Source organism: Erithacus rubecula, assembly GCF_903797595.1.
Source record: "Erithacus rubecula genome assembly, chromosome: 15".
NCBI classification, from domain to species: domain Eukaryota; kingdom Metazoa; phylum Chordata; class Aves; order Passeriformes; family Muscicapidae; genus Erithacus; species Erithacus rubecula.
The window spans coordinates 16,005,541-16,147,954 of NC_136667.1; the positions used below are offsets into that span (position 1 = coordinate 16,005,541).

Below are 142,414 nucleotides of genomic sequence, written 5' to 3' on the forward strand. Positions count from 1 at the left end.
ACAGCCCCCCTTGGAGTGGGGGGTAACCCTGCTATGATCCTTGTGTCCCACAGGGAATTGTTTAACAGCAGTCCCACCCTGAGACTGCACAGGAATTACACAGGAGTTTTGTTTTCACAACTCCAAATGCTGAAACAGGTCCAGAAGTCGAGGAATGACCCGAGTGTGCTCGTTGTCAGTGAGCTGATGGACTGTCAGGTCTATCTCAGGAGCAAGACATGCATCTCACTGTCTCCCAACCCATAATGTACAAATCGCCTTTCATGACAGCCATAGAACACTCCTGAGAGCTAATTTTGGCACAATTACCACCCTTTTCAGGTCATAAAAGTCACTCAGTACTCAGCCACCTGTTTAGAGCTGTCAGCCAAAGCCTCCTGCAACCACTGCAGTGGCTCAGCACCATGGGAAAGCACAGGAGTGATCCTGCATGGAATGCCGAGCCAAGGAGCAGCACACATCGTGGTCCCAGGGGCAATGTGCTGCAAATGCCCTGTCCCAGGCAGGAGGAGTGCTAGAGGAAGGAAGCACACCTCTCCCAAAGCAAAAAAGCACTTTTTGCACCTGTCCTCCTGCATTTCCATGCTAAAAGCTGGACTCAGGAGTGTGTCCATCACAGAAAGAAGCCTAAGTTGGCTTAGGTGTCTTGTGAAAACTGAGAGAGACCAAATTTGGGAAGTCAGAAACCTCCCATCACTTCTAGAGGAGACCAGATCATGGTCAAGGGGTTCCTGATCTGCTCCAGGGAAGCAGCTGAGCAGAGCAGCTCCTGGAAAGGTGCAGGCTGGCAGCTGTGGGGATCCTCTTGCACTCTTTATTGGGAACTTTCAGGCTCCATTAGCTCTCTGAAATGCCTCTGCACCAATGCACATGGCATGGGGGATAAACAAGAAGATTTAGAGATCTCAGTGTGGTCACAGAGCCATAATCTCATCACAGTTACAGGTCATGGGGAACAGGAGAGGTGCCTGGAGAAAAGCCAAGTCACTCCAGTGATCAGAAAGGAAAGAGGACCCAGGTAACTGCAGGCCAGTCAGCCCCAGCTCCATCCCTGGAAAGGTTATGGAACAGCTCATCCTGAATGTCATCTCCAGGCAGGTGGAGGAGAAGAAGCTTAGCAGGAATAGTCAGCATGAGTTCAGCAAGGGGAAATCATGCTGGAGCAGTCTGACAGGCTTTGGGGATGGAATGAGTGCCTGGGCAGATGAGGGCAGAGCAGGGGTTCCTGCCTGCCCTGAGCTCAGCAGAGCTCTTGGCACTGTCCCATAACGGTGAGGTGGGGAGGCTGAGAGGCTGAGCTGGGCAGTGGGTTGGGAACTGGCTGAGTGGCAGAGTTCAGGGGGCTCTGAGGGTGGCACAGAGTGCAGTTCCCCAGGGGTCACCACCGTCCTGCTCAAATTAATTCAACCATGACCTGGAGGAAGGGGCATTGCCTGTGGAGGACACACCACGAGCTCTGTCACGGGATGAACACAGAGGAGAACTGCAGGAGACCTGGGCTTGACCCCCTGAGGCTGGATGGAGTGCAGGTGTCCCCAGGGACCCTCCCTTGCCACCTTGGCTGTGTCCCCTTGGTGCAGGTGGTGCATGCTGCAGGGATTTTTTGGGAGGCAGGTGGCACCTGCTGTGGGAACACATTGTCCCTGCAGCCACAGGGACCAGCAGCTGGGGCCCTCAGCTCTTCCTTCCTCCTGGGTGCTGCTGCTGAGCCCCAGGACAGGAGAGCCAGAGGGAGGAAAAGGAGATAAAACCATCCACACCTCCATGTGGTGGTCAGGAGGGGAATTTTTAACCTTGTCATCCATTCTACTGCTGCCTTCAGATGTTTTTGTTGTAGCTCTGGCTCAGACCAGGAGTTTTGACTCAGAAGGGGAACACCTCTGCTGGCACAGGAACATCCCCCCGAGTGAGAAGTGTGACACCCTCTGAAATGGGGAAGGCTAAAGGGGGACATGGGCCCAGCCCTCAGAGTCAGAACAGATTCCATCACTGACAATAATGAGCAGGGAGGCATTTTTGGGCATTTCTAACAATCGGCAGGTGCTGAGGGGCCTTTTCCTTGCCTTGTGCCCTTCCCACTGCCAGTCACAGCATGATCAGAAATGCCAATCTCAGGGGGAATCACTGTGCACCACCATGGAAATGCAAAGAGAATATCACCCATGGGGTCTCCAGCCAGACACAGATGCACAGGATTGAGATGTTCTTTCATTGTAGACACGAGAGCTGAACCTCAACAACCACAGTTATCAACAACCACAGCTGCCAACAACCACAGCTACCAACAACCACAGCTACCAACAACCACAGTTATCGACAACCACAGCTACCAACAACCACAGCTATCAACAACCACAGCTACCAACAACCACAGTTATCAACAACCACAGCTGCCAACAACCACAGTTATCAACAACCACAGTTATCAACAACCACAGCTGTCAACAACCACAGCTACCAACAACCACAGTTATCAACAACCACAGCTACCAACAACCACAGCTACCAACAACCACAGCTATCAACAACCACAGCTACCAACAACCACAGTTATCAACAACCACAGCTATCAACAACCACAGCTACCAACAACCACAGTTATCAACAATCACAGCTACCAACAGCCACAGCTATCAACAACCACAGCTACCAACAACCACAGCTATAAACACCCACAGCTACCAACAACCACAGCTACCAGCAACCACAGTTATCAACAACCACAGCTATCAACAACCACAGCTACCAACAACCACAGCTACCAACAACCACAGCTATAAATACCCACAGCTACCAACAACCACAGTTATCAACAACCACAGCTATCAACAACCACAGCTACCAACAACCACAGCTACCAACAACCACAGCTATAAATACCCACAGCTACCAACAACCACAGCTACCAGCAACCACAGTTATCAACAACCACAGCTACCAACAGCCACAGCAGTCAACAACCACACTTCTGCACTCTCCTACCAAAGGACCTTTGCTCAGCCAGACCATTTCTCAAGTGAAGGAAAGCTCAAACTAAACATGGTCTGCATTCCTCCTAAGTTTAAAGACAGGCAGGAATGGGAGGTGGTTGATCCATGGACAATATTTTCTACCTTCCTATCACACTTTCCATGCTCTGCATAAAGAGATTTGAGCACAGGGGATGCACAAGATTGCTGGCAAATTCTGCTTATCAGTTCCTCCATTCACAATTCCTAAGAATGGTCAACATTTCCACTCACTCTGCACCAGTCTGCCCTACCTTGCAAATGGTGAAGGATCTTTAACTCAGCAAAGCTGGAGAACTTGTGCATGCACTCTGAGGCACTCTCTCAGGAATATACATCATCTAGCACATGGTGTGTGCAAGCAGGGAGGCTCCTGGGCTGACACATGAGGAGGCATTTGTGAATCAGAGGATGCAGGGATGCAGGGTCACCAGAACAGGAATCACAGCTGTCTGAGCAGCTGCTGGCAGCTGTCAGCCCCACCAGTCCAAGGGGCTGTGACTTGTGGTCTTTCCTTGCCAGCACCCAAGGGTGTCCAGAGGGCACAGTGGGGCATGATGGAGCCTTGGTGCTGTAAGATAGCTGGAGGAAACCTTTCCTTCAGGAACCTGGAACTGGAACTGCAAAGGCTCTTTGACTTGGTGAGTTCAGTCCTGGATCAGCTGTAGCAGGAGACAGAGGCTGTGTTCTAGACTGGGTGGGAAAACTCCCCTTTGCCTCTGTCTCTATTTCCACCTCATGAGGTGCAATTCATTTACTGTCAGGTTGTTTTCTACCTTCTGCACAGAAATGCCAGCTGTAAGACTGGATTTTCTCCTTTTCTGCAGGACTTCCATTAAATTTCTGGTTTAATAAAAGTTCTTTTGCTTTCTCAGCTTTTATCCTTTTTTCTGCTTAAGAGGAACAACCATCTTCTTCTGGGAATTGTTGGCTGGACAGAAGAGCCAGCTCTCCAGCTGGCTGGGAGAGGAGATGAGGGAGATTTTTCACCTTGATGGCAAGCCTTGGGAAAAGCAGCACTTGGGGCTTGGAGTTGGTCACTGAAGGAGAGAGGCCAGGGTGTGGAGCAGAGCAGCAAGTAAGAGAAGAGTGAAAATGAGTGATTTAGCCAGAGTGATGAGTGAAATGGCCACAAACAGGATACTCTGTGGCCTCTGCAGGGTGATTACAGCCACAGCACAGCACAGCACCTCTCACAGATGTTTGCAGGATCAGAATGTGAACTTCAGAAAGAGAAATTCAGAAGAAGAGCAGACATCCCCCAGCAGGGGAGGGAGAAACACCATTTGGGGCTCTGGGAGAGGCTCAAGGATACCCATGTTCTGCAGGGCAAGGAACAAACCCCTCAGTGAGCATGGCCATGCTCTTCATCAGCCTTGATGAGACCCAGCACAGATGGGTGACTATCTCCAGAGCAGCCCTCTATTCCAGACCAGGCTCCAGGTGGGTTATTCAGGAGCACACAGCAGCTCCTTTGGATGCATTCCCTGCCAAGCAGCCGGCTTCCCAAAGTTTCCTGTTGTGGCTGAGTGGTCAGATAATTCATGTGACACGGTTCCTGCTCCCCACTGGGTGAACTTGCAAGCACAAATGTCACCATTTGTGAGCATAATTTTTCCTCTTCATGTATGCCTCTGGCATTTGCTTTCCACTTACCTTTCCTGCCAGTAACTTGCAATCATAGCTGGTGGGAGGGAGCAGAGCAGAGGGGCCACAATGGGGGCTCTGGTGCCCAGAGACAAATGCTTCTCATCTCCCCAAGAGCTCCTCCCTGGTGCCCAGCAGCTTAAATCAGAATAAATGCTCCAGAAAGTCACTGCTGTCAGGAGCTCTGTGTGCTGGCAGCAGCAGAGGAGGTAAATGCTGTATCTGCACAGCAGCCAGCACCTGGTGGCACCAGGCAGCTCATCCTGGCCACATGGGGACATCCTGCAGGACCAGACCTGCTGGGTTGGTTCTTCTTCTTCAACAGAACTGTGGGGACATCCTAGAGCTTTGGTCCATCTCCCATGGACCTCTCAGCCACAAGAACTAGGAGCAACAAGCTCCTGGGGGTGTTGACAAAGCAGGAATCTCTTGTGACAAGGGGTGTGCAAGCCCAGGAGCATCCTGGACATTGGCCAGGGTTGGGAGCCCAGGCTCACCAGCCATGGCCAGGTGTCCTGGTGAGATCCCTGTGCCCTGGACTCCCTGTGGGAAGCCACAGTGAGTGGCCACAGCCCTGACTCCACAGGGACAGGCAAATTCAGTGGCATGTGATAAGTGCCATGTGCCACAAGTGCCATGTGCCACTTACCTGCCTTGGGCTTTGAGAAGGCAAAGGGGATCACTGCTCTGAGCTGAATTTGCACAGGTCTGGACAAGCAGGGGTGGTCTGGGCACTAGACAAGCAGAGAACCTTTCCCACCAGCCTCAGCAGTAAGTGAGATATTTTCCCCTTCCATTCTAGCACAGTCTCACTGCAGATGTTAAACCTTCCCTGAGCCCTCCTTTCCCCACACCTTCATGCCCCCAGGAGCTCCCTGCAGTGACACCAGCCCAGCCCAGCACTCTGCTCTTCCCTGGTTTGATGTCTCAGGCAGTCCAGCCTGAGACAGGGGGAGGCTCTTCAGAAAACTCCTTGGGAGAAAGAGTTTTGGGAGCACAGGACCTGTGGTGTGCCTCTGATGAGAAAACCACATAGAGCCAGGTCAACATGAGGGAAAGGAGCATTAGGAACCCCAGGGACAAGGACTGTCCCAGGGATTCCCTGCAGGGAAGGGCAGGACAGAGGAGCTGCCCAGTGGGCACTGGACATTGCCCTGTGCCCCTCCAGAGGAATTTTGGACTGGTCCTGCCCAGCTGTAGTGACACATCAGCTCTGCCCCTTGTCCCAGAGGAAGAGCACCTACACACAGGTGCAAAGCAGGACTTACCTGCTCAGAAGGGCTGCTCTGAGCTGCCAGGGAGGTGCAGAGGGGATCCCACCCAGGGTGGTGAGAGCTCAGATGTTTCCTCCTCGAGCCATGGCTTCTGCTTTCATTCAAAGTGCTGCTGGATTCCTTCTTTTTCCTAGGAAAAAAAAAATCCTTCCTGGTAGTACGTTACTGCATGCCTGATGTAGAGTTCCTTAATTATATTACTTTGTTAAGACAAGGATCAGAGGCTGGTGAACTGCAGACTGTGACAATTTCAATGGCTGTTGCCATTCCAGCAGGCAAAGCCCCAGCACCAGGAGCTGATCCCCAGCAGCATTTCTGGAAGTTCAGGCTCCCTCTTCCCACAAACCCCATTGTATGCATAGCAGCATCCTTCAGGGAGATCTGAGCATCCCTCCTGAGCTGGGCTTCCCCACCCTGGGGGAGTCTCCAGCCCCACCAGAGCCTCCAGATCCCCCCCCAGTGTCCCTGCAGGAGCCACCAGGCCACTGGGCTCTGTGGCATGGAGACATTCTGAGAAAATCACCTTATTTTTTATCTCTGCTGCAGGAGGAAGCTCAGCCTGTGCTGATGACAATGTTTCAGGCAACCACAGCACCCATCAGCTCTCACAGCTGAGCCACTCTTGCCCAGGCACAGCCCCCCAGATGATGCCAAAATGCCATCACCTTTCCCATCATCATCACCCCTGCTCCCACCTCCCCGGGGGAAAAAACCCCAAAATCCACCTCAGCAGAAATGCTCATCCATCCTCTCTGCAAGCCAGCAGGGGTTAATGTTGTCAGCCATGACGTCAGGATCCCAATTTGTCCGGAGAGTCCCCCTCCCCAACCACAAACTCCCTCTCTCCTCCCCTCCTCTTGTGACTTTGCAATGAGCAGCAAAACTCCACAGGAGCTGCGGCAACAGCACTAGGGAGACATCCAGCCCTCCCTGCGAGAGCAGCTCCTGCTGCAGACAGGCATTTATTTATTTTTTACACATGCATATATGTATTTTTTTTATTTACCAGGCTGCGTTTGCTTTTCCTTTTTTTTTTTATTTTTTTTTTTTTTTCCTTTTTAGCTTTTTCACAAAGCCTCCCAAGTGATGAGCCTGAGATTTCCCTAGAATAAAATAACTGCACAGTGGGGCTGGGTGGCTTCCCCTTCCCCCCTCGGAAAATAAAGAGGAAAGGGGGAGCAAATAGGTAAAATCCAGAATAAAATCATATTGCTTGAAAACTCACACGTCCTCCCTCTCCCTCCCTCCCTCCCTCTCTCTCTCACACACACACACACACACACACACGCTCTTTCTCCTCCTCCTCCTCTCTGAAGGTGGGTAGCAGGAGCCATGCAACATCTGCAGAACCGGATGGCAAAAGAGCAGGAGGAAAAATAATCCAAGTGGAGTGCTCAGGGGACACTGAGTTGGGTTTTTTTTTCTTTTTCCTTTTATTTTTTTTTTTAATTTTTTTCCCCTTCTTCTTCTTCTGCTGCGTACCTGTGAGATTCGATTTCACATTTTGCTGAGCCCATTTTGGGGCATTTTATTTTTCTTTCTCTTGGGATTTTCTCCGTTGCCAGAGGATGTCTCTTGTTGAGAGGATGCTGAAAGGAAGAAGAAACGAATTCTTTGACTGGCACTGAAGGAGTGTGGGGGGGTATTTTTCCCCCACATTTTTTTATTTTTATTTTCATTATTCTTTTTCTCTAGGAAATCATCAACTGGGGGGGGGGTCGGTTTCTTTTTTCCCTCCCCCCCTTTTTTTTTGGAGGGGGATTTCAGAAGATCCATCTTTCTTTCCCCTCCCCTCCAAAGATTTTTTTTTTTCCATCCTTCGTCTTTGTGGAAATGTGGACATTTCAGGCAGACAGATTGAGTGGAATTGTCTCTGCTTTAGCAGCTCTTTGTGTCGCCTGCTGTGCGCAAAGGTAAGGACTGCGATCCCAGGCTGCAGGGACAGGGGGGCTGGCACGGCGCTTGTTTGTCTTGCTTGGGGTTTTCTCCATCGAGCTGGATGTGGGGAAGGGGAGGGGGTTCTTCCCCAAATCGCTATTGTTATTCCGAACCCGTGCCGCTCTAGGGGAGGAGGGATGCTCGTACATGAGATGAGGAGCAGACTCTGCGCACGGAGAGCGAGTGCGCGCGTCCCCCTCCCCAACCCGGGGGAAAATGGCCAAACCCAGGGGTTTGCAGGGGAAATGGAGCCCGCAGGAGCCCCGGAGCTGCGCCACGCACCCGGCTGGGCTGCCTTGGCCGTGCCCGAGCCGCACAGCACCCGGCGAGCTGCGCTGTGCCACAGCCCCGGCTCTGCGGAGCTCCGGGGGCGATGCCTCCGCTCGGATCCGCGGATTTACGGCCGGTGGGTGCCATCCATCCCCGCGTGTGTCACCGCACACCTCCGGAGCGCGGCACGGGGGGGCGCAGAGCATCCTCCCCTGCATCCCGGGATGCAGCTGTTCCCGGGCTATCCCCCTAACCTAACCCCCAGCCCTGCCAGGTGTGGGGCGCACCTGTTTGCTCGCCATCCGCTGCTTTCACACGCGGCAGGAGCGCTGCCCTCCCTGCGCACACCTGCGGGCAGGTGCGGCCGTCCCTGCGCGCTGCCGGGGGAGCTGTGGCATCTCCCTGCTCGCCAGGCACGGGGGCAGCGCCTTCCCGAGGCACGCACGGCTCCTGCTGGGGCTGGGGGGTGCTCAGATTTGGGCTGCCATCATTATAAACATCCATACACAGCTCCTGCTGGGGCTGTGGGTGCCCAGATTTCTGCTCTCGTCATTACAAATGCGCACACACAGGTCCTGGTGGGGTTTGGATACTCAGATTTCTTCCTATAGTTAAGAAAACGCACACACAGAGATTATGGTGGGGCTGTAGATACCCAGATTTGCTCCTATAATTATAAAAATGCAGGTCCTTGTGGAGCTGTGGGTACCCAGATTTGTGCCCCCAGTACTATAAACATCCACACACAGATCCTTGTGGAGCTGTGGATCCCCAGATTAGTGCTCTCATCATTACAGACATGCACATACAGGTGCTTGTGGGGCTGTGGGTGTCCAGATTTGTGCTCCCATGGTTAAGAAAATGCACACACACAGGTCCTTGTGGGGCTGTGGGTACCCAGATTTGTGCTCCCATCACTGTAAACACACACACACAGGTGCTTTTGGGGCTTTGGATACCCAGATTTGTGCTCCCATCATTACAAATGCACACACAGGTCCTTGTGGGGCTATGGATGCCCAGATTTGTGCTCCCATAATTATAAACATGTACATACAGGTGCCTGTGGGGCACTGGGTGCCCAGATTTGTGCTCCCATCATTACAAACACGCACATACACAGGTGCTCCCACCTTGCCCACACCATTCACGCCTGGTCCCGCCGTGTGGGGACACACATGGCACTGTCCAAGCCAATATGTGACATTTAGAGCCCACAGCACCCCCTTTGCTCAGAGGTGTGTCCTGCACGTGCGTTTGCATGACCAGCCCCGATTTTCACCCGTGTGTGTCTGCGCACAGCTAACACAAAACACTCTCCATGTGCACCAGCCTCCAGCTACTCCCACACAGCCCAGCCAGCAGCACGGGGCGCTGGGATGGAGATGTTTGGCTGCAAGTGTACGTGGAAATGCAGAGCACATGCCCAGTGGCACAGAATCAGGGGCAGAGCGCTCTGGAGCTCAGGAATCCAGAGCACAGGCTGGCTGTGTGCGCTCCCCGGGCGGATGCAGACCCACATTTGCCAGGAATAGCACTGGCATGCAGCTGCTGGCCCACAGCTGGGCAAATAATGACTCCTCAGTGGGAGGGATGTGGCTTTTTGAATCAGAGGGAGCACTGGCAGGCAAAAGACCTTGTCCTTGATCATGGTGGTTTATCCCCTCACTCGGCCACCTTGTAGCTGGTGAGGAGGAATGAGTCCCCGTGGCCCTATTCCCACTCTGCCCCTTTCTGCAGGGCCCCTGACACATTGTTTACTGTCTCTGCCTCAATTTCCCTGCTTATATTAACGAGGTAAACACTGGTTCCTGAGTTTATGCACTGTAGGAAGCCAAACAGAGGTGTGTAAATCCCCTGAGAAATGCACAGTGTCCGTATTATGAGTATGGAAATCTGTGTACCTAGGCATGGCTGTCTAGAGATGAGCAAATGCTGGTGCACACTCTCCATCCTCAATGCCAGGACTGTGTTTTGCACGCTGCAAAACCTCACACACCTGCAGAGGAATCCACAGGTGCAAGTGGACCTTGTAAGCCACACGGTGCTGTGGAAGTGCCCACCTGAGCACAGCTCTCTGGCCTTTCCACAGTGATTAAGCCATGCATACCAAGAGCTGTACCACTCTCAGGAGTGGAGCTCAGACCCTTTCCCCTGCCAGCACAAGGGCTCCTTGGTGGTCCATGCACCAGACCTGGGTGCTGCCCCACATTTGCACATCACTGCTGAGAAATTCCTGCACACCCAGAGCCCTGAGACCTGCCCAGGTGGTTCTACCTGCCTCATCCCACACCCCGAGGGAGACTAGGGAACCTCAGGAGCCTACAAATGCCTGTTTCTGTGCTCCTCATAAATGGTGTTTGCAGTCCAGCAGAGCAAGGTGAGCACCCACCATCACCCCCAGGCACCCACCATCACCCTCAGGCACCCCCAGCCCCTGACTGGGATGTGTTCACACACCTGTACACGCTTTGGAGCTGCACCCAGTGCTGTCCTGTGGCCGTGTGCACAGGCAGGGAGCCCCTACACCCTCGTGTCCGTGTGTCTGAGTGTGTGAGTGTCTGTGTGTCCGGGCAGAGGCCGTGCCGTGGTGCAGCTCCCCAGGCTGCCGGGGATGGGTGTGGGAGGCGGTGCTGACAGGCGGAGATGCTGTTGTGGTGGGTGATGCAAAGAGCAGCGCTTGTCAGCGCCGGGGTCTCCATTCTCATGCAAAGCAGGGGACGAGGGTGGCACAGAGGCACAAAACCCGATCCACCCCGCAGCACTGAATAGTCCAGTATTTATAGCATCCCCTGCTTTCTGCTTTCCCACCTCCAGCTTTGGCTTGGCCCTCGGGCTGGTTTTAGAAGGAGCTGTCCCCTCTTGCTGCGAGGCTGGGCTGGTGCTCAGGGGGAGATCTGCCCCCTCTGCGTGCAGGTTAAAGGGCTGGGAGGGAGAGGATTGCTGCTCTGGCACACACAGGGGAAGATGGACTCTCCTTTCCTGCCTCTGCCTCTAGATCTGCGTTGCTAAGAAGTCACAGTGATGCTGAGTGGCAGAAACTGAATTTTTACATGGCAAAGACCAGCTGTACATTGAGGCCATAGGGGAAGGAGGAGCAGGGTTTTCTCTTTTGCTTCAATAACCTGGGTGCAGTGAGAAGCAGAGGCTGCACTGGGTTGTGTGACAGAGCAGGGTCCCTGCTGGGGCCACCCGTGCTCTGGGGACCTTAGGACATGCCCAGACTGTGCTGGGTGATGCAAGACATGGAGCAAGAGCCCAGCCTGGCTGGAGAAGGGGAGTGAGACCTGCAGGAGAGAGGCTGCAGCTGCCCCACACACAGCCTGGGGGGCAGAAAGGACAATTTCTGCCTCTGTGGGCACAGGGAAGCCCCCCAAGTTGTGGGTCAGGGTGCTCATTGAGGGGTGCTCACACCAGAGGGATACCAAGGGACAGAGCTTGGGGTGCCCTGGAGTCAGGGTGGGCTGCAGGAGAGGAGCCAAAACACTACTGAGACTAAGCCAGGATGGCTATGGGGGGGGGCTTGTGGGCAGCTGGGGGCCTGAGAGCTGTGCCCAGGACAGAAAACACGAGAGACTGAAAAAACAGAGAGGCTCTGCCCATGGCTGAGGTGTTCTGGGCTATGGAGGATGCTGAGGTACCTGGCCAGGACCATTGGTACTACACGACATGACCAGAACTCTCTTCTTTTATATTTCAGCCCCTCCACTGGAAATATTTCTGTGGTGAAAGAGATTGTGGACAAGCTGCTGAAGGGCTATGACGTCCGCCTCAGGCCTGACTTTGGAGGTATGGAGTGAGCTGGGCAGGGGCAGGGGCAGGGACAGGGGCAGGGGCAGGGGCTGCTCTGGGTCAGTGCTGGCCATGGGCAGGGGCTGCTCTGGGTCAGTGCTGGCCATGGGCAGGGGCTGCTCTGGGTCTGTGCTGGCCATGGCCATGGGCAGGGGCAGGGGCAGGGGCAGGAGCTGCTCTGGGTCAGTGCTGGCCATGGGCAGGGGCTGTTCTGGGTCTGTGCTGGCCATGGGCAGGGGCTGTTCTGGGTCTGTGCTGGCCATGGCCATGGGCAGGGGCTGCTCTGGGTCAGTGCTGGCCATGGGCAGGGGCTGCTCTGGGTCTGTGCTGGCCATGGACAGGGGCTGTTCTGGGTCAGTGCTGGCCATGGGCAGGAGCTGTTCTGGGTCTGTGCTGGCCAGGAGCTGCTCTGGGTCTGTGCTGGCCATGGGCAGGGGCTGCTCTGGGTCAGTGCTGGCCATGGCCATGGGCAGGGGCAGGGGCAGGGGCAGGGGCAGGAGCTGTTCTGGGTCTGTGCTGGCCCCTGGGCCACCTGAGCAGGGTGTGCTCCCCTCAAACATCCCCAGCCTCATATCCTTGACCTCCTCCTTGACTCATATCCTATGACCTCCTCCCTCACTTTTCTTTCACCCCTCCTGTTTTTCCCTCCCTCCTTCCATAATCTCTGCACACAGCTGGGCTGCCCATGGTGTGACGTTTCTGGGGATATTTTGCCACAACAGAGACACTCAGCTTCTCCTCTGCTCCAAGCTTTCCTCCATCACATCATCCCTCATCCACTTCTGCTCCCAATGCCAGATATTTTGGCTGTTTTCCCTGCAGAGGGTCGAGGTGGTTGCTGGTGGGGCTCTAGGTTGGCCTGAGGTTGAGCAAAGCTGCTCCCTCACCATCAATGAGGCATAAAATGACCTCTGGGGAGCTGCCATTCAGCAGGAGGTGCAAGGATCTCCAATTCCTCCCTTGGGTCCTGTGAGCAAACAGGAGAATCTCCTGGTGGAGATGAAATATGAAAAATCTTTGGGCGCCATCCTGTACCCAGGTCCATTTCTTGGAGAGGAACAGGCACTGGAAAAGCACAGGGAGAGGGATTTGAGGACTTCTGAAATCAGCCTGGCTGTTTTAATTCTTTTCTGGGCAATGAAATTTCCTCCTCATGTGTGGGGCTGGGGGATGCTCAGCCCACAGGAGGGCAGCTACACACCAAGGTGTCATAGGACTGAGGGAAGCAGGCTCATGCCTGTGCTCTCAGGGAAAGAGAGGCCAGGGACAATTATTTACTGATTCAAGGGAGCAGTTTTATCCCAACAGGGCTGATCCATAGTTCCTAGAAGCTGGGAGTGGAGGAATATCCTCACTGATGCCATCAGGTTTTGAAGCACCCCAGTGTTTCACTGTTTGCCATGACCAAACCATCTCTTCTTGAAACCTCTGCTTCCCCTGCACCTCACCCAGACCTGCCCCATGCCCTGCCCACCCCACACCCTTCAACAGAGCCTCCTTCCATCCCCACAAACACCATCCACACCACCCTGAGGTGGAACAGGGGTTTTCAGGTGCTGCTGCTGCAGCCTGGCCTCAGGGAGGGCTCTGGGGTGGGGAGATGATGCCCATCCCTCCACAGAGCTCAGGAGCAGCTGGGCAGTCCCCCAGTGCAGTGGGAGAACCTTGGGATGCAGCATTCTGCAGGCAAACAGAGCTTCCCAACCTTCCCTCTCTCCTTTGAACGTGGCATTTGGCTGGCTTTGATTTAAAGGCTCTGCCCAGCAAACATGAAATGTCCCTATTACCTGGCCAGTCCTCATCACAGAAATTGCTGCAGTCACTTTTTATGAGGGGGAGAGGCACGGAGATGACATAAAACTGGAAGAGAGGCACGGTGTGCAGGCACGGCGTGATTGTGACAGAGAACAGAGGGGAGCAGAGTCACGGAGCAGAGGGAGCTCGGGCTCCAGCAGCTTTTGTTTCCTGATTCCAGGTCCCCAGGGCACCCAGGACAGGGCTCAGCCCTTCCTTGAGTGCAGGGCTGTGCTGGCCCTGCCAGATGTGTGCAGTGCTCAGGCTGGGCTGGGCAGGCACTGCGTCCTCCAGGGCTGCAGAAATGCCCCGTGGCATTTCATTTGATTTTACTCTGAATCCCCCAAGTGCAGGCTGCATTTCTCCTCACTCAAGCAAGGAAACAGAATTATGAGCATAACCCCCTTGCCTGTAATCCCCTCACTGTTGCCCTTCACCTTTCCTTGTCCTTCCCTTTGCTTGTGACAGCAAGGTCCTGGTGCTCACAGTGCAGGGGTCCCCAAACCATCAGCACCCCTGGCTCCCTCCTACCAGGACAAGCTTATCCAGGCAAAATTCCTGCAGCTGGGCTGACACAAGGGTCTGGAAGCTGAAGATGGTTGGTGTTTACAAGATCAGGGAAAAGGGTGGAAGTTTCTGCTGTACCCAGAGCTCACCAGTTCTCTGGGGTTTGGATCAAACCCATTTCTAGGTGAAATCCAGTGGGATCATGCCAGGAGATTTCTAACCCTGTGTGGCTCCCAGTCCATCCTCAGTCCTGCTGTGGAGAGGGTGAATTTCTTCCCAGTAAGTTGTGTGCAGCTGGCACAGCCACAGCACCCACAGGAACAGCTGTGTCAGGGGAGGCTCAGGTTGGATATTAGGAAAAGATTCTTTCCCCAGAGGGTGACTGGGAGCTGGAACAGGCTCTCCAGGGAATGGTCATGTCCCCAAGGCTGCCAGAGCTCCAGGAGGGTTTGTACAACACTCTCAGGCACAGGCTGGGGTTGTTGGGGTGTCCTGGACAGGGTCAGGAGTCGGACTGGATGATCCTTGTGGGTTCCTTCCTGCACTGAATGTTCTGTGATTCTATGGAAAAGGCACAGTTTGGGCAAAGCCCTGGGACCTGTGTGTGCAGCCCTGCTGTCTCCCAGGGATGGACTGGAGTTCCAGTTCCAGTATCCTGAGGACTGGACTGCTCTTCAGGACTCCACCTGGACTGTCCTGCCACCCCTCCTCTGCCTCCCAGCTGAGCCAAAGGGGTGTGAGCCCAATCTGTGGGGGAGGCAACCCCTCCACCCACCTGTGCTCTCATCCTGGGAGCACCAGGCAGGGTGAGCTGGGAATGGTCAAGGTGGCACCTCAGAGGGGTGGCAGGTCCTGCTGGCAGCCCTGTGCCCTGAAGGATGCCATGGAGCTATCTCAGGATATTTGGAGGGCTGGCAGGTCCTGGTGGCAGCCCTGTGCCCTAAGGGATGCCATGGAGATGTCTCAGGACTGGCCAAGGGCGACCAGGGGGTGAGGCTGGACAGGACTGGAGCAAAGCAGCTGCCCATGAAGCAGGATGAGCTGTGCCTCTAAAGGCAGAGCCTCCAGCTCTCTGTGGCTCAAGGAGGAGGCACTGGGGGCAGGAAGGTCCCAGCAGCCAGTGCTGGGTTCCTTAGAGGTGTAGGCACAGCAAGGTCCTTCCCAGACAGATTCCCATGTGAGAAATGCAGCCACAGAGGTGATGAACCAGTCTGGCTTCCCTGCCTCCCTTCCTGCTCTTTCCTGCTGCTTTCTCCACATTTTCCTGCTGCAGCAGAGTTGTTTCCTTCTGGCCATCCTGCCCCCACGCCAGTGGCAGTCACCCTGCACTGTCCCCACCCTCAGCCTTGGGGACAGTATCTCACCTCCCTGTCCTGGGTGCCTCCTCCATCCACTCCAGCCTGTAACAGGAGGAATTGGGATCCTTTGGGTGTGAAGGCACCTGGCAGAACCTGTTCCCATGTTCCACTTCCCATGGTGAGGCACTTGTGTGGCTGTGGGGCTGGGAAATGGTGTAAGAATACAGCAACATGACTCCTCTTCCAAACAGCAAGAAGGAGCACTTTATTGAAAAGCCACGGAATATATATATAAGGGAGATTGTGAAAAACAAAATAGAAAAAACTCATTGGTCAAAGAAGGAAACACCTCTTTGAAAACATGCTTTGTGCAAAATATCACGAGACACTCACAGCTTGGTGCTCAACACCAGGTGTCTATCTGGGTTTTTCTTTCTACCTTTCCTTGTTTTGTCTCTGAGAAAGATCCCCAGCCTGGGAAAGATCCTGGCTGGAACTAAGAAAAGCCAACAATCTGGGAAAAAAAACAGATTATGTTCTCCACGAGCCTTCAGCAGTGTCCACAGTTCTTCCCCCTCCCAGTTTTTCTAAGAGAGCCCCAAGGCTCATCCCAGCACTCCCACCCTGCCCAGGATGTGGTGCTTCCACAGCTCCAAACACAACTCTCCCCAGTCCTCTTTTTTTTTTTTTTTTTTTTTTGAAAAAGAGAAAGAGAACTCAGCCTAATGCCAAAAGGAGGACAGGCCTGCTGGGGATTGCAGTTCACTTTTTAATTTTGAGATGCCTCGTTAGCTCTGGGCCGAGCTGAGTGGCTGAGAAGCGTCACCACTCGCTCTCCTCCCTCTCCCCCACCCCTTGGAAACCCATCAGGCCCATGAGCAGGTCGGCTCTCCGGGGTGGTGCTGTGGCAATGAGGGCCCTGTGTCACCTGGGGAGTGGGGGGACACCAAAGGGGAAAGCTGGAGCTGTGTGGAGATGATAGAAAAATCTGGGAGCAGCTCCAGCAAAAGGCACCCTGGTTAGTGGGAGCAGCCTGAGGGACTTGTCCCCAAGCCCTGGAGTGTCACACCATGCTGGGACAATGCCAAGGTGGGCACTGAGGGGACAGGAGGGGGTCATGGCAAACAAAGAGGGCAACGAGGCTGGTGAGGGGCTTGGAACACAAACCCTGTGAGGAACAGCTGAGGGAGCTGGGGGTGTTCAGCCTGGAGAAAAGGAGACTCAGAGTGACCTTATCCCACTCTAAATTCCCTGAAAGGTGGCTGTGCTCAGGTGAGGTTGGTCTCTTTCTCCAGGCAGCACTGACAGAACCAGAGGACACAGTCTCAAGCTGCACCAAGGGAAAATTAGGTTGGATATTAGGAAAAAGTTTTTCGTGGAAAGAGTGATAAAGTACTGGAATGGTCTGCCCAGGGAGGTGGTGGAGTCACCATCCCTGGATGTGGCACTTGGTGCCATGGATTAGTTGAGGTCTTAGGGCACGGGTTGGATTCCATGACCTTGAAGGTCTCTTCCAACCCAGTCATTCTGTGAATTCTGTGAAAGGAGTGTAAAGGGTCTGGCCAGGGTTGTGGTAAGGATCTGGGTCTTTGTCCTGGTCCTGCAAAACCAGCAACAATGCAGAGAGAGGGTTTTGGTCTTTGGGGCAGCACAATGTTCTCACAGGGACACCAAATCACAGGTGGGTGCCATCCAGCTGGCCCTGAGGAATGGTCAGTCTGGGGGTGATTTATATAGCACACTAATTACACCATGAGACAAGCAGGATGTTCAGGGTTTAGGACTGGGTGAGCAAGGGATGCTGCAGAAAATGTCTGGGAATCATTGCAGAGCCATGGGCAGGGAGATTTCAGAGCAGCACCCTGGCTCTTGTAAGGGCTCTTAGGCACTCACTTTCCAAAGCATTAGCTCCATAGGAGAAAAAAGGAGGGAAGAAAAAAAAAAAAAAGGAAAATAAAGCAAACTAAGACCATATTGCCCCAGGGTAGAGGAAGCAATGAAGGAATGGCAGGAAGATCCCACTTGAGCTCAGTGACTCAGCTGCTCTCTGTTGGTGCAACGTTCCCAGCCCAAAACTTTGCAAGAGTTTCAAGCAGATGGCTCTTTATAATTTTCCAGCATCATTTGCAGGTCTTGGTAGCCAAAAGCAAGGTGAGGGCACTCTCAGCTCCTTGCTGCCAGCCCTCCTGCAGTGCAGGGTTCCTGGTGTTTCTCCTGGGGGATGTGCAAGTATCTGGAAATGACCATCAGCAGCAGAATGACTGTGAAGCCCTTGGGACTGCACAGTAAATCCTGGGTTTTCATTTTTCCCTGCCTCATTTTAAATTCACACTTCCCTGAGAAAAATCAGCACTTAAGGGGGTCTTGGGTTGCAATGAGCCTGTGTCCTGCTTCTCCTCTGCTTTGTGTCATGGGTGAGGATTCCCAGCTCTCACCACCACTACTTGGGATATCCAAACCCCTCTTTGCTGCAACATCTTGGCCTTGCTCCTCCCTGTCCCCTGCCCCTGCTGCTCTCAGCTCCTCTCTGCTCCATCACACCTCCACCCTCCTGGGCACCCTGCCCTGTTTATTCCCCAGTATTCCTTCTACAGCGGCCACTCCAAATCCAGTGGAGCTGGGGGTGAAATTCCCTGTGTAACAGCATCACTTGAAAGCCAGAATTGTAAAAATAAATGATTGCTGATGCATAAAGTGTTGCAGTGAAGCATCATCAGTGGTTCAGGGCTCCAAAACTGGCGTGGCTGAGTGGCTGCTGTGGCTGGCACAGATACAGCAGAGGATGGGGGGCTTGTGTTATTTCCCTGCCCCACCAGCCCTGTGTGCCCAGGAAACAGCTGCTGTCAGTGGTGCTGTGCTGGAAGGAGTGAGAATTTGGTTTCTTCCATGGTCAAGGCTGGTGGAACAGCTAAAGCCTTCCCAAAAACATCCCTGTTTTCCACTGCATGTCAGGTGGTGTTTTTTTCCCAACCAGCTAGCTTGCTTTGGATTTTTGAAGGGGAAGGAGGGGGGAAATTTTGGGAAAAATGATTCAGAAATTTCTGAGAACAAGCCAAAACATGTACGTGCTGGGTGTTTTTTTCTGTCCTAAGATGTTGGGGGATGAAATTGGCAGCACCTTCTGCAGGGCTGGCCCCTGTGCATGTGGAGCAGGTGTGTCCCCAGGGCCACCAGGGACCTGGCTGGCACCAGGGCTGTGTCCCCACTGCCTCTGGTGTGGGGCAGCACCTCAGAGCATGATGCTGCTGCAGGAGGACCAGGGTATGGGGCTGGAAGAGAGCAGTGGGTGCTGGTCCTGGGCTGCCTGTCCAGGGCAGGAATTGCTCACCTGCCTTTCTAGGCTTTGCTTCTCAGCTTTCCCTTCCTCTTTATGGCAAAAAAATGTTTAAATCTCAGAGCAGCCAGGTTCAATTCTCCTTTTCCTTCTGAGATGTCTTGAGCCAGCCCTTTTGGGGCAGGGAATTGAGATTTAGCAGGGAAGCTCTGGTCCCACCAGGGACAGCTCCTTTCTTGCCTGCAGGAGGATTTGCCCAGAGTTGTGCAGGGATGAACCTGAAATGCTTCACAGAGCCTGACTCCTGCAAGAAGTGTCACCCTTCTGTCCCCACACTGTGGCTGGGCAGAAGAGCAGCTCTGGGTTTGAAAGGAGGGGTAATTATGGATCAGGCTGGGGAAAGGAGTTAATTGAGGAGGGAGAGACAGAAACTGGCTGGGAAGTCTGTAAACCCCAGTTCACTCTAGCCAAAGGAAAGGTGGATACCTGCTAGGGCTGTCAGGAGTCCCACTTCCCTTCCTGAATGAAGATATTGAGAAAAGGCCATTTTTGGTCAGTAAACCTGGCTGCAGCCATGCAGCCCTCACTTCCTCCCCAGTTTTTGTGACTTCTGGCTCCAGACCATGGGTCACATCCTCTCTAGGGCTAATCCAGAAGGAAGATGACAACCTCCTGCTGTTGTGTCTTACTTCATTAACTGAAGTGGCAGGAAATGGAAGGATCCTGTCCTTCTTGGGACATATGTGGATGTTAACACATTGCCACATGATAGAATGTCTATTTTTTTTCACTTTGCTCTTTTTATATGAAATACATGCTGTGAGAAGGACTTGGAGGCTTTAAAGTCAGACACACAAGACTTCAGAAAATAACAGAATTGGGGTTTCTCTGGGGATCTGTATTTGGTCCCCTTGTGAGGGTGCATCAGGAGGAAAGGTCCAAGAGTTGCTTCCTCCTGAGCAGCCCCACAGAGCACAGCAAGATGCCATTTACACATGGAGCTGATTTTTCTCATTCCCTTCACTCCAGAGGGGGACAGGCAGGGGCATGGCAGTGGGGACAGGTAATTAGGGTGGGTTGAGGTGATGGTCTGATGCCAATTCTGGGACTGAGCACCCAAAGTTCACCTTGGATTTGTGTTTTCCTGGCTGTTTTGTGCTCAGCCCTGCTCTCCACACGGCATCAGCTGTTTTTAGGATGCTCTCAAGCACACCAGTACAGCAGGAGTGTGTTCACACCTCTCCCCCTAGAAGCCAGAGGTATCCCCTGCTGAGGGGTACCCAGTGAAAATGTGATTTTTCAGTATGCTCTGCAGCACTGGAGCCAGTTTGGAGCACAGCTCCTATTGATTTCAGCCACAGCTGTGAGTGCTCAGCCCCAGTGCCCCGAGAGAGGGACACACAGAGTTCACTGAAATCCTGAGCACACAGGAGCCCTGTGACACATCCAGTCCTGAGGAACAGGGTCAGCCACAAAAACATCCTCCCTGTCCTGTGGGATTCCCCCTCACTCACTGCAGGGCAGGCAGGGACCCCCTGTCTGTGCTGCCTTCCTGCAAATCCATCCTCTATCAATCAAGGAAAAGCAATGAGCAAGGATGCTGTGGACAGTTTAATTAAGAGCTGGCTCCATAACATCCATTCAGCAGCAGGCATCCTTCCACCTAACCTTCATCCATTTTGTCTTCCTCTTGATTTTCTTCTTGAGGGCAATAATATTTTAGGATATTAGACCAGCCTCTTCCTGCAGTGTGACAGAGCTTGTGAGCCTCTCGCTGCACATTGAACACCCTTGTGCATTCATGTGTGGCCACACTGATCATCCTCCTTTCCAGACAGGAATCTCTGGCACAGAGCAGTGGGGGCAGTTTTGGGGGAAGACAGCAATGGAGATGAGTTCCCCTGAGTCCCAGCCCAAAACTTGGGTTTCTGAGCAAGCTGTGTGCCTGCCAAAGAGCTCTGCCTCCTTCTCAGGGCTTGCTGTCCAGTGGGGAACATGAAGTTTGGCTGCCATCCATTCCAGTGCACTTCCACTGGCACTGGGGATGTTGATTCTCATGCTTATGCCCCATTTATCCTGTGGGATAAATGCATCTGGTTGCTCAGGATCCTTCAGAGATCTCTCTCAAAACCAAGATGCCATCATCATTTAAACTAAGGTTTTATTCCAGGAATTTTGCCTCCACCCTTAGTCATAGATTTTTTTACATCAAGATGCAATGCATTTGAGTTACTGATTAGCAGAATAATTCCAATATTTCCAAATTAATTATCTGACTAAAAGCAGGTTGTTGTTTACAGCCAGTCTGGAGGATGTTTGCCACATCACCTGGACTCATTCTCCTCCTTAACAAACATCTACGTAGCACTCACCATTTCTGAGATTATTCCTGCCAGTAAACTTGCCTTCAAGGGACTGCCACTGAAAGCAGAATGTGAAAGGAGTGTAAAATCCATTAGTAGAAGTCCTTTTGATTACTCAAAATATATTTCCACCGCCCTGGAGCTGTTCATCAGAGCAGCTTTACATACCTGCATTGTTCATCTCCTAAGACTCCCAGTATCCAGTTAGTCAGAGAAGTATTTTTAATATAAAACAAAATGGAAAAGCCAAGGAATGTGCTGTGTGGAAGAGACTCTGTGTGTACATGTCACTTTTCTCACCTATGTCTGGTTCAAAGAAAAAGAGTTGGAGGCTGCTATAGTGTCAGGCTGGCTGGATGTAAAAGGGTTTTTTGGTGGTACTGAGAGTTTTTGGCCTGTAAAATCCATTCTTGCAGACAGCCCTTGCTGGAGGCTTTTATATCTTGATATTTCATGTGAAATATCATGCACTTGTTAAAGCATGACCAGAAACATGGACAGGACAGAAGATGTGTCTAATGAAAGCACAAGGTCTTTCAGAGGAATTCACATCTCATGTGTGAGAAGGGACAAAGGTGGATGGTAGAGCACAGGTTGGTCAGCTAAAGAGATTTTCTGCAGATCCAGGATTGATCCTGTTTCCAGAAAATGGAAGGAAGAAGAGCTCTTCTCCCTTCCTGCTGGGATGTGGGAGCTGCTGTTGCTCTGAGCAGAGCAGGAATTTCAGGCTGGTTTGGGCAGCACTGATCATGCTGTTCCTATGGGCTGTTTTTCTGGCTGTGGCATTTATCCCCTGCTTCTGTGTCACAGCTAAAAACTCTATTTCCTCTGATCTTTCCCCCCTCCCCTTTCTGTTTCTCCTGTTCTTTGCAGTCCTGCAGGAACAGTGCTGTTAAATAATTGTGCTTGTGACAGGGCTGAGCCTCAGCCCAACCCACTGTGTCCAGAATTCCCCTCCCTAGACCTCAGGACCTCTTAGTTCAGCTCTGAGATGACTCCGAGTGCAGCTCGAGTTGGAAGAGAGACTCTGTAAAATTACATCTTGTTGTTCCATATTTATTCTCCCTCAGTGGTTTCCATGTCAAAGTTGCTCAGTTTACCAGTCAAAACAAGATATTTCTACCTGCCAGCTCTGCCAGCTCAGCCTGGGCTCTGGAATTCAAGCTGTGCTCTCTCTGCCCTGGACATCATCACTCACCAAAAAGGGTTCTCAAGTCAGGGCTGAGCTGGATGTGATGTTGAGTATGCACAAAAATTATTTGTTCTTGGGTGGTATTAGGGGTTCTGTGTCACAGATATCATCAAACCTCCTGTGCTATGCAAATATTGACTAAATAATCTTCCCCATCACCTGGGGGAGGCTGGACCACCACTGGGGCCACTTTATACCTTGGGGACACCAAAAGGGGACAGTTTTTTGGGGGTGATGCTGAAAACCCACAGCAGCACCAGGAATGGCACTGGGAAGCTCTGCTTGCTGCTATTTATTTGTAAGAACAGACCTAAGCACCTCCTGAGCTCTGGGCCATTGCTTGGCCACCAAATAGTGGCCTTTCCTTCACAATTCCCTGGGGGAATCCCCACAGGGAGCAGGCAGGTGGGCACACCTCTTGCTGTCATGGTACTGCCATAGGAAAAGCTCTTAATTAATGGTTATCAATCCTGTTCACAAATAATTCCCCTTCTGATGGATGAAGTAGAAGGACTTTGCTCAACACCCCTTCCAGGAAAAACTTAAATTTTATAAACTTGATCATTGTCAAAATGTTAAAAAAAACCTACTAAATGTGGCAGAAAATAGATTTACTGTGTATGATCATGTCACAGAGTAGTAAAACCAGGAAAGGTGTCCTGCACTGCTTTCAGCTTTCACTCTTTGCTTCTTAGTGAATCCCCCAGGGGCTGCCAGCAAGAAGGAACACCAGAGCTTCCCTGTCCCCATGTGAGGCTGTACCCTGAGGGGTACCCAGGGGAAGGGATTGGGTGATTTTGGTTCCTGGGGTGCTTTGTCACCCCCTGCTCACATTTGGGACAGGCAGCTGAGCTGGCAGAACACCAGAGTGCCCCTTGCTTTTCCACTGAACACCCAGGATGGGTTTTCTGGCCAGCAGATCTTTCCAAACACATCCCCTCAGGTGCCTGGGGTACTCCTTGCTGTTCCCTCACACTCTGAGGTGATTCTCTGCCCCCTTCCAGGGGCCTGGTGCTGGTGACACCACAGCAGGTGACACCCTTGTGCCAGAGGAAAAGCCACATCCATGGGCTGTGCTGGCCAGTCCAGTGGGTGATGTTTGAAAAAGGGGGTGCCCGTGGCAGTGGCAAAGCTCTGGGTGTAAGATCAGAAGCTGTCAGGCCAGCAGAAGAGCCCACCCAGGTCACAGATGTCACCTGGAGAAGGTCTGCAGCAAAGCCCACTCTCCTGGCCTCTGGAGAAGGATCTCAGCTTGGCAGGAAATTTTTGGAAGTGAGGGAGAGGGTAAGCTATGAGCTAAATTCTTATCCTCCTTTCACAGCAAAAATAGAACATTTATCACAAGTTCCCCTACATGTTTTTCTTCCCTATTGCACACTAGCTCCTTGCTAGTATTTGAAGCTCCAGAAAAAAGAAATTGATGAGTACTCAAGTTAATAATGTGTGCTTATTGTGTTGATGAATTGCTGGAGATGAATATATATGTAAAAGCTCTGCAAGATTCACTCATCCATGCATCCTGAGTGAAAGCAATTATTTTGGTGAGCAAATGGGACTTAGTTTTATGTCTTAATAAAGAGGTTCTGGGCTAAAAGGCAACTTTTGTCCCGGACATTATTGCAAATCAAGTCTTACTGAAATAATGGAGACACCAGCACAGGGGCAATCCTTCAAAAGTGAACATCTTAGAATCCTTTTCCCTACTAAACTCTTGCAGTTCTGAATTTTGTAAGAACATCCCTGTGTTCAAACTGTGGAGAAAGGGCAGGACCACCTGAACAAAGCATATCCAAGAGCCTCAGAAAAGAGGGATAAAAACTTCTCATCCCATGGATGACATTTGGAAAGGGGGAGGCTTGTTTCCATGTGTGTGCTTTGTTTCTTGTGATTCCTGACTGAGATATGAATTTAATGTGAATGTAAGGATATTTTCAGGCCTGACTCACTCCATTTTTTCAATACTTGCTCTGTAAATTGTCCTGACTGCCCCTGAGCATAACCTTGGGCATGGCACAAGTTTAGCACCAGATCCCAACCTGGCCATCCCGTTCCTTCTGTTTTTTTCCTCACATGCTGGGGATGCCCAACTAGATCCAATCCAGGAGTTACATCTTTTAAAAACAAGAGTCTGGAAACAGTGATGAGGAGGTGTGACTAACTCATAAAAAAAAATTTGAAAACAGGGAGGAAAAAAGAGAAAACACCTCGTTGTTGTCACTTTGATAAAAATGACAAGTCCAGGTATTTTGTTGTTGTTACAAACACTTCCAAGGCAGAGAAGTGGATTTGATGTGAGCAGAGGAGATTGTGTTAACCCATTTAAATTAATTTGGCTCAGCTCATTTGCAGCTAAGGGGATTAGATGGCTCAGGGTTTGGTAATGTGAGGGTGTTTTCCCAGCCAGGCCACTTCCAATAGCCCAGGCCAGGAAAGCCCCAGCACTGAAAAGTTGGGTCAGCACCTTTTTGAGTGGGCAGGTGAGAAGTGAGACATTCCCATGGGCAATAGGGAGAAACTTCCACAGCTGCCAGGCAGAGAAAACCTAAATTACATCCCCTGTGGGCCATTCTGACAACCCAACCTGAGGGGTGGAGTGGTTGGATCCTGTGGGATGGGATAATGGGAGAATGGAATGGAATGGAATGGAATGGAATGGAATGGAATGGAATGGAATGGAATGGAATGGAATGGAATGGAATAATGGCATGGGTGTCCCACATACAGCAGCACCACCCTTGCCTTTGGGGGTGGTTTGGCTGTGAAGAAGAGGGTGATTCTGTGGTTTTGCAGGTATTTTGCTACACTCCTACCTCCTGGCTCTGCAAGAAGTGTTGTCATGCTAGGGGAGGGACCCCAGCACCTGGGATTCAGTTCTAAACCTGCTTTAAAACCTGTGTGCCTCTGTGAATCTTGTAGCACCAGAACTGGTAGAGAAATTCAACATTTGGCATTGTAAAGAGTGGTTTTGAGGCTGTGGTGAGTTCTGGGGGTTGGTTTGCTCAGAGACTGACCTAGGGAGCTGGAGATGGGGCAGCTGCCTGTGGTGAGTGTGTTCTGGTACATGGTTAAATACTCTGCTTACTGCTGCACCCAGGGGCTCAAAATACTTGGTGTCTGTGTGCAATCCTTTCTGAAGGAAGAAAAGCAGAGTATCAGGTGCTGGGCTGGGAAAGGAGGAGCAGCAGGGTGCAAAGGCTGCTGAGCCTGCCCCAGCTGGAGGAGCAGAGGCTCTGGCAGTGCCTGGCTGCCAAGCACCAGCTCTGAGAGCCTGAGTGCAAGCAGAAGGACTGGGCTATTCCTGAGTGCACCAGCCCTTCCCAGGCAGGCAGAGCTGTGCCCCAGGGCTGCTCTGGCAGGGCCCTGGAGGGATGCATTCCCTGCCAGGATGCTGACAGAGGTAGGAGGGAAGTCTTCTCAGGTGGAGCAGTGTGGGGGCTGCTGATCAGCGTGGGCACAAAGCCTCACTCTGCTGCTGGGGAGAAGAAGCCTGGCTTGTGTTGCTTTGCTGTCACTCTACAACAGGCACTTGCTTGGCAAGCCCTGCTGTCCTCCTGCTACTACTCTTGGTGGAGGAGAGCTGGAGCGAGCTGGGATGCTCAGTGTCTCTGCTTTCCTGGGATTTATTCAGTGTAAACACAGGGAAAGGTGATATTTCCTAGTGCCAGCTCTACAGAGAAGGATCCACCAGGGGAGCCCCCAGTGTGTGCCCTGCAGATGGCAAAGCTGGTCCATGGGGATGCTCTGGGGGACACAGGGAGGGCAGGTGACCCATTCTCCAGGAGTCTGGAGCACTGCCCTCATCTCCCAAGGGTCAGGTCTGGATCCACCCTCTGCAGTGTCCCAACAGAGCTCAATGGCAGTGGCATCCCTGCAAAGCAAGCTGGGCACTGCCAGCTTCAAGGGAAGGATGGGAGCTGGTTGAGGAATTCATTGCTTGGACCCACTGGTCAATGCCAGGCTGATGATGGTCAGTTCTGGTGGGGTGATGCAGTTGTGTGTCTCTAATTTAGAGCTTGACAAAGCTGGGAACTCATTTTCCTCTTGCTTTGCTGTAACCTTTCCAAATGTGCATCACCTGGGCAAGAGATTCACCAGCAGAAGGTGGTGGAAGACTGTTTTCATCACTGAGGATGAAACAGCTTTAAAAATCTATCTCCTAAATGTTGACCTAGGCCTCTTCCAAGAGCAGATGATGTTCTGAGTGGTCAGTAACTCTTTTTCAATGCTGAGAATCTTGTGTGTGTGTGTGTACAGGTGCTCTCCTGGACTGGGTCCACTGGCAATCAGATGCTGTCAGGCCTGGTGTCTGCTCCCTTGTTCCATTTTTAAGTCTGTACATTTGAGACCTTGTTTTAATTCAGCCTGGGTAGCTGTCTACCAACATCTTTTAAAATCAACCTTGATTTAGCTTCCTCTGTAATCCTTCAATCCCTCTGGGACAACTTGTACAGTGTTTTTGCAGCCAGCTGATTGTTCTCTCTCACTTCCAAATTTCCATGGGATATTTGCAATATCCCACTCTAATACCTACTAATCCATTAAAAATACCTGTGAGATAGATTAAGTAATCCTCTGTGCCTCACAGATTGTTCACCTTAACTCTCTGCTGGCCCTGGAACAGTCACAGAATGGGTGCTACACCTGCCCTGGGAAAGCACTGTTCCTCCAGGAGGATCCCTCAGCCCTGGCTCAGGAACAGGCACAGTTTGCTGGAGAAGATGTTCTGTGGCTGCTCAGATCCACAGGGATGTTCTGTGACTAGATCCACAGGGATGTTCTGTGACTGCTCAGATCCATAGGGATGTTCTACTCAGATCCATAGGAATGTTCTGTGGCTGCCCAGATCCATAGGGATATTGTGTGGCCAGATCCATAGGGATGTTCTGTAATTGTTCAGATCCATAGGGATGTTCTGCTCAGATCCACAGGGATGTTCTGTGGCTGTTCAGATCCACAGGGATGTTCTGTGGCTGTGATCTGGCTGCTCAGATCCATAGGGATGTTCTGTGGCTGTGATCTGGCTGCTCAGATCCACAGGGATGTTCTGCACAGATCCACAGGGATGTTCTGTGACTGTTTAGATCCACAGGGATGTTCTGTTCAGATCCACAGGGATGTTCTGTGGCTGTGATCTGGCTGCTCAGATCCATAGGGAGACTCCATGTGACAGCAGGCTGGGGCTGTGGCTGCTGTTATCCAGGTTAACCTGTGTCTTTGCAAAGAGCATCTCAGGGAGCAGTGCTGGCAGGAACAGAGGTCAGCCCTGCCTGCTCTGCAAGGCTCATGTTTGGATATTCCAAAAGTCTGCTGAAGAGCTGTGCTGTGGTTGTTCCCTTCCTTAGATGTTCCACTCCATCTTTGTGCTGTCCTTGATATCACCATGCTGGTGAGAGCTTCCTCCAGCTTGGCATTTTCCTTGGGAAGTCCCAAGTATTCCCCTTTCTTAAATGAGTATTTCAAGTTCAGTTGTCTGACTGGATGAGGTGACGGTGCCAGGATTCCAGGAGAGGAGAATGGCACAGGCTGGAAATCCTCATTTTCCTCCTTGCACAGGGTGGTGCTCTGCCTGGTGTGGTGTGGGTGGATGGATGAAAGCCACACCAGGGTTAGGCAAGATCTCATTTTGTGCATGGGCTCAGTGGTGTTAAAGGGGACCTAAAGGAGTATGGAAAAATGTAGGAAACCTGTTATACCCAATAAACTGTTTTCTACCAGACCTACTTGGAGAGCAGCTGCAATCTCCATGGGAACCAGTGGTGGTAGATATCCTTCCTGCCCCTGCAGAACCATGAATCCATGGGGAAAGAGCAGGCACTGCCATCCCCAGAAACCCTGGGGCCCAGGGCCCTGTCTTTTAGCCCCAAAATCCCACTGAGAGATTGCTCAGCAGTGGCAAATCCCTCATAAAATGTGTTCCCCCCAGGCAAAAAGCCAATGCCAGATTTGCTGACTTGCCTTGAAACCATCTCTCCCTCTGGTAATGTGTAACAGTGCCCAAAAGTGTAAAACCATGAAAGAGTAAAGCTTTGCCCTTTGAAATCCAGGGGATTCCATGGGGTGACCTGCTGGGAGTAGAGGGAAAGCTTCAATATCACCCTCTGAACGTGTTTGATGTTCCTGGCTGTTGTGCTAAACCTGGCAAAAGAAATGCACAGCACTGGCTGTGGGTGGGGGAGAGACCATGGAAATAAGAGTGGGAAAAACCCCAACCAAATGGGAAAAGGATTGGAAAGTGTTAAATGGATGTTTAAACCTAGATTTTACTGGAAAAGTTTGAGTAGATTCTTAAGGGACCCTGCTGAACTCGGTGCTTCTAGATGTCACTGCAAATCAGAGATGCTGGATGAAAGTGGTTCCCTGAACATTTCTGCTTTCATGATACATGGTCAACTGTTCTTGTTCCTCAAGCAATGTTAACACTGAGCTGAGTTTGTGCTAGATGCTGTACATAAGCTAAAATAAAAGGAAAGGAACAGGAAAATCAGTGTTGGGAAAGTTCTTTGTGGTTTGGCTTGTGTAGCCTGCTGGGCTGGCATCTTTGAGATGTTCTCTCATTGCTGTAGCAGAGCCTTGGTCCTGAGATCTGTAAGCACAGCTATTATGCAGACAGCAATTTGTGAAGTCCTCTTGCAGTCTTCCTGTGTGCTGAAAACCCAGGAGCATTTCCATTCTGCCTGCACTGGGGTGCAGTAAATTTGAGTGTCCTGACAACAGGCTGGCCTCTGAGTTATCTTCTGGGCGGTTTCAAAAAGCTCCAGCACAGGACTAATTAGCCCATCAGCCAAAAATGATTCAAGGCTATCTGTTTTGGGAGGGCCAGGGGGAGATTTATGGAGAGGATGGATGTTTTCATCCTGGCAGCAGCTTCTCAGCCAGCAACAAGCCTGGTGCTGGATGTGCTGCCTTCTGCACCTCCAATTACCTGTGAGCTCTTGGCTCCCAGCTCACCCTGTCTGCCAGGCCTTGTGTAACCAGCTCAGAGCTGTGATGTGGGCCCTGGGTCTGAGCTGTAAACACAAAGACAGCTTGCCCCCAGGTTCAGTGCTGGGAACAAAGCAGAGGCAGCAGCCTGGGCAAGCCATTTCCTGCAGAAAGAAAGATGCTCCTGCCTTGTTCGGGAGTGAAGACTGAAGGGAGCAGTCCTGGCAGTGGAATGGTGTGCTGGTCATGCCTGTGGTGAGGCTGAGATTGCCCCAGGAGCTGGTCCTGTTGGGTGAGGGGTCACTGAAAACTCAAGAGAGGCAGAGTGGTCCTTGATTAGCAAACCTGACCCCCTCCCTGCCTGCCTGCACCACCCTGTCTGTGCAGAAACACTTCCACCAAGGGCAGCCTTGGCTGGGACTGACTGTTTTGGGGCTGCCCTTCAGCTTCTGGAGGGTTTGGAGTGATGGCTTTTACATGGATGGAGTCTCATGCCTATGGGCATTTACCATTGCAGGGCAAGGCACAGACCTGTTCTATATGTAGGTTTAGTAACTGAAGCCTCTAATTTTCTCTGGTTGGCTTTGTTTACTCAGCAGAAGAACTAAAAGCAGCTTTCCTGCTGCTGCAGGGATCTCAGAGGCTGGTGATGCCACAGGCAGGGTGCAAGCAGGGAATGCTGAGGCTCATGCACAAAGCTGTCTTGAACAATTTCTCCTCTTGTCCAGAAGAGACAGGGCTGTCCTCCCTCCTGCTGCATGATGCACTCGAATGGCAGGAGCTCAGCTGCCCCTCTGCCATGCCCTGCACACAGTGAGCAGCTCCCAGGATGGCTGCAGCAGCTTTGCAGGTGTTCCTGTGGTTTTGGGAGGATTCTGTACAGGGGAAGGTTGCTTTTCCCTCTGTCTGTACGAGCGTGTCATGGCTTTGGTGGCTGGTTTGTGGATACCAGGCTTTAAAATAGAGATGTAGACAAATTGGCAAAAGGCCAGAGGAGAGCAGCACTAATTGTCAGAGCTTTAGAAAACATGACCTCTGAGGAGAGGTTGAAGAAATCAGGTGCATTTAATCTAGACAAGGCACTATGGGTGGGGGAGGGAGGGGGATGTCATGGTTTCTCAGAACATAAAAGCTGTTGTTAAGGAAGGATGATTGATTTATTCTTTCACTGTCGCAAAGGGGGGGAATGATGAGACCAAACTACATTTAAACTGCAGAGAAGATTTGCTTTGGATATCTAGGAAAAGCCTTCATTGCAGTGAAAGGCAGGGAGGCATTGTTCAGGGAAGCTGTGAAATTTCTGACACTGTTAATGCCTTTGTTCCTGCAGTTCAGACTAAAGGGTAATTTTCAGGCTGATCCCTGTCCCTCAGCTGCTGCAAACCTTGGCTCTGCCAGCAGTGCCAAGTCCACGTGGTCAGGAATGCAGGAACCAGGAGCCTCGAAGCGCTGGCTGGAGTTCATAAAAATGATGTGGCTTCAGTGGACCATAAATTGAGCTCTGTTCACCTGCCCACTGGTTTGGAGCCTTTTTGGCTGTGTCTGTGCTGCAGTTGGAGATCTGAAGGCAGAGGAACTCTAGCTTGCTCTGGAGTTGACTTCCTTGGGTAGGAGTAAAGAGGGGACAGCTTGGACCTTAGCTCAGGGCAGTTGTCTGAGTTATCATCTCCCTGTTTCACTGAATTTTGTGCTTTTGTCTTCAGTGAGCTCTGCTCAGAACCAGGCTGAGCCCTGGGAGAGATGTCCCAGCCCAGGCTGCCATCACCTCTGGCTGGAGAGCAGGCACACACAGGCTTGGAAACACAACCTTTCCTCTCCACTTGTGCAGTTATTTCTTTTAGCAATGTGACTACAGGTGTTGCATTATAAAATAAAATGTGAAAATAATAACTGGTTGCTGGGAAAATATTGCAGATTAGCACAACTTGTTCTCTACCTTGACTGTGTTTATATTTGACAAGTATCACTTGCAGAAAAAGGACAGGTTTTATTATAACTCTTTTGTCTCTTCCCTCCCAACTTCCCAAGTGCATTATTCTCAGGGAGCAAACTACTTTCAGGATAAAATGTTGGTGAACTCTCCAGTGGTGGTGGGAAACAGGGATGTGTGAGGGTGCCATTCACTGTGGCAGAATTCCTCACACTCGCTCCCTCGTGATCTTGCCTACAAATCCTTTCCAGGCAGAAGCTTTTTCTTTCAGGGTGTTCTTTGTGCCCACTGGCAAGGCACAGATAAAAGCATGGGCCTTTAATATCAGGTTTATTTCTTTTGCCCTGTCTGGGATCCACAAATGCAGAGTTCTGTCTCTTCTGGACAAACCTGATGACGTTATCCCATATTTGAAATACCCTACTTTTGTATCCCTTTTGCCTGAAGCTATTAACGTTGGCAGAATTGATGTCCTTTGTTTATTTTTCTGTACTACTTAAAGTCTGAATGTTGGGCACCAGCTGGCCTGGTTTTCCATTGGGCTGCTCTGGAAGTCAGGACATATTTTTGTGTTGGCTGTGTCCACATTCCTGAATCTCTGTCTCGAGCAGAATAGGAGCCAGACTTCACCTGGAGAAGGTGAAATGGCTTCCCTGGCATCAAGATAAAGAAGGTGCAGTAAAGGCAGGACTTGCATTTCATTGTTTGTAGCACAGCCACACACAGAACCCCGTGGGCTGCACACCCCAGGGCTCACAGGTGGGCAGAGGAACCTCCCAAATTCTCTGGTAGATGGGACATGGAGGAGCTGGCAGTGCCAAAAGGAGCCCTGCTGACTCTGCAGGGAGCTGATCCCCCCACCCCAGAGCTGCTCCTGGAGCTGGGGAGCTCTGGAGCTCATCCCTGGCTCTGGCACTGAGTCACTGCCTGACCCCGGGCGCTGGTGCCATGGTGATGAGCACAGCACAAATGTCTGCACGGATAGCATGGATGGCACGGGCTCTGGCCTTGACAAATATCCCCTGCTCTAACCACCCAGCCTGCTGCTTCCAGGGGGGAAAAAACCCTGGGTGGTGCAGGGAAGGAGGGGATGCACTGCCACAGGGGCACAAGCACAGGCTGGGAGCCAAGCAGGCAGTGGGGAGCTCTTGGAGGTGATGCCTGGAAAGGTTGACCTGGAACAGAGACTGGACAGAGCAAAAGGTATTTGTTGGAAGGGATAAAATAGGTATTTATTGAAAAGATGCACTTTGGGAAGTGTAAGAGCCCAGTTACATCCCAATTAAATCTAAGATCCTGGTCATGAGCTTTTACACTTTTATAAGTTTTGGTCCATTTCCATATTGGGGTCAATTATCTAATTACAGCCCCAGGCTGTGAAGTCTCAGCCCCCTGCTTTGCCCCTGTTTCCTCCCTGTTGTTTCTGCTTTTTGGGTACCAGTTGTCCTTGATTCTCTAGCTGGAAAGGAATTGTTTTGTCTAACTCCCCTGTGAAGAGACCTTACTAACACCTAACATGAAGTTTCAGAGTTGCACACTAAGAGTAGAGATTCTGAAAAATGTAAAAGCTGAAACCCAAGGCATCAGAGGGAAGAGCCCTGCATGGCAGAAAATCTCTGGAATGGGAATCTGGCTTCTCCCAGGCTCTGCTGCAGCCCTGTGCATGGCCCTGACTCTCCTCCTGTAACTAATTAGCCTGCAAGATCCTCAGGGCAGCACTGACTTCCTCCTCCTGCTCTGACTTCTATCACAAGACCCTGATTTCAGAGGAAAAAAAATAAAAAAGACAAACTATCAAAGTGAGACTTCCTTAAAAGCTTTGCTGTGCCTGTGTCAGCCCCTGGCACAAAGAGGCTGCAGGAACAGCCTCTCCCTGCTGTGGCTCTTGGTTGTTTTCCCACCTGGCTCCCTTGTGAAGGATGAAGGTACAAGCACAGCTGAGATGTGTCTGGGAGGGGATTTCAGAGGCTGCTCGAGGTCTCCTGAGCACCCCTGCCTCGGGCACCCTGTCAGCAAGCTGGAGCCTGCACTGCCTCTTTAAGGAGATTTGCATAGCAGGGCCTAATTACAGTGGTTGATTCTGATGTTTTCAGTGTTGTTCATATTCCATTAAAGGATAATGCTGCTTAATTTGCAGCAGAGGGTCTCGGTGAACAGCACACCCAATCACAAGGCACCCCTAATGACACTGCTTCCCTACTTCTGGTAACACATAATTAAAAAATCACTTCATTTCCAGTTGTGTGGTTCTCCCCTCTCCCCCAATCTCCTAATTACTTTCTAAGCCATTTCATGATTATCTGTAAATATTTCAGCACTTAGATCTACTAATGAGTGCATGGAAGAGTTAATACCTTGAGTGGCACAAAGGCTTGTCTTTCTCTTTCTAGTGATGCATTGCAAGGGATTGTTTTCCACCTTGCACGTGTGAGAAAAGGGGTTTTCCTTGGGGTGGGATTGGGTTTGTGCTTTGCCTTTGGGGTTGTGGCCTTGAGCAGGGAAGGAGTAACATGCAAAAACCCCATCTCCAGCTACAGGAGGGATTTTGCTGGCTTTGGTATTGGGTGTGTGTCTCATTGTAGATTATTTTATATGGCTTAAACTCCACTGTAAGGACTGTCCTGTTCTCTAATGCAAGCTCTGCTCTGAAAAACCACCTTACAAATGCTGCTTTTTCACTTCATAGAGCTGTTCCCTGTGCTTGTCTGGTGCCTTGGGTATTAAAACTCACTTGGGATTTTCAGACTGAGTGCTCAGAGCCAGCAGAGTGATGGAGGAGTGAGCTGGAGCATCTTTCCTGCCCGTGGCTTGCATGGGCTTGGGTGTTGTGTTCTTCACATCAGGACCACCCTGTGTGAGCCCACTAGGAGCCTACTGATGGTCTCTGAGGGGATTATTTGGAATAACCAGAGATAATTGTGTTACTAGGGGGTAATTAACTTCCAGGAATTATAAAAAAATCAAGCTTAGGCTGTGCTACTCCTTGGGGTGAGTCTGTAAGTCTGGGAGTGAGAGAAATCTAATCACTTGAGCACATTCAATTCCATGATACTCAGGGAATGTGGGGCTGCTTAAAATGAAATCCATGCATTTCTAGGCAATTCTTATATTGCAGATAAGAGAGGAGGACTTGAACATGGTCCTAACCCATCCTATTTGTGTTCCAGGTAACCCTGTCACAGTGGGAATGAGCATCCACATCTCCAGCATTGACCAGATCTCTGAAGTCAACATGGTAAGTTTGGAAAGAAAGAGAAAAAATAAATATAAAGAAAGGGGAAAAAAAGCCCCAAACCAACAGACTATAAACTGTGCTTCCATTTTCTGGCTGAGATTTACTTCCAAGGCAATGGCTCCTTGGAGGCATCTGGATCTCTGCTGGCACCTCTGGAGCTTGTGGTATCTCATCCAGAGGAGATTCTCATCCCTTCTGTGCTGTTGCACAGACACCTCCCCAACTCAGAAAAGCTTATTCCTCAAAAAAGTAGATGTGAATTGTATTTTTTGGTAGATACAGAGGTGGTTTTGTGGTCAGTTTGGCCCTGCCAAGTTAAACACTGTGAATTTTCATTTGCTGGTGGTAATTTCCTTGGAGATCTGTGCTGGAAAGAGAGGTGTCTAATGGAAATCTTGTTTGGGGTGGCATAGATAGACTGGAGTTTTTCATAGCACTGTGAACAACAAAAATATTACCTGCTCAGGTAGCAATGGTTTGGGGTGAAATCTGTGAAATCTGTTGATTGCTTTGGTTGTGGTTTATTCAGGACTGTCCCTCAGGAGCCCTCAGCACCCAGCAGAGGACATGGATATGTTGTAATTGCCTAAATTTGCCTTTCTCCCCCCTGTTCAGAGGCTTTTCCTCCAGACTCTTCCCCTTTCCCAGAGCAGAGTGGGAGGCTGCTGGCAGCTCCTGGCCAGTTCCTCACTCCCTGAGCCATGCAGGAGAATCCTGGGCCAGTTTAGAGCTCTTGCAATTAAAACCTTGGTGTCCCACTGCTCCTGTCCCATTTCTCTGTCTGGCCTCTCCTGCCCTGTTTCCCTTCCCACCAGCTCTGCTGCTGCTCTGAGGAGGGAGGAGGGAGCTGACACGCCCTGACCAGGTGGTTCTGTTTCCAAAATCCCTGAAAAGCTTGAATACCTGTTGGAATGCCCCAGGGGGAAGAGCCAGCCATGAACCTTCATGTTCCTGTGTGAAAGTTTCTTTTGCTGACTCTCTGCTGCCATTCCACCATGCCCCAAATTCTCTGTGACACTCAATCCAGGGATAGTGACACTGGGTAGTGTGTGTGGCCCTAGATTTGGGTACAGAGGCACTGAGTGGCTATGCTTGAGCTTAGGCTCAGCTTAGCAGGGCTTAACCCAGTTCCAGCTATCTTGCCTGTCAGGCCACAACTCAGCTTTGAGTCATCTCCTCCCCCAGGCTCAGCTTGGACCTGGATGTTCTGGGAGGCTGGACCAAGTGTCACCCTCCAGCTAGAGCCAGAGTGGACAGTTTGGTGTCTGGATTTGTGGCTTAAGACCAAGGCTTGCACAAACATAACTGGGAGGGTGTGAGGGGGGTTCTCTGCAGAAGCTGCCCCTGTGAGCCTGAGCAGGTCTGTCCCAGCACAGGAGGGACAGGGACCTGCTGGAGAGACCCCAGAGGAGCACCAGGATGAGCAGAGGGATGGAGCAGCTCTGCTGGGAGGGAAGGTTGGGAGAGCTGGGGTTGTTGAGCCTGGAAAAAAAAACTGCTTGAGGGTGACCTTCCAGTCCACAAGAAAAGTGGAGAAAAACTTTTCACAAGGGCCAGGGGGATGGGTTCAGACTAAGAGAGTCGCTTCACATGGATCTTAGGAGAAAGTTCTTCCCTGTGAGGGTGGGCAGGCCCTGGCACAGGTGCCCAGAGCAGCTGTGGCTGCCCCTGGATCCCTGGAAATGTCCAAGGCCAGGCTGGATGGAGCTCTGAGCAGCCTGGGACAGTGGGAGGTGTCCCTGCCCATTGTAGGGGACTGGAACAAGGTGATCTTTAAGGTCCTTTGCAACCCAAACCATTCTGTGAAGGCAGCTGAGCCCTGCAGAGGCCAATGCAGCATGATTGGAGAGGTGTCCATGGGCTAAAGGGGCTGCTCAAGGGCTTTGTCCAGCAGGTGTGAGCAGCTCTTTCCACCCCCTGCCATGTTAATGTGGTGCTCTGCCCTCTCCAGTGAGCCCCTGCTTCCCTCTGGCACAGAACTGGGGGGGGGAACAGCCACAACAATCCCTCTGTGATGCACAGATTCCCTGGCAGAGACCTTCATCCCCGTGCTGCTGTGGATGCTGCAGAATCTGAGCAGCACAGTGATGGTCAGAGTGCTCTGATGGTGGTGGCTGTGGCCAGGCTGGGCACCACTGTCCATGCCACACTCCTGTGGGTGTGAGGGAATTCTAGGCCTTTGGTTATCCCTCCTGGCTCTCTGTTTGACCAGAATAATTTCCTTCCCATCTTTCCTACATAGATTTGGGCAGGGGGAAAGGGTGTGGAGAGGTTTGGGGCTGAGAGATGAGGTGGCTGCAGGTGAGAATTCATTCAGGATCGAGATCTCTGAGCAGCATGGTGGGGCAGCTTCAAAAAGGGGTTAAAAATCAGAATCATCTTAAAGAACAAACATTCAGAGAGCAGAAGAGTTCTCATGTGATGTGAGTTTCCAGGCTGAAGGGATTATATGTGCATCATTCTTCTGTGTGACAGATGCCCCGGGGAAAGGGCTGTGTTTTACCCCTGCTCTGGACATGGATACTGGCAAGGAAAACAAGGCATTTTTTTGGCATCATGTGTGCTTGGGAAAGGAACTGTGCAATGAATAAATTAAAGGCACACAAGTGAAGCTGGGTTGTCATGGCGACCAAATAGCTTCTATTGTTCCACAAGGAGTGTTATTACTTACTGCCCCTTGTAGGATAATTAATTAATCCTCAGACATGCTTTTGGGAACAATGGCCCTGGTGCTGGGGCTGGGCAGGCTGAGGAGAGCCCCCAGCTCTCCCAGGCCTTTCCCTGGGACTCCTGGCGCCTGCTGGCTGCCTGGTGGTGGGGAGCAAGTGCTCTCAGTGACCAGGCACTGCATGCCTCCAAAAGCTGTTTTCCATGGGAGTCCAGCTGGTTGTGGTGCTGTGGATGCAGCTCCATCCACGAGCCCTCACTCCCCTGGGAGTTGTGTTCCCAAAATGAAGATGTGGTGACATGCCTGTCCTGGAGCACACAGGGCTCTCTGAGAAGGCAGCACAGCCATGTCCTGATGCTGGGTGTTCCCAGACACTCTGGCACACAGGATGCTTTGCCTGTTGATGCCATGTGTGTTCTGAGACCCAAAGCTGATTCACCTCCAGCTCCCTTGAGATGCTGTGCCAGTGTTCATAGGTACAGTGGGAACCATCTCCCAGTGATCACAGACCAAAACTGCAGCCCTTGTTTCAAGAAGTGTCTCCTCCTGGTTCATGGCAGCTGCTGCCTGTGTGTGGCCAGCCATGTTGTCAGTTCACTTTCTGGAGTGATGCTTTCTTGCTGTGCACCCCCTCAGCTGCAGCCTCTGCTCTTGTCAGTGATTAGAAGGATTATTTGCTGAGCCAAGATCAGTGACATCAACTGAAATGTCTGGGGAAGGATGCCAGGGGCCAGGCCAAGCAGGTACTGGGGAGGGCACATGTGAGTGGCAGACCCTCCGGGAAGTGCTGATCCATGAAGATGAAAGGCCTTGCTGGAGTCTTTTCATCTCCTGCACAGATTTGCAAGTCAGGGATTTGAAGGCAGGCTGGAAGGGAGGAGGGATGTCCTGCTGCTGCTGTTGAGGAGCTCAGGTACCCATGAAGGACAGCAGGATGGATCTCCTGGAGAACTCACCCAGCCCATCTCCTGGAACTGACCTGGCACTGAGTTGGAGAGCAGGGTGATGTCTGGAATGGCTGCCTGGAACAGAGGCTGGAGAATAAACTGGGTTTTATAAATTAAAGTTTATTAGAGGCCTTTAACAGCTGCACCTTGGGCAGTCAACAGCCTCCAAGGCTACACCCAAGATGCACAATGGTCATGAGTTTTTGGGCAGATATAAGTTTGGTCTATTTGCATATCAGAGGTTAATTGTTCAATTACAGCTTCAGGTAATGAAGTCAAATTTCCTCAGTTTGCTCCCCCCAAATTCACTTTTGTTTATATTTTTGGGGCCTGAGGCTGTGATGGTGTCCTTGGTTCTCAGGCCTGGAAGGATTGTTTTGTCTGACCAAACTGTGAAGAGAGCTCACTGGCACTATGCAGAGTTCAGAGTTATTCACTAATGCAGCACAGCACCTGAAAAATATAAAAGCTAAAACTTAAGGCATCAAGGGAACAGCCTGCAGGTGTTTATGGACTCCTGTAGGTGTGCAGTGGCACTGGGGCACATTCAGGTCTCTTGGTGTGGTCAGGTTCCTGAGGAGTCCAGCAGTTTCTGAGCTGGGGAGGGAAGAGCTCTGGCAGTGTGGAGCTCATGTCTGTCACTGGAGCAGCCTGTGGCTGTCTGTCATTGTGCTTCATGGCCAGGATGCTGCCCAGTCACCCATCCTAAGGCTCTGCCCTGGTGGTGCAGTGCCCAGTACCAATTTTTTAGAAAGAGCTGCAAATCTCCCCCCACTCTGGATGTCCCTTCCTCCAGCTGAGGACTGCTCAGGGTGTGCTGTATATTCCTGCATGGTGGGACCAGACAAGGACTAATTCTTCCAGTGTAGCCTTTTCCCTCTCTAGGCAATCTCTGGGGACATATTTTTCTAGAACCAGACAGTTCAGACTCCCTTGAAGTATTAATGCACTATTTCAACAAGGAAAACTACCAGAAGTTTTGTATGCATTTGAAATAAGAGGAGGTTACCCTTCATAATGCTTCAATTTTCCTGCCCTGTGATCTGTGCAGTCCTGAACCTGCTCCCTCCTGTGTCTGCACACCATAGACAGCTCAGAGCATCCAGCCATTATAGTCATGATTTCTTTGTGGCTCCTATAATTTATTCATCCCAAGATGCTCTCCTACATCTGCAATAACATCATTTCAGTTTGTTATAGCACCAGCTTTAAAGTTTTATAAACCTGGTGACAAGTTGAAAAGTTACAAGAGGATTGTTGCAGAGGGCTAATGTAGGAAACAAGGCTCCAGATAAAAACATTTGCAGGAATAGGGGTGTGAAAGGAGGGATGCCTGTGGGATTGCCAATCCCTTTTGCTGGGGGATAATCTGCAGTGAGAAGGGGTTGAGGGTCAGGGCAGGATGCTTGGCTTGATGTTTTCCTTCAGAGAATCCCAGAATGGTCTGGGTTGGAAGGGTTTAAAGCCCATCTCATTTCAGACCAGGACACCTTCCACTACCCCAGGTTGTTCCAAGCCCCATCCAGCCTGGTCTTGGACAATTCCAGGGATCCAGGGGCAGCCACAGCTGCTCTGGGCAGCCTCTTGCAATGGCTCACTGCTTCCCAGCCCTGTGCCCTGCTGCCAGGCTGTGCCTGCAGAGTGGCTGCTCTGGTGCTGGCATCTCTTGGAGGTTATGGCAGGAAGCATCGTGGCTCTTATTTCCCAACTTCTCAAAGCTTGCTTGAAAAACAAGCTGTCTGCTTTGGCAGATTTCCCTGCTCAAGAGAGATGTAAAGCATCAAGGCAGCCATGAGCTGCAGGGGTTTGCAATTGGCTTTTAATCCAAAATGAAGTGGACCAGGTTTTGTGTAAGAGTGTTCTTGACCAGGACAGTTCATCCTACAACCATCAATGGGACATCACTCTTCTCACTACATCAAATTTTCCAGGTTTTGGGTGTGCTTGAAATGGGCTTTGTGGTGGAATCTGTCCTGAGCAGGCTTTGCAGTTCTGTTTTCACTGGGATATATGTACACCTGCAATACTGGACAAACACGACTTTGCTGCAATGTGCCCTTGAAAAGGATTTTCCATTGCTGTAGATGCCTTGATCCTTAAAAAACAAGATTTTAAAGGAGAAAGTTCTACCATTATATTGTGCCTTTTAGTACCCTCTCCAAATGTGTCAATGTTTTCCTTATTCCTAATTGAAAACGTTCTGTTTTATTGCTGTCTCTTTTCAATGGAGAAATGACTTACAGATACTTCTCAGTCTCTATGTCCTTGGGTATCCAAGTGTTTTTTAAAAGCAAAGGTTAAAGCATTTAAATCCAACAGTCAGAGTTTTCTGGAGTTATATGCTGTGAGATACAAGTATGACATGACACTCCAGTGCTGCAAATGTTTCTCTGTAGCCTTGGGTATCCCCAGCCCTGTGACACTGTGGTATCTAAACTCTGTGTGTGTGTATACATTACATCTTGGTATTCAAGGCTGCTGAATATTTAGGGCTGCCAAAATATGGGAAAAGCAGGAGGCAGGGTTGGTGCTGAGCTGCAGATGGTGCTCTGTCATGGTGCTGCAGGGGATACAGTCCTGCTGGATTGCTGGAGGCTCCAGGATGGAAGTGTTGTAGGTAGCAGAGGGTGCTGTGGGGCCTTGGTGGTGGAGAAGGACTCAGGGGGGATTCATGTTAAATAGCAGGAAAAATTTCTTCACTGGATGAGCGGTTAAAAATTTGAACAAGCTCCCCAGGGGAGTAGCAAAGTCTCCATCCCTGGCAGTGCTCAAAAACCTGGCAGCTTGTAGTGTGGTTTAGTGGCCATGGGGGTATTTGGTCAAAGGTTGGACTTGATGACCTTGGAGCTCTTTTCCAACCTTAATGACTCTATGAGATTTGATCTGCTGATGGAAAGGATGGCAGAGCTCTGACTTGGGGTGAGTTATCCCTACAGGCATGGGCAGGTGGGGGTTATGTGCCTTTTTTTTGTACACAAGGGGTTTCTCTGTCCTGTGAACTAAAGCAGGGTGTTGCAGCAGACAGCAAAAGGGATGAAAGGTTTCCTCAGGGTTTCCTCTGCTGGGCTCACTCAGCTCTTGGCCCTTCAGCTCCTGGTGTGAGTGCATGGCTGGGAAATCAAACAGTGCTGCTTCTTTACATGTGGAACAGCATTTTCCTCAAGGAGAGACCTTCCAGGGGAGGCAAAGGTCCATGTGCACACTGCCATCAGCCACAGCCACCCTGGGCACCTGCTCACTTTGCTTCCCCAGCAGTAGGAAGGGGGAGACACATGGACACTTGGCTGGCTGAGGGAAAGCAGCAGCATTTTGATGTTTTTTTCCTGCTGCCAGAGGGATGTTTGGAGGAATAAAAGATGGCTGTGAGAGTAACCTCCAAACCACTCTGGATCTGGCAGCTTTGAGATGCTCTTGTTTGCATGCAGGAGGCACAGCTGCTGCTCTGTGGCTCCTCTGGAGAGAGAGCAAGAGTAGAAATCCACTGAGCTCCAGAAACACCATAGCAAAGCTGGTGTCAGGGACCCACCTCACCTGCCACGGTTAGATTTGTGGCTGGGATGTTTTCATCTTTGCAGCAGTGATATCCTATGAGTGCTGAGGCTCAGGGTGATTTTCACTGCCTGAAAAGTCAAGGATCAGATGTGGATGCCTGCTCACATCACACAATGCCTTTTCTTTAACAGAATTCCCACTGGTTGTGCTGAAACATCCCTTGGACTGAGGCAGTGTGTGAGGACAAGAAAAGCCCCAGGGAAGATCTGCAGGGTGGTGCTGGGGGGATTGGGTGCTCAAGTTTAAACAAGGAGTGGTCCCCTGTCTGCCTGGAATATGGGGATGGTTCTTCCAAAGGGGCTGCATAAAATAGTCAAGAATAAAGTGAACTCATGAAGGGGCCTCAAGTGCTCCCCATTCTGAAATCAGTTGCAAAGAGGTTGTCCTGGCTTAAAAGCTAGAAAATAGGTCAGTGTGACTCATATGTCAATATTTACTGCATTTATGGCAACTTGTAGAAGGGAAAAATCTCGCCTGCCTTCCATAACACTTCACAAGTTATCCCATCCCCATGACAAAACTCTCCCCGTGCCCTTGCTCCTGGTTCTGCTTGGGCTGCAGTGACAGCCCAGTAAATTCACCACTACTTGGAGTCCAGTTGCTAAGTAACAAGCCAAAGCTCACCATGCAGTCTCTCCAAATGCCCTGGACAAAGCCCCAGGAATTCCTTTGGAGACAGAGGTCTCAAGGGCTTGGGGCAGGGAGCAGCAGTCCTGAGGGTCTCCTGATGCCAGGGACAGCTCCACTGCTTCCCCAAAAACTGCTCCCTGTGCTTGTGCTGATGGGCTATGGCTTTTTCAGCATTAATGATGACCTTGAATGAATATTTTTGTTGGCCAAAAGGCACGATTTGGCCATTAGTAGGAGGTGAAGTGTAGGAACCTTGCTGGAGCAAGCTCTCAGCTGAGGATGGACTGAGCTGCTGGACAAGGGAATGATTCTCGCTCTTGCCCCTGAAGCTTTTCATTCTACTCTGCTTGTTTCTGCCTGGGGATCTTACAGCATCCACCTGATATCTTAATGGGAGAATTTGCAGAATGCTCTTTGGCTAATGGGAAATTCTGGGTGATGGGACAGCTGTGGGGTGACCTGGCTGATTCCCAACCCAGAGCTTGGGGTCTGCAGCACAAATAAAACCCGGTGGCGACTCTTGTCAAGAGCAATGCCCCTCTGTGACTCTGCTCTCCCTGAGGAGCAGCTCTATGACTCCTCCAGTTCAACCCAAGCCTGGGGAAGGCTGGGACAGCTCTCAGAACTGGAATTGCCACGTTGTGCTCAGCAGGCAGCTCCCAAGGCCGGGAGCAGCCGGGAGGCGGCTGCGCCCCACGCCAGCACATGAGTCGTGCTGGGGAGGAGGAGAGGCTGTGGCTGGATGGTTTGCAACAGGGCTATGCATTGCACTGCTCCATCTGTTCCCCCAGCAGCTGAGTTATCTTTAGCTCTGAACATGTCAGTGTTGTATGGTGCTGGTATGAACCATTTCAGCTTGCACCCCAGAATCCCTGTAGTAGTTAGAATTCCTGCTGCAGAAAACTGCCTGGGATAACTTCCTCCCCACCTCCCCCCCTCCCCTTGCTTAAATTTTTATTCATGTTTTTACATGGGCAAAACTCCCCCAGCCTATATATATTTTATATATATATAAGTATTAAAAATCTGGCTCTATCTGAGAGCAATGTTCCAAAGTGCCACCTGTTTCAATAGCAGTGTTGCAGCATTGGAGAGGATTACTGCAGAATGCTAAAGTAGCTTTGCCCCCCAAGTGAAAGCTTCATCTGATTTGATTGAAAACCAAATTAGACCTTGAGAATCTGACCCTTTGACATCCTGTCATATATACATTTAAAGCACCCAGCAACAGAGAATGTATTTGTGCAAGAGTGCCAGTACCTCAATATAGAACCCAAATCCAAAATACAAGTGCTTGCGTGTCGTGCTGCTATTTGAATATGTAAATAAATGTGGCTATAAATAGCTCTGTATGTTATGTACATGTTAAGTGAAGGTGGCAGATCCGACAGCTGAATGGCTCTGCTGCTTCAGAGTGCTGGGAGAGGCTCCCTGCACGCTCCCCACATCTCATGTGTGCTCCCACCCCTCTCAGCCTCTCTGCTATCACATTTTTCAGGCCTCTGGAGAAGATCGTGTGTGGGGACAGGAGCTGTTAATATTCTGAGTCTGTGCTGAGTTGCTAGGCTACAGAGAAAAAGGAACATTCAAGGAAAAGGGATGGTGGAAGGAAGAGGGTCTGCTGAGCTGTTTGGAGAACCAGAGGGGATCCTCTGAGGTCCTCTAGTCAGATGAAGGGATCATTTTGGGGAAGGAGGACATGCATGCCTGTGGGATGAGCTGTGGGTAAAACCTGCTGCCCTGGCACAAACAGAATCTCAGGCCAGCCCCAGCCAGAAAAAAATGGCAGAGGAGTGAGTAAAGGCAAGATCCATTGTCCCCTCCCTGCCAGGTGTGCACAGCTGGTCCCAGGGTGTGCTGGCTCACCAGGCTGCCCATGCCATCTCATCCATCCTTGCCTGCAATTTCCAGGCTGTGCTGGGCTCCCATCTGAGGCTCTGGTGAGCAAACCCAAAACATGCTCATTGCTTACAGGTCGGATCTCCTCTCCTTTTCCCTCTGCAGCACTCTGCTAGCCCAGTGTCTCTGCATCCTCAGTGGCTGTAGGGGAAGGCAGCTGTGGCTCCTGTGCCCCTGACCACCTCCTCTGATGCTTTCCTAGGTCACTGATACACCAAGCATTGACCCTTTCATCCATCAAGAGTTTGCAGCTAGGATTGCAGAGGTTTTACAATACAGGAGCTCTTGTCTGAGCCCCGTTATCCCAAGTGCCAGCTGTTTGCCCCAAAAAGCAGTGTCAGGTATTTAGCTGTCCCAGCTGGGAGCCATCAGACCTTTCAGGTTCTGTGTGTTCCACTCCTCTGGAGGGAAGGATGGGTTTGCCCTATGCTTTTCTCCGTATCAGATCCCTCAGGACAAAAAAAAAAAAAAAAAAAAAAAAAAAAAGAGTGTTTTTGGGTATTTTTATTATCTAGATACTTTATTTACTGAGCTCACGTGGGCTCCCTGCCAGCTCTGCAAATAGAGCTCCTTGGCTCCAGGACTGTTGGTCCTGGTGCTGCAGAGAGCACTCACTCAGCCTGGACAGGGACTGCAGCTTGTGCTCCCCATCCAGTTGGCTGTGAAGTCAAAGTCTGCTCTGCCTGTGGACCTCCACAGCCTGCTAAAACCTTTTTTTTCATTTTTTTCCTTCATGCATCCTGCAATAAGCTTGGCTCGTTCAGCAGAGTCAGGAGTGCTGTGTGCAGCTGCAGTGGGGATGCTGTTCTCAGTGCCAGCAGCACCCACCCATCATGTCTGTGATCCCACAGTCAGGAGTGGGGTGGATGGAGTGGAGACGGCCAGCCTGGTCCATCTGGTGGCCACTCTGCTGGCCTCAGCCTGGGCTGGTTCCCTTGCCTTGAGGCTGGAATGACCACAGGCAGACTAACCCATGGATGGAGGAGCTTTCCATCATCCTTCCATCATGTCTGCTGCTTCCAGTAACCCTGACAAGTGGAAAATCTTTCCTAGAACAGATCTGACCATAGCTCTGCCCTTTCTTGCTGTCCCAGCATGACTGGGCAGTGCTCTGTCCACACTACAGCTGATAAATCTGATTGCTGGCCCTTCTCTCTAACACCATCCCCTCTCACTGAGCTTGTCCCCTGTGGTGTGGTTATTCAGAATATTCACTGCAGAAAGTCACCCCTGATACAGAACCAGGTCTCTGGGTGCAGGAATCTGAGGGTTTGCAGGTGAAATGGTTTGCATCCACTTTGCTTGTTCCTGTTGAAAATCAGGACTTGTTTTCCCAGCCCCAGGGCTGCCATCCTCTGTGCTGGACCGTGCCAGACCTAACTGAAGCCCCTGTCAGAAATAAGTTCTGCTCTCCACCATCTACTTCATCCTTCCTACATGATCAAACTTTGCTCTCTACAGGAAACAAACACCAGTCTAAGCTTTTGGTCAAGCCAACCTGTGCCAGCCTAGCTGAGGTGATGGTTTCACCCAGGAGGTGCTACTTGTCTTAAATTATTTAAAGGATTTGTTTGCCTCTGGCTACCTCCTGGGAAATGACATCTTTCTGGCAATTTTTGGAACCTGAAACAGGAAATCTTCCTTCCCTAAGTTAAAACAATGTCTTCAAAGCCCTGTGTGCCTTGCTATTGTTGCAGAGTCCCGTGGTTTCAATGCTCAGGGCTGGATATACATTTATTATATTTTGCCATGTAAAGTAATATGTTTTTTATTTTATTTTACCATGTAAAGTAATAATATTGCTTTATTTATAACATGAATTCCTACCTCTGCAGCCCCAAACTGCACTGGAGGTCTTGACAGCCCAGAGAATTACAAGATATGTCTAATTTTTTTCCTCAGGGAGGAAAAAATAATTTCTGTGTTTACACACTTAGCACTTGCCCAGAGATGTGGGGGAAAGGTTTAGGAAGCATCACTCATCTTCCAGCATCAGCCTTCCCTTGACATAATCCAGTTTTCTTCCTCCATCCTTCTGAGAGCTTTGGAAACTGATATCTTCACTAGTTCACTGTTCAAATGTCTCACTCAGATTTAATTTACTCTAATAGGCTGGTTGTTGCATGTTTAATTAAATACCAAGTAATTATTAAAAGCATTTTTGAGCTTTCATGGCTGTATATTAGATATGCCAATATGTGTGTACAGGAGGACACTGGCAGCAGAGTAAGGCAGGAAGGGCAGTGCCAGGAAGGAGAGGAGAGAGCTGGGATTCAGACACCAACACTTCAGGTCACCAGTGGAAGGTGAAGGTGGCCCTGCAAACCACCAGGGTTTTCTGTGGTGGGTCAGCATAATCTGTTTTAAATCACCAAGCACTTCTCACCAAGCTTTTTGTAATAAAAGCAAGTTCTTGGATTCCCTTTCCTGGTCATGATTCCCTGGGACTCCACAGAGATAGGGCATTAATGCTTGTGTCCCATACTGTGGGCATGTGCATGCCTGGGGAGAGGTTAAGAGAGTTATCAAAAAGGGCTACAGTAAGATTTTTGCCTTAAGTAAATATGGCAAGGGAGAGAAGGGACTTGGGAAGGCTTGGAGCAGCCATTTGGAGACCTCTGATGCTCCAGCAAAACATAAATGTGAGTTCCCTATCAGTTCCCAGCCCATCTAGGATTAGAAGATGGTGTAACAGCATCCATTTCTGCCCCCAAAATGGTCGAATTAATGTAGTGCCTTTCCCAAATTTTATATATGGCCTTAGTTCTCTGCCCTTAGGTGGGTCTCTGGCCAAAGTCTGCCCTTCTGTGCTGGCTTGCCATGGCAAACTAGAGGCAACAAAAATGTGTCCCCATTGAGTGGCTGCTCTCTGGAACAGGCAATTTCTCAAGTTGTGCAGGGTTTTCAGAGCAATCTAGCTGGTGGTGCACAAACAGGACAATTGAGGGGCAAAAAGGGCTCTGGGTTGAACCTGGCTGGTGGAACCTGGGGGGGACAGAGTGAGGAGGGCAACTCACAGGAATGGTGTGCACCAGCCTGTGAATGCTGGTGAGACTCAGGGAAAACAGCACTTTGAGTTTTCCCAAGCTACTCAAAGGAAAACAAAAGGGAAATAATTAATAACAAAATTTAACACCTGCTGTTGTGGACAGGAGGAGTGTGTGAAAAACGTGATGCTTTGGTAAAAGCATGTTTACAAGAAGTGCTGCCTTCCTTGGACCAATGAGCTTAATTCTATCCTTGGTTCAACAAACCAGTCTATAAAAATGTGATTAAGCCTCCAATAAACTGCTTCTCCTACTTTCTGGATGGAGCCTGTGTTGCTGTATTTTTTTGCTGCTCCCCAGCCTTACAATGACACCAGCCCAGCAGGAATGGTGTCGTTGCAAGGTTAGGAAGTGGCAAAGAACACAGCAAAAAAACTCTTTTCAGGTAGTAAGAAAGAGCAATTTATTGAAAAGCCATAGCATTTATATAAGGGAGATCATGAAAAACAAAGTAGAAAAGACTAATTGGTCCAAGAAAGCAACACCTCTTTGAAAACATGCTTTGTGCAAAATATCATGAGACACTCACATGGCTCAGTGGTCAACACCAGGTGTGTATCTGTGTTTTCTTTCTTTTTTCCCTTGTTTTGTCTCTGAGAAAGATCCCCAGCCTGGGAAAGATCCAGGTTGAAGCTGAGAAAAGTCAACAGCCTGGGAAAAAAAACAGATTAGGTTTCTCCATGAGCCTTCAGCAGTGCCCACAGAATGGTGTGCACCTGCCCACAGGAATGGTGTGCACCAGTCCAGCAGGAATAATGTGCACCTGCCCACAGGAATGGTATGCACCAGGCACAGGAATGGTGTGCACCAGCTCACAGATTTCATGGCTCAGGGGTAGAAATTAAATGGTGTTGTTTTCAAAGCACTTGCCTGAGGAAGATATGCTGCAGGTGGTGATTTTGGAATTGCTGCCTCTAACTCTGAGCAAGGTGTCTGTTCTGCCTGTGCTCACAGAGGGGTGATGCTCATCCCTGTGCCCATCAGTTCTGTCTCTTTGCTCTCAGTCTCTGCTTCCAGCAGCACTGGGGCAGTTCAGCAGGTGGCACGTGCTGCTCCGACAGGGCACTGAGGGCCAGGCTCAGCACTCTGGAGGCCACAGCAGATCCCCTTGGCTCAGGACCCAGCTGTGTCCTCTAAACTGACAGCTGCAGGGCCAGCACCATTCCAGGTGCTGCAGGGATAGGGCCAGGCAGGAGAGAAATAGGGCAACAAAGCCACACTTTCCCTGCACACCCTGAGTTGTCGAGGATATTGCCAACACCTGTCCCAGTTTCTGGTCATGCATTCAGCAATTAAACACATGCAAATTACTACAAAAGTAGATCAGATTAGTGAGGGGAACATATCTATGCAAAGTACTTCTCAGGTCTCGAAGAAAATGAGTTCAAGAGCACACAGACCTGCAGTACAGAAGAGCACAGAGTATATCCTAGAAGTCAACCCCTCCATGCACTGCTGGAAGAGTTCTTTTCCTGATTCCCAAGTCAGTGCTGATATCTGGCTATTCAAAAAGAGGGAAGGTGGAAAAAAAATGTGTCTTTCCTGCCTGCTAGGCTCAAGTGTAGTGAGAAGGGCAGTAATTGAAATATTTGTCACTTTATGTATAACAGCTGTCACACAGAACTTCAGACTTGTAAGCTGGGCACTGGCACTTGCACCAAAACAGAAATTAAAAGCAATGTTTTGGCAGGATGCTCTCCCCATGAAAAGTACAGTAAGTACAAAAGCTGCTGCCTCCTTCCTCAAGCAAAGGTGAGAGTCTGAACAGACTCTGCTGTCTGGGGGCTGCTGGCAGGTATTTACTTCTGGCGGGTTAAGTGGTGGACATTGAAGTCTGGGATGCCTTGATTTATCTGTTTGGAGATGGACAATCCCATGAGAGGGCTAAGTAGTTTTCTCTGATGAGCTTGCTGAGGAAGGGCTGTGGTCATTGTGCTCTTTCCTTCTTGTACATCCCTGTACATTCCTGCACATTCCTGCACATTCCTGTATATTCCTGCACATTCCCGTACATTTTACACTGCTCCAATTCCTTGCAGCTGACTGCAGACAGATCCTGTCTTCTCCTCTTCAAAACAAAAAAATTCCTCTTATTTCTCCTATCCCCCTCTTCAAATGAAACATACTTGAGGACTACTTTGTCCTTTAATTTCTTTCCCAAGAATGACGGGAACAAGAGCTGGTGTTTAATCATCAAAGAAGTTGAAGCCAGCAAACTGTTCATTAGTCTCTGGCAGTGGCAGCTTGGTTTTTACTAAGTCAGATGTTCCATTTTTCTCCCTCTTTCTGGAGCATCTTGGCTTTCCTAATGTTCTTTTGTGATCTTGGACAAGGAGACCATATGTCATTTGCTTATATAGGGAAGGGCTTTTATTTGGTTGCTTCTCCAAAAGGAGCTTCTTTATCAAAGTCAGGGGGGAAAAAAGTCAAGTGGCACAGCTAGAGCTGGAGATGAGTTGCAAAACCTCCTTTATCCCTCATGCCCAGAGTCATGCAGCAGCAGAAGAGCAGTGCACTCTCTTCCCTGCAGAAAAGTTATTGTTCCCAGTGCCTTACAAGTGCTTGGTGAAACAGCCTCCAGTAGCAGCCTGGAACAGTCACCTTCACTTTCAAAGCCCCACTGAAAGGTATCCAACTCATTTGTCATCCACAAAAATGGACCAGGCACAGGCGATATCTGTGTTGCCAGAATTGCTGGATTCTGAGCAAATATTTGACCTCTCCACACGTTATTCTTTCAATTTCTGGTCCTGGTGCCTGAGTCTAGTGGAGCCCCTGATGAACCTGCACACTTCTGCCTCTGGACTGGTTCAGTGCTGAGGGTTCTCTGGGTCACAGCACGAAGGAAAATGATCTGACCCAGCCTGGCCATGATGTGTGTCTCTCAGGAGCTGTGCTGGGGATTTAGGGAGAGCTGCCTGGGAGTTCTGCTCAAACATGGAAGCAGCTGGAGAATGGAGCTTTGCAGCAGCAGGCTCAGCATCCTTGAGCTATTCTTTCCTGTGAGATCCTTTCCATATCATCTTGAATTTATTTTCCATATTAATGCTCAGACCTTCCAAAATACTCTTATGCTCCTGACTTCATGCTTTTGTAACATCTAATTGCACAGGCTCTGTGGAAAGTTATTTCCATTACCTTGCCTTCAGTCTATTCTTGTGCAAAAACCCATTGCTGAATATCAGACTCTGCCAGAGCTCTGCTCTGTGCTTAACCCCTGCAGTTCTCCCTGCCTTGCTGTCTCCTGCTTCTGTCAGAGCCTCTCAACTACTTCTGAGAGTGTTTGTAGCTATTTGTGCTCTGATGAGTAACCCTGAAGTGTCTAAAAGAAGGTGGGACCCTGTGAGCCTCAGAGCACAAGGTTGTGGTTGTTTACCAACTTAATACCAGCACTACAGGGAGTTGGGAAAGAGAAAATCTGATTTGCACCTGTTTAAAGTGGTGTGGTTACAGTGAAGAACTCAGCTGAGGGACTCACTGCCATAGGAGTGCAGATGCCAAAGGTTGATTATTTTGAGAAATAAGACAAGCTCTCATAAAAGAAATGGAGTATCTTCAATTAAGAAGGTACATCAGCTCTGACTGAGGAGATCCTGAAGTCCAAATTGCTGCAGAATTAAGTATCACAACAAAGACCCTCCTTTGTAACTTATATTCCTCCCTGCCATTCTCTTTCCTGTCACTGAAGACAGGCTATGACTGCACAAAGACTTTTGGTCTGACAAAGTACACCTGTATTTCCAAAACCAGCACAAACATTTTTGCAAGAACTTCACTTTCAGGGTTCAGGGCAGGTTGGTGTCCTGCATACTGAGGAGAAGAGGGGCTCCTTAATTTTGTATCCCTCCTCTTTCTGCAGTGACAGAAAGGGACACGATGCCTTAACTGCTCCTGCCCTCCCCTTGCTGTTCTTTGGTCTGTAGAAAAGGAAGCTCAGGTTCCCAGGCTGAGCTGGCTCCCTGTGTCCCTTGGTGGATTGGGCACATCCCTGCAAACCATTAACACACAACCAGCTGCTCTGTGTGCTCACTGAGTTGTGGTGGGTTCAGATATCTGCTGCCTCCAAGCTTCAGCATCCTCCAGCCTGTCACTGCTTCAGCAGCACCAGTCTGTGCTCCCCACAGCAGGAGTGGCCCCTGGACTCAGAAACCCTCTCACTGCCTTGCTTCCCCCCAACTTTGCCTTCCTCTGCACAAAGGTGTTTTGTTCCTATGCTCAGATCTGGCATCTTAACTGGGACGCTTCTCCAAGGGGCAGCTTTGGTGTTGTGTGACAGGGGGTTAATTTCTGCTCCAGGGCTCACAGAGCCAGCTCCAGTGGGGAGGGGTCCAGGACCAATCCAGGTTTGCTTTCCAAGGAGCATTTCACTCCCAAAAGGGGCTCTGTGAGGTGGATGGGGAGAAGCACCTTATAGGATAGATGTTAATAAAGGTGTTTGGAAAATGAGCCAGTGGAAATTCATTCTTGAATTCATACCAATAGTGCCAGCTTATTTCCCTTCTTGCTGTGACTCAGCTGCTGTTCCCTCAGACTTCTCTGCCCTGTCCTCTGAGAGTCTGGGGAATCCCTGTGCACGCTTGGCTGAGTTTGTTGCCTCTGGGGTTCTGCAGGAAATACCTTCCTCCATTCATGCCCCTGCCATGTCAACACTCCAGCCACTCACACTGCACACAACTCTGGTTTTGGGGTCTCAGCTGAGCTGCAGGAAAGGCTGTAATTAATTATCAGCATCCTCTCATCTGGAGATGGATTTTAGCATCCCTGCCCTCAGCAGCTGGCGGGACACCCCATCATTCAGACACGTGGGGCTCCCCAGGTGATCTCCTCCTCCTTCTGCAGAATTTTGTGTCCCTCTAGGTGAACTCACAGGGCAGCACCTCTGCCCCATGAGTGTCTGCCAGCTCTCACCTCTGCCTTGCATGCCTCAATGAGCAGGGTGGAGGAGACAGAAAAAAGCCTTTGGAAAGGCTTTGGAGAACTTGGGAGTGGGGGTGTCAGGGGGAGCTGGCTCTGGCAGCTCACACGAGCTGCTCAGTGGAGCACACAGAGCCAGGCATGTGCAGGGATCCCTCAGGGACAGCCAGGCTCAGCAGCTTCCCAGCTTTCCAGCAGGCTCAGGTGCTATCTGAGCTCCAGGAGGAGAGCTGTGGTGCCCAGTGCCATCCCACACACTGCTGGGATGGGAAGGCAGCTCAGGGATGCTGCTGATGCTTGAGGATGCTGCTCAGGGATACTGCTACAGGGAATTAAAGAGCTGGGAGTGATACTGGAGCTAGGAGCTGCTGGGTACCAGACTTTGGGGTCTGGCCACTGCTGGGCTGGCAGAATGGAGGAAAGTCTTGTTTTGAAACACACGAGCCCTTTTAGCAAAGAGGCACGTGCTTTTTAGGTCAGTGACCCTCAGGAAGGCTGAAACAGCTTTTCCCTGGCCAGAGCTGTGGATTGTGGCATTTCAGCCTCCCACAGTGGGATGCTGGTCAGGGCAGGGGCAGCCTGACATGGACCAGGTAGCAAAGCCCAGCTGGACAGAGTTTGCAGGTATCCTTGCAAAACTGGGTTATCCTTGGGATGGAAAAAGGGAGAACAAGGGGAGGCATGCAATTTCTGGCCATATCCACCCTTCAAAAGCCCCCTTTTCTCTGTACCAGCCTTTTTTTTTTTTTTTTTTTAATGAATTCCAGTTCATGTTGAACACTTTCTAAAGTGCAGTGCAACCTGCAGGGAGTTTCTGATGAGGAGAGGTATCTCCCTTCTTCCAGCCTCTCCTCCCCCAGCAGACACAGATGAAGCAGGAGGTTGCACAGGGTGGCCTGGCACATCTGTGCCCCTTCCAGTGTGGGTCCTGCCTTCTATCCCAGATTAACTTGGCAGGGTGAGCTGGGAGTCCCTACAAAGCTCTCCCATCCTTGCCCCAGCTGGAATGGCCATGGCCAGACTCTGGCCCTGCCTGAGCAGGGTCAGTGGGATCCATCATTTGGAAGCATTTTTGTTGCTGCTGGAGCTGCACTGGTGCAGGGTGGGGAAGGTCTAGGCTGCCAGTTCAGAGGCAAGTGGAAAATCAGATTTTCCTGCACCTCTGGCTTACTCCTCCAGCAGCACCATTGGAGAACTCTGCTTACTGGGGGTGTGTGCAGAGGGAAAACCCCTCACTAACCCCTGACACAGGCAGCAGGGAGATCCAGCTGTGCTGTCCTACCAAAGTGCCTCAGTGGTGGGTGGAAGGAAGAGCTGGAGAGGTGTGTGGGCTCCAGGTGTGTTTGAATTCAAAGTTCTTCACTGAACCCAGCAAACTGGCCAACCTTCTGTCAGCTGGTGAATCTGGGAAACTCAGTGTCCTGGTTTGAAGGACAGGTGTCTGCCAATAAAGGCAGAAGCTTCTCTTTTAAATGGAGAATGTAAACCCCCTCCCTCCAAATTATTATCATTTTGAAATTAAGGGGCTCTCAGGAAAAGAGATGGGAATTAGGAAGAACAGTTCTTTACTAGGAAAATTAAAATAGAAATACAGTATTACAAAGAACAATCCCAACCCTGCCAGAGTCAGAATCCAAGCTGACACCCGTCAGTCAGTCAGGGTGGTGGCAGCAGTCCCATTCCATGGTGGCTGCATCCTCCTGCACTGGCAGATGTGGTTCAGCTGGAGCAGTGCTCCTGGAGAAGGTGCAGTTTCCTCTGAAGGTGCAGGGATGATGTGGAAGGGTCTGGCTTTCCTCTGGAATCCATTGGAGAGAAGGTGCCTTGGTGTCCAAAATCTCAGTTTTTCTCTGGGTAGGAAAGGCTTGGCTCCTCCCCCAGCTGGAGCATCTCCCAGTGGGATGATGGAATTTTATCAGTCATGCACTGGGACTCACTGGCCATGAACAGGAGATATCTCCTGGAGGGAGGATGGGCTGTGGGAAGATAAAGATGATTGCCCAGCTGGTTTAAAGATGGCCCATTAGCAGATAATATGTGCCAGGAGATCAGGGGCACTGCCACACCCAGCTGCAGCAGATGGGGAAAGAATACACATTGCTGGCCACATCCTGTATTGTAACCCAGGACACCCAGCTTGTGCAATATCTGTGGCATCAGCATGCCTGTGAGTGTCATGGATTGTGGAAGGTTTGGGAAAGCCTCATATTAGCCCAGTGACAGATAACACCCCACAACAAAGGATTTGTCATCCAAGACTTGGAGGAAAATTGGGCTCAGTTACTTCTGATTCCTGAACCTATGAACCCCTGCATGCCTTGACTCCATCTGCCCATTCTAATTCTGCAGAACAATGCCACCCTTGGCCATTTTTGGGTGTTTCTCTGAAAGGAAGGCTGTGATTAAGATCTCAGCAGCTCTGGAGCATGGCCAGGTTTTGATGTTGTGTGGCACATGGGTGCTTCATAACTGCCTGAGCAGGAAAGAGGGATGAAGGGGAAGGCAAGCTCACTGATTCCTCTCCTGGATTCTGCCCCTGCCAGTGCTGCCTCCAGCCTGTGCCTGCCTGCTGGATACCAGAAACCTGGGGTTTTGAGATTTCTGTGATTTCTGGCACTGACCCCCTGTAGAACACTGCTTTTGACCTGAAGCCTTGGAGAAGGCTTCCAAATTTGAGTGATGGAGTTAAAATTATGGGTGTGTAGTTAAATAGAAGTGTGTGATTTCATATTGTGAAGGGTTTTAAAAGTGAGCTTTTTGTAATATAGTAATAGGTGTGGGACAAGATGGAGCATTTTGGGTGCTGCCTCTTTCAGTGTTCATCTTCCTTCTCCTTCGTGGTTTCAGGCAGTACTTTCTGGTTGGACAGTTAGTGCTGCACTGCAGGTCACAGGAGTTTGGTTGTTGGGTTAAAAGTACAAATAATATAGGTGTTAATTTTCTATTGGACTGTTTAGATTTAAGAGACCTTGTAGCTAGCTGGATTCATCCCCAGTTTGCTTGTTTCTAGCTGGTGGCTAGAAGTGTTGCTGAATTTTCTTTAAATAAGTTTTAATAAACAACCAAGTGCAAACATGAGAAAATCCATTTCCTTCATGTGTTTTTCAATTCTGGCTCTGAGTGAAGACAGAAGAAACTTCAAACAAACCACTAATACCCATCCCATGTCAATGCCCCTTGTCCTTCCAGGAAGGGCTGACCACTGTGGGGTGGACACCTGCCCTGCTCTTCCCTCTGCCCAGAAATCCTGCCTGATCTTCAACAGTGTGATGAGAGCAAGAAGTGGAGCACAGGAATCAGCAGAGAGGGAGGCTGAGGGAAGCCTGAGGCACGGTGTGAACCATGATGATCAAGTGCTCACCCCCACAATGCTGCCCAGAGAAATCAGTTGTGCCAAGAAAGCCAGGAAGGTTGGAGAACAGAGCTCAGCCCTGGGCTGGGCTGGCTGCTCTTCCCCAGCAAGGTCTCTGCATCTACAGAACAGCATCCAGCTGATGGCTAGGGTGTAGGATTTTCTCTCTGCACCCCTGTGAGTTTGTTCCCATCAGTGCTGGGAGTACAGAGGATGTGTTTAGAAGGTGCTTTGTTCACTCTGTAAGCAGCTTGCCCTTTTGTCTTCTGGAGATCAGTGCCACCTCTTGCTTGCTGCTGCAGTGACAGCAGGGTGGCCTGGTTAGGGGTGAGGTGTTGCAGGGTTCTGTCAAGGATTAGGAAAATGCGGGTCAGGAGGAGCTTGCCAAGATGTGCAGGTGGAGCTCTCAAAGGGGGAATGGAAAGGATCATCTGTAACCAGATGTCTCACAGGTAAGGGATGTTTGTTACCAATAAGAGGCTTCAGGAATTTGGGTGCTCTGCTCCTCTGTGCTCTCACTGCACTGCAGCCCCAAGCACCCTGGGAGGGATTTTGGGGGCAGCATCTTCCTTTGCAGGGTCCTGACTGAAATGAGAATGCTTGTGCCTCAGAGAGATGGACTGGAGGCTTCTGAGGCAGGAGTTTACAGCCCTTTAAAAAGCAGAGCAAAACAGCTCCTTGGCCAGCAAGCTGTCACTGTGTCTTTGTTCTTTTCAAGACAGCACAGACAGTGACAGATACAGCTCTGTATCTGGTGTACTCTGCAGATTTACTCCGTGACCTTTCGGATGTGCTTGTGGGTCTGGATTTCTGAATCATAGTTAGATACCCAAAAGCTGGCATTATCCATGATGTGGGATTATTTGAGCTTGTTTTCAGAGCTGTTAATCAAACCTGGCTTTGAATGAAGTCTGTGGGAGAAGACAGGCAGGCAGATGCCTCAGTGCTCAGCCCAGATGTTGGTGCATGAGCAAGCTCCCCACCTCGCTCAGAGCTGGGATTTGCAGAGCAGAAAGGCTCATCTTGCAAATTCAAGAGGATTCCTGTGGCACCGTGGGGACTGCTTGAGAAGAAACAATGTCTCTGTGATCCTACCTGTTCTAATCGTTTGCAAAAATGCTTTTTATTCAAGGACTTGGGGGAAAAATCTCTGACTTCTGTAGGGTCACTGTCAACAGGACTTGTGTCCACTTCCTAATCAACATCCTGTTAGTTTAATGCTATCTTGTTTGTCCCAAAAATATTTTCTCCCTGCCTATTTAAGACCTATTGTGAGAATGTTTCCTGAGAATGTTTTCTGCCATTGGTGTGTACAAGACTCCTTCCTGTACTGCTTGTTTACCTGAGAAGAAGAAACTGTTCCATTATGTGGCACCACACTGTGCCTCTGAACAGGCTGATCCAAGGCCTCTGGATGTGCCTAGCAATGGCTTTGGTTTCTGCAGAGCTACAGCCACCAAACAGCTTCTGTAAAATTATTAGATTAGCAACAGTTTTAAGTCTCATCTTTTCTCTATTGGACAGGAGGGGAGCAGAAGATCTGTGTGGCATTGTGCTAGCTGGGGATGGTTTGGGAATCACAGAATCATTTAGGCTGGAAAAGACCTCTAAGGTTGAGTACCACCTGTGACTGACCCCTGCTTTGTCAGCCACTCAGTGTCATGTCCAGTTGTTCCTTGGCCACCTCCAGGGATGGGGTCCACTGCCTCCCTAGCCACTCCATTCTGATGTTTAACAATCTTTCCCATGACGAAATTCCTCCTGATGTCCAAATTAATGGGAATTTTTCAGGGAACTGCCCCTTTACCAGTGGGTCATGCTCCACTGAGGACAGATTTCCTCCCCATATGTCCCTTCCTGAGAGCCACGATGAACTGTTCATCAACTGAGCTCCTGTAATGAGGCAAGTGCTGAGAGCTTGTCACAGCTGGCCTGGCTCAACCTTGAAACCTTGGCCTCGAGGTGAGGCTCTCCCTGTGCCCTTTGGAATAGCCTCAGCTTCTGCTGAAAACAAAATTGGCTTTCACCAGCAGCATGGTAAGGAGCAGTGCCTGGGCATGAGGGGATGGCATTTATGTGACCTTTATGTGAGGGAAGTGGGAGAACAACCCTGGAAGTCTTTGCTGGGTAGCCACTTGCTGCATTTGAGCTATAGGAGAGTGGTGAAAAGGATAATGGAACATAGTTCTTTGTGTAATGGAGAAGCAAAGAAAGCTTTATTTAAAGAAACACTGCCCTTATATATAGGGTAGTTCATACAATACAAAAGGCTCATTGGTCCAAGAAGGCAACACCTCTTTGAAAATATGCTTTCTGCAAAACATCACATCTCTCACACACCCTGCAGGTGCATAATCATTGTTATAATTTCCTGTCCTTGAGCAGGCTGAGAAACCCAAGGCTTGAAGGCTGTTTCTTCCCTGGTTCCCAGCAGTATCCTATGACAGCCACCGATGGTTGACACCCTTTGGTGCTCCTGAACTGCTGCTGGTGATGCAGCAGGCTGGGACAACAGGAGTGGGATGGAGTTTTGCTTGATTGGAGTCACGTAGTGGTGCTTTGTCCACTGTAAAACTCGGGCTTGCTCCCATTGTTAGAGAAGAAATCACAGTGCACAAACCTCAAAAAAAAAAAAAAAAAAACCCACCAAAAAACAAAAAACCAAAAAAACAACAAAAAACCCCAAAAAACCAAAAAACCAAAAAACACAAAAAAACACACACAAAAAAAAAATCCCAACAAACATTTGGGTGCCAGGGAACTGGGAGAGCCAAAGGGATGGAGGTGCAGTGGCCCCAGGCTGACGTGTGCCTGTTTCTCCCCCAGGATTACACCATCACCATGTACTTCCAGCAGAGCTGGCGGGACAAACGCCTGGCCTACAACGACCTTCCTCTCAACCTGACCCTGGACAACAGGGTGGCTGACCAGCTGTGGCTGCCTGACACCTATTTCCTGAACGACAAGAAGTCCTTTCTGCACGGGGTGACGGTGAAGAACCGCATGATCCGGCTGCACCCCGACGGCACCGTCCTCTACGGCCTGAGGTGAGCCCAAGGCTTTGCTGACAAAGGCAGCGCCTCATTCAAACTTCTGCCACACCAAAAATATCCTGGTAAGGCACGGACTCAAAAGATACTCGAGTGCTGCACGGTTTTGTGTGGCTGTTCTATCTCCAAGCTGGAAATGGCTGTTTCTTTCAGGCCTCCAACATTTCCTGTGCTGCTATAGATGGATGTTGGAGAGGGGAATAGTCTGCTCTGGGCGTTTCAGGTCACTGTCATTCATGTTGCATAACACTTCCATTTGAAACACTCATTTTCAGTTGCTTATAATTTTCTGCAAGTTTGGGTTATGAGGATGAGCCTTTGTTACTGTGGTATCCAAGGTTAAATTTCTGTGGCCTTTTAGTTAAACCACTTCAGTCATTTCTTGTGTTCAAGATAGGTTTGTGTATGGTTAAAAAAAAAAAAAAGCCTGTTTACTAGAACAATTCTGAAGATTGAGGCTTGAAAATTGATATCTGGTAGGAGAATGGTCCTCAGTGAGGACATTTTTTGTGTGTCTGGAACAAATTGACATAGGCAAATCCAAGGCCTTTGAAATAGCTGTGCTTGTGGGAAGCAGAGGGAGAAAAGGTTGGTCTTACTCTGTTACCTGGATATGAGAAGGAGCCAGAGGAGGAGATAATGTTAAATGGAGAGGTAGAGGGCTAAAGGGCAAATCTGCAGCTCCAGGATGCTGCAGCTGAAATCCAGGAAACGATTTTTCCAACCCTGTGTTTGTTCACTGGTATATTTTTTTTGAGTTTGGGGTTTTGTTTTTTTGTTTGTTTGGTTGGTTGGTTGGTTTTTGTTTTTTTTTGTTTGGTTTTGTTTTGGTTTGGTTGGTGAGGGTTTATTTATTTTTTTTTGGAGATTTTTTTTTTCCTTTTTCAATTACCAAAATCCACAGCTGGCTCTTTTGACCTGCCTCCACAAATATTTGTGATGGCATGTCTGGATTTATGTCCCAATGCAGCAAAGGGGGAGGAAAGATTTTTCCCCTTCAGAGAGGGTACACCCACCCTTCCCATTTACAGTATCAGCTCCTGTGCTCTGTTCTGTGGCAAAGTGTGACTTGTAGGATTATTTTACACCTCTCTGAGTGGCAGGGCTCTTTTGGGCAGGGTAGGGATGGGTGTAGGCATGGCAAAGCAGGAGTCTGCCCAGGACACCATCCTGTCAAAGGTTGTTGTGCCCTGTGCTGTCCCTGCAGCAGAGCCCTGGGAAGCCAAAGGAGCAGCAGCTCCTGCTGGGGCTGAGGGACAGCCTGGGGTCCCTGGGGTCATGTCTGTGCTGTTTTCTCCTTTTAATTAATGAATGCTTCTGCTCCAGACACCACACAAGGTGCAGCAAACCCAGGTTTGTGACCCTGTTGTACCTCTCCCTTCCCAGGACAGGTACATCCATCTCTCTCCCTCAGGCCAGTGATGTTGTTTGGCTGAAACTGCTAGAGAGCCCCAAGCTGCTTTACTGACACACCAGAAAAACTGTAGCAGTCCCACAGCTGACTCCCCCAGATTTTCTCATTGTATTAAAACAGGAGTGAAGGCCAGGCAAGAACTTGGGGGGCAGGTAGGAGTATAAATTCAGGAAGGAGGGGGCTCAGGCTGCTCTTTGCTGCTGATCAGCCCACCTGAGCACAGAGCTGCCTCCCCCAGGCTGGTGGGCAATCTCTGCACACACCTGCACAGCACAAGTACAAGTGCTGGGGTATTTTTATCAGCTGCCATTTAGTCAGCTCCAAGAACAAGCAGTGTGAACCCAGCAGCACAGGTAGAATTCTTTGGAGGGTTTGCACTCAAGCTGGCTGGGGCTGGGACACTGTGCCAGCTCCTCATGCACTTACCTTCCCTTCCCCTCCCATCCCAGCTCCCTGCAATGACCTGTGCAAACGGGAGAGAAGAGGAAAATTGCACCCAGGCCAAATGAAAGAAAATGACAGCTGTTTGCCTGCTATTTCCAGGGCCTCAGTAAGAGCCCTGTGTTGGCTTGACTTTTGGCTGGTTTTCCTGGAAGCTGCTCCCTTGCCCCTGGAGAAAATGGCAATTGCAGAAGTGAAGCCCTGAGCAATGGCAGCTCCTGCTCCCCAGCTGTACCTCAGGTCAGCAGTGCTTGCAGTCCCTCTAGCTTTGCTCACAGAGGTAGGGAAAGGGTTTCTTTAGGGTTGCTTTCTGACTGACTCCTGCAATTTTGCTGAAAACAGGAGTACTAGGTCCAGTTTTTTTTCCAGTAGGTGATCCTACTCAAAAGTACCCAGCAGGTGTAAGCAAGCAGGAAAACAGTCCCTGAATATTCACCTGTGCTCCCCTCTCCTCTGTAAATGTGCAGCCAGGTTTGCCCTGCCAGGGAGGGAAGGGCAGGTCCACCCTGTGCTCTGAAGCGTTTTGTTTTGTGTTTTGTGGAGGAATTTATGAAATGGAGTCACCCTGATGGGCCCTAGGAGGCAATACCTGCTCCTTTTCCTTTGTTTGCCTGTTTCCCCCTGGGTGAGATCCCACATTCTGCTCCTCTCCCGCCACCTTCTCGCCACTCGCTTCCCCCTCCTCTGAGCTGATCCTGTAGCAAAGTGACTCAATCGTGCTATTTGTGGCACAACACTCATTTTTTTTCCAGCAGGCTCTGATGTCAGAGAGCAGGGAAGGATGACATCCTGGCAGGCCTCTGCCTTCAGCAAGTGTTCCAGGGACCAGCAGGACCAGGCTCAATCCCTGGACCAGACCCCAGGGTCCAAGTTAAGGCACACCCAAGTCATGAGTAGTTTCTGCCTTCTGTGAGAACAAGAGCAGGCTCTAGAGAGCTTGTTTGCACGGGTAAATAAAGCCCTGTAATCCATTGTGAAAGCTGGGAGTCAGAAAAGCACATTCTTCTTGGTTTTGGTGGAATTAGCAAATTAATGGTTGAAGGGAGTGCAATACAGCTCCATCTCAGGGAAGCGCTCGATACAAAAGCTTACTCCAAAATTAATTCCCACCGGGCTCAGATTAAAAGCTGGTTGCCAGGTCTCCAACAAAAGGAATGAATAAACAGCAGCAGTGATGTTGGGATGCAGGACTGGTGTTCCCTACCCCCTTCCCCAAGCAGTTTCCAGATGGCACAAATCCCAGAAGGCCAAATTGAGCCCCGAGCCAGCCCAGAGGGCACTCCCAGCTCTGAGAGCACCGAGTGGGATGGGAGGATGCAGGAGGTGCAACCTGGCACGTGGTGCCTGAGCTCACCTGGGCCCTTGCTGGAATGAGAAGTGGAGCACAGGAGGGATGTTCACCCACGGTGTGAAACAGGGGAGTGCTAAAATGATGGGGAAATTCTGTAACAGAAAGGGAGGCTTGGAGGTGCTACCCACAAAAACAAAGCTGCTGGGTGGTGAAGGGAGGTGAATAAACCAGTGAGGAAAAGCTGGATAGCATTGGCTAAATTTATTATATTTTTCCACCTAATGGCAGGTTTTCTTGTTTTCTTTTTTTGTTCAGAAATTGCATCGGTCCCATCAAATTGTAAACAAAAAATTAGAGAGAATTTTTTTCATTTAAGGAAAACCATGTCAGAGAATGCTTATGTTTCACTTAGGTCGATATTTCCCTCACTCTTTCGAGCTGCTTTACAACCACTATTGATGTTTGAGTAACAGAATTACCAAGCCTTTCTCTCAACCTCCAGACACTGTCTGGAGCCCTGCCCCAATATTCAATAAGCTTTACATTATCACACATTCAAGCTACACATTGGTCTGGGGTTTTTATTTCCTTCCCCAGACCATGCAGCATCCATTTGGTAGTGAAACAAGTCGACACTTGTCAAGTGCTGAAGTCACCAGCATTTTGCTGTCTGTTTTCAGAGACCTAAAAATAGCAATCACTGTAACAATGCTGAAATTCTCCTATGGTAATTGGGGAACCGTATCTGAAACCAGCTTTAAAACACCCTTCAGGGAAATCTTGGAGCTGTTTCATTCTAATTAGAGGCAGAACTGGATTTTTTGGCAAAACAGGTGGTTTGAGGAGGCCAGGCTGCATGGTTGGGCTCGTGGGGGATTTGGGATTTTGGGAAGCAGGCAGGGAGCAGCGTGGACCATGCCTGGCTGGCGAGGAGCCCAGGCAGTATGAACTGAGCAACTGGAAAACTGCAGAGGAATTAGGTGGTGGAGGCAAAGGAGGGAAGGAGGGATCTCCTCCTGCCAAGGTGGGGGTGGTGCTGGGGAACGTGTGCGTGTGTGAGGTGGGGGTTTTTATTCCTGGCCCTGGTGATGTAACGAGGTGTGCTGGAGGGATGAGTCAGTTTGGGAGCACAAAGAGGTGCCAAGACACCGTGGGGCTCCCAGCACAGGGAAAGCTCTCCTGGGGAGGCAGAACCCTCTCACCAGTGTCAAAAAATCCCTTAAAGCAAAAGGGGGAGAATTGCCATGCTTCAAACACCTCAGGATGTGCAGGTTTCAGCTGAGAGATGCTGGGTGCATCTGCTCTGGCAGCAATTCTGTTCTCTGTGGTGACTTCTCTCCAGTCAGCTGCTGCTGGGGAACACCAGCCCTCTCACTGCTGACCCACTTGGGGATCAGACCTCCCTGCTGGGCAGGACATCCTTTCTGGCTCCCCTGGAATTGTGGAGCAGTGCAGGGTGATGTCCAACATCCCACCTGATGGCCCATCCAGCCCTGGGGACACTGTCAGAGCCACCCCTGCCACCCCACAGCCTGCCCTGCCTGCTCCCCACAGCTTGGGCTCCTCCTGGGGCTTCTCCACAGCCCCCATCCCCAACCTGCCCCTTGATCAAGATCTAGCCCTGGCAGTATTGCATTCCCCATGTCCCAGCCTGGGGTTATTAGCTCTCCATCCAATAGAAAAGTTTCTTCTGCTCCTGCCTCACTTGGAGCTACTGTCTGCAGCCATGTCCTTGTTTTCTCCACGGGTGTTCGTTGATTTTCTGCAGAGAATCTGGCCTGATGGGTTAAGACAGGAGTTTTTAACACCGAGGAGTTTTTTTCTGTACTGAGACCACTAAGCAATTTTCTTCTCCCATCTCACAGCCAGCAGGGAAGAAATCCACTATTTTTACTTCCCTTTCTCTCCCTGAGAGAGGTTTGTCTGGAAATGTGAGAGATGATTCAGGCTCTACCCTGCCTCTGGGAGCTCTGCCTGCTCCCTCTGCAGGTTAGGCACAGGCAACACAAATCTCCACTGTGGTAGCTGGGGTGCAAAAAGTTGGGCTCATATCCATCCATCCATCATCCATCCATCATCCATCCATCCATCCATCCATCCATCCATCCATCCATCCATCCATCCATCCATCATCCATCCATCCATCCATCCATCCATCCATCCATCCATCATCCATCCATCCATCCATCCATCCATCCATCCATCCATCCATCCATCCATCCACCATCCATCCATTCATCATCCATCCATTGTCCATCATCCATCCCTCCATCCATCCATCATCCATCCATCATCCATCCATCATTCATCCATCCATCATCCATCCATCCATCTATCCATCCATCATCCATCCATCCATCCATCCATCCATCCATCCATCCATCCATCATCCATCATCCATCCATCCGTCCATCATCCATCCATCCATCCATCATCCATCCATCATCCATCATCCATCCATCCATCATCCATCATCCATCCATCCATCATCCATTCATCCATCCATCATCCATCCATCCATCCATCCATCCATCCATCCATCCATCCATCCATCCATCCATCTATCCATCATCCAGCTATCCATCCATCCATCCATCCATCCTAGATAGATCCTCTCCTGTATTTTTGTCTCCTAGGGTTGGGATGATGGATTTAACAGGAAACACTAGAAGAAAGTTTAATAATATGCAATTTCTCACTAGGCTTAGAAGCCATGTAAGGATAAAATAGGACAAAGCAGCAAAGCCAGAGCTGCTTCTCCATCCTTAATGTTGCAAGAACAAAGGCAGGCACCATCCTGGCTGGAATTGCTGCCTGTGCTACATCTGCTATGAGTCTGAGATGTTTCTTAGCAGAAACAGAGGTCAGGGAGCATCAACTGTCTCCTGAAACAGCTCACCCTGAACCCCCAGCTCACCCTGGCAGCACCTCTTCATCTTCCTGCATATCTGTCCCAGCCACCACCCCTAAGCCTGTCCCTGGGCTTTGCCTGTTCTTTGCCACCTCCCACAGGTTTCAGTTCTGCTGTTTTATTAATGCAACTTGTGCCAGCCTGAAGGGAGCTCATGAAGGGAGATGCCTCTGTTGAGTGCAAGTCACTGATACCTGAAACAACTGTAAGAAAAGAACATTTTGAAAGGTGTTCTATCTCTCTCTTGTCCCCCAATTCGACTGGCAGCTGGCCAAATGCATGGTGCATTTCGGATGGAATAAAAGAAAAACAAAACCTTGCAGTCAAGGCAGCTCAGCTTTGCACTCTCCCAGGGTGGAAAAATGGTTGGTTAAGATGAGTGGTACCCTGAGTACTAGTTTAGAAAAGCTTCCTTTTCCTCTCCCATCTGAGAGCAGTGCACATTGTAATTTATCAAAGGATGCCTATGCAAGCACAGATGCTTTTGGAAACAGAGTGACCTTAGCAGGATTGTGCCAAGGCTTGTGGAGTTAGTTTTAGGCAAACAGATGCAAGGGGAAAATATTCCATATCCTTGCCTTGCTCTTGGTTCAGTCATGACCTCCAGGAGTTTGCAAAGATCAGACTGTGTTAAAAGAATGGCAAAATTCACCACAGGTTTATAAATCCCTCCAGGCCCTTGGAAGTTTGTGCCTACTGCCAGGCAGAAGGTGACATTTGCCAGCATGTTTTTATGACTGACTTTGAAAATGCACAGAATAAGAACTTGGTTTTGGTTTTATTCCCATGTTTAGCAAAACAGTAATTTTGCCTCTCTTTCCACTCTTAGTCACCAGAATTCCCGTAGGAGTCTAACTTGCCCCATGGGGCGAGCCTGAGTAAGTCCTGAGCCTCCATCCCTGCTCCTTATTGCTGCAAACTGCTGTGAGCTTTGGGAGCCTGCATCCCGAGGGGATGGGAGCATCTTTAGCTTCTCAGGAGATCTAGGATCCAGAAAGTTGCAACCAGCAGCTTAAATGTTTGTCTTTGACTGTGGGAGTGTTTGTGTTAGTCCCTGCATCATGGCATTTCATCCATTACTGGGAAATAGGGTGAGGTGCTTGCTGGCTGTGTCTCCCCTGGAATTTGAAAGGCAGTGGTGAGGGGATTTGTGCTGATCCCCTCCTGTTCTCAGCTGTACTGAGTTTTAATCAGCATCTTTTCCAAGCCAAAGGTGTCAGGGAATATTCCTGGACACTGAACATCAGTGTCCTCCACAGTCAGTTTGCTTCCTGGCTTTGCTCTGTGTCCATAAAGAGTCCCTCGGGCATTCCCCAGTTATTCCCCAGCAGAGGCTGGTGACCATTCCCAAAAGACTTTCTGCATACAGCCAAACCCTTTCCTGTGGGATAGGAACTGAAGTGTAGACCAAGGCTGTTCCATGCCAGTTGACACTGGCCTCAGAAACCAGTGCCAGGCATTTTTAACTTGCTGGGAGAGACACAGTAATGATGCAGAAGTTTATTTTGTGAGGATGAGCTTTAAAAGTGGGGAGAAGTGAGGGGAAAAAAAAACAGAAGTGAATTTTAAAAGTGGGGAAAACCCCCCAGTCCCTTTAGGAATGCCTCAAAGGTAATGACCCTCTACTCTCTCCCACTCAATCCTCCTTAGAAAGTCTGGACTTGCTCCTTAGCAAGCCAGGTCACATTTTGGGGAAGGAATCCTTTACCCCTCACACTTGTGGCTGGTGATCTCAGTTCTCCCAGCACTCTGGAGAGGATGCAGAGGATGAATGGGTGGCTGAAGGCTTTCAGAGCCTGAGCACAGGAGATCTGCCTGGGCAGGAGGTGAATGGGCAGCTCCCCTGAAGGTGGCCAGCACCAGGGGAAGGAGGAGGAGGAAAGGAGACCCTGGACCACAGCAGGGTTTAATGGCAGCCTGGAGCTCTATGCTGCTCTATGCCCGTGCACTTACATAACCATTCCAAATAAGACAGAAGAAGCCATTAATAAATAAACAGTGATGAGGAGGATCAGAGGGGGAATGAAATGGCTGGTGGTGTTCATGTCAGAGAACTGAAATATTTGTGGAGAACTGATGGTTTGCAGCAACCTGAGCTGCAGCTGTGGTGGGGCTGTGCTCTGCTGCTGCCAGGCTCAGTGCAGAGCAGCAGTCAAGGCTGCACCATCCTCCCCATGCCAGCGTCTGCTTTGGCCATACAAACTCCAAGAGGGCAGAGCTTTCCTCATTGTGACAACCAGGCACCCAGAACTAACCCTGTGTGCCTTAGAGCTCCATGGATGTTTTTCCTGGGGTGGTCCCTACATCTCTGGGGATGAAGGCACTCTCCAGAGTGAGATATCCATGCTGCTTTGGCTTCTGCTTGATCCACTCAATGCTGACAGAGAAGGGGATCTCCATCAGCCTGCCCAAGCAACATCTCTTCCATGTCCCTTTGTCCCTTTTTCAGGTTGGTTTTTTCTTTTTTTGTTTTTTTGTTTTGGTTTTTTTTCTGCGTTGTTTGTTTGGTTTTTATTGTGAGATGCATGGTGCTTTCTCCACAGCCCAGTCTCCCCCAGATGATCTGTGTTTGCCTGCCAACTGTGCAGTGCAGTAGCAGGGCAGTGAGGCCTTCCCTATTTGGATGGCACAACTGCCTACAAACCTCAGGAGAAACAATTAGGGGCCAGGGCATGAATATATTTTAATATTTTTTGTGGGGAAGGAGATGTAAAGGTCAAGAACATGAAGGGCTGACCCAGAAGCCTGTGGGGTGGGCAGGGATGGATTGAGCAGGGAAGGGGAGCTGGAGAGCTGCTGGTGGTGTGGCCAGGCTGGTGTGGAAGGTACTGGGGTCTGGTCTGGACACAGACATGATGCAGAAACTTATTTTGTGAGGATGAGCTTTAAAAGTGGGGAAAACCCTCCACTCACTTTAGGAATGCCTCAAAGGTAATGACCCTCTACTCTCTCCCACTCAATCCTCCTTATAAAACCTGGACTTGCTCCTTAGCAAGCCAGGCCACATTTTGGGGAAGGAATCCTTTACCCCTCACACTTGTGGCTGGTGATCTCAGTTCTCCCAGCATTCTGGAGAGGATGCAGAGGATGAATGGGTGGCTGAAGGCTTTTAGAGCCTGCAGCACAGGAGATCTGCCTGGAGCAGAAGATGAAGAACAGCTTCCCTGAAAGTGGCCAGCACCAGGGGAAGGAGGAGGAGGAAAGGAGACCATGGGTCTGGTAGTGTGGTCAGGCTGGTGTGGAAGGAGCTGAGGTCTCTTGGTGTGTCCAGGCTGGTGTGGCCAAGCTGGTGTGGCCAAGCTGGGTCTGGTGGTGTGTCCAGGCTGGTGTGTCCAGACTGGTGTGTCCAGGCTGGTGTGGTGATGTGTCCAGGCTAGTGTGTCCAGGCTGGTGTGTCCAGGCTGGTGTGGTGGTGTGTCCAGGCTGGTGTGTCCAGGCTGGTGTGGTGGTGTGTCCAGGCTAGTGTGTCCAGGCTGGTGTGTCCAGGCTGGTGTGGTGGTGTGTCCAGGTTGGTGTGTCCAGGCTGGTGTGGTGATGTGTCCAGGCTGGTGTGCCCAGGCTGGTGTGTCCAGACTGGTGTGTCCAGGCTGGTGTGGTGATGTGTCCAGGCTGGTGTGTCCAGACTGGTGTGTCCAGGTTGGTGTGGTGATGTGTCCAGGCTGGCATGTCCAGGCTGGTGTGCCCAGGCTGGTGTGGTGATATTTCCAGGCTGGCATGTCCAGGCTGGTGTGCCCAGCTTGGAGTGCCCAGGCCGGTGAGGAAGGCGCCGGGCTCTTGGCTGAGCGCGGCGCGGGAGAGCCGCTCCTCTCCACGGGCAGTGTCTCTGTGAATCGCCGTCAAAGCAGATGAGATTTCACACCACACAAATTTCTGAATTTAAAAGGGGAGGGAGGTGGGTAGAGAAGCTGGAGAGGAGGAGGGGGAGGGAGAAGATGCAGGCTGGCCGGGCGCCAGCTCCTCATGCTAGTGCCACGGGGAAGGTGGCATCCTTCCTTCCCTGGCGTTCCCTCTGGTCCCCGAGCTCCCTGCTCCCTCTCACTGTGCTTCTGGAGGCAGTGTGCTCTGTCTGGAGCTGTTTACAGGATGATGGTTTGTTCCCTGTCTCCTCATCTCCCTGCTCACCCATTGAGTATCCTCTCTGCTGCTTTCCCTCTTTTAACCTCTCCTTCTCCTCTGGCTCTTCCTCTCCGGGCTGCTTTACCCTGATCATCCTCCTCTCTTCCCTTACCCTGATGGTCTGTCCTGTACTCTCTGCTCTCCTTTCTGTCATCTCCAGTCCTGCCTTCCCTATTTGTGCTCCTGCCATCATCTCTCCTCATTTTCCCACCTCTTACTTTCCTACCACCTTGGTTTTCTCTTAACCCTGTTGAGACAGGAGCTCCTGAGTGTCAGTCCGCCTATCCTGCCCTCCCATGTGCCAAGCAAACCCATCCCTCCACAACAGCTCAGAGTGTATCAAGGTAATGCATTTATACCCATGAAAGGATGAGGCAAAGATTGTGCTGTGGCCTTCTGGAGCAGAGGTGGCACATGCTGTGACCCCAAAATGTCACTGGGGTGACTGAGTTCTGCTCGTGCTCCCCTTTGACTGCCAGAGGTGCATGAAGCCTCTCATCCCTCCGTGATGCCCCTGGTACACAGCCACCAAAGGAGCTGGACAAAGCTCTCCTTGGCCCCTCCAGGAGCAGGTGAATGTTGAGGTTTCAAGCAGGGTCTGTCAAAGGGAAGCTGGTGTCCAGGATACTTTATAAGATGTGAAGTCTGAAGAACTAAACACCTCCATCCTCTCTGGGATACACCACTGGCTTTATCCCAAGCTGGGCTGGTTTATCAGGGTTTAGGAAGCCCAGAGGCAGGACCTGACCTGGACCTGGTGCCCCAGACCAGCTGCCTCTTGAATCTTGTTCCAGGCCCCCACACCTGGCTGGTCCTGCAGTGCTGGTGTCCCTGGGAATGCTCTGGACCAGCAGGTGGCTACAGCCTGGCACAGCTGTGCCATCTCTGCTCAAAAACCACACCAAAACCTGACATGGTTCCCATTTTACCTGCCCAAGCAGCTTTATATGGGCAGATCACCTGGACTTCGAGATCTGCTCTAACTGGGGTATCTCTGGAGGATGCTGAGCTGCACGGTGTGGATATACCTGCCCTTTAATTGGAAAGAAAGAAATCATCTGGCTTTTTCAGGACAAATGTCCTCTTAATCTTGCTTTTCTCCTTTCTGTCTTACCTGTCCCTTCCTTTTGAATCAACAGGGCTAAACTCTGCCCTGATGTAAATCTCTGCCGATACAAATTGGTGTGATCTTGAACAAATCATTGGAGTGGCTGTGGATTTCTGCCAGCTGCCAGTGCGAGCAGGGTTTGGTGCATGGAGTGTGGTGGCCATATCTCACTGTGTCACGCTCTGCATTTCCAACCAGCACTGCAGGTGATAAGCAAATCCTGGCAGGAGGGTCCTTCTCTGAGCAGAGCAGCAGCCTGGGCGTCCTTTCTGCATCCAGCCAGGCTGAGATTTTGGGATGGACACCGTGCAAAGGTTTTAGCCCTCGGGGCTCCACAAATGGGGTGGAAAATTTTCATTGAATACGTTTTTTGCATCTCACACTCGGGGGAGGCGCGGTTGTGGCCGCGGGTTCCCGGGGTGCAGCACAGCCCTGGGAGTGGATGCTGTGTGCGCACAGGGGGATGACTCATCCCACTCCTTGGTCCCAGCCACCCTGGGCTCTGCACCTCCCACCTTGGGCTTTCCTGCCAAGGTTGCAGCTCCCCTTTTCTTTTCCCCTACCACCACAATGTCCAGTTACCCCAGCACAGCAGGATTAGGGTGGGACAGGCGTCATTTTTCCAGCTGCTCTCCTAGACCTGCCAAGCTGGGAGGCTGTGAAAGCAATCCACGCAATGGCAAAGCTACAATGGTAATTTTTTAAGTGGTTCCTGTCCTGTTGTCCTTCTCCCCACCCTGATCTTTCTCCTCCACCCCAAATGCATTACAGATAAAAGGGTTAAGAGCTCGCCTGGGCCCCCTGCTCGGAGAGAGGGCAGTTGCAGTGTTGTATCTAGACCCAGTGAGGATATATATAAATTCCCTTCGTCTCCTCGGATCTATTTATAGCACGGCAGGCAGTGGCAAAGGCTCTCCTCAAGGCTTCATCTCCTACAAACAGACTTCACAGACAGCAGAGAAGATAAATTTAGCACACGAGATTTCTTAAAGAGCCAGCAGCTCTGCGGGGCTGCCAGCCTGCCCTGCCACAGCCCCTGCCCCGATACCCCTGCTGGGGCAGCCCTCTTCCATCTTCTTCTGTCCTCCCACCTTCTACCCCCACCTCCTCATTTCCAATTTTATGTCCAGCTTCACCCATATTCTCCCCTTTTCTGGTCTCTTTTTCCATCATTGATGTTTTTTTGCTTTTTTTTTTTTTCCTTCTCTTTCGCTGGTTCGCCATCTCATCCTCCCTTCTTTCTTGTTTTTTTTTCCCCCCCTCTCTTTTCTCTCTCCCGGGCCACAGTGCTCACAAGATAAAGCTTTCTAGTTAACAGTTCACTGGTTATGCCTACATAGTAAAAAATGTGTAGCTTGATTAATGCCTTCCAGATGGTTAATTGAAAAAATAGGGGGAGAATGCAGCAATCTCTCCCCCCTCTCCAGCGCTCTGCACACATCCATGGCAGGGGAAGACTGCATTGAAGGGAGAGGGGAGCAATAGATTTCAGAAATAGGGGCATTCTGTTAACTCCAGGGTGGTGTTGCCATGCTGGGAAGTTTACTCTGTCCCTGCCTCTCATGCCCTCATCTATCCCACCCCAAAATCCTCCATCCCAGGGCCGTAGTATTTTTTTTTTTCCTGTACAATATGTCACACACACACAGATCCTTCTGGCATCCTCAGCTGAACCTCAGCACGGGCACCGAGCTGCTCTGTGTCCCCCCCAAAGCAGCACCCGCACTCATCCTCCCCCCACATTTAATTTTTGGGGGATGCACACATCCCCACACACATCCCCCAGGTGTATTTGATGACCTGGCAATCATTTGTGTACCAGTGCCTTCCTTTACAGGAGCAGGAGGGCTCTGCCAGAGGGCTCTGGGATTTTGGGTTTGGCTTTGTGGTTTGGCAGTGGCAAAGTGGGTAAGATGGAGGGGAATGGGGATGGGGGGCTGTAATTAGGGGTAACTCGTGAGGGAAGGGGGTGATAATGTGGTCCCTGCTGGGTGATGGGATCAATCCATCCTCAGCCTCACGCACACGTGTCTGCTGTTCCGTGCTGGCAGCCTCTCGTCTCCCCCCGAGCCTGAGCTGTGCCTGCTCCCCGCTTCTTTGTGTCTCTCCAGGGAGAGACGAGCAGGAGCACAGATCCCTCCCCACCCCTGGGCAGAGATGCTGCCTTGCTGACGTGAGTCACGGAGGGTTTGTGCCGTGCCATTGGGGGTGAGCAGCATCAGCCCCCCGCCCTGCACACCTCCCACCCTGGATCTCCCTGGTTTCCAGGGAAACAGCGGCCCCAAATGCTGCCTGACTTTCACTTCTGCCTTTCATTTCTCCTTTTTTTTTTTGTTTTTTGTTTTTTGTAAGAAAAAGCAGACACAACAGATTTTTTAATATATATATTTATATATTTATATATGTCTATCTATATATTAATATATATTTATATATATTTTATATATTTTATATCTATTTTTATATATATATATTAATATATATTTTATATATATCTATTTTTATATATTATATATTTTATATATATTTTATATATTTATATCTATTTTATATATTTATTTATATATTTCTTATTTATTTTTATTTTTATTTTTATCTTTTATATTTTTATGTGTTTTTATATTTGCATTTTTATTTTTTATATTTTTATATTTTATATTTTAATATTTTCATTCTATACCTTATATTTTATTTTTTATTTTTTATTTTAATATTTTATATATATTTTATATATTTTATATATTTTATATATTTTATATATTTTATTTTGTGGGGGGGTTTTTTTGCTTTTTTTGTTTGTTTGTTTGTTTGTTTTTCCCCACATATATATATATTATTTTTTCCTATTTTCTGTTTTCAGGATCACCACCACGGCTGCCTGCATGATGGACCTGCGGCGGTACCCGCTGGACCAGCAGAACTGCACACTGGAGATCGAGAGCTGTGCGTATCCCTGGGGCACATCCCCTGCCCCTGCTGCCACCTGCTGCCACCTCCCTGCTCCTGGGGCACATCCCCTGCCCCTGCTGCCACCCCCCCTGCTCCTGGGGCACATCCCCTGCCCCTGCTGCCACCTCCCTGCTCCTGGGGGCACAGCTCCTTCACCCACGGGGGAAACTCCCAGGGAAGCGGAGCTCTAGAGCAGGCTGGGCTTTAGAATCAGCCCCAGGAGGGTGGTGGAGCTCCCTCAGCCTGAAGGAAGCCCTGGGTAGCTGGGTTTGCTCATGGCTGGCTGCTCTCTGTGTGGGAGGTGGCCCCCAAGCCCCCATTCCCACCTGGATGTTCCCTGGACTGTCACTGTAAGGATGGGGGGTGGGGAAAGAATACAGAAACTCAGGCTTCGTCCAGAGAGCAGAAGTGATTTATTGCAGAAACAGACACATTTTTATAAACTGGTTCACAGAACCAAGGATAGAATTAAGATCATTGGTCCAAGGAAGGCAACACTTTTTGTAAACATGCTTTTACCAAAACATCACCTTTTTCACGCACTCCTCCTGTCCACAACCAGGTGTTAAACTTTTTATTAATTATTTCCCTTCTGTTTTCCTGTGAGTAGCCTGGGAAAACTCAAACTGCTATTTTCCCTGACTCTCACCAGCATCCACACTGGACTGCCATGGAAATCCTCTTCCAGCTGTGCTGGCAGAGCAGGCCCAGCTCTGTCTCATAAGGATGCTCCAGAGCAGCAGAGCTCCCAGCAGTGCTGCTGCAGCCTTGATTATTTGGGAATTGCTCCTTCCTCAGGGAGGTCCCACAGCACCCATGGCTGGGAGATGCCATCCCCATCCCACCTGTAATAATTCGGAACAAGTTTGGGCCACAGTGACTTGTCTAAACAAGTCCAAGCTGTAGTCTGTGTCATATACACCAGTCAAACTATATTTAACTGGTTTTCTTCATATTTTACTGCCCAGCTGTTTTTCTGCATATTTTGCTGTTTCTTCACACACTTAACTGTTTTTCTGTATATTTCTTAGTTTAAACCAATGTTTATAACCAATACAAAACATGAGCCATTTTAAAGTGTTTTTCTGCAACTTGTTAAAACCCTTCAAAGCCACTAAAACATAAATTGTACTAAATTAAAAAAAAAAAAGAAAAGAAAGCTAAAAAACAAAATACCAAAATCAACAGACCCAAAATAAAATTAAACAGTAAAGTTCTAAGCAACCAACAATCATGGTACCTAAAAATCTAGTACAAAGCACGTAAACAGCATAAAAGCACCCATCCAAAAATTCCTGATCACATAAACAGCAGCCTTAAAAATATATAATTTAAACTAAAAAGCAAACAATAAATCAGCTTCTGCATAACCATATTGTTTTACTGTCCAAAAGTCCTGTTTCTCCTGCTCCCACCCCTCCTGGGATGTGCAGGGTCATGGGGTGGATGTGAGGATGTCATTTCTGCCACTGCTCAGCAGTTTGGGGACAGTTTACAGTAGAACCAAGAAAACAGGAGGCAGGGAATTACCCACAGTTCCCCCTGTTGTGATTTTGTTCTTAATGGGTCATGTCAAGCCAATTTGTTCACCAGAGCTACATTTGCTCACAATATTCCTGAGACCCAGGCTGAGATGAGGAGATCCAATTGTTTCATTCTTCAGAGCTTTTGTCTTTTACACACTTGCACATTCACAATCTGCAGGGCACCGTTTTCTTTGCTTCCACACTACTCTGGAACAGCAGTCAGTCTTTTTAGGGCTGAATTATAAAAACAATGTGTTTTAAAAAGCAAAACTGACCCAAACCTGAGATTTGATGCAGGGATGCCAGGTTTGGGAAGCAGCAGAAGGGAGATGGGGTCCCCTGCCCCACAGCAGCTGGGGGCTCTTATCTGTAAGAGATAAGCACTGCCTGTTGATCCAAAAATAACCCTCACCACGTATACCCCTATCTGTGTGCCAGGATCCAACAAAATCCTGACGAGGCAGGCAGCAAACAGGCTGCTAATCTGACATTTTAAGACGTCACATCAATACTTTTCGATATTTCAGATGGAAATGACTTGTCTTTGTGAAAGTTCGTTTACTTTTTAGAAGTAAAATGGAAATTTGGTTTTCCCTTTAAAGCTGGAAATCAAAGAGAAGCATTTATTTTTAGACCGAGCAACCTTTCCCTTTAGAAACACTTTTAAAAAATGGCTTCATGAAAAACATGCTCGATTTCATATTGCATAATGCCATAATAAAAAAAAATAAAAATACAAAAATTGATACCCAACACCAGCAGGTCATAGAATAAATGGAACAGAGCGAGTTAACTGTGAGATCCCCTAAAATTAGTTACTGTAATTTGACATTTTCATTGCTGATCAGGAAGTAAATTTGAAGTCAGTGCTGTTAAATCTGTGGATGATGAAGATAGCAGCGTGCTGGCTGCACATTTGAATCCTTCCCAGCCAGAATCCATCCAGAAGGGCTTTGGGCACACACAGATGCAGAGCCCTGTGCCTGTGTGAAGCTCTGCAGGGCATCCCCAGGGGCCTGGAGCCACACTGGAGGTGAGAAGGGATGGCAGCCCAGGGCTGGAGGGTCTGTGGCTCTGACACAAAGGGCTGGAGCAAGCACTGTTATATAAACCAGAGCTCAGGACTGACTGGCCTCTGAACATGTCACTGAGATGGGGAAATGGGCTCTGCCTGTGTCCTGGATCCAGAATTTAGGGAGGAAGCTGAGCAATCAGAGGAATTTGAGGAAAGATGCTGAAATGTGGTTCAAGGGCTGGAGCAGATGTTGTGCAGTGAGAAACCTGAATAGCTCAGTTTGGTTTGTTTACTGCAGAGGAGGTGGAGAGGTAAATTGTTTACAGATCACCTCTGCAGAGGGGGAATGCTGTGGGGAAAGGGCTTGGGAACCTCATGGAGAAATCCAGAACACCCACAGAAACCTGAGAGCCAGATGAATTGAGATGTGAAATCACACACAATGTTCCTGAGCTGGGAGGGTGCTGGAGCTGCTGGAATCATCATCTGTGTGAGCCAGATGAATTGAGATGTGAAATCACACACAATGTTCCTGAGCTGGGAGAGTGCTGGAGCTGCTGGAATCAGCCACCAGCAGGAGTGGGGGGGACTTGGGTGTCTCCTGCTGGTTCCAGCCCTGGGGCTGAGTGATGCAAACACCAGGTCTGTGCACAGAGAGTGTGAGGAGGATAACCCCAGGCTCCTGAAACCCCCTGGGCTCCAAGGTGTGAGAGTTTCCCACTCTGGGAGCAGCTGGGGGAGGAGGTGGAGCCCTGGCTTAGCTGATTCCCATCAGCAGCAGATGTGGCATGGCATTTGGAAGATTGGGTTTATATTTTAGCATCCATGAATAAGTGCAGTAACGGCTGAGAGTGCAGGATGTGGGGTTGGAGAGAGACTGCACAGTCATCAAATAATTCCATTTGGGAAGACACCTCTCTAGTCCAGCCTGCAGCTCAAGGCAGGGTCAGCTGTGAGATCACACCACACCCTGTGTCCACTCAGCAGCTTCAGGATGATGCTTCCCCAAAGGTTCAGCTCTGATCTGGGATAACCCTCAGCCCCCAAAGAAGAATTTCTCCTTGGTGGTGCCTTCAATGCCTCCTCTTTGCCCTGATCCCAGTGATGCCCTGTGCTGGGTGTGCTGGCACTCTCCTGAGTGGCTGAACACGAGCTGCCTGTGGGTACAGGTGAGGCTCATGCTCCAAAAGCAGCCCTGCCCCAAGCTGTAACAAAACCTGGCTTATCTTACTGCTCCCACAAAGCTTTACTTAGAATCTGAGGCCACCCTTGTGCAGCAACAGCCAAAGGGCTTCAAATGGCACAAGCTCTGCTGGTTTTCAAGCTGTGATGAATCCTTGCCACAAGGACAGGGCAGGGCTGTGAACATCTGGTGGCTGAGGGGTTTCATGGTTCCATCCCCACCAGTCCAGAGCACTTGGGGGTCACATTTCCAGCCCATGCAGCCCTGTCTGCCAAGTATATTTTGGGGTTAAAGCAAGAAACTTGGCTGAGTTAACAAACCCATGACCCTGAAATATAAGGGATGAATATTTGAGTCTGACTCCCCTTCCTCTCTTCTCTCATTTCTGCTCTTCTCAGACAGCACTTGGTAAAAGCAGCCCCCAGCCTCAGATACTCTGTTCACCTCCTGGGTCTGAACTTTGACCAAGAGTACTTAGAAAAGGGAGGTGCTCTGATCTTCAAACCTCTTTTCAACTGCTGCTGTGGATCTTCTCTCAGGGAATTTTTAATACTGAGCTGCCCTGTTTACCCAGTCCCACCAGTCTGCACTGTGTGGTCTCCCCCTCCTGGTAAAAGGAGGCAGTTTTTAAAAAGCAAAACGCTGTGTTTGGTGCATTTGGCAGAGGTATACAAGTCCCTGTCATGTCAGCCATGGAGATTACATGGTGCAGGTCAAGGCTGGATGGGCCACACCTCACCTTTTTCTCCTGAATTCTAGCCAGAAGTGGGAGTTCTGGCCAATTTTTCCTCTTCTGCTGGGGACTGTGTTGCCAAGCTCAGCTGAAGAAGGGAAGTAAATCAGCAGGGAGAGGGTAGGCTTGGTGTGGGCTTTCTTTTGGACCCTTTTCCAGATCTCCTTAGTGCCATTGGAGGTGTCATCAGGTGCAGCCTGTCAGCTCAGCTCTGCCTGTGTGCTCCTTCCTCCCTGCAGATGGCTACACCGTGGATGACATTGTCTTCTTCTGGCAAGGGAATGACTCTGCTGTCACAGGGATGGAGGTGCTGGAGCTGCCCCAGTTCACCATCATTGAGCAGAGGCTGGTCAGCAGGGAAGTTGTCTTCACCACTGGTGAGTGTCTGCAGAAGGGATGCCTGCAATGGGCAAACCTGCTGATCAACTGCTCTGAATCCCTGATTCAGGTGCTGGGGCACTAACTTAGGATCTAGGCTTCACCTTGGGGTTCTTCTAAAAAAATATGTCTACTGCACCTTTTTTTTTTTTTTTTTTTTTTTTTGTCTACTTCTCTTCAAAGACCTTCAGGATCATTTTCTTGCTGCAAGTGTTTCAGTTTCTCAGAACCTCTTCAGAAGGTTCTCAGCCTTCACCTGATTTTTATGTGGTTTATATCTGGGTCTCAAAGCTAATAAAGGTGCAGTAGGTAGGGGAGAATACATCCACTGAGAAGCAAGTGGGCTATGAAATGATGCAAACCCATCTGTACATGGCAATAAAAAGGTTTGGAGAGAATACCTGGGACAATTTAGATGCTGCCAGCTGGAAAGTTGGGGGGGTTGGATTTTTTTTGCTGGTCTGAGGTGGAGTTGACTGATAAAACAGCACAGCACACACCTGTAAAAAAAAAAAAAAAGGTGAAATATTGTGTTTAAGCCATACAAGTGGCACATGGTGGTGAGAGAACAATACCTCCTTTATCCCAGCCTCCACCTTTGATGGTTTAAAACTGCTGTTTTCTTGTTACTTTAGCTGCTAGCCAGGATTGCACCCATGTTTCAGGCTCCTGTGTTGCCTGAGGGACACAGGTGGGGAGGAGGAATGACTTGGACTTTGTCTCACAGCAATGAAAGAGACAAAGTTTTGTCCCTGTCAAAATTAGCCTGCTCCAGTGGAAAGACTGTAAAAAGTATTTATTGTCCTCACTATCCTCACTAGGTTTGCTAAAATATTAGGAGGAAGTTGCAACAACTTGAAAATAATGAAAAAGAGACCTTCAGATTAACTAACAGTACTCTATTTGCATATGAATTTGCCCAGTCCAACCATAACCCATTTTTAGAACAGCATGGGAAAAATATGATTCAGATCTTCATTGCTGCTTGGAGGCAGAGCTGGCACATGAAACATTGGAAAATCATCTTGTGGCACCCAAATATAGGGTTAAAGTCTCCTGTGTAAGCCTCCATCATATTGGCTGGCACCATAACAGCAATTGCAGCTCTGAACAGCCATTCTCCCATGATGGCTGATATAATAATGTGATTTTTGCAGAGTTTCCTTTCTTCTTAATACTCTAGGACAACTGAGCAGATTCTGAAGAGACCCCTTGCAAAAACTGACCAGTCTGCTAAACCAACTGCAGAAAACAGGAGGTTTTTTCTTATTCCTGCTTCTTCCAAATAAAATTTCAACTTCTAATGTAAGCTTTTAGCACAAATACAGCCTTGCCCTCCTCTCAAACCACGTCCTCCTTTAATGTCTCATTGGCAGGTTCCTATCTGCGCTTGTCCCTGAGTTTCAGGATTAAGAGGAACATTGGTTACTTCATCCTGCAGACCTACATGCCATCCATCCTCATCACCATCCTCTCCTGGGTCTCCTTCTGGATCAATTATGATGCTTCAGCTGCACGAGTGGCACTGGGTATGGACCTTTTCATTATGTTTTGGAGGGTTTTTTTGTGGGGGGGACATCAGCTGTAAGAAAGAAAATCCCTTTTCTTTAGGTGGCAGCAATTAAGCAAGACTGTCAAAGTTGACACCCCAAATGGACATAATTTTTTTCTGAGAAAAACTTTCAATTTTCAATCAGAAGAGTTACCTTTTTTGGTGTGTTTGTTTGGGGTTTTTTGGGGTTGTTTTCTTTGGGAGAGGGTGGGGGTTTGTTGTGGGGATTTTTTTATTTTTCTTTTTTTGTTTGTTTGTTTGTTTGTTTGTTTGTTTTTTGTTGTGGGTTTTTGTTTGGTTGGTTGGTTGGTTGGTTGGTTGGTTGTTTTTTGGGGTTTTTTGTTTTTTTTTTTTTTTTTTTTTAATTAGTATTTCCCAAACTGGACTCTGTTTTGTTTGAATCAGTAGAAGTCCTACCAAAAATTTTCTGGGAGTGAGTTTAAACTCTCTAAACAAAAATGTAGATGGTCACTGATTCTTGAGTGTGTGGACCCAGATATGCCTGGAACATCTTCACTCTGGTTTGCACTGGTTTTCTCCAGAAAAGAAATCTGGGCACCTCTTTGTCAGCAGCTGTGCCAGGAGTGGTCAGTTGGGTGATTAATGCTGAGCCAAAAAGTTGTATGGGCATGGTTAAAAGATGAAAGAAATAAAGGAAGGGTTATTAGATATTTTTCTGATGGCTCAGGCTCATACAGACATTCTCTGCAGATGGAGACCTTCATGGCCAAGGCAAATGTGGGACAGTAGTTAAAGTCCAAACTCTTGTGTGGCACATGCTTCCCTAAATAGGAATGTTTTCCTATAAGAGGGGGGAAAAATGAGGTCTTTTAAGCAACAGAAGGGAAGTGGGGGTGGATGGCAGATGAGGGTTTTGAAGGAGGAACAGGAGAAAGGGGGGATGGCTGGCATTTGAGAATGGGGCTGTGCAACACCAGGGAAAGTTCAGAGGCAATGGAGAGGTAAGGAGGGAGCAGGGCTGGATCTGTGAGTGGGACAAGGCTCAGAGGGGCAGCACAGCTCAGGTAGAGGCTGGGAATTACAGAAAAGCTTGGGGGCTTCCAGTGGGCTATGAAATGATGATTCTCCAGGAGAAAGAGTTTGGGAAAATTCAGAGAAGGGGTGGGCTGCACAAAGGTGTGAAAGAGGTGATTTGGCTTTGTCTGCTTGGAGAGGCTGGAGCAGAGAGATAGGGAGGGAAGAAGAAGATCTAGGTAAATTAAAAGGGCAAGTTGCATTGACAGGATTATAGTCAGAGAGAGAAGAAAAAGAGACCATGGCAAACATTGTGGAAGCACAAGCAAAAGGGTGGAGGTGAGATGCACAGCTGTTGATTTCTGCTGACATCTGGACTCAAGGGAGAAGACAGGAGGAAAACATTGTAGATCAGAACTGCAACAGCTCTCCCTAAACTATTCCTGACAGTTCTTGACCTAACCTATCCATAAAAAGCTCCAAAAAAAGAAACTCCATGGCCACCTCTGGTCACTTTATCTCCAGATTTACCTGCTCACACAGTCAAAGAGCTCCTCTTTGCCCTAAGTCTCCACTACAATTTGTCCACTTCTTAATGGAGACAGGGAGAGCATTCTATTCTCCCTTTCTTTGCCTCAGATTTCTGTATATTTAGACTACTACCCAAATATAGACCATATTGTGTGTATATAAATATATCTCCCTTCTGTTTACCCAACTGAAGGCTAATGGTTCTTTCAGTCTTTTATCAAGAATGACACCAAGGACAGAGAGAGGGTGAAGGAGAAACAGGACAAGCAGAGGTCCAGGGTGCACAGAGAGCCATCACTGTAGAGGTGGGGCTGAAACCACAGGAGCAAATTGAGGTCATGTTGATTATTAGAGCTGCCAACAGAGAGATGAGGAGGAAAAAGGAGAAAAGAAATCAGCAAGGTAGTAACAACAGCTAGAGAAGCAGGAGAAGACTAGGTTGAAGAGGAAGAGTTACCACCCCAAAAAGAAGTATGAAAGGTCATTGCCACGTTTTTGGAGATGACAGAAGACTGTCAAACAGGCAGGTGTGAGGCCACTCTGACAATCCAGAGAAGGGAAGAGTCTGAGAAAAAGCTGAAACAGAAGACTGGAGCTGTGAGAGTAATCATAGTGAATCAGGCTTTTGGAACTGAGTAGATGGGGACAAAAGTGTTCACAAAATGCTTATTTAAGATGCAAGAAATGTGAGGAGGCCTAAAAAGGAGAGTGTGAGAACCATGGGAGGAATGTGTACAAGTGATAATTGATGTAATGAATGGTAAAGCTGGTGAGAGGAAGGTGGGAACTGATGGGGTCAAGGACAGAAGCCTACAAGGCAGGCAAAAAAAGGAGAGTGCCATGAAGAGGAAATCTCTTCACTCTTTCTCCAATTCATGGCATTGGAAAGACACAGCAGCTCATGAACTCATGCCAAGGATGCTGAGGCATTCCATAGCACACAGTGAAGCCTGATGAGTTCACGAAGGAGAAAAAGGAGAGGAAAGGAGGTTAAAAAGAGCAAAACTGAATGTTTCCTACCATACTGAGAGAAAGAGAGGAGATCAGGGGGGGTTAAAGAAACAGGGTCCAGAGGATGCTGATCCCCACCATGCTGGTGATACTGAGCTTTGATACTCACTTTCTCCAGCTTAGTGGGCACATGGGGTTAGAATAATGAGAGTTCCCTTCCCTGTAGCACTGCTCCCACCCCTCCTGAGGCTGTCCAGCTGGAGGGAGGGATGTGGGAGCTGAGAACAGCACTTGAGGAAACCATCCTACATCAGCTAACAGAGCACCTGCCCTCTCCCCACAGGGGTCACCACGGTGCTTACCATGACAACCATCAACACCCACCTGCGGGAGACGCTCCCCAAGATCCCCTACGTCAAGGCTATTGATGTTTATCTCATGGGCTGCTTTGTCTTCGTGTTCCTGGCTCTCCTGGAGTATGCTTTTGTCAACTACATCTTCTTCGGGCGGGGGCCCCGGCAGCAGAAGAAGCAGAGCGAGCGCATCAGCAAGGCCAACAACGAGCGCCACCGCTACGAGGAGAAGAGGGTGAGAGAGCAGGTTTGTCTTCTCCTTTCGTTGTGGCACAAGAATTCAGGCTCTCCACTGGGTGAGCCGAAGAGCTCCCCGTGAGAGATGAGCCCCAGTTTCCCTTTCCTGGTGATTACTAGGAGTTTTTCCTCTGTGATCATTCCTGAACAAGTCTCATCAGAATCCTCCTCTTGTATGGGGCAGGTGTATCCCTCTGTGGATTTGGTCCTGTTGGCAGAATCACACTTCCCCCATTAAAAATTTGCTGTAAGCACAGATGGCTGCTTCTTCCACCCCAAAAGCAGAGGACAACCCTCAAATGCTGTATATTCAGACCCCACTGTGGGTATTGTCACCAAACTCTGGGGAAGAAAGGAAACTCTCCAACACCACTAATGATTTAGGCATTTCTTTATTCTGGCCAGGATGTGCTGAGGAAATCATTCCAACCACATGTGATTTTTTACCAGAATTTTCATGTATTTATATGTTAAAAAAACCCCAAAGAAAATCTCATTCTTTGGTTCTGCATTACAGAATTCTTAGTATTTGATCTCCTATTGGTTATTGATTCCTTCATCTTCAATGCTATTTTTAGTCCTCATTCTTTGGCTCTCTTGTCAATCTTTTCCCAGACTGGGAATCTGCCAAGAGTTTAATATCTGTTAGTCTCTCTATCTCCTGTGTATCTTCTGGCTACTTCCAGCCTGTAGATATTAAGCTCTCAGAGTCTAGGAATATTCTTTTTTGTTGATTGAGGCGTGATCTAGTGAGTCTCACACCCTGGGTGAGCAAAATCTTTTGAAGAGAAACCTCAATTTCCCTCCTCTTTGGCAAAGCCTAAACCCGCGCCTAAAGTTACTCCAACAATGTATAAATCATATAATTCCCAGCAGCATTTTCACCCAGAAATCTGTTCTGTGCACAGGACACCCCAGTACCTCTGTATCTGTATGCCCCCCTCCAGGTCGACCCTTACGGCAACATCCTCCTCAGCACTCTGGAGATGAACAACGAGCTGCTGGCCACGGACATGATGAGCAGCGTGGGCGACTCCCGAAACTCCGTCATGTCCTTCGAAGGCTCTGCCATCCAGTTCCGCAAGCCCCTGGCCTCTCGGGATGGCTTTGGCCACCACCCCAGCCTGGACCGCCACGTGCCGCTGACCCACCACGCCGCCGCCCGCAACCGCGCCAACTGCCGCCTGCGCCGGCGGTCGTCCAAGCTGAAGCTCAAAATCCCAGACCTGACGGACGTCAGCACCATTGACAAGTGGTCAAGGATCATTTTTCCGATCACTTTTGGATTCTTCAACCTTGTTTACTGGTTGTACTATGTAAATTGATGCCTGCGGCCTCCCAGAGAGATAATAGGGACAGACGCTCAGACAATGACAACACGGGAGTGTTGCGGTCTTTTGGGTTTGGGTTTTACTCTTTACTATCATTGTCATTTATTCCTATGGTTCATTAGATTTATTCTAAGCTTAATCTTCTCTTTTCAGCACATATAGAACCACGGAGTGTGGGGTGGGGTAAAGGGAGAGGAAGGTAAGGGAGGGGGCTTGGTTTCAGGGAGGGATGTGTTTGTCTTGATTTTGGTTTCCTGCTGAAGGACTTCAACCATTGTAAAAAGAAAAAAAAATCAACAAAAATCTATAAAAATAAGAAAGAAAAAAAAAAAAAGACAGAAAAAAAAGAAAAAAAAAACCAAAAAAAAAAAAAAAACCCCAAAACCAAAAAAAATAAAAAAAAAAAAAAAAAAGAGGGGGGAGATTTAAAGAAATTGAGTCAAAACTGGTGGGGTGATAGGTTATCTTTGGCTGTGCTCACTAATGCTCTATCCTCACTTCCATTTCACTACTGAATTTCATCTTTCACTTTTCAGTCTTATTATATCTTTTTTAATCTTTCTTCTGCCACTGCTCTTAACCCCTTCATGTTTATTCTTTCTGGATCCATGAGATGATGGGGTTTCATTCTCACGCTATGAGATTTTTCTTTTCTTTTTCTCTCTCTCCCTCTCTCTTGCTTACAAGCCTAAAAGAATCTTTTAAACCAACAAATAAAAAGAATATTTATTTTGGAAGAGCTGGGAAAGGGGGGGAGGATGAGGCAATTATTTGGGAGGGAAGGGGTAACGTGGGGTTTATGGGAGGGGGGGAGGAGGGAACTTCTCAAAACCAAGGCACATTTGCAAGATGCCTTTTTCCACCTTCAGGAGTTTGCAAGCTGTTTTTCCTGTGTGAATGTGCGTGTATGGAGCATCTGTGTGTGTGTGTGTGGGCACGTGTGTCCATGGGTGTGTGTGTGCAAGCATGTTTTCTGGGGAGGGGGGCTGGGGAGGGGGGTTTTGTAATATCTTTTGTAGAAAGAGAACACAGATGACATTTAACTGACTGGCAGTGTGTTTTGGGGTGTGGGGGGGAGGGATTAGCAGGGGTTTGTTTGCTCATTGCAGCTTCACCAGGTTGGAGGTCGGGGTCCCAGCTCCAGAGGCAGAGCTGGGGAGGCAGAGTGTGCAAATTGGCACTTGCTGAGGGAAGAGAGGGATTTGGGGATCAGCAACAGGGCACCTGATCTCCAGGAGACTGAGCTGATTCAGCCCTCAAAGGAGGGGTTGTTCCCAGTTATTCCCACCCTGCATCTTCCTTACTGAGTCTGGAGAGAAAAGCAGTTGCAGGACTCTAAAAATTTAACCCTTTCCCCCTCTCCCTGTCTCTTATGCCAGACAATGGATTTACACTCCAGCCCTCTGAGTGACCATAGCCTGCATCAAGGCGCAGGAAAGGCTGGATGACATTTAACTTTCTGATGTTTCAGGATGAAAAAAAAGTAGGGAAATGATAATGATCCCCTTTCCTAAGAATTTCAGGAGTGAATGGTGGGCTGGCAGCTCTGATCTGTGCTGCTTCTACCAGACCTTGCTTTGTGTCTGTTAAGATGTCCAGAGTGTAGAAAAAAGCACCCTGTGCCCTTCCTTGCAGATGAGGAAGCTGAGGATGAGTTAGAGTTCCATGGAGCATCATCCTGCTGGAAGGTGATGGTCTCCAAAAGCTGGGCAGGGTGGAGGTTGCAGTGAAAATGCTGAGCTGGGTTGTGGAAGCCCCTGAGTCTCCAGGAGCTTCCATTCCTGAGGAAGGTTCAGGAGGGGAACTTGGCCTTGGGCAGCAACGCCAGACTTTTCCAAAGGAGCCAGTGACTTTCAGGAAAATCACTGAATTATTGGCCACTTTGGCAATCACTGATGATTGATAATCTCCCTTGTAATATTAATAAAAGCCATGAAAATGTTAAATTCACAAGTGCAAAACTTTAACCCTAGGGTCATTCTGCCATTCCTGGAGTAATGATGAGAACCTTGTTCTTACGTGATAGAGTTTTTTCCTGTCAGACCCACAGACACCCACATTGCCCTTTATCCAATCATCCTTTTATTTTCCTACTAGCATTCTCCTCCCTTTTCAATTCCCATTGCTTGGGAGAGCAGAGTGATCCTCTGAGACCAGGGAAACTCCTGTTTTTCAGATGATGCACATCTTTCATTCACTAATTTATGTCTGTACAGTACTGTGAAAATGTGAATCACTGCAGGCCTGACCTAGTATCACTGAAGTCTGGGAAAGTTTTGCCTGGACTTGGCTGAAGCAGGATCAGGCCTCATCAGAGTAATTATTGTTATTTTTATATCAGTAATGTGTCTTATGCAGAATCTGAAGCATAAGAGTAGAGCATCCCCCTTCCCTGTCCCTCTCTCTCATGTTCATGCATGCACATGTTTGGTCCCTGGACTCACCAAGGTTTTAGCACAGTTGTTAAATCAGATTTAGATTCTCCTCTGCCCTGTAGAAAATCCTGCTGGTTTCCCCATCCAAGAGCAATGCTGCTGGGGATGGGTTTTCCCCAAATTGCTGCTGTTCATAGTCTATATGGGTCTGTAAAAGAATAAGTCTGGATATTGCTGGAGGATCAGGTAGTTCTGTCTACCTGATATGCAGGAATGTAAAGCTTTGCCAGTGGGGAAAGTTACACTTTCTAGTGCAATTCTATTCAGAAATATCTTTTAAATGCTTTAATGGGAGTCATAAAGCTGTGCTTTATGACAGCAGCAGTATAATGTCCATGGACATAAGAATGCCATGGCTGTAGTTCCCACATGGAGATTGCCCCTCAGTAGGTCCAGTTTTCAAGGGCAGTCTAACCAGGTGATAGATGATTTAATAAAATATCTACAAATTTACCCTTTATGTATGTGATTGCAATGTAAAGGGTGGTCAGAATGATAAAAGTGGGCGGGGGGGGGGGGGGGAAAGAGGCAGTTGTAAGAAACCTGTTAAAATTGGAGGGAAAACAAATGGCTGTGTGGTGAGAAGTTCTGAGGCTGAGGGAGATGACTCAGAAACTCATAGTTGTAGTGAAAGCCTGACAAATGTGTGGCATGAGTTAGGCACCTGAGAGCTCTCTGAGCTGGCCCCAAAGGCTGGCAGGAGCAGCAGCACACAGGTGATGCAAACCCCACTGATGCTTTTTGCTTCTGGGGTGCTGAGCCCCACACAGGGTGGGGTCCTGAGTGACCAGTGCCCTGCAGGCACAGCCTCCAGAAACTGGACATCAGGCATGGGGAGGCTGTCTTTAATATTTGAGGCTTCAATCCAGGATTGAACCCAGTGACAATCCCAAAGCTTTCCAGGGAAAAAAAGCATTGCTTGGCAGATTTCTTCACCTGCTGGGACCGGGACCAGACTCCTGTGCTGTGGCCTCAGTTCTCTGTTGGCTGGATTCTCTTTCTTAGCAGGAGTCACCCTAGTTTCTCTCTTTGAATGTTTCTAACTTGGTATTACCAGGGCAGTGTTACTCAGAGTCAGCACCTCCAGACTCCTGGATTTTTGGGTCTGACACAATAATCTTTGCCAAAGAGTGTGTGGTCAGGACTGGTCCCAGTTCAGGAGCTGCCTTACACTCACTGGTGATGAGGCAGAGTGCTGGAGAACAAGAGTGTCCTGGGAGTGGGATGAGGAGTAGGAAATGGGAGGGAGGGATGCTGAAGGTTTTTAGGAATGCTCTCCTCTCACAGTGAGGTGGCACCTCTGTATCCTCCCTCCACAGCTGTCTGCACCCACCCCTAAGGAAGGCAACAAACCCCTGTACTGCTTTGAGGTGCAGCAATCCAGAAAGGACACAGTGAAGGAAAAACAAGGCATTTTACTGATACTCAAGGCTTAGAGGTTTCAAGCCATCACAAGCATGCATGTTAGCAGAAAGGTGGAGGGGATTTCCATGCTGTATTTGGTGTGCCCACTGCTGCCCTCCTCTTCCTCACCAAGGGGAAAGGGGGAGGAAAGGGTTTGTGAGTGCTTTTCCAAAGTGGAGCTGCTTCTGGCTTTTGCTGCACTGGTGCAGAAGGCAATGCTCAGGGCTTGGTTTGTTGGCAGCCTGGGGCAGGATTGCTGCTTGCTGGGTTGTGCTTTTTAGCATTTAAACAGGAGGGATGTTCCAGGCTGCCTGAGGGAGAAGAGTTTGCACCTTTTCCATGTGTAACAGCCTAAGGAAGGCACTTGGAAGAGGAGAAGGAGGAGCAGAAATAGGAATGAAATCTCTCTCAGGACATACATGGCCAACACAACTCTATTGCTTCATTTTCTGATACTGTATAGTGCTGTCACTCAGGGACCTTTAGTGACTGGGACCTTGGGACTGTAATTCTGCCTGTCCCCTTCCTATCCCCCCTTTGCCTTGAGTATTGAGAAATGAAAAGACAATGAGAGGAAGTGCAGAAGAGAGAAATGAGCCCTGCCAGCAAACCCTTGCTATTCCATGGATGACAGAAAAGCTTTGTTTGCTAAGGTGAAAGGAAGATGTAAACCTTTATATTCATGTCTTTGAGCATAAACCAGCCAGTAGTGTACATAGGATAAGTTCACGGTGCATGAAAAAAACAGGACTGTAGGTTTTAACTGGCATCCAAATTTCTTGCATGCACATCTGACACCATGCCAGCAGCTTATGTCTTGCAAATAAGTAGGGAACCTGCCAAGGCTTGGCACTTCCTCTGTCCAATGGACAGCACATCCACTTCCCAGAAACAGAGCCAGGCAGGGAGCTGATCTGGCCAGTCTGTTTGACCAGATCTGCTCCAGAGGGTCTGGCAGGAAGAGATAAGGGGTAGGGAAGGGAGCTGGTTTTGTTTCCTTTATTGAGGGGAGGAGGAAGGGGTTTACATCTCTGAGCAGTTTACAGACAGAAGAGAAGCTTCTGGAGCTGCAGACCAAAGGACAGTGGCTTTAGGGAAGATGGTTACTGCAATCCTGATGGAGAGCATGGGTTGAGGAAAAGCTGTTGATGGGAGAGAGCTGTAACTTCAGAAGCAGAGGAAACAGGAGAGAGCTTTTGAAAATACACGTGCAATACAGCAGGTTTGCAGGGGCTGGAGCACTGGGCACATCCCTGGGTGACACAGGCTGGGCACAGCTGCAGGCAGCACTCCAGGCAGCCCAGCCATGGCTGCAGTCCCTGCTGAGCAGAGCCTGTGCCCTCTGGGGGACAGGGAGGTCAGGAACAGGGAAAAGAGGGAGACTCAGGGTGCATGGCCACAGCAGAGCCCAGTCCCTGGGGCAGGGACAATCATTGCATCCAAAGCTGCTGGGCTGAGATGTGCAGGAGTGAGTGCTGTGCCAGGCTGGGGCACGGCTGAGCCCTGCCCTGGTGTCAGAGACAACAGGGCAGGAACATCCTGCTGGCCACCAAATGCTTCCTTGGAGAGGAGTCTGGCCTTACCAAGCAGGGTGGGGTGTCTTTACAGCAGATGTGAAAGTTGGGATGGGGGCATGGTTTGGGTGAGAGATGTGAAACAATGTGTTGGAAACAGGACCTACCGCAGATGCTGGGAGGGAGGGAGGGTGGGAGGGAGGGGAGCAGAGACTGGGGAAGAGAAGATGTATATAGTGTTGGGTTTTATTTTTCATTTCCTTTTGTTCCTTTCTTTTTCTTTTTCTTTTTTTTTTTTTTTTTTTTAAAAAAAAGTTGTTTGATTTCTAATGTCTTGATGTAAACCAAATAAAAATGGTTCTGTACATTCAGAAGTAAAGAACAGCTGAAAGGTGACAAGTATAATAAAGAAGCACTGACCTTCAGGCTACTATAACCATTTCCCCAGACTTTTCCCACAGGACTGGAGGGCAGAGCTGTGCCTGTGGCTGCACAGAGGTGCTGGGATGGTGACCTTGGGGCTGGCTCCTGATCCAGCACAGAAGAGGTGGGCAGTAGAGGTGGAAGTGATGGTATGTAAGTAACTTTTCAGTGTTTGCTCCCACCACCCCTGAGGAGGCTGTGTGCTAAATCCCAATCTCTTGTGCCCTTCCCAGAGCCAGCCTGCATCATGCCTTACTGTAGCTTGAGATGTGGTGAGGAGGGGAGGATGGATCAGCTGTAATTTGGATAAATGGGATAATGCAGATGGAGTAAAGGCCACTGGGAGCCTAAACTGGAATTGCCTGTCTTGTGTTTAGTGCTCTGGAAGAGCAGAGGTCAGTCTGGCCTCCGTGGGGCACAAGTGTAGCTGCTCTGCAGTGGGGCCAGTAAATGTCCTGTTTGTGTTACTGCAGCAAGACTGAAAGGGAGAAAACAAAGCAAACCAACACTTTGTGTGGAAGGCAGACCTAAGGGGAGGCTCAACCCTCTTAGGATAGGCCATTCTTCAGCAGAAAGGCTGGAGGGCATCAGCTGGGGCAGCCCAGAGCCCCTGCCAGCCCTTTGTGCTGCTGCTGACCGTGGGGAGCCAAGGGCAGATGCTCTGCTGAGCCAAACCAGGGCAGTGGTGTGAGCACCAGCTGCTGCACTGCACTGTGCTCTGCCACAAGGTGCAGCCCCCTCACTCCCAGGATCTGGAAGTGTCACCACATACCTCTGGAGACAATGGACCCACAGCACCCCAAAATTCCTCCCCCAGCTCCATGCCATGGGCTATCTGCTCCTATCTAGGGTAGCCAGAACTTGCCAGTGCCAGGGCCAGAAAGCACTCACTGAACAATACTGAGTTTGTGTATGACAAAGTGAGGAGATGTGATAGACCCATTTGTGATGCAGGGATGCACATTTTACCATTTGCACAGGCTGAGCTTGGCATTTATGCTGGCAGACTTTTCCCCCAGAAAGGATGAAGCAGTATAGCAGTGAGTAACATTATTTTTCTGAAGGGGATGATCATTTCTCTTCCAGTATGTGTTTGAAACAGTGGATCTGTGTTGGTTCACCTTCTGTGAAGTCCAATGCCTCCCAGCACTCAGTGCTCTGATGTGGGGAAGCACCAGAGTTAATTGTTTTACTTAATTAGATGCTGGGTCCATTTTTTTGAGAACCTTGCTGGTGTCTGATGGACACTGTCCAGGCATGAAGACCACCAAAGATCATTTCCTTGGCTTTTCCCTGTGGACATGCCTTGTGCTTTGCTGGATGAGCCTCCTTGTGGCTCCTGTGCCCATCCCTGGTGCTGCTGAGCCTGGCAGGGTTTGGGGATCCACGGGCTGGGAGAAGTCAGGCCAGCAAAGAAGGGACCTGTGCTGAGCTGTGCTGATGCTGATGGCCCCTGGGGACTCAGGCAGGGGCAGTGGCTGGGTTTCCAGCCCCAGCAGGAGCCTGTCTCAGGCTGCCAGAGGCTTTTCTCTCTGTGGTTGATGTCCTTTGTGCAGAGAAGGGAGCTGGCACTGCCTCTGCACTGACAGATGCTCCCATCCACGCTGGGATGAACTTGCTTGTCTTGACTCTGGCCTTAAGGGAGTCACCTGTAGGGGATGGTGTATTTTGGCTGGGCTTTTCTCTCTCACCACCAAGCCCTACCAGGGCAATGTGCACTCCCAGTGAGACCAGAGGGTCTCAGAGCAGGGGCAAACTGGAAACTCCTGGTGCACAGTGTGTCAGGTGGGAGCCTAAGGATGAGGTGAGAGAGCTGCTGCTGGCACAGCTGGTGATGCTTTAACCTCTTTTCCCCAGAAACAGTGTCCCACAGAGCCTGAAAGTCTGGGGACCACTGTGCTGCCTGCCTCAGGGACAGCTGAGGTGGCTGTTTGGACAGGAATTGATCTTCTGCTAGTGCAGCTTTTGTTAGAGATCTTTCCACCCTCGTGGCCCTTGACTTTTGAGGCAGAGAGAAGGAAGATGTGTCCCAGAGCCTCTCACAAGCACAGACTGGCACAAATCCCTGAGTTTCAGCCCCTGCCAAGGCCAGCAAGGGAATTGGCAACCTTTCCTCTCCCATTTCACTTGCACTGAAGCAAGAAAGGGATGGGCAAAGCAGAGATTAGACCCACACAGCCCCAGCCCAGCAAAGCCCCATGTCCTGCTCAAGTCTGAGCACAGGAGGAGACCTGACAACTGCACATCTCCTTGAAATCCTGCCTGGATCTGACAGCTTCACTGGGCTGGGCAGTGTGCTTGGCAGGCCAGAAGGGAAGATTCTGTGAACAAACCCCCAGAAAGACTCTGCAGTTATCACAGATAAGGGTTTCTAATACCTGGGAGGGGGAGTGGCTGAGTAGTGAGGAGAAAATGGAAAAATTGAGGATAAAGGAAATATCCCAACCTCTGGCAAACACACACGACCCTGGTAGCAGGGCTGTGGTCAGGTCGGTGGGGTGGGTTGTTTCACTTTTATTTTCTTTTTCTACTGCCTGGCATGTCATAATATTGTGTCTGTGTGTGAATCACATCCCCTTCCAAAAGGGAACCAGCTCCTGGAGGGCTCTTTCATGGTGTGCTCACCACAGGATGTTGCACCAAAAAAAAATACAAAAACAAGGCTGGGGCATCCTTCCCTGGAAAATCTGTTCCATTTCTGGCTCATCCTCTCAAGCTGCACCCATCCATCTCCCTCCCAAAGATGAAGAAGCTGCAGTGTCTTCCCTGACTGGGGACAATTTGATGTGGCCTGAAATGTAATCAAAGGGACTGCTGTGAACCATCCTAACATACTCTGAGTGGCTGCCTTGCATCCTGTACAGTGTTATAAAAAAACAAACAAACAAACAAAAAAAAGAGGAATTAAAAAAAAAAGGAAAAAAAAATCAACCCAGAACAAACCACCCATTTTTATGATCTTTAATTTGCATTTTCTGCATGAAATAAGACCTTGATCTTGTCTTTTTTCACAAAAGCAGATTCTGCTTTAACTAATGTAAAAAAAAAAAAGAAAAAAAAAGGAAAGAAAAAATAATGTTTCTAGCAAAGTGATTTAGATGTAGAAATTTTTGTAAAAAAAAAAAAAAAGGAAACTACCAAAAAAAAAAAAGGGAAAAAACCAACAAAGAAATAAAATAAAATGACCTAAAGAGCCATCTTTGTCTACTCTAGAGGTGGGAAGGTGTGACTGGTGGGTGGCACTTTCTGCTGTGGGTGCCCAGGGCTCTGGGAAGGACGTGGTCACCAATTGCTGCCAGGTGCTTTCAAAAACTGTCTCCATCACCTTCTTTAGGGCCAGTGGGCAGGAGGGCAGGGGGAAGGGTGGGGAGGGGCAAGGAGCTGCCTTGATTTTCTTTTTGGGGTTTTGTTTGGGGTGTTTCTGTTCCTGTAGTGACAGTTTTTGAAAGGTGATGATGAACAGAAGTGGAAAAAAAAAAAAACAACAACAAACTTGAAAATAGTTTACAATTTTGTACAAACATGATAAATACTAACAGCAAATGTTTTTAAAAATGGTCCATACCAGTGCCAAAATAATGTAATGTGTACATTAATTTATTACATTAATTTATTCTATCTCTTTTTTCTTTTTTTTTTTTTTTGAAAAAAAAGGTGTGAAAACACAAAAAAATATTTCTTTTTTTAACAAATGCTGTATGTAGACATAAATGTACTTGAACACTGTTGGTTATTAACTGGTTAGGAATCTTTCTTGGGCTTTTGAGTTTGTGCTTTTTTTTCCTACCCAGAACAAAAGTAACACTTATAAAATACAGCCTTTGAAGGTGAAACCATCAACTCCTCTGCTGGTCTGAATCTTCTCCCTGTTTCCATTTTCAAGGCACTGTCTTTAGGCCAAGTCTGTGCCTTGACTTAGAGAGGACCCAAACTGGTCCTGAATTTTAATCTGTGTTAGTGCCACCTGAGAGGCCTAAGCAAAGTTTTCTGCATTTCCAAGTGTTCTGCTGGCTTGAACCAAGAGCTGGAATGTGCTCAAGCTCCATGGCACTGCCTAGACTAGAGGGGAAAATCAGAATAAATTCCCAGTCTTGTTTTTCCACCATGAGGTGAGTGAAAAAAAAAAACAAAAAACAAACAAAAAAACCCCCATCATTTTCGAGGGCTCTTCAGTACTATTTGAAATGAAATATTTAAATTAAATATTCAAGCCTTTGCAGGCTTTGCCATGCTGAACAAAAGGGAAACCAGACAGGATTGCTTTCAGAAATGACTGCTGCACTCCCAGCAAGATATGGAGGTGTTTAATGACCAGACTTAAGCTCCCAAATTTATTTTTTGGAATTTTAAAGGCCACCTAGAGGTGCTGGGGTGTTCGAGCCAGGCTGCCTGCCCAGGCAGGGGGACTCTGCTGAGCTGAGGTGTCACCCATGGAGGGGCTGTGGGGACACAGGGGATGCTGGCAGGGGTGGGGTTGTGATGATGGCAGCAAAAGGAGGGAGCTGGCCTAGAATCCCCACTTCAGAGTGATGTTCCCAGCCCAAAATCCATCCCCCACCAGGCAGAGAGGAGCTGCCTCCCCCAGGCTCAGGAAAACAGGGATATTTACAGTGCCTGATGTGCTCTAGATGGGCACCCCAGTGTCCAGAGCTCTTCCCAGCTGGGACCAGGGGGATCAGTGTGGCTGCTGGATGGAAATTCAGGGGCAAAAGCCATGCTAGGAACTGCATTCAGCAGCCAGCATCTGAAATCCAGCCCTGGTTCCCCTCCCCAGCACTGGCTGGAGTCACCACCTGCTCAGCAAAAAAACCTCTGGCATTTCGCAGGTAATGGGGATAAAGATATAATTTTTTTTTCCTTTGGACTTTATTTTCTTTCACTGAAGTCTGTATGTAGCACAAAACCATTTCATTATTTTCTTCAAATATGCCAATTCATTTTTTTTTTTTTTTCTCTCCTCACCAGCCATTAGGACAGTTCTTGTCTCTAAAAGCCCTAAAACCCTGCTGAGCTCAGAGGTGCAGCTGCAGCCCCAGCAGAGGGCAAGCCCTGGGAGCATCACTGCCCTCTCCTCTTGCCTCTTTTTTCCCTTTAAAGCTTCAGCTTTAAACAAATATAGGATCAGTGGGAAGCATTCATTTCTTTATATATATTTATATGACTACAAATAACTGAAGTTATTTGAAACCTGACATGGGAGTTGGACAACCAGCCCTCAGCCTTGTATATCCAAACTCTTGAGGGTCCCCAAAATCATAGATGGAAGCTAAAGAGACTGTGCTCCCCAAAAGAAACAACAAATTATTCATCAATATTAATTATTAATTATCATTAATGGTGCTAGGAAACTTATTGACTATTCAAACAGTGACAGAGCTCCGCAGGTTTCACAGGTCCTTAAGTGATTAAAGCATCCAAGTTCCTCTGGCTTTTCAATGGTTTGGGCATTTAAGTTGCACAATAACAGTATCCAAACTGACATGCAGAGATTGTAAAAATATTAAAACATATTCAGACTGGTTTATCCTGGAAATTCTCTTGAGGTTGGAGCAAAGAAATCCTCAAGATCACTTTGTCTAACAGCATGGAAGAATGTCAGTCCAAACTGTCCTAATTCCATTTGCAGGAAATGCCACTGCAGATCCACCTCCAAAAGTTTGGAAGGGAGCAACTAGGCAGAGTTTGGTGCATGCTCTGTCAGCTGCCATGCATTAAAGCAAATTTAAGGCCTTTTCAATATGAGAGAGACTAGACATTCTAAAAATAATGGAAAGGTTATTTGGAAATTTCAAAGTGATATCTTTAATGCATGTGAAATCTTCGATGTCAAAGAGATTTCATTTTTTGTTAGTATGTCTTTGGAGCATTTTGTCTTCAAGAATAAATTATGTTTTCATCTGTATCAACACCATTTTCACTGTCTAATTTCAGGCAGACAAAGGCAGAAGAATGGAAATTCAGAAAGAGACAAATTGAGAGCAGAGTTGATACTAAAACTGAAATAAAGTCTGTTATTTCAGTACAGCTGAAAAACATTTCATTTGAATCACTTAAAAAGAACTTTTACCATTTTTGGACAAAATGCAGGTTTTTAAAGGGAAAAAGCAAAAAAGAAAGAACAGCAAATATTATCAAGCCAGTTGTCTTGTGAAGTGTCACCTGATGGACTCTGCTGTGAAATCCTTGCAAGCCATTCTCAGCCTGGAGAACAGAAATCACCAACTCCACCCAGGGCGTGTCTGCCAAAGGGAGGAAAGCTCCTTCTCCATCCAGCTGAAGAACTAATACCTCCAAAATGTGGCCAAAATCCCCCAAAATCCTGCTTCAAACACAGTTAAAGTGCTCAGGGACAAACAACCCATCAACAGATATTGCTGACAAGCGTCCTGCCAGGGTCTGCACTAACCTTGGAAAATGGGTTTGTTGAGTCTTGACACCACACTGAGCAACACTGAAGGCACAAAATATAATAGCAAAGTCTGTAGCTGGAAAGAGAGTCCCCAGAAATGTTCCTGGTTAAAAATGTGATTTATGCCAGAGGTTTTGTATGGTTATCTCATCTGTAGGACCAAAATTCCACCTGTAGCCTGTATGTGAAACATCACTCTCATTTGTCTGTTGTGTATTTACAGGACAGGTCCTAGACCAGGATTTAGAAGAGCTCCCTAAAGCTCATTATACTTTGTCAAGTGAAGAGTTGACTTATACTCTGTGGGGAAAAGATCCACCCATGGCTTTTCCCTGTCCTAACACTCGTGGGACAACAGAAGAGTTGTCTGGGGCACTGACTAGCTGGGGCAGGAGCTGCTGGGACATCTCAGCATTAACACCAGAGGATACACAAATACTACTATTATTTTTATTATTTCATATTTTTATTCCTTTTCCCAAGACAAATTCTCTTTTTTTTTTTTTTTTTTTTAATTCTAAACTTCGAGCAAAATCCATTCTGCCATTTTGAAGTCAGATGGGTGAAAATGAGCCAACTTTAAATCAGAGTTGCCAACTGGTTTAATTTAATTTGGTGAATTAATCATGAGCCTAGTTCTAAGTCCTTCTTCAGGAAAAAGCAACAAAAAAACAACACAACATGTTCTTAGATTCATGGGACTATATCCAGGGCTGTGTTTGCATTTAAAAACAAAAAGTAAGTTTCTGTCATGGAGACAAACTCTCATAAATGCGACTGCTGGAGCCTGCTACCAGAAGATAAATTAAAAGAATCTGACATTAAATGATTATTACTGAGGTAGTAGGTTTCAAGCAAAAAACAAGATTTTGGACAAGCAGAAAGGCAAATAACTCATTGTGTCTAACAGTCTTCTGTACCCAGTCCAAAAGCTCTTGAGGTCCCTTTCCCTGCAGCATAAACATAAATTTCCACCCCCAAATCCCCACAGGAGATTATGACTGTCTCCTCTTGGACTCTCTCACCACAGGTTTGCTGGACAAAGGAAAAGGTGTAATTAATGCAGTACAAGCAAGGGTGGCACAGAAGTGCAGCTGCACATTTTTACATTTTTGTTGGATAAAGTTTCCACCTGGCTTCACGTTATGAAACAGCAAAGATGATTCACATTCCTGGAGCACGTGGATGCCTCAGGACAGGCATGAGCAGAGCAAGAGTGACCACCCAAGGATGGTATAAACAGAAAAAAACCCAGAAATGTGGGTTCAGGTCTGCAGATCCCCTGGTGCAGAGCCTATTCCACTGGAGCATTTGTAGTCTTGGTGGGGAAGGAAGGAAAGGTTTGCTCCTGCTCTGGTAGTGGTTCAAAAGGAGGAGATAGGGTTGTCATCCCAATGAGACAACATCATTTACTGTCCACGTGGAATGGAGGCAAGCACTGGATCCCTTGGAAGCAGGAGAAGGTATCTGCAAATTAGGGAGGAACTCCCATAACCCACAATGACAATGTGAGGGCTGCACTGGCAGAAGCTGCTGTGCACCTTAGGTCACCCTAATTGTATGAAAATTATGTCCACAGGAGGGTGTCAGGAAGGATAATGGATTTAAACTTTAAACTTCAGGAAATTCTTCTGTGTGAGGGTGGGCAGGCCCTGGAACAAGGTTCCCAGAGAAGCTGTGGCTGCCCCTGGATCCTTGGAAATGTTCCAGGCCAGGCTGGACAGGGCTTGGAGCAGCCTGGGATGGTGGAAGGTGTCCCTGCCCATGGCAGGGGGTGGAAGAAAATTGTCCCTTCCAACATAAACCCTCCTGGGATTCTATGATCAAACAGAAGAGAATGTTTCAGCATCACCTCACCTCCCTACACATTTGCACACACATCCTCCTGCTTGCCACTACACAAAGTTCCCAGTTCATGTTAAGGTGCTGGGGCAGTGAAAAGCATCCTGACAGACCTTAGAGCTGAGTGGGCTCTTACAGGAGAGGATCAGGAAAAGGAGATCAGCACTTTCTCATCATTCCTTATGGCAGGGGGGGACTGATGTGTAAGGCAAAAGGAAGATGAAATTCTCACCACTGAGAGAGTCTTCTGCAATTTCCTCTCAAACCTGTGCCTTTTAAGAAAAGGTCATTCACAAGAAAATCCCCTTCCATATGCAGCTCCCTCCAGAGCTTAGATGCTCTTGTATGGCTTATAAATCATAGAGGCAGCTGTTCCCATCAGCATTTTTCTCCTCTCTTGAAGTACTAACAGCCCCAGCAGCTGCTGAGTCTGAAGGTAATTTCACAAATTAACCTGAGAGCAGCCCACAGTCCCAGGACAGCTACCCCACCTGCACCATGCATCTTCCTGAGAGGGACAGAGCTTGCAGTCTCAGCACTTCTGTAAGCTTTCCAGGAGGATGGGAAAGTCTTAGGAGGGGAAACCTCAGCTGGATAAGTATTTCAGCCAGAAGGCAAACAGAGAAGACAGGATGGATGCATTGTACAAAGGCAAAGAACAGAGCAGAAATAAAAATGAGAGGGGGGAAAAGGCTCCTAAGAGCATGAATGGAATGAAGGGCATGCAGAGTTATCAGCTACACTTAGAAAATAAATAAATGGGGGTAAGATTGAAGCTGGAAGAACTTGGTACCAGTGGCAGCCAACCAGGTGACAGGAGCCAGAGTCCTTGGTAGGTTGAACGCCTTTGTTTTATTTAATGTTCTGTCAAGTTTTACAATACCACAGTGTACTTACACCCCAAACCTGCCCATGGAGATTGTTCTTTGCTCTTTTGTGTCCCTGGAGAGTGAATGCTTCCTGTGAGCTCAGCCCCAGCTCTCCCCATTTCAGCAGCAGGGGCTGAGCTGTGAGCTCATTCCTGTGCTGCTCAGGTGAGACAAACATATTCCATGGTACCAGAACTGGAGAATTCATGTTTGCACAGGGTCATATGGAAACTGGTGAGCTCTGCTGCCTTCTTGCTCAGGATCTGGTGGAAAATGGGACTTTGTTAAATGCCCTGCAGGCACTGCAGCTTTGGGCCAGGGCCTGGAATGGCAGGAAAAGGCTTTTGCTAATGGAGATGAATGAATGGTGAGCTCCAGTAATGGATTTGGGTTTCTGTCCCTAGAAATCCACTGCCTACCCTGAGGTTTCCATTTACCCTTTCAGACTGATTAATTAAATGATTTATTGCTGTAAATACAGAGCAATAGACTAGGAAGGGGATTGAAACAAGCAGAGTGGGTTCCCTTCAATGGCCAGAGGATGCCAGATTTCCTCACCCCAGCTGGGGACTCCTGTCCTCCTGCTTGATCAGCAGCTGGGGCATCAATATTGCCAAATGTCTGGGTGTCAGCTCTTTTTGGGACCTTGGCAGAGAGGCTTGAGGAGCTGTTCCCTGTAATGCACATTGTAGAAGTGTGCATGGCTGCATGAGCTGTGCTGGTCAGGGAGGGAGAAACCTGAGCAGGAAATGGAGCCTTTTCCTGAGCAGCCTCCACAGAGCAGGGAGAAGGGGAGAGTTGTACAGGTGCTCTCCTTTCCTCCTCCATCAGCAAGTTCCTGTGGCCAGCACCTTTTCCATAAGGTGCACGGGGCTTTCTCATGATGTTCCCTCAGCTGAGGAATTGCTCTGGACACAGCCAAAAATGCCCTGAGGGCAGCCAGTGGAATGGCTGTGGAGCTTGTCTGCCTCCTACCATTTCCCAGTCCTTTCTAGGCACGGGGTCAAACCCACTCCATACCTGCTGCTGGAGAAAATACTCTGGGGATGCAGCCCCTGCCTCCTGTGACCATTCTGTCACACCTGGAAACTGGGGAGCCATGGAAATGGGAGGGGTGGTGTCATTGGGTACTGCTGGGAACCAGGGAAAAAGCAGCATTGAAGCCTTGGGTTTCTCAGGCTGGTCAAAGACAAGAAATTATAACAATAATTGAACACCTGCAGGGTATGTGAGAGATGTGATGTTTTGCATAAAGCATGTGTTCAAAGAGGTGTTGCCTTCTTGGACCAATAAGTCTTTTCTATTTTGTTTTGCACGTACTACACTATGTAAGTGTAGTTTTCTTTAAATAAAGCTCTTCCTCTCTCTTACTTCTCCATTACACGAGGAACCATGTTGCATTATCCTTTTTGCCACTCACCTATAGCCAAAATGCAACAGGGTGGAGCAGCCTGCTGTGCCCTGCCCACCCCAGAGATGTGGGACCTGCTGCTTCCAACCCCTTGGGGCAGAGGAGGGAGCAGAGTGTGACTGACTGCACAGCCTGTGTTGGGATCGGGATTTTCCTCCTGCCCCAGTTCTGTGAGACTACTTAGTTTCTTCATTTCTTTGCTTCCTATGGGGCTAAAAAAAGAATTGAGCCTTCTGTATGAAATATCTGATTCAGTGTAAATCCATACACTCCTCATCTCCCATCCTTCTGTGAGAATTGCTTCCTCACTTTGACTAACAAAAAATAGATGTTTGCGTGAGCACAGCCCTACTTACGGAAGGAAATGAAAGTTCAAACACAACTTTGGGGCTTTGATATCCTCAAACACTTTGTCCTAAACCAAAAGAGCTCCAGATATCCCACATCCAGAAATGGGAAGTGTTTGAAGCGTGTGTCTGACTATGCCAGGGCTCTTCCAGAGGGTGCTGAGCACCTGCAGGTCGGGGAGTGACAGACCCAAGGTGACACTGGGCATCCCTTGTCCCCCTGAGGAGCAAGGAGCAGGAACCTGCTCCTCCCTCAGCTGCAGCACCAACAGGGATGTGTGCCAGGGGAGAGCACAGCCCCCACATCCACTTGTACTTTTGCTTCCAAGAATTGTTCTTCAGTAAGGAGCACTTTGATTAAAGGAACTCATTTACAATAAGCAACAATAAGCAAAGAAAATCCTCGTGTGAGCTCTCTGCAGCAGCCACAGCACCTTGGTGCTTCTGAGCTCTAGAGACCAACTTGACATTTCGTTCCAGCTGCTGTGAGGAAGCAGCAGAGACAATGGGCACCAGAGAGGTCATCAAACCCTCATCCTCTGCCTCCTTCAACAGCCAGCCCCTCCTGTGCAGGCTCAAAGAAACATTTTTGGGGTGCCAGGCATTCTGCCCCTCAGATCCCACTTCAGGAGGAGTTTCCTGTGTAATGTCACATCAGACTTATACCTCCTGCCTGCTTCTCTGCTGTTCCATTTAACAAACCTGTTCCAAGGCTCTCTGCTGGCCTCACACAGTTTTCACAGCTCTTTTTCTACCCAGTGCCTGTCCCAGCTTTCTCAGCCAGGACCTTCAGAAAGAACTGCCACTCTCACAATTAGAGGTTCACACCTTGATCCTACTCTCACCTGTGATGTCCCCTGGCAGCTTCTTGGCAGGGAAGTTGTTGATGCCACATCCCTGGAAGTGTTCACAGCCAGGTTGGATGGGGCTCTGACCAGTCTGATCTGGTGAAAGAATCCTTGTTTTTACAGAGGTTTAAAGGTGGCATTATATTGTGTGGGGAGTGAGAAGAGTGGACTGACCATCTCAGAAGATCTAACACTGTGTCCACACTGAGTACTGGAAAGAGAAGCCTCTTTTGGGGACAGCTGCTTCTCGAGAATCTTCTCTCTTGGTGTAGCCCCACACATCTGGACCTGGAGCTCAGTCCTCAGCAAGTTTGTTTCTGTGCCTTGTTTTGGGTCTGTTGTCTGAGGCTCTGCAGTGTGTCCTGCTTTTCACAAAGGACTGGGAGCTCTTCTTGGGTCCATGTAGTTCTTTTCTCTTTTAATTTGCTCTTAATTAATTTTCACAGTAAGGGGATTGGAGGCAGAATTGCAAGAGAAGTTCTATTAGAGAAAAGGAAAAAAATTTCCATAGCCAAGGCAGTCAGCCAGCAAACCACAGGCCCAGGTCAGCAGTGGGATCTCTCTAATTGGAGACATTCATTATTTGACAAAACAGGCCTGAAAACCTAAGTTAACTTACAAAAATGGTCAGAGCTTCATTTTTGGGGATGCCCCTGGCACCCAATGACATGGTCCAGACCAGGGGGAAGAGTTCAGATGTGCAGACGTGGCTCTGGCACAGCATTCAGTGAAGCAAACTGATTTGGGTGGAGGAGTAAAAATAAAGCACTGCCTTTATCAGTGGGGCTGTGTCCAGAGGCCAGGAATTAAACCAGAAACACACCCATGGTTGGGATGGGGAGTTATTTAATCAGCTGGAATTAGCTGTGGGGTTTGTCACTTCAGCTTTTTGTGTTTGGACTGATCACAATTAAAATGCAAAGTTCTGGCTGTTTAAGTGCTCCGTGCTAATTGGGAGATCAGTGGGCTGTCTTTTCCCTTTCTCTTCCAATTTCTTTTATGGCTTTGTTTCCAGTGCAGAAGGTGTGGCAATCCCAGGGATTTGAAATGAGGGAGAGAGGTGGGAAACACCAAATAAAACCTGTGTGGGCAATTCCTCTAAAGCTGGAGAGGGAGGGAAGCAGGGATCTTTCCTGCATATGGAAGAAACCTTTGCAAAGGGAAATGATAACCCTGTTTTCCTCTCCCCTGGTTGCTTTTGGTTCAACAGATGTGGGGATTAATTTAATGAGATGGTTGGTCAAGAGTTTGTTTGGTTTTTGTGTTGGGTTGATGTGCCCAGCAATGGGTATTCTGTCCCCATCTGTTGCAGCCGGGTGGGGCAGTGCCCCTGATCTCCTGACACATATTCTCTGCTCATGGGCCATCTTTAAACCAGCTGGGCAATCATCTTTATCTTTCCACAGCCCATCCTCCCTCCAGGAAATATCTCCTGTTCATGGCCAGTGAGTCCCAGGGCATGACTGATAAAATTCCATCATCCCACTGGGAGATGCTCCAGCCAGGGGAGGAGCCAAGCCTTTCCTACCCAGAGAAAAACTGAGATTTGGAACAGCAAGGCACCTTCTTTCCACTGCATTCCAGAGGAAAGCCAGACCCTTCCACATCATCCCTGCACCTTCAGAGGAAACTGCACCTTCTCCAGGAGCACTGCTCCAGCTGAACCACATCTGCCACTGCAGGAGGATGCAGCCACCATGGAATGGGACTGCTGCCACCACCCTGACTGACTGACGGGTGTCAGCTTGGATTCTGACTCTGGCAGGGTTGGGATTGTTCTTTGTAATCCTGCATTTCTATTTTAACTTTCCTAGTAAAGAACTGTTATTCCTAATTCCCATATCTTTGCCTGAGCCTCTTAATTTCAAAATGATAATAATTTGGAGGGAGGGGGTTTATATTCTCCATTTCAAATAGAAGCTTCTGCCTTTATTGGCAGACACCTGTCCTTCAAACCAGGACAGTTTTGCAGATTTGTTTCTGTGTAGTGAAAGAATTGTCCCTCAGAGCAGCCCTTTTCTTCAGCCGTGGGTTCATTTCCAGGGAGAGGATGGTTTTTGGAGAGGGCAGCTGAAGGATTATCACAGCAGCCTTCTCCACACTCCCATCCCAGCAGCTGCATGGTGTGCAGTCCCAAGGCAGATGTGGGCAGCAATTATCACACCCACATAGCTGCCCCCATCAGTAGGATGCTTCTTGTGCCTGGAAAGGGGAAATCCCACTTGGCTTTCTGGAGTGAACAGTGAAAGGGAACAATCTAAGGTCTCCAACACATAAAACATCAGAATGGAGATTTCTTCATGCACAAATGGTGTTTGGAGAAGAGTCTTGAACGTGGTGGCTGTAATTCCAGACAGAGTATTCCTGCTCCTGGTGCCAGCTCTACTTTGCCAGCACCCAGAAGGGAAGAGTTCAGGGCTGGGGTCAGGATTCAGGGGCAGTGAGGCAACAGCAACAAAATAAAAAAACATTGGCTGCCACAATGAGCAAATGTTGCTGTTCCCACCCCAAATTTACACCGTCAGCTTTGCCTCACAGAGAGCTGTGGTCAGCAGTGATGGGCAGCTGGGCACAATCACTTCCATCTGCTGAAACCATCTTTTAAGCAGCTGAATGTTGCTTGTGCTGCCTAGCTCAGGCTGTTGACAAGGTGATGTGTTACCCCTTCCTTATGATGGAGAGCTCAGAGCACAGCTGGAATCCATCCAGGTGATGCCAGCAGGGAGCAGAGCTGGCAAAAAATTGGATAATTGTGTCAGAGGGGTTTGCAGAGCATAGAGAGGACCAGACAAGTGGGAGCCAGGGGTGCAGAGGGTGACAGGGGGCAAAATGATCCAGAAATCCCCTCCTGAGGGAAATGTGAGAGCAATTCCCTACAAACTCCATGGCAGGAACTGGAGGAGTGTTGGAACCCTGAGAGTTTTGAACTTTCTGTGCTGACACTGATCCCCAAAAGAACACTGCTTTTGACCTGAGGTCTTGGAAAAAGCTTCCAAATTTGAATGATGGAGTTAAAATCACGGGTGTGTAGTTAGAAGTGTGTGATTTTACATGGTGAAGAGTTTTGAATTTAGGGGTTTTAGAATATAGTAATGGGTATGGGACAAGATGGAGGTTCTTGGGCATTGTCTCTTTCTTCCTTTTTGTTCCTTCTTCATGTTTCAGGTAGTAGTTTTTGGTTGGATAGAAAATCCCACCCTGTGAGTCATGGGTTGTTGGGTCAAAAGTATAAATAATATAGATGTTAGCTTTTAATTGGATAGTTAGGCTTTAAAAGACCTTGTAAGTAGCTAGTTTCACTTCCATTTTTTCACTTTTGCCTTGATAGCTAGAAGTGCTCAAGAACGCTGTGTACTTTAGATAAGATTAAATAAACAACCAAGTAAAAAAAAAAAAAAATCCATATCTCAAGCATTCATTCAATGCTGACTCTGAGTGAAGGCAGAAGAAAAAAGCAAGAGGAGGGCAGGCATTCCACAGCTCCCCACCAGGAAGCAGCTGCTCAATTAAACAAAACCTCAGGCTGTCCATCCTGAATCCAGGACAGACTGCCAGGGTGCTGCAGGCTGGGCTGGTGACAGGGAGGGGTCACCTCCACCTGGGGACCAGAGGTGGCTCTGGGAGGGCTGAGAGGAGCTGAACCCTTCCCCAGAGATGCAGAGGAGACTGAGTGAAGGGTGAGCAGCCTCTCCCATGGTCAGGATGTGCAGGAATCTCTAATGAACCTTCTTGAGAGGAATGTGGGATTTGTCTTTACAAACGAGCTGTGGGTCTGCTGGTAGATAAAACCAGCACTAAAACAGATAAAAGAAACAATGGGAAGGATTCCACTGATTAATGAATGGAAAAAGATATTTGCCTTTACAGACTAACTGTAGGTTTGCTGATAAATGATATTGGATATTGGGAGATGAAAGAAGCAATGGGGGAAAACCATGAATTGTACAAGACCACTTCATCTGGACTACTACCACCATCCTGACTAGCAGGGTGTCAGGTTATATTCTGAATCTATCAGTGGTTTTTGTTTTGTACTATTGCATGTATTTTATTTTCCCTTTTTTTCCTTTTAAATTGTACTTCTGACTTGGAGTCTCTGACTGGTTTTGTTTTCAAAGCCATTACAGGAGGGGTCTGGGAGCTGGCAGTGCCATGGGGTGGGACACTGTCACTGCTCCCCTGGATTGGGGCATTGAGCATAAACCACAGACAGGAAGTTTCCTCCTGCAGGAACAAATCCCAAACCCACAAAAGCCTTGATAAATAAATAAATGAGGTTCTATGCTCCGCTCCCAGACGCTGCTGCAGAAATCCAGAATAAGTTCAGTGGATGAATTCCAAATGGACCAGTGTCAGGGAGAGACAGATTTAGCCTGAATGGCAGAGCAGGGAAATGAGATGCTTTTTGCTTGCTGCACTGAAGCATAAACATAATTTCCCTTGTGAAGGTTTTGAGCAATCCTCTGGAATGTAACAAAAGGGAGCTTTTTGTAACAAAAAAAAAGGTTAAAAAAAAAAGATGCCTCAGCATCATTCCTTTCTTTAGCTGCCCTTTGCTTGCTGTCCCAGCAGCAGCATCACCTGTGTCTGAGGGGCAGAGGTGCACATCTTTGGGACTGCTGGGGCCCAGTGTGTCCCAGGTGGGCTCTCTGACACCAGGGATGTCTGTCATGGGGCAGGGAACAGCAAGCTGGGACACCTACCCTGGCCCACTCCCTTCTGTCCAAATTTGAGCCCCATCTCTGGGGCTACTTTGCTCTTCTTTGCCATTAATTAGGGCAAAACTCTCCTTGATCTTTGCATGAAGCATGTGGAAATTGTAAGAAAGGTGAGGTAATGTGGTTTTTCTTCTCCAGCTTTCTTTTTATTTCCTTGTACCTCATTCTGCTTCCAAGTTGATTTTTTTTGAGCTCAGTTATATTTTCCCTTGCCCATCCCAAAATTTAACAGAAGGTTGTATAAAAGAATAAACACATAGCCCTAAAAGGAAGCCTGCAAGCAACACAAAACAAAACAAAAGCAAAAAAGCAAAAGAGTGTCTTTGCAACCAAATTGATGTCAGCATCTGTGGAAATGAAATATTTAGCCCAGGATTCAGTGCTTATCCTCCTGGTGTCAGCTCTAATCCGAGCTGCCACTTCAGAAAATGAGCAAACAAACAAAAAATAGCCCAACCTTTTCCCTTACTGGTTTCAGAGCTGTAAATCTGGAGCTCAGAATTCACCCTGGTGAGTTTCTGTGCACAGATTGTTCAGGGGAACTCTCTGTGTCCCACCATGGTTCCTGCACTCAGCTCAGCCTTGCCTCCCTCCCCTCCCTGTCCCCAGCTCCCTGCCCATGGGGATATGCTCATCCTGATCCCAAATGCTGACAGCACCCCAGAGGGATGCCAGCAGCTCTGGGGGCACTGAGGTTTTTAAATTATTTTGTTATTCATTTAAATTATTTTGTTATTTTCTCTTGCTCCAGCTCTCTCTGCTCTGCTGAGCCTCTCCAAATCCATGCCAAGCTCCAGGCCAGGTGTCCTTAACACAAAAATCCACCTTGTAAAAACTCTTTAAACTGACCTTTCAACAACCCCTAAGGAGATTCTGTTTGGGGATTTGGGGCTGGATTATTTCTGGAAGCAGGAACAACAAAAACTCAAATGATATTTTTAGCCTTGGACACCCCAGGAGCACCAACAAATCCAAAAATATTCCTGAAAAGCAAGACAGCAGGGGTCTGTTTTAACCAGAAATGCCACAAAAATAGTAACCCCAGGAGAAGCCATTTTTCTTTTCCTCAGTGCTGAAAGCAAATACTTTTTCAGCCAGAATAGAAGTTGATGTAACAGATTTGACCTTTCTTGCTGTCAGCTGTCAGCCCAGCACCACCACCATATTTACCATGTCCTCAAGTGCCACATCCACATATTTTTTTAACACTTCCAAGGGTGATGACTCCACCACTGCCCTGGGCAGCCTGTTCCAGTGCTTTACAACCCTTTCAGTTAAAGAATGTTCCCTAATGTCCAATCTAAACCTGCCCTGACACAACCTGAGCCTGTTTTGTTCTGTCATTTATTACCTGGGAGAAGGGACTGACACCCCCTCTCTGTCACCTCTTTTCAGGGAGTTCTGGAGAGCAATGCTGTGCTTTTCCTCCATCTGAGGGTCTGGCACTGATTATTTGTGTTTCAGGGACTGATGGTTTGATCTTTCCCTTGTCTCCAGAGTGAGCTGCACTCCTTACCTGGACTCTGGAGTCTTCACCTTGATGCCTTGGGGTTTAGCTTTTGTATTTTTCAGAATTTCTGCTGCTCAGTGTGTAACTCTGAAACTTCATGCTAAGTCTCACTGTAAGGCTTGGAAGCAGCAAAAGAACACAGCAACACATCTTCATCTAGAGAGCAGAAAAAGCAATTTATTGCAGAATTAGACACACTGTTATAGACTGGATCACAGAACCAAGGATGGAATTCAGCTCATTGGTCCAAGGAAGGCAGCACCTCTTGTAAACATGCTTTTACCAAAACATCACGTTCCTCATGCACTCCTCCTGTCCACAACACCCAGTGTTAGATTTTGTTATTCATTTTTCCCCTTCTATTTTCCTCTGAGTAGCCTGGGAAAACTCAATACTGCTTTTTTTCCCTGACTCTCAGCAGTATCCACAGTTAGGTGTTAGTAAGTTCTCTTCACAGGGGAGTTGGATGAAACAATTCCTTTCCAGGTAAAGAATCAAGGACAACTGGCACCCAAAAATCAGATACAACAGCAAGGAAAGGGGACTGATACTTCATAGCCTTGGGCTGTAGATAATTGACCCCAATATGTAGATGAAACAAAACTTATAAAAATACTCATGACCAGGATCCATCTTGGATTTAATTTGGGTGTAGCCCCAGCCAGGCTCTTCCACTGCCCAAAGTGCATCTTTTCAATAAATACCTATTTTATCCCTTTCAGTAAATTCCTATTTTATTCCTTTTGCTCTGCCTAGTCTCTGTTCCAGCTCAGCCTTTCCAGGCAACAATCTGGATGCAAACAGGCCAGTTGTCCCCACTTCAGGAGAGTTTAGGACTCCCTGGAGGGCTGCCAGCTGTCCCCTGGTCCTTCTGCAGGAGGCTGGAGCTGGGAGCCAGTGCTGTGGCTGCTTTTAATGACCACAGCAATGTTCTCAGAGCAGAGCAGCCTGCATGTGTTTAAAGCAGCAAAATTAAACTCCCCCCAGCCCCCAGCCAAAAATTAAAAGTACAGCAAGGTTGGAGGGGAGATGGCCCAGCTGGGTGCCCTGCCTGGCTGCCTTCTGCAGAGCTGGCTGTCTTTAAAGGAGTTTTCTCCCCAGTCTGCCCAGTCCTGTCCCTCAAGGATGGGGAGTAGGGGATGAGGGCAGCACTGCCAGTCAATCTTCTGACCTCAATACTGAGGTCAGTCAATCTTGATCAATCTTATTTCCATAAATTTATGTCAATTGTAGCCCAAAATACATGGCATTTAAATGATCAGCAGTGAAATGAAATATAAAATTTAGCAGGGCAAGGTTTCAGCAGCTCAAATGTTCTTCTTTGGTCCATTTTGGGGCTTCTTTTTCCAGCTGAAAATTTCTTCCTCTTTTGGACTGAAAAAATGCAAGTGAAACATGGAAACCACACCTGAACTAGAAAAATATCTCCTTCTGCTTTTGAATGTCTCCTTTCCCAGGCTGCCAGCCACCCACCCAGCTCTTTGCAAAGTCCCTTTGGGCACGAGCAGTCTGCCAGCAGCTCATTTCTGCATTCCCAGCCCTGCAAAATGCTGCTGCTGTTCCCACCAGGGCCTGATCTCACAGTGGGATGGCCCAAGAAGCTCCTTTCTGATGAGGTTGGAGGGCAGGAAGGTTCTGCAGAGGGATCTGGACGTTGTGTGAGGGTCAGCCAGGTCCTGCCCTGGGGTCACAAGAACCCCTGCAGCTCCAGGCTGGGGCAGAGGGGCTGGAAAGTGCCTGAAGGGAAAGACCCTGGGGGTGCTGGTCAACAGCAGCAGAACATGAGCCAGGTGTGCCCAGGTGGGCAGGAGGCCACTGGCACCTGGCCTGTCCCAGCCATGGAGTGGCAGCAGGACCAGGACAGTGACATGCCCCTGACTGGGCACTGGTGGGGTCACTCCTCAAGTGCTGGGGTCAGTGTCTTGGGTTGCAGTGCAGGCTGTGCCCAGCAATGTGGATTCTGTCCCCATCTGTTGCAGCCGGGTGTGGCAGTGCCCCTGATCTCCTGGCACATATTATCTGCTAATGGGCCATCTTTAAACCAGCTGGGCAATCATCTTTATCTTCCCACAGCCCATCCTCCCTCCAGCAGATATCTCCTGTTCATGGCCAGTGAGTCCCAGAGCATGACTGATAAAATTCCATCATCCCACTGGGAGATGCTCCAGCCAGGGGAGGAGCCAAGCCTTTCCTACCCAGAGAAAAACTGAGATTTTGGACACCAAGACACCTCCTTTCCACTGGATTCCAGAGGAAAGCCAGACCTTTCCACATCATCCCTGCACCTTCAGAGGAAACTGCACCTTCTCCAGGAGCACTGCTCCAGCTGAACCACATCTGCCACTGCAGGAGGATGCAGCCACCATGGAATGGGACTGCTGCCACCACCCTGACTGACTGACGGGTGTCAGCTTGGATTCTGACTCTGGCAGGGTTTGGGATTGTTCTTTGTAATACTGCATTTCTATTTTAATTTTCCTAGTAAAGAACTGTTCTTCCTAATTCCTATATCTTTGCCTGAGAGCCCCTTAATTTCAAAATTATAATAATAATTTGGGGGAAGGGGGTTTACATTCTCCATTTGAAAGTGAAGCTTCTGCCTTTATTGGCAGACACCTGTCCTTCAAACCAGGACACTGAGTTTGGGACATTGAGTGGCTGGAGCATCACTTTAGCCACCCAGCAGAGCACACCAGGGAAAGCTCCTGGAGCACTTCCCCTGAGTGCAAAAGGAAAAAGATTCAGTCAGGAGCTGTGTCCTGTGTCCTGCTGACTAAGGAGTGTGAAGCAGAGACACTGAGCAGCCATTCCCTGTCCTTTGGCTGGCTGAGAAGCCCTGGGGCTGCCAATGCTGTCCCTCAGGAGCAGGAGGAGGTGCTTTAGATGCTGAAAGTTGGCACGAGGGGTGCACCAGAAGAGGCTTTGTGCAGGTGTTGGCTGTAACTCTGTGTTACATAAAAGTGATGCAGTTTTCTGTGCAGACAAAGCCTTTCCTGGCTAGAAAGGGTAGATGAGAGATGCAGGTTTGGGAGAGCACCAGGGGCAGGAAGGGGAGGGCTGGGATCACTGACTCAGCCCTCGTCACTCTGGGAATTTCAGCAGCTGCAGAAAGCTCCTGAACCTTGTGGAGCTGTGACTTGCAACTCCCCACAGCCACCACAGCAATTCCCAGCTGTAGCTGCAGCAAATGTGCTGCTCTGAGCTCTGGACATCCCTCTCTCCCTTGGGATGTGTCACTCTTAATCCCAACCTCAGCTGCTCCTCCCCGTCCTCCTGTGAGCAAAGCACAGAGTTTTCTCACCCCTGCTTTCCCTACAGAAGGTGAAGCCCACCCTGGACTGAGCACTGCTTCAGCTGGACACCAGTCCTGGACAAGCCTATGTCTGCATTTCTGCCTCCTGTGGACAGCTGATAACAGGATTGTGGAAGATTTTGGACCAGATGAAACAGCTGAATGGTCACTGTGTGGAGCAAAGCACCTCCACAAGGCTGCACTTGTTCACATGAACAATGCCAGTATGGGTGCTCTCAGTTTGGGTTAAGAAGTGTTTATTTTGGAGTTATGAGAGTTAATTATGATGTTTTCCTCAGACTAATTCAACAAAGGGGATTGCAGCATCCTTGCGGTGTTTGCCAGTGTCTGATGAAATGCACTTAAAAGCCTGGGTTTAAATCACTTGTTGATTTTTGGGGGGCATTGGTTTAATTGTATTGGTTTAGAGAAAAAGATCTTCAGCATGTTGAATGCTCCTGTGAAAAAGTTACTCTTTGTCTAGTTATTTCACTAGAATTATGCTGGTGCAAACATTCCAATGAGAATACAGGAAAAAAGAACAGAGAAGTAACCTAGACTAAATCCAGCAATCATCTACTCAAACTCCTCCAGAATGTATGAATCTATTTTTATTATTTGTATTTGCATTATTTGTATTGTTTATATGAATGCCCTTGTCCTGCTGGGTGAGGGTGGGGAGCCCTGGCACAGAGAAGCTGAAGCTGCCCCATCCTTGGGAGTGTCCATGGACAGGCTGGACAGGGCTTGGAGCAACCTGGGATAGTGGAAGGTGAAAAAGGGGATAGGGGGGTGAAACAAGGTCCCTTCCAACCAAAACTTTCTGTCTGGTTCTCTGCAGTCAGCCCAAAACAGCACAGGGATGGCCCAGCTGGGTTGGGAAACTGCAGTGTGATCCTCACCTGGTCTCCCCAACTGGGGTGCAACACCCAGAAAACACCATGAGCAAATTCCAGGGGTGTTTTTGGATCCTGACCAAAGCTCAGAACCTCAGACATCCATGAGCACATTAAGCAGTGGGCATGTGAAGACAGCAAGTTAATTCAGTTGTATTACAGCTGAGGTAGATTTAGATCTCTACAAAGTCTGGCACTGGTTCCTATTTTTCACCCAAAGTGTTCTCTTCAATCTTAAAAATGACTTTGATATGTGCTGAGTACCAGAGAGGCTGTGATCAATTTGTTAGAATGAGTTTATTAAAGAGGAGAGTCCTCAGAAGAAGAAATTGGGAACATGGCACCTGTAATTATCTCTGTCAATTGAGATGGATTCTGAAAACCTGAGCTTCCCCTCTCCAGCTTTGCTGCAGCTCTGATTTTTCACACACACAATGCAGCTCTGAGCTGTGCTGGTTGATCTGCTGTTCTCCCCTGTGCACTGGGAGATTCCTTCCTCTCCCCTCCTTACCCTGCCACATATTAAAAAAAAAAAAAACCAAATATGCCAAATTGATGAAAATTTTCCTTTTTCAAGTTGACCCAACTATGTGCAAGTTTGTGTCTAATTTCACAAACAGCTTCAGCCAAATGTATGCAGGGTTTGTTTTGACATCAAGCTGAAATGTTTGGAAATTATCTTTTTTGAACTTTCAACACTGAAGCAAATTTTGTTTAGCCTAACATTAAAAACCAGAGTAGATGATAAAGGGCATTTTTCTTTTCCTGTTGAGGGAACCACTTAGGCCTGACTTAGTTTTGCCAAAGTGGTTGACCCAAATTCCCTCTGCTTTCTTTGGGTTCATGAAAAATAGTCTGTAATTCACACAGATCTCTGCTGTTTCTTTTCTTATGCTCTGGCTTTCCTCCTGCAAGATTTGTTCCCTCATTTCCCCACCCAGTTGGGTGCCAGCCCTCACTAAATCCCCTCTTGTTTTGTGATCCTGCCCCCTCTCTCAAGGCTGTTCCTCTGTGGAGGAACATTTAATTGTTGGGGATAATTCCCTTGCTATCCAGCATCACAAATGTGTGCACACATCAGAGGAGTGAACAATGTGCACAATTAATTCACAGTGAGTGTGTGGCAAAGTCAGCACAGGGGAATTCTCCATCCCCCTGTCCTGAGGAGGGGTTTGGTGGGAGCACCAAGGTGGGGGAAAGGAGGGGACCCTGTCCTGTGCTCCCAGGGCAGAGGGAAGGGCTGGCAGCAGCACAGACAGGAGCTGAGCTACTCCCACATGGCACTGGTGAAACTGGGCAGGGCATCAGCTCATCCCCTGCCCCCTCCTCCTCCTCATCCTCCCCAGCCCAGAACAGGAGCCCAACACCAGCTGCTCCCCAAGCTCCTGCTGCTGCCAGGGGAGGTGCTGGCAGCACCTTATCCCTCCTGCTTGATCCCATTTGTTGCCTGTGTGCCCACCAGTCAGGCTGGCACTCACACATGACAGCTTTGATCTTCCCAGCCCTGCTGTGGGAAGCCTGGCAGGGCCAGGGCTGCCTGCTGGGAACCATTAAAGCCCACTTGTTACTGTACCTGATGGCTGGGGCTCTCTGCAGCAGGTCCAAGAGGCAGGATTAGCCTTGGGCAGAGCAGGAGTGGGCTCCCACAGCCCCTGTGCTGCCTCCAGGAGCACCCACACCTCCTCCTCCTCACTGAGCACCAGCAAAGCCACAGATGGACCAGCCAGAGGGATGTGATGGGAAAGGAGTATCCAGAATAAAGCTGCTTCATCTGTCTGAGTGCCATTGGCTGTCCCCAGTTAACAATTCCTGCCCGTGGGGACAGGGGAATATCCTTCTGTATTTCTTAGGCCCTTCTGGTGTGCTGAGGATGGACCCCACAGTCCCCCTGTGCTCCCTTTTCTGTCCCAGGTGGGCTCTGGGCACAGCTGAGACCCCAATTCCATGCTCAGCTCTTTCATCCTCATCACATCTGTGAGAATGAGAGAGGAAATACAGCACAGGTTCTGAGCTGTGGTCTGTGAAGGAGCTTGGGCAGGCTCTGGCCTCAGCCACAGGCACAGGGAGAGCCCAGCACCACCAGCTTATGAAGGCAGCAGTGAGAATCTGTGCCCCACACCTTGGGAAACTGCTCCCAGCCCGTTCCCACTGCTGCAGCCACACTCACAAGGGTTAGGGACTAAAAACAGCTTGAAAAATCCTCACAACAGCACCAGCAGAGCAAGTGCTGAGCAGTCAGGGCTGAGTTGTTTAGCAGCTTCTCTGCTCTTGGCTTTCCCTGACCCTGCTTTTCACATGTCCCCATTTCCAGTTTGGCTGGTGCCAAAATGCCAAAATGCCACTGTAATGCTGCTGCTCTCCCTTGCTGCTCCTTCTGCTCCTCCTTCACCTTTGGCTCCACACCCTTCCCTTCTCATCACTGACAGTGGAGCAGCTGCTGACAACCAAACCCTTAAGGGGAGAAAGGTTTAAATTGCTCCAAGAGGGACTCTTCTGAAATAAAGGGTGTTTCTTAAACCAGGTCTTCAAAGCAGGGAGCCCTGGCATGTCTGAGCATGGGGGCAGGTTTTTCTCCTTCACCCTCCCTTTCCCAATTTGTCTACCCAGGGAATTTACAGGAGAGAAAAGCCAAGGAAAGGAAAAGCAAGCTGGGAACAGGGGGTGACCACAGTGGCAGCACCACCCTGAGCAGCCAGGGTACAACCTCACATCAAAAAAAGTGAGCCTGTGTCACCACCAGGAAAAGGAAGATGTTAAAGTCAGGAATGGGTGAGGACAAAGCTAGAAACCATGTCAGAGCTGAAGTGTAGCTCTCAAATTGATGGGTGTTGAGGGGGCCCAGATCAGGCTGATCCAGGCAACTAAAGCCTATTAATGAACACAGAGCATGAAAAAAGCCCTTTCATTTCCCTTTGTGGTGTAGCACATGTCATTTTTCCTTTATCAGACTGTCTGATCAGCACACACATTAGTTGTCCCCCCGAGAGAGATCAATGCTACAGAAAAAAACACAGGGAAAAGCAAGGATGCTGACAGTGGAAAAACCACACAGGTATTTGGGTGAAATAAGTCCCATCCCCACCCATAAAACACTCCAGGAGCCACTCAGTAAGGGGAAGGCTTGGAGGAAATCTGGGAATAAGAATTGAGGTGCCAGGGACAGCCCTGAGCCAGAATAAGACTCTTATCCCAATAAGAAAGGAGGAAAGCCACCAGTGGCGCCACCATGCTATCATTCCCCTGCTGGGGCAGCCCCAAACCTGCAGTTTCTGCAGCATTTTCCTTGCTCTGTCAGGGAAATTAAACAGTGCACAAAGGGTGACAGGCTGGCATCCAAGGACAGAGATCTGGCCTGGGGAGAGGGAGGATTCCTGATACAGGAACCTCAGAGTTTATCTTTCAGCTTCCAGGATAGAGTCAGAAGCTGTTCCAAGCAAATATTTAGGAAAAGATCAGCCTAATTTATGGAGCTGACTGAGAGGGTGTGAAGACCTGACTGGGCATAAAATTAAGCCTCAGTGTTTGCTGCTTCTCCTCCTGAACAGGTATCCAAATCTCTGCTTGGAAAAAACTGGTTGTGCTGCCTGTCCTGAATTGGCCTGACTGGAAATTCTTCCCTGGAGCCAAGGTAATCCAGGGTGTGTGGGAATTAGAGAATTAGAGAAACCTGTGGCCATCTGGCCATGGAGGAGAGCAGGGCATGTTTTCATGGGAAGTGTATGCAGGAGGAGAGTCAGGATCAGAACATCCTGATGCCCTTGACAAGAAATCACATTGATTTTCTTCAAGCACGGGATTGCATGTGGTTCCCTTGCTTGAATCACTTGGGTATCACATTAGATTATATTGTACCCAGATTAATCCACTACATCTACCAATCCATCTGTTAATGTTGACAAATTCCCAGAATGTGAACATGTCTTCAAGTGTTGATTTGAAGACTTCTTATGATGGCTCTGGAAATGAAGATTGGTGCCTTTGGAGCAGCTGTTGGTGGAGGGATGTGTGATTTTCTCAGCTGCAGAACTACAGATTGGGTGTGGGAAATGGAGGGTGGATTGCTCCTCAAGGATAGGGTGGCAGAGAGATTTGGCATCTCACAAATTAGGAACTGGTGCTGCTAGGCCTGTGCCCCAGACACCACACCATTTTAATCCTGGGAGCAAGCAGCAGGGGAGTTTTGGTTTATGTTACCTGCAGATCACAGAACAGTTCTGGAGTTGTTAAGGTTGGAAAATGATCTTTAAGATCATCAGGTCCAGGTCAGCATCACCACTGTGCTCACCAAACCATGTCCCCAAGTGCCACATCCACAGGTCCTTTGAGCACTCCCAGGGATGGTGACTCCACCACTTCACTGTTCTCATGTTTGACAATCCTTTCCACAAGGAAATTTTTCCTAATATTCAATCCAATCCTCCCCTAACTTAACTTGAGGCCATTTTCTCACTCCTGGCACACTTTGCAGAAGAGCATCAACTCCTGTAGTGCTGCTAAATGAACAATACTTCCTAAACAGGCAGTAACTTCTCCCTGACTTCCTGAAATCTTAAATTTGGAGCAGGAAAAGAGGTGGTGCTTGATTGCTTTTGGGCTATAGGCGGGCAGTGAAAACGATAATGCAACATAGTTCTTCATGCAATAGAGAAGCAAAAAACAACTTTATTTAAAGAAACACTACACTTATATATAGGGTAGTTCATGCAAACCAGAATAAAAAAGACTCATTGGCCCAAGAAGGCAACACCTCTTTGAAAACATGCTTTATGCAAAATATCACAAGACACTCACATGGCTCTATGCACCCTGCAGGTACATAATCATTGTTATAATTTCTCATCCTTGTGAAGGCTGAGAAAGGCAAGGCTTCAAGGCTGCTTTTCCCCTGGTTCCCAGCAGCATCCAACAACACCCTCCATTCCTGTGGAGTGCCTTATCTCAGAAAAATTGGTGTTCACACACAACAGAACTGCTCAACAACAGCCCAGCCCAGCTCAGCCAGCCCTGCCTGCCACAGAAAGGGGCAAAGCCCAGCAGGACAGGGATGTTTGGGAAGAACATTTTAGGGTTTTTTGTTGTGTGCTTTGAGGGGTGCTCAAAGGTGTGGTATTATATTGTGGGTAAAGCAGGAGAATTTGGTGTGAAGGGTCTGGACATGTGGATCTGTTGCTGAAGATTTGCCTGAGACTTGGGTGAGTGAAAAATTTAACAATGCTTTTTGTAAATCATCTGAATTTTGCAATGCCCAATCAAGGTCATCTTTTTTTCACAGGTAAATAAATAATTGCACAGTCCTATTGTTTCTTGTCCTTGCATCTTCAGTATTCTTACATTTCTTCATCCTAAAATTTACTTATACACAGCCTTCTAAAACTTCTATGCCTTTTCTATTTCCTACAGAGGAGGAGCAAGAAAAATCAGGAAAGAAAAGACAAAATAACAAGGGATTTCTGAAACAGGAAAGTTGGCTTTGGTTGTGTCTCAGGTTTGCAGCTCTGAGCTTGGGATGTTTAATTTTCCCCTCTGGTGTTCAGGATGTGCTGCTGAGGGGACACAGGATAATACAGCACTGCTGCTGCTGCATTGTCTGATGCTCTGTAGACAGTTAATGATTGTTACAATTTTATTTAAAAAAAAAGTTATTTACCATTTTTCTTTCCTGTGGAGCTGCAAATAATAGCAAAATCAATCTAAACCACCTAACACTGAGAAAACAAATAGATTATCCAGATGATCAAATTAAGCTGCTCACAAAACTCATGGTGGTTCTTCTCAGTTGCAGCTGTGGGACTCCAAAATAATTATTGCCAGCAGCCAAATGTGTAATGGGTTGGGTCTTTGTGGGGGGAAATTTGGGTTTTCAGTGGGGGCTGTGAGAAGGGAAGTGCAAACACCCCACAGAATATAAAATGTGAAGGTAACTGCTGGTATCCCATAGGTTTAATAACACTTTTTTTCCCTACTCAAAAGAAGCACATAGATAGTAGCAGTGAAGAGAATCTCACCTTGGGAAGAAGAAAAGGCAATTCAGTTTGTGAATGAGGTTGTCTGGAAACAATGTGGAGAATCTCTTTGCTCTGGCTGTGTGGGGCAGCAGGGAACCTACAGAAACCTAGAAAAAGAACCCAGCATCCTTTAGGAAGGAAAACAAAGGAAAGGTGAGAGAAGAATCAGAGTTGTGGTGGTGGGGAGGTTGTTATTGTTGTTGTTTTTTTTTTGCTGGCTGTGTCCCTGGGTGTAGCCATGACATAATCAGGGTACTGATGGGATTTTCCTAAATATTTCTGCCTTTAATGAGGTATTTCTGGTTTAAAGACCCAGGTGCAACAGGAGGTTGCATGCAGTGGTGGGCAGTGGATTAGCAGGAGAGAGGATCCTAATCCCAGAAAAAATGTTCCCTTTTCTTTGCAGAGTGACAAATCTGGCATAGCTGCAGTATTGGGCTGTCGCCTCTGAAGGAAGGCTCCTGGAAAAGAAGAAACAAAGGCAAAGAGAAAGGAGAAAAAGGGCAGCATGAATGTTCTGAGCAGAGAGCTGCAGACAGAGCAAGAACCAAGGGTGCAGCCCCAAGGGGACCATTTGTGCCTGTGCTGAGCTTGGGGAGAGGAGTTCTGTGGATGCCAAGAGACAAAAACCTGGAGCACAGACTGTACTTTACCCAAAACACAGCAGTAATCAGCATTTTGACTTCAATCTGCTCAGGGCTTTTTTGTTGTTGTTTTTTGGATGTTTTGTTTTGGGGTTTTTTTTTGGTTCGGGTTTTTTTGTTTGTTTGTTTGGGTTTTTTGGTTGTTTTTTTGTTTTGTTTGTTTGTTTTATTTTCTTTTTTTTTGTGCTCTTGCTGCTTTTTTTTTGAGGGTTTTTTGTTTTGTTTTTGTTTTGTTTGTTTGTTTTTTGGGGTTTTGTTTGTTTGTTTTGTGTTTCTTTTTTTGTTTGTTTTGTTTGTGGTTTTTTTTGCTTTGTCTTTACAGATACTAGTATGACTTTAGGTGAGGCTGCTTCTCCCCTGGTCCTCCAGTGAAAACTAAGACACATCTCTCTTTTGACTGTAGCTCTAAATCCAATGTGGTCCCACCTAAGTTCATTTGGCTTTTTATTGCCCATAACCATTTGTTAAGAATTACTAAATTTAGTAACATTGGTGATTTCTGTGTCTAAACACACAACTTGAGAAATTAATTCAAATTTGATGATTAACTTCAGCTGAGAAAAGGGAAGAAAAAGTTGAAATGCTTCCCTTGGAAAGCAGCAGATGTGAGCACCTGGACATTTCAGTGTGAAGTGGCTTTTTTTAGTTTTTAAATCAGCTTTTTTTTTAAAGTGGTTAAGAAACTCAGAGAAAAATTGAGTTATCAGATAAGAATTACTCTGAGTGAGAGCTGATATTGCAAATTACCCATCCTGATAATGGGAAGCTGCCCAGCTTTTTCCCTTTGTGATAAATGCAGGTGTCTCCTGCTTTTAATTTTTATGGACTTCACAGTGGAGAGAAAACTGCTTTTGGAAATCATCTGCTTTGTGACAAGGAGGCTCCTGTAGTTGGAGGTTGGGTTTGATGTTTTTCTGTGTAATTAAGTGGAGCAAGAGGGGCTTCTGCAATGTGGAGTGCACTTAAAACAGGATTACCACCAAGCTGATTAGGGGATGGAGCTGGACAATGCAATCCTCCCAAATCTGGCCCTGCTATGGAAAAGGAGCTTGAGGAAGAGGGGGCTGAGGGCAGATCTGGTGCCAGGCTGGCAGCACCATCCCTCCCCTGCTGTCCCAGCCTCACCTGGAGGAAGAGCACAGGGCTTGGCTGTGGAGGCATCTGAGATCCTGTGACAAAGGGAAAAGTGTCTTGTTGGAACTCTGAAACCTGGGAGATTTGGGATTTCTGTGCTTTCTGGCACTGACCCCCTGGGGAACACTGCTTTGGACTGGAGCCCTTGGAGAAGGCTTCAAAATTTGAGTGATGGAGCTGAAATCACAGGTGTGTAGTTAAATAGAAGTGTGGGTGTCACATGGTGAAGGGTTTTGAATTTAGGGTTTTTAGAATGTAGTAATGGGTAAGGGACAAGAGGGAAGTTCTTGGATGTTGTCTCTTCCTTCCTTCTCCTTCCTTCTCCTTCCTTCTCCTTCCTTCTCCTTCCTTCTCCTTCCTTCTCCTTCCTTCTTCACAGTTTCAGGCAGTAGTTTTTGGTTGGATAGCTGGTGCTGTACTGCAGGTCACAGGAGTTTGGTTATTGGGTCAAAAGTATAAATAGTATAAGTGTTAGCTTTTAATTGGACTGTTTAGCTTTAAAAGACCTTGTAACTAACTCAATTCACCTCCATTTTGCTCATTTTTAGCTGGTAGCTGGAAGTGTTGCAGAACTCTCTGTGCTTTAGATAAGATTTAATAAACAGCCAAGTCCAAACACGAGAAAATTTGTCTCTTTCATGCTTTAATCCTGATTCTCAGTGAAGGCAGAAGACAAGCCACTAAAAAAGTGGTGCAAGAGCTAACCCCTGGCAGTGTGTTTATCCATAACTCAGATTATAATTCCAGGAGGCTAGAAGGAAGCAGAGCTTGGGAATGATAATGAGATTTAAAGGAGTAATTAAGGGTTCTGCCACTGAACAACACCGATGAACTGGCTGGGAATAAATCAGATTTCACTTGAAAGAAGTGACCTGGAAATACATTATTGCCTGTCCCTTAGCCAAACTTCCCCAGCATGGGGTGTCATTGAGTGGAGCATGAGGTCACCCTGGTTGGAGCTGGGGAGGGCTCAGCTGGGCAGTGAAACCCTCTGGGCAGAGAATCCTCCAAGGTGGCTTCATTCCAGACCATGGAAATCTCAGCTCCAAGTAGACCAGCCCTCATTGGTACAATTTTGCCTCTTGAAAATGCACACAAAATCTTTTATTAAAAACCCTGCAGATGAGTTAACAGCTGGGAGAAGCTGGAATATGATTAATGTCTCGTGAATTAGCCCTGGAGGTACTTTATGGAAATAAGATTTACAACACTATTACACGCAGTCCTGAATGTGCTTTACATTTTTAAATGAGGGGAATGAATGTTTCTCTCTGCTCTGCTCCCTTCTCCCTTGGGCCCTTGCAGAGGTGCAGGAAGCTGATCCCAGCTGATGTGGGATGGAAGGGTTTGGGCTTGGGGAGGTATTGGGCTGTGCAGTTAATGGAATGATCTTACTGGCCCCAGTGCTTTATCAAGGAACCAAAATGTGTCCTGACACGTGGGATGCAATTACAAGTCTTTAACAGGGAAATTAGGGATGCCAGGGTGGAAGGAAAGGATCTATCAGGCTGTTTTGTCCATCCTCTCTGCCAAAGCAACACTGCTCCTGACAGCACATGCTTCTGGAGTAATTTAGCTCCTGACACTTTCAGAGTGCTGTGGTGCTTTGAGCACCCCTTTATTTGAAATATTCCACTTAAAATTCCCCTTCCAGACCACACAGGCCTTGCTAGAGGGAGATGGCAATCCCTGTGGAGGTGGCAGGAGTGCCAGTGCTCTTCCTGTGGAGAGGAAAAGTGACTGTCCCCTCGTGGGAGCCCTCTGCAGCTGGCACCAGCTTACCCTGGCTGCAAGAAATGCCATTAGTGACCCTGTTTGGCCACAGAAACACTTTTCTATTCCTTATGTCTGTCACAGAGGTCTTTTCCAACCATAACTATTCCATCATCAATCCATACTGACTTCTAAACCACGTCCTCATTGCCACATCCACACATTTTTTGAACACTCTTAGGAATAGTGACTCCACTTCCCTGGGCAGCCTGTGCCAATGTTTCCCTGGTGGAATTTTTCCTAATATCTCATCTAAACATCACCTTGCATCTGAGGAGAAGCTGAGCTCCTGGAGCTGTGGAACCACTTCATACCATGGGAAAGGAAAGGAAGGGAAGGGAAGGGAAAGGAAAGGAAAGGAAAGGAAAGGAAAGGAAAGGAAAGGAAAGGAAAGGAAAGGAAAGGAAAGGAAAGGAAAGGAAAAGGAAAGGAAAGGAAAGGAAAGGAAAGGAAAGGAAAGGAAAGGAAAGGAAAGGAAAGGAAAGGAAAGGAAAGGAAAGGAAAGGAAAGGAAAGGAAAGGAAAGGAAAGGAAAGGAAAGGAAAGGAAAGGAAAGGAAAGGAAAGGAAAGGAAAGGAAAGGAAAGGAAAGGAAAGGAAAGGTCCTAGGACTGGACAGAAAAACAATCAACTCCACATCCCCTCACCAGAAGTGACCCCATGAGATGAGGCTGAACTAATTTGGATAATTAACCTGCTGGGAAGATGATTTTTAGGGGAGGTGATGAAGCAGGTGCATCCACTGGTTGTCCCTACTAAAGCACTGGTTTTAGTGGGGGCAAGATATAAAACAACAGCTCTGAACTGGCTTTGAGCTCATGCTGGTGTTTATTTATCCCAAATCCAGCACTTCTCCAGGAGTCTCTGGTGTTTTTAAGAGCTCTCTTTAGGAGGGGACTGTTCTGCTAGAACACCCTTGCCACCCACATGCATCCCTAAGCTCAGCAGTGAGCTTTGTGCTGGAACCCAGGCTATGCCAGGTGATGCTGGACCCCAAAATGATGCCAGTTGATGTCTGATACAATGTCTGCTCCAGACAAGCTGAAAGCTACAATTATTCTCTGATTTACTGACTATTTTTCAGAAGATTTGAGCAATCTAAGGTAAATTGGGATCAAAAAGTGAAGATGGCTTATCTCCACTTCACCCTAAATGCAATGGAGGAGTGGGATCCACAGGCAGGGTTGTAAGGGACTAATGTGACAGAAAGCTTAATGTAAAACTTGTTTTTCTATCTGAGCTGCACCCAGGGAAGCCCAGCTGTGTTGGGAGCCGGGTGCAGAGCACAGGTAACTCCTGGGAAGGTGCAAGAATGTGGAGCAGAGATGCCTGAAGCTGCAGTGTGGCTCCTAGCCAGGGCCCTGAGGGGTCTGTACAGAGGTCAGACACAACAATTCTTCTCCAGGCTGGGAATCAAGGACACCTCACTGCCTCAGGCCCTGAGAAATGTAAACAAAAATTATTTGGGGGGGAAAAGCTGTGGTAAATGTCTTCATTACCTGAAGCTGTAATTGGCAGATTAACCCCAATATGCAAATGGACCAAACTTAGAAAAATATGAAAACCAAACCCATGACCCATTATCCATTTTTGGGTGCAGCCCCTGAGGAACTCTGTCTGCCCTAAATACACCTGAAGGCACCTCAATAAATAAAATTGCTTTCTATTCCCTTAATTTTGTCTGCTTTCTGCTTTTAGCTAGCCCCATAAAGGCATCATCACCTTTCTTCTGAACTCACAGGCTGGGAAACTTCTGCAGCTCTGCTGGGCAGAGATGCTAAAGCCAAGCCTCTCCTGACCCTTATTTTGGTTTTTATTCCCATCTAGTGGCAGGCCTTGGGAACTGAAGGTTTAAATCAAAGTGAACGCTGCCCCAAAGGTTGCATGATGTAATCTCACAGCCCCTTGCTCTCCCTTTAACGTTTTGCCCCCACCAGTTTTGTCTTTCTTTTGGGATTATATTTCAAATTAAATGGTGCCTTCCCAGAAATGCAGCCCTGAATCTCCATGTGGAAATACAATTGTTTTACAGCCCACATAACCCTCAGTGTTTCACTCTCCTGCAAAGTGTGGCTTTAAGGCAGCAAAATCCTGGCAGTGGCACAGGGCACAGGAATGCTCATTTTTTGTCTTTACTTACAAAAAAAAAAAAAAAAAAAAATCCGTGAAAAGCACTGAATCTGCAATTAGGAAAGCCAGAAATGAAGTGTAACAGATCACTAACTGCACTGAACTTTGTTTTTAACTGGATTGCCAATCTGGGTAGCCATCTAAGCATCTCTAAGGTGAAAGTCTCTGTTTTCCTAAAACTAGCTAAACCTCAAAAGAAACTCTTTTTATTTAAACTTCAAACACCAGATGCCATTGGACAGATCACCTGCAGGCTTGCTATGCTGTCACTAACATGAAGTTCATAAATCTTTAATCTGAAATTGAAATCTTCCAAGAATCCCTATCTTGAACAACATGAAAGTCACCAGGCAGAGACCTGAACTTCTACCACAGAGATAAATAATCCCAGAGTTGTACTTTTCTGAACTCTGCATGATTTTTTTTTATATCACTGCAGTTCTCTTGGAGAAATTATTGGAGGCAGAGGGGCTGTGCTCCTGCTGCTTGTCCTAGAAGACAAAACAAGTCCTAAAAGTAAAGAGTGTTTATGACTGAATTTTCAAAATAATTATAAACCCATTCTTTCATGGTTTGGGGTCAAAGACTGGGGATCTTTTCCTTGTGATTGTAGATACTATCTGGGGAGTCCTGGTTCTCATGCAAAGGATATTCTGGGGCTGAACAATTCTCCTGTGGCTGACTCAGTTGTCCACCAGAAAAGTGCTGATTGGTGCAGTGCAGTTTGATTTGTCTGAGGGTTTTGTTGATGGTTAATACCTTCATAATAAGTAGATGCAAGGAACTGAGTGGCTGGTCCATGACTGGGCTCTTACAAGAGGCTCCCAGGTAAAGGAGACAGTGATGCTTTGGCCACCCCAGTGAGTGAAAAAATAGGATGAAAAAAAAATAAAGAAAAAAAATAAAGGAGGGAATATGATCAGGTAGTGAAAGATGCAGTTTGCTGCTTAAAGATGCAATGGAAAAATAGTAAATCTGTCCTTAACCAGAGACACAAAAAGGCGAAGATTCCAACTCAAACAGAAAAAAGAAATATAAACTGGAAATTATCCCAGCTTTTGACAAACTGCATTTAAAAGAAAATAAAATCCTGTCTTAGCTACCAGCCCGTTCTGCCTGTGACCTTTGCTGTTCCCTGTGCTGCAGCACAGCTCTGTTGCTCCCTGCTGAGGGATGTGTGTGCCACGTGCAGCACTTTTCCCGTGGGCTGCATCAAGGTTTGCTCCTTGGCTCCATTTTTTCCGTGTTTCTGTCATGCTCCACTTGGCTCAGGGTTGCCAGGGTGTAATGAATGATCTGGGATTGCATAACTCGTGTTTCAGGGGAAGGATGGAGATGAATGAAATGTGGCTGAGGCTGGAGTGGAGCAGGGGGGGTGGCAGAGTCCTGGCACATCTGTTCAAGGAGAGGAACTCAGCAAAGGAAATGGAAGAAGCCTTCTGTTCTGCATTATTTTTGATTTATAAGGCTGTGCTCCCTGAAGAAGTCTCCCTGCTTCCCAAAATTCACCATTTAATGTTTTCTTCCTGAATATTCAAGCTGCCCTCTGTGAACTGGGGAAATGGGAGGAAGTGAATGGAGACATGAAAAATAGGGTGCTGCTCTGTTGGTTTGCAGGGGAGAAGCTTTTGTCATGTTTCATTCCTCCTCTGAAGTTTTGGTCTTTCTCTTCCCCAGGATCTGACACAAAGCAAGGTTTTGATCTGACACAAATGTCAGAGCAATGGGTGGTCCCTGGGTGGGCTCATGAACTCCTGGAGGAATGGATGCACGTGAGTTGTGTCACTGCACATTCCTGCTCTGTGGTAAACAGCCAGGAACAAGGAGCAGCAAATCTTTCTGGTTTAAATGTCCATCTCTAGTGCATTTTTTAGCTACATTCATGTTGCTGCTTGGACTCTGATGTTTCTGATTCTGGCTGGGGCAGAGTGGGACAGATGCTCAGTGCTTTGACTGAAGAGCTGTTAGAGCTGGGGTGGGGTTTGCTGTGCTTGGATGAATCCTGATCATTGCTCTGCCAGTTGGAACAACTTCAGAAGGTCCCAGGGGGGGTTAGGAGTGAGGGGACATGTCTGGATTCACCCTGCTGCGTCCCCACCAGTTTTCAGCTGCTGGGGAGCTGCAGGCACCACACACAGGCAGGCTCTGGTTCCTTATCTCACTTCTGATGTGTGTTCAGATGTCTCCACCTAAAATTTGCACCCAAAGCTGCATTCAGAGTCCACTTGTAGAAGATAATTCCTTCAGTCACTGCAGGGAGAGATGAACTGAGCTCTGGAAGTTGAGCATAAGTCCCTCTGTTGTCCCCCCTCCCTCTCAACCTTTGACTTTTTTAGGTCAAACAAAGCCTTTTATCTGCTTGGTGCCTTAAGTCTTTCATGATGATAAATACAAAATATGTTGAAAAAGCTTTCCTGCATTACAATAAAGCATTGCACATTTTCATCCCATTTTCATGCCTCTCATCCTGCCATAAGGTTAATAAATACCCTGTGGGAGATTTTGGCTCTCTCCTAATGATCTTTAACTCCTTGAAATTATTTTTGTGAACCTTAGCCTACATTAACTGCTTGCCTCTATTTATGGCTCAGCTACCACCAGCAGGTTATAGCTGATAGATGAGGCAAAAGCTAAAAAGGGAAGTTTTCTGACATCACAACTGATTTTAAAAAAGTCCTGTGCAGCTATTCTGGGAGCTCAGCTGCCAGGTTGGCACTACATGGGGTGTCACTGTGGCTCGAAAAGCAGCAGTAACAGCACGTGGAGCATTCAGACAAGCAGGTTTCAGACCTGTCTCTGCTTTTCCTGCAATAAAACACACCTGAAAATTGGAAAGAAGCAAAGTCCAGCCAAATGTCTGTGATGAGGGAGGTCATTCCTGGCAGGATTTGCAGTTTTGTGCTGGCACACACGCCACAGCTTAAGGCAACTTCTCCATCATGGAATTATGGTTGGAAAAGAGAGACCAGTAAGTCCAGCCATCAGCCAGCACCACCATCATGGGTTTGAACATTCTCAGGGATGGTGACCTCACCATTTCTCTGGGCACCTAAGCCAGAGCTTTACAACTCCTTCCATGAAGAAATTTTTCCTAATCTCCACATCTGATTCACACCCTGGCCTGCAGGGTAGTGCTGGTCAGTGGTAGAGATGCATAAAGAATTATCACAAAACTGTGGTTGCAGCTCCAGGGCTTGGGTTTTGCCCCAGGTTGCCACAACAAGCCTGGATAAAACATTCTGTATGGAGCAGCTTCTCCTGGCTGCTTCAGCCATAAGGTCCTTGGATGCAAGCAATGCCTACAGCTTAGGCTGTCAGCTCTTTTGTGATTTCATCTTTGTTTGTAGGACATTCTTAGCCAGCAAAGAGAAAAGGAATTGAGAAATCTGCACAGGGGTTTCACAGACAACTTTATTTCTACAAAGGGTCTTGGCAGCAGTCTGAATACATAAGGTATTAAAAGGGGTTTTATAGGGTTAGGGTGCCTTAGAAAATGAACCAGTGATATCAAGGATTGAAAATTATCCACCTGCTTAAAGGTTTTAGGTAAAAGTGACCAATCACTTAAAGGATTGTGAAAAGGACCAATTAACTCACAAAGAGATAATGTGGGATTCTGCAGAAGGGGGTGAAAATATTTGCAGCATTAGTCATTCTAAGGAAGCAATTTCTTATTTAAGGGATGATTTTTCCAGGGAGGCCCTGTCAGGGTGTCTGCTTCTTCCACATGTGGCCTCCCCTTTTTTTGGTTCCTTTGGCAGCAGGACTGGACAAATGGGTCCATTGGAGGCTGTCCTGTGTCTCTGGGCTGGTTCTGGAGATGTGGGTTTGGCACAGAGGGTCTCACCTCATGCACACCAGAGTGGAAAATGCCACTCTGGCACCACCAGTTGTTGTTGGATACTGCTGGGAACCAGGGAAAAGCAGCCTTGGAGCCTTGGGTTTGTCAGGCTTCTCAAGGACAAGGAATTATAGCAATGATTAAACACCTGCTGGAGACATGTTGTTTTGCATAAAGCATGTTTTCAAAGAGGTGTTGCCTTCTTGGACCAATGACTCTTTTCTATTCTGTTTTGCACAAGCTACCCTATATATAAGTGTAGTGTTTATTTAAATAAAGCTCTTTTTTGCTTCTCCATTACACAAGGAACTCTGTTGCATTATCCTTTCTGCCTCTCCTATAGCCAAAATGCAACAACCAGTGACCAGTGGCAGCCAGCAGTGACAGATCACAATGTGGTGAGCAAAGAAAAAAAAAATACAGAATTGGCTTTTAAAAATGGAACATGAAAAATGATCATCGAACTCCTCTTTCAACAGCTTGCATGTTACAAAAACAATGATGAGGAAAACATCTCCCTGCTGCCTGGTGCTGAGCAGAAATGAGGCATTTCAGGGCTTGCAGGGGCTTCAGATGCTCACAGTTTGCTGGTTATCCTAATGTTTTGCCTTGCCTGACCTATCTCCTCAGGGCAGCAATAAAAATAACCAGCTTCAGTCCACTACTTGGCTGCTAATTGTCCACTTGTAGATCTTAGTCCCAGCTGGGCCTGCTCCTGCCCAAAGGCAGTTGTGTTCAGTAAAGTGGCTGCTCCCATTTGCAGCAGCTTCACAAAAGGAGCAGGTGGCTGCCATTTTCCATGCAAGAAAGCTCTTTGGAGAGAAGGGAAAGGGGTAAATGAGGAGAGGGAAAAAAAATCCAAATAAAAACAAACAATGTAAAGCATCGGAGAGAGGAAAGCCTCTGCACTGCTGTGGTTGAAATGGGTAGAGACCAAAAGTGTACAGAAATTGGAAAAGAAGCAATATTTCAGGGCAGAGGAGGGAGAAGGGAAATGCTGCTTCTGTCATTTCTCTGCTAACCACTTCATCCAGGGCTGCTCTCCCTGTTTTTTCCACCTCAATCAGTATGCAGCATCCCAGTATTTCCCAGTGAAGATGCAGCCTGCTCTAGAGCTAATTTTAGCCTCCTGATTATGACTTCCTTCAGTGAGCTACCTAGCCTTGACAGCTTACAAGTAGTATGTATTTTCCCTGGGGTGCTGCAGAGCAGAGGTGGAAACCTGCAGCGAAGCACAAAGAGAGGAAATGGCAAGAAATCACTTGGTGGTTGTGAGAGCTTCAGAGTTCTGCCTCCCTGAACAGGTGAAAAAGGAAACTTCTGAAGTGCCTGTCACACCCTCTCACCCCTCACAGGCATCACCTGCAATGGGGACAGCACAGAGCTTGTCTCTGGGAAGAAACAATAGAGGAGAAGTGCCACAGAAGCTGCTTGTTCAACAGCACTGCTTAGCAGAAGCCAGGTTTTTTGTATCAAAGGGAATTCTGCTATTTTTGAATTGTTTATTCATGCAGAAAGGTTGACAATGAAGGCTTTGAATTTTTTTTTTTTTTTTTTTTTTTTTGCCTTGTGACAACTTGGGAGGGAACCTATCAGTGTCTTGAAAGGCTCTGTATTATTGTACTCAATTCTGCTGCACCATTCAGCATCTCCAAAATCTCATCTCTCTGCCCACAACACGTGCACAGAACATGAGCAGAGTGGAGGCAGGGGCTGGGCACTCACTGCTGATCTCTTTGCCACCACAAACATCTTGGACCCAGCCAATAAAACTGACAGGAGCAGTTTGGAGGCAAGGAAAATGCTGTGGTTGTTCACTCAGCCTGTGGCTGAACTGGAGATTTTCCTGCAAAGGGAAATCATGGGTAGAAAAGGTTTATATGGGATCCAGGGGGAAATGGTCAGCCTGTGAAAGGCACCCCTAAAGTGCTGCTAGAGACAGAGGGATTGCATCAGTTCAGAGTCCCAGGAGCTGAAAGGGTTTTGAGATGTTAGAGACAATCAGTATCTCAGTTTTTTCTGGCTCTTTACCTTCCTTGTCTTTGCTTTCACCTTCTTTTAGAACTGACACAGGAACTCATAGACAAGCATGTGACTTATGATCTCTCAAACCCAGAATTTTAAGCCCTCTTACAATTTTTTTTATTCTATGCAACCTTTTTTTTTTTTTCACTGTAGAAACTATTTCTCTTTGGAAAATGAAAAACAAATTCTTACAAAATTCTTAAACTGTGTGTTAAAGCATTAGTAACTGTTTTTTGTTCATCTTTTAGGATAAAATTCCAGGTTTGCATGTTGAGATTGTTCTGTGTTTTCACAAGATGTTCTACCCTCAGGCATACATCATTTTTGAAGCACAATCATCTTTAGCTCATGAATTTCCCAGAACAATGTTTAACATTGTGAAAAACCGTCCTCGATGCAGGTAAGGCTTTAATGAATTGTAAGAGCTCATTATTCTGCTGTGCAGGTCATCTCATTCCAAAATAACTCCAAGAAGGGGAATTTTCAGAGGGACTGGGAGGCTCAGTGCTCAGACTGTCATGGGAGGGATTTCTCTTTTTAGTTATAAATATCTTGTGACTCTGGTAGCCTGAGGCTGCAGAGGCTTCCCCATCTTCAAAGGGCTGAATCCATGGCTGATGTCTGGCTGTTCTTGCTGTGGATTTCACCTGGAAAATGCATTCCAGCTTTTCCATTGTCTCTGGACAGAGGTGCTGACACCACAGAGAGCTGCAGCCTGCTCCTTGTTCCTGAGGAAGAACTGGCTGGGCACTGAGTGCTGCAGTTCCAGACTTGGATGTGCACTGAGCAAACGAGGGTGTCTGTGCAAACCCCCCAGTGATTCCATCTCCATGGAGAGGTTTGCTTTCCCAGGAGTCCCAAAATTCATGGAGAAGCCAGAAACTGGATAGAGAACATGTGAAGCAGCAGGAAAAGAGGTTGGAAACCAAGTTCTGGGATCTCAGCGCTCTCTAAACCCCAGAGGAAGAGTTTGTAATTATTTGTGAAGATTCATCTGGAGATATCTGCTGAGTTCCTCTACTGTGAAACTTTACTGTTTCACTCAGGATGAGGAAAGGATGGATTATATTTTGCCTGGATTGGTCACAGGGATAAGCCAGTGCCTGGCCTTGGGTCATGCCTTGATAAAGATCCCTTTCACTTGCAGAGCATCAGCTGTGAAATCCCTCCAAAACGAGATTTCACTGTGCTGGCAGCCAGAGCACGGGCACGGGGCAGGAACAGCCCCTGCAGACCTTCCCTTCCCAGTGAATCTGGAGCAGATTGATGTGTGACAGGCTGGGACAGCACAGCAGGCAGTGCTGGCCATGCCACGTTCCTGAATAGCCAGATGAAATCAGCACTCAGAAGAATTTCTGCCATTCTGGCTGTGCCCAGTGCTGTTTGCTCACACAGTGGGAAAAAACAAAAAAAAAAAGTGTTTCCTTGGTTTATTAGGTTTTTCTCTTTTTTTTTTTTTTTTTTTTTTTTCTTTTCTCTCCCAGCTCAGATCTGCTGAAGGCAGTGACAAGTTCCCATCCTTCAAAAAATTCAGGATAACTTGGAAACAATGAGACTTGGGGATCAGCAGTGATTGTATTACTATTTGCCTGGCAGATTAGCTCCGAGGAGCTGATAATTCGTGAGCTCTTTGTTCACATGGTTTAGTGCCCATGGATTCTCTCTCTGGAAATGTCTTGCTGCAGCATTTCTGTCTTTTGAGGTCAGTGCAATGAGCTGCGTGGGTGTTTTTAGACATGAATCACATGCAAAGGCTGATTCTCTTTTTCTTTTCTACGTTTTTTTTTTCCCCTGGCATACCAGGCAGCTTAAAAAAAAAAAAAAAAAAAAAAAAAAAAGTGAAAAGAGAAAAAACAAGCCTTGCAAATTCCCAGACTTCTTTTTCAGCAGAAAAACAACATGAAGTTTTATACCCACTAATTGTTCTCTCTTGTCCACTGTGGGCCTGTGCATCACAATTGTGGGATGGTTTGTGCAGACATGTCCTGTAGGACAGGTGGGAGCCCTGTGGAGATCTGGTTTTGTGGCACTGCAGGTGTTGCTCAGCCTCCCCAAGCCAGGTTTGGGCAGGAGCAGCAAGGAAAAGAGGAGATGGGGAAAATCTTAGGAAGAAGGAAAAATGAGCAGCAAAGGATACGTGGGAATGGTTTGTTGAGATTTTCAAACCTGGCTTTACTTTTGGCACTGAGCTTGGTAAATCAAAAAAACTGAGCTTTGGTCCTCTGCTCCACCTGAATGTACATCCTCTGGAAGGAAGGGAATTGTCAGGAATTGCAGAAACACCCTCCTGCTTTTTGCTGCTCTCAGCTCCCCTGCCTGGCTGCCCTACCAATGCTGCTGAGGCTCAGGAACATTTTCTCTTGGAGCATTGGTCCCCAGGAGGAGCCTGGGAGCCTCTGGAAGGGTTTTCTTTGGTGAAGGGTGTTTTCTCTGATAAAAACCACGGCTGGGTAACTGCAGGGAAGAGGCACACACCATTCTGTGTTGGATTTTGGAGCACACACCCCTCTGTGGAGAGGTTTTGGGGACAGCTGAGCGTGCCCTGAGGCAGCTGTGCATTGGGAAAGGTTTGCTCTCCTATTTTTATCATCCTCTCTAAGGATGTGCTGTTTGATCTGGGTCTCTTCCCTATTGATGAGCTGGGAGCAATGCTTGGATAAACCTCCAGTGTCATATTAGCTGCTTTTACAGCTGATAACCTTGGGCTGCTCTCAAAATCCATGTCACAGAGCCTAATGCAGCAGCACCAGGCACCAGATGAGCTGTTGCAGGGCAAGGGCTCCTCTTGGCCATGGCAGAGGCAGGAATTCAGAAGCAAAGCAGTTACTGAGGTCAGCTGGGGTGGGAGGAGAGGAAATGCCATGGGTATGTGTCTGCTTGGCTCCCCATTAGAGACCCTGGCTGTTGTGGGCACACAGTGATGCCTTAGGATTTTAGCTTTTCTATTTTTCATGTATTCATATGTAATTCTTTAGTGTATAACTCTCAACTCCATACACAGTGTGAGCTGCTGCTTTCCCATCCTGGTCAGACACAACAATTCCTCTCTATGCTGGGAATCAAGGACTCCTCACTGTCTCAGACACTGAGAAATATAAACAAAAGTGAGTTGGGGGAGCAAACTTGGGGTAAATGACTTAATTACCTGAAGCTGTAATTAGAAAATTACCCCCCAATATGCAAATGGACCAAACTTATAAAAGTGTGAAAAACTGTGACCTGTCATCCATTTGGGGTGTAGCCCCTGGGGGGCTTTTTCTGTCCTAAATGTACCTGAAGGCCCTGCAATAAACACAACTGCTTTTCATTCCTTTAATTCTGTCTGGCCTCTGTTTTTAGGTAGCCCCAAAGGGCATCAACAGGGACATGCAGCAGGGAGGAAATGTGACATAGAGACTGACAGGATCCAAAAGTCATCTGGAATGATGGCCCTGGTTGTACCTTGAATGCCTTTTCAACCTAGAAATGAAACACATGCTTTCAAGATGATATTAATATGGGAGGTAATGTAGAAGTGGATATTTATTGAAGGTTTCCAAGAGCAGTTATGGAAAAATATCCAAAAAAACCTCACCCCCATGGGGGTGAACACAGTTTTACAGGTTTTAGAAATTTAGCATAATTGACAAAAATCACCAATTAGGAGGACAAGTGGTGATGCAATTCCCCCCCAGGCCAAGCCCCTTTTCTGTAGCCCCTCCTTGGTATTAGCTGCACCTTTTTCATGAAAATGTGACTCCAGGAGCTGTTTTCAACCTTGGTAGCCAGGGAGAAGCAAGACAGGATAGGGGCCTTTGGAATATGCTTTGTCGTTCTAGGGAAAGAACATGGAAAATTACTGGGAAAACAAGCCTGTAACACAATAGAATAAAGAATACAGAGAATATATAAAATAAAATTTTTAAAAAGGGAAAACCAAGATGGCATCACCTTCTTCCCTCCCAGATGGGAGTGGGCTCAGTTTCCACAGAGCAGTGGAAATTAGCCTTTAGCCAAGCCTGTGTCATTGCCCTGTGCTGCTCTGGGCAGCTGGATCACAAAGTGCCTTGTGGGGTGTGGTGGGGCAGAACCCAGAGTGACCCCTTGGCTCTGCTCTGTGTCCCTCAAAGCCACAGGAGGGGATTAGCAGCTCTCATTTTGGGTAACTGAATTACTGCTGGCTCCACAAGGATGCTGATGGTGGGGAAAAGCATTGGGGTTGGGTTTTTTTTGCCTCAGGGGCCTGAACTTCATCATGGACATTTTCACTTTATTTCAAGTCAATACAGCATTTGGGATTTTGTAGTGGGTACAATGACAGCTCTAGAAATGGAAAACAAGATGCTTGAAAAATAGCTTTCATCAGGTATCAAATCCTCTTTTGAAAGGTAGGAATCTTTGTGAAAATAACTTTTTTTTTTTATTAGAGGAGAACTGTCAAGCATCATTCTGATACTAAATTTAGCTTTCAAATTAAGTGTTCTCTGAAATCTTCATTTGCTGAGTGCTCTGAGCCTTTTGTCTGCAGCACAGTGGTCTGCCAAGAGCTCTGGGATGTGTGGATTGATGTCTGTGCAATGCTGGGCAGTGCCCTGGGAGTGAAATGTTCAGCTGCTCTAAAGCTAAGCCATGGTCTGCAACCCCTCTGTCCTTCACCTTCTGGAGTGGAGAAGTTATGAAGCAGCTTTTAGTGCTTGAATGTGCAAACACTGAAATGTTTTGGCTTAGAAACTCATGGTTTGGAGGATTGTCTGTCCCATTCTGAGGACAGAGAGATTGTCAGGAAAATGGACCTATCCCAAAACGTGCTGGAGGATGTGAATCTTCTTTACATCTTGCAGTTGTGTCTGCCAGGCAGGGGAAGGAGCTTTCCCAGGCAGCTCTGCAGTGACTGCAGTGCTCTCAGAGTGGCTCTGTGTCTGCTCTGAGGGTGGCAGAGGGTTGGGAATAAGAGGTGTGAAGGGATATCCAGAACCCTGGAATGTGCTGAGTTGGAGGGGACCCATCAGGATCATTGGCTCCAACTCCTCATCCTGCACAGGACACCCCAAGAAGACACAGAGTGTGAATTCCAGATGTGAATGACTGAGCAGCTGCTGCTTCATGCCCTGCATGGCACTGTCAGCAGCACAGCACTGTCAGAAAAAAATCATCAAAAGAAGGCACAAATTAAACAGATTAAACACATTTCTGCAAGTGTAAGGGACAATGTCATGAACTCCCTGTGTGTGGTACCTTGTGGTTTTAGGGTGTAGCCTGGGCTCAGAGCTGCACCCCACAGATGTCCTGTCATGCTGGATCATTCTGAAGGAAAGGAGGTGGCTCTGAGGTTTTCGCTGCTTCCCTTTCCTAACAGCAAAGTGTCAAGGCAGGGAAAAGTGTGAAGAGGCAATTTCTGGACACCTTCTAACATACAAAGAACTTCTTCAGCTGCCACTGAGTCAGGAGGAATAAATGTTTGCCTTTTTTAGGCTGCACCTCAGTTGTGACCTGGTGAAGGGAGCTGCTGATGGCATCCAGCTGCAGGGGGCTGGGTACTGCCAAGGGGACACTGTGCAGCTTTCTGTAGGACTGTCCTGTACCCTGAGTGTAAATACACATTGCAAGGTGCAGAAGGGACCAAAACACTGCCCCAGGTCAGGCTCTGTCCATAGGGAATGGTGGATGCTCTCTGTTTAAAGACTTACCACATTACTGTCCTGGTTTAGAGGACAGGTGTCTGCCAATAAAGGCAGAAGCTTCTCTTTGAAATTGAGAATGCAAACCCCCTCCCTCCAAATTATTATCATTTTGAAATTAAGGGACTCTCAGGCAAAGATATGGGAATTAGGAATAACAGTTCTTTACTAGAAAAATTAAAATAGAAATGCAGGATTACAAAGAACAATCCCAAAACACTGCCAGAGTCAGAATCCAAGCTGACACCCGTCAGTCAGTCAGGGTGGTGGCAGCAGTCCCATTCCATGGTGGCTGCATCCTCCTGCACTGGCAGATGTGGTTCAGCTGGAGCAGTGCTCCTGGAGAAGGTGCAGTTTCCTCTGAAGCTCCAGGGATGATGTGGAAGGGTCTGGCTTTCCTCTGGAATCCAGTGGAAAGAAGGTGCCTTGGTGTCCAAATCTCAGTTTTTCTCTGGGTAGGAAAGGCTTGGCTCCTGCCCTGGCTGGAGCATCTCCCAGTGGGATGATGGAATTTTATCAGTCATGCCCTGGGACTCAGTGGCCATGAACAGGAGATATCTGCTGGAGGGAGGATGGGCTGTGGGAAGATAAAGATGATTGCCCAGCTGGTTTAAAGATGGCCCATTAGCAGAGGATATCTCCCACAGAGATAAGGATCACTGCCCTACCTGGTTTAACAGATGGTGATAGAATATAGACTTTTGGGCACATCCTGTATTGCAACCCAAGACAAATACTCAATGCTGTCCTGGAGGAAACTGGGTCTGGTGTTTGACCAATAAATAAATGCCTGTGGACAGGCAAGGGACCTGTGTGGGATCTGGCTCAAGGGTTGTGCTCTTCTGAGGGCAATTTTGCTCAGAGTTCCTCACAAGGGACCCACAGCAGAGGTGCTGTGCCAATAGAGAGAGAAAGGACTTTAATCCTTGGTGAGAAGCACAAGAGCAAGGATGGTCAGAAGGCAGAGAGGTGCTGCTTTTCACTGCAGTCTTTGTTGGGAAGGTCCCCCTGCTGTGCTGCCCGTGCTCAGAGGCAGCAGTGCCTGTCCCACTCATCTCCCTCTGCATCACTCCTGTCAGTGCACCACAGCTGGAAAGGAAATCTCCTCCTGCCTTTCCCTGCCCTTCCTCCCTCCCCCTTGACAAATCATCTTTTGGCCCACCTTGCTCTCTCTGCTTTTCATAAAAGTGACAAAAATATAACTTCAGCTCCTTACAGAAACACATTTAATTTGCAAGACCTCAAATCAGACATAAATTAATAGGAGTAGCACTGCTTTAATGCAAATAAATATTGAAAATTCAAGGCTCTCTGCTTTCTGTTCCTTTGTAGGCTGGAGGGGGTTTGCAGAACTTGTGTTTATTTACAATATCTCTGGCTAGCATGATTTAACCTACTTAGGTACATCCTTAGACAGATTTCATCTGTTTATACCCCATTACACACCCAAGGGTTTGTTCCCAATGCTTTCACACATATTCCTGTTCACATTCCAGTCATTCCCACCCTAATATTGCTGGAAAGGACCAGAAGATTGGGAAGAGCTTTGCCTTTTTTGCTTTGCATCTCCCAGTTGCTTTCCTTGGCCTCTAACAAATGCTCAGTAACAATCCCAGTGGGGACTCAGCTTTGCTGGGCAGGGCACAGGTGAATCATGGAATTATTTCAGTTGGAACAGACCTTAAATATGATCCAGTCCCACCCCCTGCCATGGCAGGGACACCTTCCACTGTTACAGGGTGCCCCAAAACCCCATCCAGCCTGTCCTTGGATACTTCCAGGGGCAGCCACAGCTGCTCTGGGCACCCTGTGCCAGGACCCCCCCACCCTCACAGGGAACAATTCCTTCCCAAAATCCCATCTAATCCTGCTTCTTTCAGTTTAAGACCATTCCCTCTGTCCTGTCATGCCAGGCTCTTGTCCCAAGTTCCTCTCCAGCTCTCTTTGAGTCCTTTTAGGCACCAGAAAGCTGCAATAAGATCATCCCAGAGCCTTCTTTCCTCCAGACTGAATGACCCCAGCTCCCTCAGACTTTCCTCAGGTGCTCCCTCCATTCCCATCTTCATGGTCTCCTTTAGATTTGCACCGTGTCCTCCTTTTGCTGAGGACCCCAGAGCTGGACACAGGTTGGGGTGGCTGAAAACAGCATCTGCTTTTCCCCACCAGCCCCTGGGGGCTGTTTGTGCCCTGCACCCCAGGCTGTGGGGACAAGGCTCCCAAACCCCTCCACCCCAAGCTGGGGCGTCTTTTCCAGCTTTCCTCTGTGAAAATCCCTTTTCCTGGAGGAGGATTGAGGTGAGGGAGGTGCCACACAGAGGACACAGCCCAGCATCCCTCTGGCAGCCACACGATGGCAGGAGAACCAAGGATCACTGCACAGCTGCTAAAAATCCCTGCTCTGAGCAGGAAAAGCACCAGGAAAACCACCTGCCTGTGGCTGTGCTGCTCTTCCATGGGCTCACACAAACCCCAGCAGGAGTTCAGCCTGGCCCAGAGCTGAGGGTGGTCCTGCCAGATCCTCAGGGAGGTCACAGCTCTGAGAGCTCCATCTCCCTGTGCAGGAGGTGCCACATCACAACATCACAGCCCAAAGGGACCCCTGGGATCTCCACACAGCCCAAAGGGACCCCTGGGACCTCCACACAGCCCAGAGGGACCCCTGGGATCTCTACACAGCCCAAAGGGACCCCTGGGACCTCCACACAGCCCAGAGGGACCCTTGGCACCTCCACACAGCCCAAAGGTTCTGCAGTCTCCCAGATTCTCTCCTCAATTCGCTGCTGTTTGCACTTTTTGGGGGTGTCCTTGGTTCACAGGTTGGAAAAAGATTGTTTTATCTGCCTGAGCTGTGAGGAGAACTTACTCACACTTGATACGAAGTTCAGAGTCACACTAATGCAGTACAGAATATGAAAAAATATAAAAGGTAAAATTTAAGGCATCAAAAGCACAGGGCAGCTATAAATTCTGCAGCACAGGGCCCTGAGCCACCTGCCAGAACTTTGTGCAGGTAGTGGGAGAGGGGACATCCAGGTGTCCCTTCCAATCTGAATTACTCCCTGGGCTAACCCATCCCAGCTCAGCCTCCTCCAGCAGTTCCAGCATCTCTGCATGTTCTTCACTTTGGCAACAGGGCCCCAAAGGAGCTGCTTTGGAACCAGAATAGACATAAAAACCTCTCAGGAATTTTCTCACCACACAGGAACTGCTTTAAACACCCAAGAGCTGCACCCACAGCCTGCAGGGAAAGGGTTTTCCCCCTCAGTCAGCTCATGTTCTGTTTAAGAGATGCCAGGAGCACCAAACCAGCTTCTGGTTATGTCCTTGCAAGGGACAAGTTCCACAGCAGAGCCCTGAGTGCCCAGAGGAGCAAGCCAGACTTCTGGCTGTCAGGACATGGAAAACAATCCATATATCCCAATATCAGGTGGAAGAAACCCAAAGGAATGCAGAACACAGCCCCATGTGGGGTACCTGACCAGGGGAAGCTCTTTTTTAGGACAAGTGCTTGAAGACTGAAGATCCCTTCCCAAAAGATGCAGGAGCTAATACAGCAACTCCCAAACTCAAAACCCACAAGCTCTTTCAAAATCTAGGAAATTCCAGAGCAGTTTGTTTCCTCTGCTCTTTTGCAGCTAGATCCTGGCTGAGACAGGGCATTATGTCAGCCCTAGAAATAAGGGAGGGTCACAGCTGCCTGTATTTCATGGGTGGAAATAATGGTTAAAATAAAGCACCAGTGCAAACACTCCCTCCCATGGTGGCACCCTCACATTTTCACTGTGATTAAAGGTGTGGACAGAAATACTCTTCATCCTGTGCATCCTCTCTGGGTTGTTTTGTTTTTTCAGGTTTTCAAATCTCTTCTTCTTCACGGTTCTCTGAGCTGTGGAAAAGAATGAAGAGGTGTCAGCATTTATATCCCAACTGCATCATTCCAGCCTGGTCTGGTCTCAGGTTTGGCAGCACACAGCAGCTGTAAATGAGGGTGGTTTAGCTCATCATTTTCAGGCTGCAGCCAAGGATGGGATGACCCAGGGGACAGGGACAGGACCCAGAGAGCCCTCAGGGCTCTGACAGTCATTGATTAAATTAATCTGCAAGAGGGAGGGTCCTGACTCGCAGACAGATGGTTTATAAATACTATTTTTTAAATGGTGAACAGAAATAAAATTAACACCCTCAACTGGTATAAATTGAGATTTTCTTCTGATTTAATAGTGGTGATTAGCTGCTGGTATGATCCACTAAAGGCTAAGGTTGCAAAATATCACATTGGTACACATTTTAGAATTATGGAACTGGAATACAGTTTTGGATTTTGTCAGTATTACAGACATCTGAATATGTGCTGCTTCTAAAATGCAAAAAAATACAAAATAAAACTTTCTTTAAGTTAGAAAAATCAAACCAGGAGTAGACTCATGCAATTCCTCAACAAATTGCAGCAATCCCATCAGTGCTTCTCATCCCGTAGCACCCTGAACACCAGTGGCACCTGAGGAGGGAATTACCTGAGCTCTAACCTGGGAAAATCCAGGCATGGGGCTGAATTAAAGTATTACAGCCAGCTCCTAAAGAATCCTGCTTGCTGTGGAACCTGCTCCCAAAACACCCAGCTCAGTTTGGGACTGGCTCCCAAAGCACCCAGTTCAGTTTGGTACCCGTCCCAAAGCATCCTGCTCAGTTTAGTTCCTCCCAAAGACCCCCAACTCCATGTGGAACCTGCCACCAAAACACCCAGCCTGGTTTGGTACTGCTCCCAAAACACCCAGCTCAGTTTGGGACCCAACCAGAACACCCAGCTCTGTATGGTACTGCTCCCAGAGCATCCTGCTGGGTTTGGTACCGCTCCCAAAACACTCAGCTTGGTTTGGGACACCCTCCTAAAACACCAGCTCAGTTTGGTACCACTCCCAAAACACCCTGCTTGTTTGGTACCTGCTCCCAAAGCATCCTGTCAGTTTGGGACCCATCCCAAAGCCCCCTGGTCTGTGTGGAACCCACTCCCAAAACACCCAGCCCAGTTTGGTACCACTCCCAAACACTCATCTTGGTTTGGGACCCCCTCCTAAAACACCAGCTCAGTTTGGTACCTATCCAGAACACCCAGCCCGGTTTTGGTACTGCTCCTAAAACACCCAGATTGGTTTGGGAACCCCCCCCCCCCCCCCAAAACACCAGCCTCAGTTTGGTACCCATCCAGAACACCCAGCCCGGTTTGGTACTGCTCCTAAAACACCCAGATTGGTTTGGGACCCCCCCCAAAACACCAGCTCAGTTTGGTACCCATCCAGAACACCCAGCCCGGTTTGGTACCCCTCCCAGAGCATCCTGCTCGCTGTGCCCCCGCAGCAGGTGGCACTCTGTGTCTGCAAGTGGCACTCCATGTCCTGAGCTCTCCCTAGTGTCCCCAGGACCTGGTTTGGGGACAGAAGTGCCTCCCCTGGCCGCACAGCTCGGCTGTTCCCGCGGGAGCTACAAAGCCCGTCCAGCTCGCAGCTGGGAGGAATAAAGGCAGGATTAGCCCTGGGCATTGGACACCTAGAGCCTCTTGCTGAGCCAAGTGAGAAGGGTAACTTGAGGCATTTGTGCTCTGAAAAGCCTGGAGGGTTGGCAAAGGCAGCCACTCACTCAGCTGTGCAGCCTCCTGTAAACTGAAATGCCCTCTTAATGCTGCTGAAAAGAGAAAATAATGATTGCGCTGGGGAATAAATAAAAAACGAGGCTAAACATGAGATCATTGTGCTGACATTAGCAATTATCACCCCAAACACCTCTGCAGACATTCAGCACGGGGAAAAGGTGATCTCTGAGAGCAGAAGCCTTTAGCTGACTTTCTTAGGTATGGGGTGGAATAATTTTTTTAGTTGAATCACTTCCCAGATAACAAACAAGTTAAAAAAAAAAAAAATAGTAGCAGAAATTTGTGTTCTTTTGGTGAGGGGCAGGCAATTCACACATGGCACTTCCCGAGAGAAATCTCAGGTCATTTCTTTCAAATACATCCAGCTGATTTTTTACACCTTCCCAGCTCTCAGAGAACTTTGGGTTCTGAGGGCTAAGATGGGCAGCATTAGGGTCATCATGTCTGACCTCCTGCATAAACATAAACATTTTTCCCAGAGTTGAACACATTTTATCTTGGAGACATATTCCAAACAAGGATACTTTATGAGCCCACCCAAGCAAGACCTTTCAGTGTGCAATCCTCTTATTATTAATGAATCACACCTTCACTGGAGGTAGGAAATTCCTGCTTGGGAATGTGTGTGTTTATAAACTCCTTTCCAGACCTGATTTATAAACAACTCAACAGCCATGCTACCTCTCTACTATTTTTTAAATTAACTTAAAAAAGGCAATTTCTTCAATTTAATCTTAAAGATTTTGTTTTTGTTTGAACTCTCTGAAGATACTCCAGATCTTACTACAAAATTCTACTGAAGCTGCTTCTTTGCCTTTCTATCACCCACATCATGTTTGTTCCTCAGATCACACAGGCTCCAGCACTATGGGTCTTCTACACCATAAAGAAAAAGACCAAGTTCTGAAGAGAAATGGACGTTTTCTGGCACTGAGGAAGAAGGGGAGAAGAAATGGTGTGTGAGCAAGGAGCAGGCAACACTTCTGAGCATGAAGAGATTTTTTGTGCCATTGGTGCTGTTCATGTTCTTGTAGGTGCTCTCCAGTTTTAATTAAGAACAAAGTTAGCAATAAATTATGCACTCGGTCCTTCACATCTGGAGAAATCCCTTACAAAAAGTGACCTGCCTGGGCCAGAAAATGGAACTGAAGCTGAGAAGTTTCTACATTTGAGAATAATTAATTTGGCAACACTGGGGCAGTTTTGCACTGGGGGAATTGCCAGGCTTCCATCAGACTCAAACCAGGCCTTATCCTCCCTTTAGGACTGAAATTGCTGGAGACCAGTACTTTGTGTGTGTCCTTTTCAAGCACACACTTTTCATTAACTAACTTTTTTTTTAGACAAAGAACTTTTCACAGGAGGATGAGAGGATCTGCCTGATGAAATATTGACTCTCCCAATTCATATTAGATTCTCAAGCATCATTCAACAGCTCTGAATTGACTAATGGCCATCACAGCAAATGGATTTCCACCTTAATCTTTAGTTCTTGTCTGAATGATATTAATACACATTGTTTATCACTAATGAGCTCTAGAATATGATGTTAACAGAAGCAATTAAGGCCCAGAATAACTGTCTGCAACACTGTGCTGGGGCTGAATGCAGGGGTAATGAATCACTTCTACAGCTCAGCTCCACTTTCCTGGCTGCAAATCCTACATCAGATCTTACTGAGCTCACCTTGGTGTCCAGGCTGTGCCTTTATTTTTAACCTGTGTGTTGCTTATTTAAGCAATAAGATGGGTCTTTTGAAAATTCAGCCTTGTGGGTTTTATTTAGTTCTGGGTGATAGCAGCTGTCTCTAAAGAGAGGTGTTGTATTTACACTACTTTATCCCTGTACCTGTAGATTTAAAGTTCTTCTCAGGTGTTTGGGTTTGGGAGAACAAAGCCTGATTCAGAGCACTGTGCAGCCAGGACTGCCAGATAATCACAATGAAGTGGTCAGGAGCATCAAGGAGGTTTTTGCCTGCTCGAGGCAAGAGTGTCTCAAAAGCCCTCGGTGGGCTGCTGCCTTCAGGGAAACATTTCCATGTCACTGGTGGCCACATGTCCTGGCTTGGGACAAATCTAGAAGGGAAATTCCAAAGGAATGATTCCCTAAAGGGCAAAATCCTCCCCCACCTGTTTGGGAGATAAA

General features: G+C 48.2%; 1 protein-coding gene across 6 annotated transcripts; it reads left to right on the forward strand.

The window, feature by feature from the left end:
* Nucleotides 1-6,782: 6,782 nt before the first annotated feature.
* LOC306808324 (gamma-aminobutyric acid receptor subunit beta-4) lies at nucleotides 6,783-84,234 on the forward strand. Of its 6 annotated transcripts, none has more exons than XM_079318785.1 (9): nucleotides 6,783-7,842; nucleotides 11,838-11,926; nucleotides 34,376-34,443; nucleotides 58,279-58,499; nucleotides 72,644-72,726; nucleotides 77,429-77,566; nucleotides 78,944-79,096; nucleotides 81,920-82,164; nucleotides 83,114-84,234. In XM_079318785.1, the coding sequence occupies exons 1-9, from the start codon at nucleotides 7,763-7,765 to the stop codon at nucleotides 83,489-83,491; spliced, it is 1,455 nt and encodes a 484-aa protein (XP_079174911.1). In that variant the 5' UTR covers nucleotides 6,783-7,762; the 3' UTR covers nucleotides 83,492-84,234. The 6 variants fall into 6 exon arrangements, with proteins under 6 accessions (XP_079174911.1, XP_079174910.1, XP_079174913.1 ...); XM_079318784.1 differs by having other exon boundaries at nucleotides 6,797-7,842; nucleotides 81,920-82,176; nucleotides 83,114-83,636; XM_079318787.1 differs by lacking the exon at nucleotides 6,783-7,842 and adding an exon at nucleotides 10,295-10,404 and having other exon boundaries at nucleotides 81,920-82,176; nucleotides 83,114-83,636.
* Nucleotides 84,235-142,414: the final 58,180 nt, after the last annotated feature.

Excerpts from the sequence above, each read along its gene's own strand:
- LOC306808324 (XM_079318782.1), top strand. The coding sequence starts at position 10,321 with ATGCACCAGACCTGGGTGCTGCCCCACATTTGCACATCACTGCTGAGA. Across the intron at positions 79,097-81,919 it reads AGCTGCACGAGTGGCACTGG|GGGTCACCACGGTGCTTACC; the intron begins GTATGGACCTTT and ends CTCTCCCCACAG. Across the intron at positions 82,177-83,113 it reads AGAAGAGGGTGAGAGAGCAG|GTCGACCCTTACGGCAACAT; the intron begins GTTTGTCTTCTC and ends GCCCCCCTCCAG.